The sequence below is a fragment of the Micropterus salmoides genome, unplaced genomic scaffold (assembly GCF_014851395.1).
Source record: "Micropterus salmoides isolate LMB-PRFRI ecotype aquatic unplaced genomic scaffold, ASM1485139v1 Ms_hic_scaffold_1, whole genome shotgun sequence".
Classification (NCBI taxonomy): domain Eukaryota; kingdom Metazoa; phylum Chordata; class Actinopteri; order Centrarchiformes; family Centrarchidae; genus Micropterus; species Micropterus salmoides.
In genome coordinates this window covers 25,414,057-25,558,235 of record NW_024040040.1, presented here as the reverse complement: position 1 = coordinate 25,558,235, position 144,179 = coordinate 25,414,057, and the positions used below count along the sequence as shown (strand labels likewise).

At 40.7% G+C, this 144,179-nt stretch overlaps 1 protein-coding gene across 1 annotated transcript; it reads right to left on the bottom strand.

Annotated features, from left to right (window-relative positions):
* Positions 1-45,350: 45,350 nt before the first annotated feature.
* On the bottom strand, positions 45,351-121,888 carry vstm2a (V-set and transmembrane domain containing 2A). Its single transcript, XM_038723122.1, has 5 exons — positions 121,147-121,888; positions 119,807-119,973; positions 65,248-65,298; positions 63,097-63,430; positions 45,351-46,223 (listed from the first exon to the last, which is right to left on the bottom strand). The coding sequence occupies exons 1-5, from the start codon at positions 121,223-121,225 to the stop codon at positions 46,147-46,149; spliced, it is 708 nt and encodes a 235-aa protein (XP_038579050.1). The 5' UTR covers positions 121,226-121,888; the 3' UTR covers positions 45,351-46,146.
* Positions 121,889-144,179: the final 22,291 nt, after the last annotated feature.

Sequence of the window (144,179 nt, the reverse complement as noted above, 5' to 3'; positions counted from 1 at the left end):
AAAGAGAGATCTAGTGAATTAGAGCTAGAACAAAAAATAAAAACATTAGAAACTACCCTTGCTAACTCCCCATAGGAACACATGCTGAATGATCTGAGAAAATCAAAACGTGAATTAAATGAAATTATTAATAAAAAGACCCAATTTCAGTTGCAAAGACTACGCTTGGAGAACTTTGAACATGGCAATAAATCCGGCATATTCTTAGCCAGCCAATTGAAATTGAATAAAGAAAAAATAACTATTTCCTCCTTAAAGGACTCAGCTGGGAATCTGACTTATAATCCAGAAGGAATCAACAATGCATTCAGAGATTATTATAAAAACTTATATACATCACAAATTGATTCATCTAGCTCTAACATCGATGCATTTCTGAACAATATAGATTTGCCAAGGTTAGATGATGAACAGATCAGGGCTCTGGATTCACCTGTTTCAATGGCTGAACTCCAGGAAGCTCTCTTACATATGCCGAATAATAAAGCCCCTGGGCCAGATGGTTTTCCCACTGAACTCTATAAGGAATTCTGGGAAATACTTGCACCCACATTCTATAGGATGGTTATGTAAATTAGGGGTACTTGCATGTTGCCACCAACAATGAACTCTGCTAATATCAGCCTGCTCCTTAAACCAGACAAAGACCCCACACTCCCATCCAGCTATCGCCCAATATCACTTATTAATGCAGATCTTAAAATCATCTGCAAAACCCTAGCAAGAAGGCTAGAGAAGGTCACTCCTGGTATAATACACTCTGACCAAACAGGATTTATTAAGGGCAGGCACTCCACCAACAATACACGTAGGCTACTTAATGTAATAGACTATGCCACTATTCATAACCTGGAAACTACAGTTGTTTCTTTAGATGCAGAGAAAGTATTTGACAGAGTAAATTGGAAATTTCTATTCGCTACTTTCTCATCCATCTCAGACTACTCCATTAGCTGGAGTAAATCCATAGTTTTACCTGTAAAGTGTGATTTCCAGAGTATATCTACCACACCGCTAAAGTCTGGGAATATTAAATATCTGGGTGTCAATATTTACTCCAGGCTGTCAGAACTGACATGGCTAAACTACACGCCTTTACTTAAATCAATAGAGGATGACCTTATACGGTGGACATCATTACCTATATCACTCATGGGAAGAGTCTCCACCATAAAAATGATGCTCCTACCTAAAATCAATTACCTGCTTTCAGTGTTACCCACCAAACCCTCTGCTGTCTGGTTTAAATCACTGGACTCAAACATCTCAGTTTAAAAACTATGCAAAAAGCAAAAGACTGGTGGTTTAGAACTGCCAAATTTTTATCATTACTTCCTGTCCAATAGACTACAGTATATCTCAAAATGGATCAATCAGAGCCCCCTGGACCACTCATGGATGGATACAGAACAAACATTCTGTAAGGAAATTAAAATTTCCGATATGCCATTCATCAGTTCCAGCATCAAACGTCATACCTGCTTTATAAAGCATTAACATAAGCACTTCCTTAGCAGCTTGGTGGGAACTTCTCAAAATATCTGGGTCTTCACCTATCCCATGCAGATTTACCCCAATCTGGAATAATCCTGACATCCTGCAAAATAAGAAAACACTAAATTCCCCACTGTGGTATGACAAAGGAATAAGACATCTAGAGCATGTAATGCAAGGCAGTAACTTTATTCCATTCCAGGATATAGTGGCACAATATGGAATTAGTCATAATAGATTTCTGGAATTTCAACAGTTTAAATCCATAATTCAGGCTAGATTTAAGGATAAAATAATGGACAGATTTACCTCCAATGATAACAGACTTTCTTAAACTCTCGCCTCCAAAACTTTTATCAAAAGTATACATGTTACTGTTAAAAACAGATAGTTCAATCTCTCTCCCATTCAAGTGGGAGACAGATCTATCCATTAGTCCAGACCAAAACTTTTGGATGCAGATATGTTTAAATACCTTTAGAATGACTACAAATCCCAATCTACAACTTATATAGTATAAAACTCTCGATAGAACACACTATACTGGACAAAGGATGTTCAGAATGGGTCTTATGCAGTCAAACATCTGACATTTGACTCGCGCGCTGTGCGGATGTGGTGGCGCTCGGTGCTTGGCTGCCTCTCTGTCCTGTCTGTGGGTCCGGGTTGGGGGGAGGGGGCAGGTGGCGGGCATGGCGGTGGGGGTTGGCGGGGGGGGTGCTTGTGGTGGGTTTCGGTCCGGTGGTGAACGTGCAGTGTGGGTCACGGTGTAGCCGTGGGTGGGATCTGTGGTCTCCCTGGCTCATGTGCAGCGCATTACTTGGCTGTTGTGTGCCGCTAGTTAGATTGGTAGCGGGGTAGTGTTGGTTGGCTCACCTGTAGGTCGTTATTGGCTTGCATGCTTGTCGGGGGTTGGGGGCATCAGGTGCGGGCCTGGACTGGGCTGTTGTGCGGCTCTGTCCTGTGTGCATGCTGTGCATACTGATAATTGCATTTCGGTTCTCTGAGGGGTCTGGTGACTGGTTGTTGAAGGTTGGGGGACCGGGAAGAAGGGGTTGACGGGGTGGGTTGGGGGTGCGGGCTGGTCCTTTTTGAGGTGGTTGGGGGGTGTCTCCTCTGGATTTTAGTGCCCGGACTGGATGCTTGGTGGTTGTGCGGGGATCCTGTGCGGGGAGGGATTGTGCTTTGGGGTGTGTCGATGGTTGCTTTGCGGTCGCGTTGCGGCCCTCTGGATTGTGGTCGTGTTGAGTCCTAGGGGCTGTTGCTGCTGTCACGGGGTGATTGCTGTCTCTTTTCTTTGGGGACAGTGTGTGTGTGTGTGTGTGTGTGTGTGTGTGTGTGTGTGTGTGTGTGCGCGCGCGTGAGGGATGCTTCGCTGCTAGGGAGGGAAGGGCGCGGGAGTGGAGATCTTCTGGCCTGACCTGGCCTGAGTGACATTGCCTCCTGGGTGTGGGCGGACCTTCGGGTCTAGGCCGTTGGGCCGTTCTGTCCTTGGGCAGGGTCCTTGCTGCTCCGGACCTGCTCCCTTGTAGGGGGGGGTTGTGCCAGCTCCGATGGCCCAGTGGGGCTCGGAGTGCTCCTGATTGTGAGGGAACGGTGAGGTGGGGGGGGTGGCAGTGGGGCTGGGGATGGGCGGGGTTGTCGCTGACTCTGGGGTGCTGCCGGTGCTAGAGGGGCTCTTGCTATAAGCCCTGGGCTGGAGGGACCTGGCGTCCTTCTGCTTAGGGGGGTGGGGGACGGGACTGAATGAATGATGGGGCCAGTCAGGAATCTGGTCCCAGTGAGGAGGACCATTCTAGCCTCCCTATGACCTCTTTCACCTTTCCCCCTTTGGTCATGTCTCACAACATACACCCTTAGGACTCTGGGGGGCGGGCAGGCTGCAGGGCGTTTGGTGGGTGGGGCTGCTTTATTGCGGCCTCGCCCTTCTTCCTCCCCCTCTGGCCACCCCTCAATTTAATTACACATTAGACACACTTGGGCTTGGGGGGTGGTAGGGTCACGATGGGGAGGCTCTACTACCTGACAGTTGTGGGGTGCCTGTGTCACAACTACCCTCCCATTTTAACTGCACCTTAGTTACCACACACCTTATCTTTACTCCACCATACAACACTTCACAATCCATGACATGCATCCAACACAAAACAATAAATTTACAGAGGCAGGCAGAGGGGTTGAAGGAGTCGGGGAGATTCTCATTGGCCTCGTGTCCTGCCCCTGGAGCCCCGGGCGTTGGGGGTGCTGTGGGGTTGGTGATGGCCTTGCCTGATCTGTGGGTGGGCTGGGGCTCCCCTGGCTGGGGGCCCGCTCTTGACCTAGGGATCTGGGGACTCAGGCTTGTGGCTTTTGCTCATTTCTGGGCGGGTGGTATGCCCCTGGGCCTGGGGGCCCGTTGTCTCCTCTCCTCGCCTGGGCCCTCTTCTGGACTGGACTGTACTGGACTGTTTCTTGTTTTCATTTTTATCTTAGTTAGTTCTCATAGTCTTACTATGTCAGCTGTTTATTGCTGCTGTTCGGCTGGTTGTCTTTTACTATTATTATTATTTTTATTGTTTGTTTTTGTGTGTGTTTGTTTGTTGTTGTTTTTCTCCTCCCCAAGCCCCCCTCTCTGTTCTATTGCAGGTTTCGTTGCTTTCTGCAATTGGTGTTTCCCACTGCTTTCCCCTGTTGTCCCCACCTTCCATCCCCCTTTCCCCCTTCTCTTACAGGTCTTGTCCTTTCTCTGTGCTGTCTGTTTGTGCCCCCCCATCCCCGTGTCTGCCCCCCTGTCTGGCCCGGGGACAGATCAATACATAATTAAATAAATAATAAAACAGACAAAGGAGTATATTAATACTCTCTCGTTAAAGTAAAAATGGCTGATGTGGCCCATTCTCTGTCTAGACATGCCAAACTGCTGCATTTATATAATGTGTTAATATTTCTTTGTTCCTCTCTCTGTGCTGGAGTTCTTAAAGAACTTGGTGGCTTGATCCAGATTATTATTAAATTGGTTGAATTTTAATAACAGTGTGTTTATTCATTTAGTGTATCAAGCTTATTACTTCAATATATTTACTGCAAATCTGATATTAATATTTTACTCATGGATAGGGACGTTAGGCTACTGTATGAATGAGCACGTTAGAGATAAAGACAGTAATTATATACATAAACATCTATACGGCTGGTCTGGTTGTATACTCAGGAAAGATTGTGAAAATGGAAGGATCTAGGCAGAGTAGTGGATTGCATATAGACAACATATTTCTGTGGTTTTTACATGGTTTGAATTTGGTTGTGGGCCCAGGGGGGTTTATATAATGATGATATATAGTAATAGGGATGAGCGAGTACAGCATTATCTGTATCTGTGTTAACCATATGAATTATCTGTATCCGGACTGGGCGGGGCCTAACCTGGAAGTGGGTCGGGTTGTCTTGAAATGGGCGGGGCTTTAACCTGTATGAAATTTGAAGCATGCAATTGATATGGGGTGATCAGAAATTGTTATATTTATTGCTGATTAGAAAACTATTTACATGACAGCATCAGCATTGAGCTTCAGATCAATGGTTTTGAACACAATAACAAACTATATACAGAACAAGTTTTGCAACAATGAATACAACACATGCGGTTGCAATTATGAAGTAAAATGTAATGAACAAGAGTTTTCATACTCAACATAACTTTGTTCTTTTAACTTTAAATTTTTTTATGATCAGTGTGATTTTTTTTTTTTTTTTTGGTTATTTTTTTTTTTTTTATTTCCACACCAGAGGCCTGTACCACGAAGCAGGATTTTAGCTTATCCAGGTAACTTTGGGGTTAACCCTGGGTTTTCAGTACCACAAGTGGTTCACTTCTTACCGGGGTAGATTTCCATGGTAACTTATGCTGAAGGCTAACCTGCTCTGGAGCAGGTTATGTTCCAGAAAAGAGATTAACTCTGTGAAAACGCCGCCTACTGACCAATCAGCTCTCTTGGAAAATGACATCACCATCTGTAGGAAATCCCACAGACTGTTTTAGCCAATAGGCTGCTTTATGTTTGCAGCGGTGATGTGGAGAAACTCTTGACTATGGCGATCCTACACAGACTGATTAAAAGCCTTAGGCTAATGTTGCCTACAGGTTTTTACAGTACAGCAGGATCAGCCTACTTACTGCCTTTACATGTGTTTAATATTTTTTATTTGCTCCAGTCCGTTTCACACACCCTGACGCAGCCGTTAAAATAAATGGATTTTATTTTTCTTATGAGGCTGAATATTATGAGCAGTTTGGTAGGGATATTGAAATACTGAATTTTAATATGAACGTAGGCTATCTATTTAGGTTAGTATAGCCTTCTAAGGCCTACTATAGAGAATGTAGTCTGAGTTTTCAGCAGCCTAAATGTTGAGATTCAGTCTTTCAAACATTATTTGAGCACATTTTATGGCATGAATGGAGTTTTCGTTTCATTGCTTTGGAACACTTTTGATTGTGTTAAATAAATTAATCTCATTTTTGAAGTGGCGACAAGTTTTTTTAAAGTGAGGGAGAACGGCCCGAGTCTTTTAATGTGGAAACGCTGACACACAGCCAAGCTGAAAGAATAAGGTTGATATTTTCATACAGCTCATGAGAACACTTTTTATCAACACATTATTATTGACTACACCTGTTCATTTAGACATTCACACTGTCAGCGACTTTCCGTCTCCCTGCATGTGTCAGAAGCGGGCATGCTACTGTCGTATTTCTTAAGTGTTAAAGTTTAATCCTCGTTTGTGAGCAGAGCGGGACACAGCAACACAATAAATCTGTATGTGTGTAGGGGAGGGGTGCTGTGACTACTATCGCAGAACGCAGACACAGTCAGCTACCCAATGAGGATTTTTATTCAATCTGAGCACAGATATTGACTCGTATTACTTGTATAATACTCGTACTCGGCAAAAGTGCTTTTAATAAACGTTACGGTCCGAGTATCCGGTTCAACTCTATATAGTAATCAAGAGGTGAATTTTTGCATTATACTTTGTCAAATAAAGCAAGCCAGGGAGCCTTCCGTGTTTGAGAACGCAGCGCTGTTTTTTAATCGCCCACTAGAGGGCTGCAGCGCCGCAATAACCAGCCTAGTTCAAATGAACGAAATGACTCAAAAAAATATTAGTTAATTTTAATGAATGAGATTTGAATGAACGAGTCTGTCAAAAGAGTTGAACATGCCATTACTAGTTGCTATAGACTGAATGAATAATGGTACAGATATTTATAGTAGTGTTTATGATAATAATCGTAATGTTAATGATAAATATAGCTGCAAGCTGCATACCTTTTTTTGCAATATTGCCATCAAAAAAACATCACACATATGATTGAATATTGTTACAAAACACATTCTGCAAGTTTTGTAATGATTGGACAAGCATTTTCTGATCTATAGCTTGATTTGTTTCATTCCCCATCCAAATATTATGCGTTAATAGCGCCCCCTAGTGGTTGATTTGAATGAAACTTTCAGGGTATGTTTCTGACACTCATGTGGACATATTATGTGAGTTTTGCGATGATTGCACCAATGGTTGCGGATTTTTGTCTATTTATGTCCTGAGCCACGCCACTTTACACGTTTATTGGTCAATATCTTGAAAAGTCAATATCTAACAGCTACGTTGTAGGAGGAGATGTTAAAAATGTGTTTGCATTATGGCAAGCGGCCATAAAAATCCTGTTTTAATGTGTTATGTATCTGTATGTGTTGGGCAATAGTTCTTCAAATACGCTAGTTGACAATTTCCTTAAAAAACTACTATGGAACATTAATATATTTCTTTCATATTAGACTATATAATAATGTAATTGAAATATACACTATGTAAATTTTAGTGTTATTAACCATACTATTTCATTAAAATGGTTTGAAAATATAGATGCCAGTAAAGCTACAATACAATACTCTCTCTTGCTGTTATGTTTCTAACATGTCAACAAACAGCATGGCTCCACAAAACACAGAGAGAGACAGAGAGAGAGAGAGAGAGAGAGAGATCATTTACACTCCTGGCGCCGTACCTTTCATCCAGCGCAGCCAGCCGCCATATTGGCGTAATAATAGCGGATAATAAAGCAGCATGAAAGCGGCTACATGACAACAAGTGCAATCCATAGCCTGGTATCAACCGATCCAGCACAACAGTTTGTCCCATACACGGAGCAGCAGCACAGAGTCACGATGATTAACAATGCTTCACTCACCAAAGCTCACAAAAAACTTCTGGAGGACTGAAGTTTTTCAGAGAGCCCGCAGACTCGTTGCGGCCCTGCAGTGCTTTTTAACATTTTCCACAGAGTTTAATAAACGTTACGATCCGACCGTCACTGAGCTCGTAGCTGTTTCCTCCACCTGTTTGTTGGACAGCCATGTTTAACCCTTTAAAGTAAACTCAGTTTCACAGCATCATCCAGATAACTCCCACTGGTGTCATGTTTTGCAATCCTCTCAGAAAGATGAAGATGAAGACAGGTACAGGATGGTCTCCCTCAAAGCCAGAGGTGCTTATCAGCTCACGCGCGGTGCTGTTAGTGAGACAGTGTCCGTTTAACGTTAGCTTGCTGTTAGCGATGTTGCTAACCTGTTGCTATCTGCAGACTAGCACGGCTCTCACACACAGTACAGTACACAAAACTGTGTAGCAGATTGACAAACTTATTATAAACCAGCCAGGCTACTGACTGTCTGTATTATTATTAAATTACAACTTTCTGTCTGCTGCAGCTTGTGGCTAAGTTACCTTCAGAGAAAAACACATGGTGGAAGCAGCAGGCTGACTCGTAACTCTGCTCCGCTCTGCCTGTTAGGCCCGCCCCTTACCCAATCACAAGTTTAGAAAGGTGACAGGCATCTACATGAACGAATTGGAGGGCTCTCTTAAAAAAAACAACCATAGTCGGTCACAGCTCAGTGTCAGAGGTTACCCTCTTAAAGTGACAGAGCCTAATATGACAACACCTACATGCTGCTAAGACATTTAAACTTTTTAACACAGAAGTTACATAATATCAGAGCTTTATTTGCCAGGTATGTATACACATAGGAGGAATTTGACTCTGGATTGTACATTGCTCACCATGCACTTACTTATACAATAATACAATAATAAAATCAAACGCAGGCTACAGTGTAGAGAACACATATATGCACACTATAAACAACAACAATAAAGAAAGACTGAGACAATAGTGCAATGAGCAGAGTGCAAAGGATGCAGGAGTAAAGGCTGGCACAGTGAGCTGGGTGAGTTTGGTGCTGAGGATTTCTGAGATGATGGTGTTGAACACTGAGCTGAAGTCCACGAACAGAATCCTTTCATGTGTCCCTGGAGAGTCGAGGTGTTGCAGGATGTAATGCAGTCCCAGGTTGACTTCATCATTCACTGACCTGTTAGCCCTGTAGGCAAACTGCAGGGGGTCCAGCAAGGGGCCTGCAATGTTCTTCAGGTGGGCCAACACCAGTCTTTCAAAGGACTTCATGACTACAGATGTCATGTCGACAGGCCTGTAGTCATTTTATCCAGAGATGGAGGGTTTTTTGTGGACCGGGATGATTGTGGAGCGTTTGAAGCCAGAGGGAACTTCACACAGCTCCAGTGAACTGTTGAAAGAGATTTTCAGGCAGGATGGAGACACACCGTCTGGCCCATATGTACAGTATAAAGCATTTTATGCATATACTCCTCACCGGGGGGGTCCACTGGGGTAGCCACCAATTTTATTAGGGTAGCCGCGGCCCCCCCGGTAGCACCACTGATTGGGACAAACAATTTATGATCAATAGCTTCCTTTTGTGCATTTATAGCGCCTAGTGGTCAATTTGAATGAGACTTGCAGTATAGCGCCGATTGGGTTCATATTTCTATGGAAGCTGATTTCCATTTCCAGTTATTCCCGCAAGTTTCATGTTTCTAGCTCATTCCAGCTCACGGGAATTTGAGCCGGCGCGGCAGACAACAAATAATAATAATAATAATAATGACTAAAACACACAAAAACAATAGGGTATGAATATAGGGTATATGCTACGCGGTATGAACCCTAATAACTAAAACACACAAACATAGAAGGGTTCTACCGCTACGCGGTATGAACCCTAAATATAGCCGCAAACGGCGATTCGCGGGTTCATACCTTTTTTCGCAATATCGCCATCAAAATTATTTCACACATACGGTTCAGCATTTTTATAAAATACATCCTGCAAGTTTTGGAACAACTGGACAACCATTTTATGATCTATAGCTTGATTTTTATTATTCCACATCCAGTTACGATGCATTCATAGCGCCCCCTAGAGGTGGATTTGAATGAGACTTTCAGGGTATGCGTGAGGTGCTGATTTAGACATATCCTGCGTGTTTTGTGTTGATTGGACAAACAATATGCATCCTGTTTTGCGTTTTATCCCCTGAAGTTTGTTTGCATTTATAGCATTATAGTGTTCAATTTGAATGAATCTTTCAGGGCATGTTTCATTTACTTATGTGGACATATCCTGAGAGATTTGTGATGATTTCAGAATGAATATGGGATTTATAGTGTAATTTGTGTAATGCTAAGCACCTGTCTTGTGCTTGTAGCGCCCCCTAGTGACATATGTACATCAAACTGTCCAGGTATATCTGTGATGTATATTGTGATGATTGGCCCTAGGGTTGCTGATTTGTGGTCATTTATGTCCAAAGCCACGCCCCTTTCAAAGTTCATTGGTCCATATCTTGAAAAGTAATTGAGCTATCAATATGCTTTATACAACAATAGGCTTGATCCAATGATGATTCTCTGAAAATTTGGTGGCAATCGGAGCTTCGGTCTAGGAGGAGATGTCAAAAATGTGATTTTCCAAAAATTCAAAATGGCGGAAAAAACTCTAGGCGGACCTTCATTGTCCTTGAGGCTTTTTTGTAGAGCACATTGAGCTACACCTGTGTGAGAAATTTCAAGTCAATCGGAATTACGGCGTGAGGGGCGTGGCCTTTCAAAGTTTGCATTTTTAAGCCTTATTTACAGCGCCACCATGTGGCCGTTTGAGTTCATATTTCTATGGAAGCTGATGCACACCATTTCCAGTTATTCCCCACAGATTCATGTTTCTAGCTCATTCCAGCTCACGGAATTTGAGCCGGCGCGGCAGACAACAAATAATAATAATAATAATAATAACTAAAACACACAAAAACAATAGGATTCTACCGCTATGCGGTATGAACCCTAACTAAAACACACAAAAACAATAGGGTTCTACCACTACACGGTATGAACCCTAATAATAACAATAATAACGATGGGACAATAACGATTGTAATGACGATAGTAACAATAACTGTAGCAGAGGGTGTCGAGCAGGAACACGGGGGCAGCATGTGACTCGCAACCACAGATCCAACTCCACAGCTCTAGAGCCAGAAACACCTGCATTAAGTGGGACGAGAAAGTATTAGGCTACGGGAAAGGGAAGAAGTCAAGTTAGAAACATACATTAATGGGATGAGTTTGCATAGAGAGGGAGAGAAAGAGGAGGAGAGAGACGCTCAGTGCATCATGGGAAATCCCCCGGCAGTCTAGACCAAGTGGCAACCTCCGGCTCTCACTTCCGATACCAATGCGGAAGTATCTGAAACTGCAATTCATCGAGTGGCCACTTGAGGCTGGCTGCAGAAGGGAGTCAATCTCCATTGACCCCCATGTTAAAAAGCCCAACTTTACAGCAGAATAAAACATGTTTACAGCCTGGTTCAAAAAATGGTTTTAGTGCATATCGCTAAGTTTACCCTTCGTGACAACTGTGAGGGGGGTGAATTTTTTTATAACTGCATATATAATATAAATGCAGTTTAGAGTCATCAATAAGTTATTACACTCAGTAGATGTAGCGTTCCTTGAGATTCAGCAAACAATCTGATGTGATAACTGCGTCTGATCAGCGACGTTTCTGATAAGCTTAAGAGGTGGATGCATAATTCGGCCAACAGCTGTTGTGGGCTACCTGCAGAGATTTGCATCCAACTTTTTTTGTCAGCGTATAATGCGCGTTATGCCTGTGGACAGGTAGCTGGGCTGTAACTAGGGCGATGGTTTAGTTAAGGTGAGAAATTAGGGTTGTGAGAGCCGCCTCTGAGTTTGTTTGGTGGGTTAGAATTTGCTTAAAAAGGTAGTACAGTTCAATAAGAAATATAAAATAAGATCCTTATAATAAACGTTCAATAAGATCTGATTTGAGTAGTTATTGTTGCACAGTGTCCAGCAGAAAACCTTATATTGCACATATTAGGAAACAGTGTATTTCACATTGCCACCCCTAATTACTGTCACATGCCAGAGAGGTTATCATGCTGAGGTGATCTCAGAGTTCAGTAGCTTCATGGCTCTTTGGAAGAAGCTGCTTAACTGTCTACCCATTGTTGTCTTTACAGGTGCCAGAGGAACTGATTGCAGAACCCTCCAGATGTGATTAGCTCTGTCCAGCTCTTCAGGAGAGAACAGCTCCAGTTTCCAGCTCTTCAGCTCCCGCTTTTCTTTTTACTCAACACCTGAACACTACTGATGTGAAATTATGACACTGGGTTCTTATCAACAGATTCTATCATTATAATAACTCAACACATTTCAAGTCATACAAAACTACTTTTACATTTGTAGCCTTTTAATATTGATGTTTTCATGAATGCAATTTATTCAACTATTGCTTTTGTATTAGGAATACTTTGTTATAAAGTGTGTAAAACTAATTATACATAATAAAATCATTCTTCATTCATCATCAGTTTCATATTTAAATTTTAAATAGTGTGATTTAAGCTCAACAATATATTATAGTTAAGATTTTATTTATAGGCTAAAATTTCACATGTTAGTAGGAAGTGAAAAATCAAAGTTTGATGTTGTATACTGTTTTATTTTGACATTTCTTTAAGAGACAAATGTGACATTGACTGACAAGTTACTCTGTAGTGAAAAACAAAGAATTATCTGCACACTGAATAGTTTTGAAGCCCTGTAGGAGGGGTAATTTATTGCGACCTGAGAAGGTCTTGTGTGATTTACATTGTATAGACTCACCTATTTACTACATGTGCATTCGGTCAGCTGTGAGACCTCAGAGTTTGCAAGGTCACAGTAAAAACCACCTAGTGGAATTCATAATTACTCTGTGCAGATCATTCTTTGTTTCAGCACTTACCCACAGGATGGTTTGGACGTGCCCACATTATTCTGTGTTTAAACTAGACTCATATCAGAGCAGCAAACAAGGCACTCTTCAGAAACTTCAGGCTCTGTTATACAGTATATGGGTACTGGGTGTATGGTTCCTTATTTATCTTAAAGTATAAGGTAGAAAAATACTCCTGCACACACAGAAATACACTGCATACTGCATTACTTTTCAACATTTCATGTGAAACATCCTTACACTAGACTGATGTTCTCTAGCAAGAGTTCAGTTTTAATGTTTCATGTTTTATCTGTGGTATACGATCAGCTTTTCAGTAAGTAGTAAAGACAGGGAGTGCTAATATATATATAGAATTTATTACAATGTGAACCATAAACCATATCTTTTTTTAAATGGATCTATGATACAAATATGGATAATATTTAAAACAAAATAAACAGAAGGAGAGAACGCTTTCCACGTCAGTCCACCCCATCAGCACAATGAGGACTCCAGGTCTCTGCAGCTCTCTGGCAGCAGGTGGGACATCTGGCCACAGTGTGACTCTGGGAGGAAAATGTGTAATAAATTCTTAAGGTGATAAAAAATATAAAGTAAATACAGATGATTCTTTAATAAATAGAATAGTGTGGTGAAGTTAATTTTCTAATGTAATTTAATTCAAATAGTGAATCTTTGATATATTCTAGATTCATTACACAAAGTGAAGCATTTCAAACTCTTTGTTTTCATCTTGATGATTACGGTTCTCCACTATCAAAATGTATAAACATTTTAGAATTAATGCATTTCTGTATTATAAATTATACAGAAATCACTGGAGAAGAGCTCTCTGATCAGCTAATTAACTCTCTCAGTCTGGTTGTGATGCTCACAATGAACTTTTCCTCAGTATTCTAATTTTTTGAGATGGTCCTCTAAAAGATGCCTCAGTGTTTTAATGTTGACAGCACTATTATGTCACATACGTGGGACAAAATGGAACAAGGGAGACTCTTTAAACGTTTTTATGTTGTCCTTTTAAGACAGACAATTTCATATCAGATGTCAAATGTCCAGTAGCTTTGAGTAGCAACACTATTTTAGACTCAAAGTTTAAGCTTTGAGTCGCAGATGTGGAGGCACCAGAACTTCAACAAGAATCTTCATTTACAAATATAAAAAGTACCTTTCTCTCTCAAGTGTCCTACTCCAGACAATAATCCCACACAGCCCTGCTGACAGCAGCAACGTTACTTAAAATAGCGGTGTGGAGAATTAATTAACGGGATAACAGCCATGGCTAACGTTTTACAATATATACAGCTTCCATCATGTAACTGAGGACTCTACCGCTATCTTATTACGAGTAACATACTGAGGTGACGTCCAAATAAACGACTCGTAACCGCTCGTAACCAACGGTATGTAACGTTAAATTGATTTGCTTGAAATTGTTTGTTTGAGCTGTAATATTAACGTTAAGTAAACTTAAGATAATTAATAACTGATTCATAGTTAACTGTTAACAATGGTCTCAACAAAATCTAACTTTAGTCTTGCAAAATAACATTACCACATTTATATATTAAAAAGCATTTAAAAGCTTGTGAAGTATAATGTCAATAACAGATATGTGAGTTATTTTAATATTCTCCGGTGTCTTACCTTGACTGTAGCTGGTAATGTCGGTAAAATGGTAACAACCAGCCGCAGGTTCCAAACTCCACCGTACAGCACCGCAGAGTAGCATGTAGCATTAGCTCCTTAGCATGAGCTAACTCGGTCACGTCGAGCTAGGCAGGAGTGGATTCAGCGACACATCATCTCAGCTCCACCTACGACCCGCCTCTTTGCCCACGCACGGTGATGAGCTGCCAAGATGGCGCCGGCGAGCTCCGCCAATTTTGAGTTTCAAAACGGCTCTTCAGAAACCAGTGGGTGACGTCACGGACGCTACGTCTATTTTTATATACAGTCTATGGTCTAGACCTATAGCAGCATAATTAAGGGATGGTTCAGGACTCACCTGAGCCAGCCCTAACTATAAGCTTTATCAAAGAGGAAAGTCTTAAGCCTATTGTCTGCCTCCCAAACCCAAACTGGAACCTGGTTCCACAGGAGAGGAGCTTGATAGCTGAACGCTCTGGCTCCCATTCTACTTTTGGAGACTCTATGAACCATAAGTAACCCTGTATTCTGGGAGTAGCAGTGCTCTGGTGGGGTGGTAAGGCACTATGAGCTCTTTAAGATAAGACGGTGCCTGGTGAGAAGAAGGATTTTGAATTATATTCTGGATTTTACAGGAAGCCAGTGCAGAGAAGCTAAGACAGGGGAAATATGATCTCTCTTCCTGGTTCCTGTCAGAACACATGCTGTAGCATTCTGTATAAGCTGAAGAGTCTTAGGTTAAGGCTAGGTTAATTGATGTCTCTAAAATTGTCCTTAGGTGTGAATGTGAGTGTGAGTGCTTGTTTGTCTATGTGTGGCCCTGCGATGGACTGGCAACCTGTCCAGGGTGTACCCCGCCTTTCTCCCGATGTCAGCACGACCCTGTATGCAGGATAAGCGGTTGACGATGTACGGATGGATGTTTCTTGGGCAGCGGTAATGTTTACAGCAGCAAAGTCACTATCTGATTCTGATTGACTCCCGATGACCCCGAATAGTTGAAGATTCTATGCTTCGATGGGCGGAGCCTGATTCAACTGTCAATCTCACCGTTGAAGCTTCACAGCTGCGTTATGAAACAATGATCATACCATTTTTTGCGATTTGCTCAACGTCTGATTTTAAATAGAACTACCAGTTTTCTTCCAATAAATTAATCCATCCATCGTCAACCGCTTATCCTGCGTACAGGGTCGCGGGGGGCTGGAGCCAATCCCAGCTTACATCGGGCGAAAGGCGTGGTACACCCTGGACAGGTTGACAATCCATCGCAGGGCCACACATAGACAAACCACCAGTCACACTCACACGCATACCTTTGGACGGTTGGAGGAAGCCGGCACACCCGGAGAGGACCAACGGAGATGCGGGGAGAACATGCAAACTCCACGCAGAAAGAGGGGTTCGAACCTGCAATCTTCAGGGTTCAGGGAACCTGCAACAGTGCTCACCACTGCACCCCCAACAAGTTATTATACAGCCTATATCAAAATATAATGCTATAATGCTGTAAATAACAATGTGAAGAGAAAGAAGCTTTTAACAAATGTTTTTCAAGTGCGTGAATAAATCCAAAATTGTGGGCCATGTGTAGGTTTAAGTCTCCTGTAGGGGTGACCCTTTTAAAGCGCATGCTCGAACTAATTAGTGAGCCAAAACAGAGGCCAACACACTGGAGACTGCAACATGCTGGAAACTCAGGTGAACTCCCACTTGTGCGACACCCGTGACTAGCGCTGTGAGTCGCTGTAACGTTAACTAACTGAAAGAGTTTTGCAAAATAAACATCTAAAATCTGGGGCACAGACTTCCTCTGTTTGGGAGTGTGAGCTGCACTTTATGTCAGCTGCTGAAGTGAACATTTGTGTGGATTTGTGGTGAGATTTCTACCTGATCGTATATGTTTTCAGTAAGTTTCGTTTATCCACCTTCTCCTCTCGTCCAGTAGTAGCTACAGTCTCAAGCGGTTCTGTGTCTGCATACGGTCTGAAGGGGCCAAATCAGCAGAGAAACAACACAGGTTTATGCACAGCAGATTGTAGGGCAGGTAGACTGTTCTCATTAAATTATGACGTTATTCTTGTAATATTATTACTTTGTTCTGGGCATGTCAGAGAACACAGATATGTTAGAGGGATTCTAAATGTGCAAAAAGTTTTGAACATGGGCATAAAAACTGCTGAAGCACAGGAACTACTACAGTCCAGGAGTTTCTAACTGAATTAAAATTAATATATTTATCATTGAGGAGAGAAAAGGTGCCACAATCATATTTAAAGAGGTTACTTCCCCAAACAAAGACAAAGACAAAAGAGGAGGGAAGACTAAATCATGCTGCTGACTCAGCAGAGATTTTACATGAGATTTCACATGAGAACATTTTTGAATACACATTTAATGTGTATTCAGATATTAGTATATTAAATTTTGTGTGTGCAGCATGAAAGGACTACAAACTTTTGTTTCGTTTTACAACAACCTTGTGTTGTATAATGCCAAATTAACAACCTTCTAAAAGTTAAACTACAGGAGAAAACCTAAACCTAAAATCTAAAAGCAACACAGACTGCCTGAGAGCTTTATAGCATTCTATTCTATTATATTTTAAACTGTCACCTGATTTTCTGTTTGCCCTATATTTATAAAGATTAATAACACCCATAAGTTCCCCTGTAACAGCCTCAAGAAAATTGACCTACAGTAAACACTAGCCAGCAGCACATCACAAGTCATAGGATACAGCTGCAAATATATTTACAATATAATAAGCTATACATGTGGTAATCCTCGGTTTATATTAATCCTCGGTTTATATTATATCATTTCAGCTGACACAGCCATTGAAAGGCATTTTTTTCTCTTCTTGTCTTGTTTTAAGTGCAAAGGAACATAACTGTCACAGTCTAATTTGAAAGATTAAAAAAAACTGTATTGACCTTTTGCGCTTTATAATCATATTGTAATAGAATATGTATGTGAGCATGGTCTGGATGAGGCAATAACAATGAATTTGGAAATGGTTGTTAGTGACTCCATTTGTGTCAGTATAAGGCTAATGGCCAAGAGATTCTTTGAAATTGCCCGTGTTTGTATTAGAACTAAGGGTGGGTGTGTGGAGGTGGTGCAGGAGTGGGTATCGATGAGGGGCCCATTTTGAAAAATGTTGTCCCCCTGTCCATAATTCCTAAAGGCGGGCCTATCCAGGTCTTTGAATGTATTCTTATGGTTTGTTCTGTGTTATCTACCAGTGCTCTTGATTCAATGAACCTGCTCTCAGCTGTGCAGCCTGAGCAAGTATGAGTGACTGCTGCTTGAACCGAAGCAAAAAACAGGACTTTTTCTTCTCCCTGCTCCTCTAGACATCACCGCCGAAAGCCCAGGGCAGGTGGTACACATGATGGGCCATGTTTTCAAGTGTCTGGACTGAGCTGATTAAAATAGTGCTAATGATAGTGATAATGTTTCTAACCATGGCAGAGACATTTTCACCAGTGGTGACGATATTATCAGACAGGGCAGCTGCTGGTAATTTTTTGTTCTATTTATTTAATATCAGCAGAATTGAAAATAAACAATATATGAATAAACACATAACATCTATATAATTAAAGAAGATCATACACCAAAATACTCCAATAGCTATCAAAAAATATAATCAATTTTTCAGTTAATGAATAATGAAAATAACCTTTAGTTAGAGCTCTATTTATATATAACTCATCTGTGTCTAAATTACCTTTAGGGAACATCAAGCACTCATTTTAAATATCAGACTCACTCTGGGACTCTTCACACTTTATCACCAGAGCATTTTGCTAGTGTCACTATTATTACAACCGTGATTGGAATGAGACATAATGTCATTATGGATATTATAAAAAGAAAACATGGGGAAATAACTCAGGGATATTATATAAAGAATTAAACTGGCAAGTGTAATGGCTTCTGTTTTATAACATTTTTAGGATATAGTGTGCTCCAGTTCCTTTCTTGTTTTTTACTTTCCTCCTCTGCTGTGTAGGTATGTGTACCATTATACTGTAACGCTGTTGCCATTTAGTCTACAGAGATAGTTCAAGAGACTACTGCCCTGATTTCATAAAGGTGAAATACAGAAATAAAAATACACGACAGCTTACAGTATATGCATGATTACACATGCTTCCTTGTGTATAAACAGTTATACAATCTAAGGTAATTTTTGAGGGACAGCAATCAGTTCTAAACTCTGTAGGCTTAACAACTGCCACAACTGACTAAATATTCTATTTTCTAATCCTATAGGCTATTTATTTAGGTAAGTATTTCTGTTGATTAACAGCCAGGTTAGCGCTAGTCACTCACAATAGCTCCAGTAGCTGTCTCCTGTAGTGTCTCTTCACTCTTGTGTCTAGTGTTTTGTATGCTCACAATAGGTTTTTTTGTTCATCATAGAACATCATTACTTTCAATAGAAAAAAGTTGACAGAGGGAAAATAAAGCTGTCTGATCTAACAAGCTTGCTAATGGTTAGTTAGCAAACCTGTGCAGCAAGTGCAGGTGCTGAACAAAGCAGAAATGAATACATATAAATTGGCAAAATGTACCAATATCAACCTGGACTCCAGGTAAAACCCTACAGCCTGTCAGCCCCTGGCCTGCTGTCATGTTCTGTCAGTCCACAAGACTGTTCCACAACAGCTCGTGTTCTTTACACGAAGAACATTCCAGATGACTGTACATGACAGTATATGTTGTTCATGTGTTTACAGTGACGTTTACAGGAGTTAAATGAATGTCATGGACTTACTGTATGTTTGAATGTATATCCTGCTCTTACTGTAACTATCTAGCATATTTCTGTCTAAAGCAGTAATAGATAATTGAGATCATTCAGATAATTGAATCCATCACATCTCTTTGTTCTTCTTGTGGATGACATTTTCGCAGGTAGCACGTCAGAGGGCAGCAGTAGAAAGGCTAACACTGAATATAATGAGTCTGTCCCAGACATGGCTCTGAGGATGGCCTCCAGTTAACAATATTTTGTTTTAATTAAAATGTTAATTGGACTATCCCTGTAGCCAGACCCAGAATTGCAGTGTCACTCCATGTAACCTCCCTTGGACACCACAAATGAAATATATATAATAAATATTTATAAATAAATATAAACATGGACATGTATGGCTTTCTAATGTTAAGGGGAATTCTTTATTATCAACATAATTTAATGTAGTTGTGTGCCAAAGTGCGGTTTTCATATGAAGAAATATATCTTTTTAAAACACCCGCAGCTTTGGTACACAGCCTGTAGTCACAGTCACACCAGAAGTGGGTCTGCAATTTCACTGACATCTACAAATGCATAGGCGAGGAACTTTCTGATCCTGTCTCCTCGAAATCATGTTCATATGCAACTAAAATGCATTGGCAATTTAGGTTCCCAGCTAACACAGAGTGACATTTAATTTAATTGCAGGGGCATGTCAGGGTGTGGAGGAGTGTAGAGATCCACAGAACCAGGTCAGTATCTCATTTTATACATATATACCCTTATCTTCCACTAACTGAATAGGTGCTTTGAGTTAACACTTAATACAACCATAATCATGCTTGAGTTGCAGAGGTGACCAAAAACATTACTCAAGTAAAAGTACTGTTACTTTGCAAAAACAAGTAGTCACCTAAATAACTATGTAAGTTAGAGTACAAAAGTGTTTTACTGAAAAAATAACACATACACTCTACTTTGGCCAGTCTTTTATTTTATGTGGACATGACTGGAATTTTAGGGACAGATGATTCTCCTCAGGTAAAGGTAACACATACACCAGGACAATATTCTATATCTCTCAAGTGTGATCACTCTATATTACATTAATAGTACACTGTATTAAGTACATCAAGTTTCGGAGAGTTTGACGTGACTGGCACTGTTTTCTGGGGTTTTTCATTTAACATCGGCCGCCATAGAGTCTACAGCACTGCAACAAGTCTGGTTAGACACAACGTCTCTAACCCAATGGATTCAACTGAGTTTCCGAGAGTTTGTCGACAGCACGTATTCGCTAGTAATGTAACGATTCGCTTTAACAGACCAGCTGAACAATCAGCTGTAAGAGTTGTAGCAGTAGCTTGTCAAGGCTTTGTCCGGTCACCAACCCCATCAAATAAAACAGTCCCTTCACTCATGGTTTCAATAGTAAACTGTCATAGGAATGACAATTACCGGCAAAAAAACATTATATTCTAACCAGAAACATTTAAGAAAACGTAAATTACAAAGCATCTTTTGTATTTCATACAAATAGGAGGTTTTTCAGTCATTTTTAACAAAGCTCCCGTCGCGCTATGCCTCACAGGATGTCTGAGGGATGGCCTTTAATGCTGATAGGCTAAGGTCCTCAAATTCCACTGGAAGCCATGAGAAACTTACTCACTCTTGTGTTTTGCTGGCAACATCTTGATTATTAGCTAGTAAACAAAATACTTCCAATGTGATATGTAAAAAACAAATGTTTCAAATGCATGTGTGGTTATTTTTCGTTCGCATTCCTCCTGAGTAGTGACGTCACTGACTGAATGGGTGACCCACACACGCAATACGTGATGACCCCTGGATTCCCCCGTTTGAAAAGAGAGTAAACCAAATGCATTCCTCATGTGTTTAAACATGTATTTAGGTTGCATGAAACAGTCCACTCACTTAACAATGGCGATGAGTTAAAAGAAATAGCTTGCGACTTGTTGTAAACGACAATGAAATAGGCTAGTGTTATTTTTCGTTCTTGTTTTAAACTCCACCTGTACAGCAGTAGGGGGCTGTAAAGACCTGTGGTGGATGCAGAACAGGGGTCTCAATTATAAAAACGTGCCCAGAAACCTATCTAAAAGTGTGACTTATAAAACCGTGCATATGCACCCTTGTAAGCTTGTCCCTTTATAAATCACAATCAACTTGAAATGTGGCCTATGTGAGGATGTGCCACATCCGATCCCTTCAAACGCTTACAACTGTCTATAAATGGTTAGTGGAATTAATATTAATACGTATTGACTGCGGGAAGAAAAGGAGGCAAACTGTGGCAGAGGAGCTACACAACGAGATTTAACTCAGTGGTTAAACTGTCATGTAACACAAAACAGATGGCTCTCACAAGATGTTTATAAATGCGTGTGTGATTATTTATCGTTCTTGTTTTAAACTGATTATGCATGAGGACACCAAAACATAAGGCTCTCGAGGAGAAGTGACGTCAGTTGATGTGCATATTATTACAGGGTTGATCCGCTTTATAGCTTTGATGGGTGCAAGAATAGGATACGTCCCCCTCATCACATAGACAGGTTTTCTAGTGATCCATCATTAATGTGTTGTGTATGATTTCTGCGAAGTTTCTCACGGAGGGAGAGAATAATGCGCCCATCAACCTGTTAAAAGCAGGCGCCTGTTGGCTTGCGCTGAAAGAGCGAATCTTGAATGTAGAAAACCTAACACCCGTCTGATCATCGTAAGATCAGACACGGGGTAGATCCGTTTTTTATCTTTGATAGGGGTGTTGATATTGACAGCCTGTCAATAGCCACACCCCTATGTACAAAGGCGGCTGTATAGCCTATTCACCGCCGTCTAATACTGCATAGAATCTCCACTTATATTTATTATCCTCAGTCATGGTTCTTCTTGTGCACCGCATATTATCCTAAATTATGTTGGGGTTTTTTTGTTTGTTTGTTTTAATTTTTTATAGCGAACTTCAGGGAGAATCAATCAAACAAGTGTCTGATTATTTAGAAAGGCTTTAGGCTTTAAGCCTATATTACTCATAGGTAATATATAGATATAGGCTATTTTACACAGTTGTAGGTCATTTCAAACAGTTTCATCCTTCTGCCATATGAGTCGCCATTTCTCATTTCTCTTCTTTATGTGCGTGCGCATGGTTCAGAGTTTACTTACAGGATGCACATTTTCAATGTCTTCAACGTTTGTTTTTTATAGATCACAACCTTTGCTAGGGAAGTGGCGTTAGTTGTTGTCACCTATTATAATAATATTTCTTTCTACTTACTGTATTGTTGTCTTCTGTGTTACTTTCTTAGACCGTTGATGTGTTTTGCCTGCAACATCTTAATTATTAGCTAGTAAACAAAATACGTCAGGGCCAAAGTCTTTTTTTTCCGCTTTTATACTGCACCACATGAGCATCGGACATTAGGATGTGATTTAAGCTGAGATAGATGTCACCCTATCTACTATCCTAACAATAGGAGACCATTTTAAGTATTTGAGAAATAAAAAGGCTTTCGAACCAAAAAATAAAACATTTGTCGCAAGACTTCAAGTAATGTACACGAAACGCAGAGTTTTTCCTGATCTGAGAACTTTACCATACCATGGCTGTTAGAGAGACTGATGGTTTTGATTTTAGACTACAACATCCTTTTAGTCTAATTGTGTCAGGTCCTTCAAACAGCGGTAAAACATATTTTGTGAAAATGTTGATTGAAAATGCCGATAAGCTCATTTCAAAAACAGATTGAAAATGTATATATTTTTTTGTGTTAGCAACCATTGTATGACCAGTTATTGAATATTTCAATGTGAATTTCCTTGAAGGATTGCCATCTTCTTTATGTGATGATACATTGTTGCCTTTAGATAAAAACAATTTGTTGATTACTGATGATTTAATGAGTGATGCTAGCAATAACATTGAGGTCCAAAATGTGTTTACAAAATATGTGCATCATAGAAATTTAAGTTCTTTATACCTAGTTCAGAATTAGTTTTTTCAAGGCAAAGTTAGCCGTACTATTAATTTGAATACCAATTATCTTGTTTTGTTTAAAAATTCCAGAGATAAATACCAAGTCATGCTAATGGACAGACAAATGTTTCCTGGGAAGAGTCATTTTTTATGGATTGTTTTGACAACGCCACGAGTGTTCCTTACGGTTACTTGATGATTGATTTTAAAGCTAAGACACCTGATGATTTCAGACTCAGAACTGACTTGCTTTCAGACCTGCCTGTTGTGTATGTGCCTAAGAGAAAGTAAATAAACATGTCTGATAGCATTAAAAGAAACCTGTCTTTACTGCAAACTATGCACGGAGCATCTCCATCTCAGAGAGTGAATATTATTAAATCTGCATCACCAGACCTTTTGGTATTGTTATGCGAAATAGCATTAAATGTTTTAAAAGGTAAAATTCCTTTAAATAAGACACAGTATCAAAAATTAAAAAAGAAGAAGGCGGAGATTAGACTGCTCACCAATAAAAAGTTTTGCGCTTCAAAGAAAAAGAAGACGTTGCTTAAACAGTCTGGCGGTTTTCTTCTCCCCCTCCTGAGTATCGCTGTGCCTTTTATAATGAGTCTTATTGGTTCAAGACAAACTTAGATGACTATGGAGTATGCACAAAAAATGTTTCCGGTACCTAAACAACAGCTTGATCTTTTAAGAAGACCTCCGGCACACAAGTCTATTTTAGATACTGTTGAAAATGACCTGGATCGTACTATAAAAGACATTCTGGATCAAAAGACTGAAGATCTTCATGAAAAAGCAAAAAAATTTTCCATCGCATTGCAGAGATTTCTCACCATGGTGAAACAAGGAGAAAAAGACTAGAACACACTAACTTTGTCAATGCCGGTCGCTGAGGATTTTCACTCAGAGCAGAAGAATCAAGAAGGAAGAGATTTTGTTTTTGAAGAAGTTTTAAAAAACATGCCATAAAACAGCAGGAATAAAGCTCAGCATATTTTGGATAAAATGTCCTCAAAAAACATATCTGCATGGACTGAACGTGGGGAGTTTGTGTTTAACGGTAATGTCATTAAAGGGTCTCGTGTGTATGATTTGATAAGAGGAGTGACTGCTTCTCACAACGTGTCTGACAGCCAGAGACCTACAGGTTCGGATGAATATCTGCAATCGTGGCTATATTGAATATACCTTTATCAGTTGTACCAAATCAACAGGTCAAAAGAAAAATTGAAGAGATTAAGAGAAAGACTTTTGGAGAATCTTCTCTTATTACTGGACCACCATCTAAACCTCTTGTTACCAGAGGGCATTGATTAGCAAACAATGAAACAAGTCCCTTTGTATCTCCTGAAATGCGAGTAATTGGATAACTTGGATAACTTTTTAATTGTATATCGTTATTGGTTTTAAATAAATAGATAGAGACATAACTTTATCATTTCAAAGTGTTTTTATTTATATGACCATAATAACAAAAGACATTGTCATACACGTTTCAATCTATAAATCATTTTGATAATGAATGGCACACAACCTCTAATATTAATTCACACACTTAAAAGAATCTGATACTTGGTTACATTATGCATAATTATTTTGACCACATACAACCGAGGGTCGTATTTTTTTCCACAAATTTGCACACCATAAAATCATTGCATGACCGTTTATTACTATATTTAGTCATTACATTGTCATAAGATAACCCTCTATCCATATGGTAAAGAAAAAACACACAATGCTGACCGCACACTACAGAATACGCATCTTGCACTTGTCTAACAGAATGTTGGGTGGACTTACAATTACTGTTGAGAAAGACAGAAAAGGATTCAGGAAAATGTGAGTATACCAGAGAGTTCCCAAAACTGTCAAAGAATGATCCCACACCCTGCTTGTCAATATAGATAGCAACCCAGTGTTGTCCTCCCAGGTGGGAGGGGTCTGTGTTTACCACCAACATGGCGGGTCTCTTTTTAATAACTGATTTAGGAAGCTGGTCACTAGCAAATACTCCAAGAAAGACGCCTTGCTTCACTACCTTATCAAGTACTTTCGACAATTCTATCATATTCATACTATCGTTTGTTAAAGTTAGAAAAAGTCAATGAGAACCTGTCTTCTTGATGATATCTCAATTATAGAATCATATGTGGCGTAAATGACCGCATTTATTATGCGTTGAAGCAGATTTCTAAAACAAGCCTCTAATCTAACACTGCCGTTTTCAATGAGCGACATATGGTCTCCGCATCCTTCATCAGGGCTCAGGTTAAAACAGAACAGACTATATCCATTACAAAATTCATCGCGGGTTATGGCCATAGCGTTGTTTTTAAGATACTTTCCAGTTGCCGAGTACAATTGATGATACTCCCTGATGGCATTCCCTCTGGTAAAGTTGGGTTGAAAGGGTTTTGAAGGATATTGTTAACCGTCAACGTATAAACATAAAAACTCTATATCATAATGGTTAAATGTAAATGGATTACGCGCATAACTACCTGTAATGCCTCATGATCTAAAATCCTACTACAATAAATTTAGGTATTTGTCCCAAGAATACATTTTCTTGATTACAAACACGAGTGGATATTTAATGTTGCCATGCATTAATGCCTTAGCGTGTGCTAGCTTAACAGCCAGAGATATGGTGACTTTCTTTACAAACAGGCTTGCTGACATAATGTTGATGTTGTAGATGAAAGTCATCTACAGTGTTGCGCATTAAGCAAAATTCGTTTTTAGCTCTTATGAATTTTATTTTGAGGTCTATGCCATTTATCATTAACTTGTCTTGAAAAAACAAGTCAGAATGTAAAGGGGATATTAGCTCCATCACACGGCCGCCTTGTGTGTACTCCATTCTTTTAACTAGTCCGTCATTCCAGCCATTGTGCGTCCATATGACCTGCTGTATCCAAGCAAAATAGTCCGGATCCAAACTGTGTCTGCAGAGTGTCCTTTCCATAGTTCAAAAGGCACTCTATTATACCCCCGTAAGGATATGTGTTTGATGATTGCGTTATGAGTCGGTCCCCCAACAATATGTGGACCTGTGAAAATATTGTACATGCAGGGTAGTTGATAAAGCCCATTTCGTCTGCTTGATCCAGGTTTCCGCCATTAGCTTTGGTGATTTTTACGCGCGTGTACAGAAACGTATTGTTTAGATACAGGTAGTTCTCTGTACTAGCTGTAATGAAAAATTCAAGGGGTGCAGAGTCTGATACCGCTGCTAGAGGAGGGAATTCGACGTAGACGCATTTCTCAATACTTGTTTGTGTTAACGGCACCATAAACAGGTCTAGCTCCGACTTAACGCACTCTTGTGACCACCGACATTCTCGTAATAAAATGTCTCTTGTCTTCTGATGTTTTGTCGACTTGCTTCTCCTTGCTTGTTTATTTTTTCTAGTCTTAGTATGGGTCTTCTTATTTGTTGTTCGGCTACACCTCTTTGGTGGGGAACTCCCTCTTTTCCCAGGAGGTCATTTTATTGGTCGGGGGGCCACAGCCACTATACCCGACCCCTCTTGACGTCTGTTCATGACGTTAGTAATAACATCCATAGCTATGTTTTTAGCGGCTGTCTTTAAATGAGGGGCAACAAATGTAAATCCTTTCTTGAATAAGGGGAATGCTAATCTAAACAGACCCCTAAAGATACCCCCTAACCCTGCACCATACTGAGCACCGAGCCTGCTGTATCCTGGTAAATCACCACCCGCTTGGGCTGTATAATATGCAACGTACGTGTTCGCATTGTGAGCATATGGATGGTACATGTTTGCTCCTTGTCTAATACTGATATTTTACGGGTCTAAAGTGTAGCTTTATTATCACTTTGCCGTACGTAAAAGGGATATGTTGATTCTGATCTGTCGTGAGAGAAATCTCGATACTATCAATGTGTGTTTTGCAGAGCCTCAGGTAGTGTGGTCTGTCATATGTATTTGTGATCATATGGTTGTTTGGCCCCGATATATGTACTATTCTTAAAAGAGGGACATAACTATCCCCTACCGTTTTATGATCAACAACATCGGTATAAACAAATATATTTTACATCTCTACATTAACATCGGCGTGATGTGGCGCCAAATATGGTATCTTTGTCAACACTGTGTTAGTTCTACGTCTCTCGTTGGTAAAATGCTTACTCTGTTGGTAATGTTGTTGTAATCAAGCTCAATGTGACCCATTTTGTTTTCAGATAAACTGTTTAGTTCAGCTATTATCTGTGACATTGTTGTATAGAATCCCTGTGTCGCTGATAGAACTACCCTCTTGTTGGATTTTTTATCAAACACAACAAATTTTGAGTGTTCTGATGAAAAAGATTTCCATGTTTTTGGATATTGTATTTCTATCAAACCCACCTCGTATGCTGATTTAAAGTGTAAAGGCTTGGATAGTTTCGTTCTAAAGTTTGCTATTGTATTGCTCAGGTAAAATAATGCAGACGAGTTGCTGGGCAGGATGACAAAAAAGTCCTCTGCATCCATTTATACGTGTGTGTAATCTGCTAAGGTAGCTGAATGACCTGTTTTCCCAAAATCCATGAGTTAAATTTATCTGGCCATCCGACCCATTTCACTAACACCATGTCCCGGCCTTGTCTTTTCTTTCTAGATAAAATCTTTTCTATTTTAAATGTTTTGTTTTTATCTATAACTTTTTGCATCTCTTGCTCATAAAATGTTCCCTATAATATTTCGCCCTCATAGTCTTTTAACCTGTAAACAGGAGGGTCCGTTGACACGCATTCCTTTACAGTGAACTATTCATCAGAATAATTTTGTTCATAATCTTTTTTAAAAGGGCCGCATAGTTTTTAAATTCTTACTGATCGCCCACCTCATATTTAAAACGAATTACTCTTTTATCTTTTGTTTTATACAAGTTGTTAAATACGATATCTTCATTGTCTTTTGTTACATCAATCGGTTTCATTTTAATACTACTATGATAACTATGATTGTAGGAGGTGACTAAATCCTGCAATATATCTACGTATCGTTTAGAATTATTGGCTGTAAAATAACGCCACATTTTAGATTTCAGAGTCCTGTTAAAGCGCTCTACTACAGATGCTTTAGTCTCATTTGATGTAGTAAAGTGTACGATACTATTCATTTTCATTAACGCATCGAAATCTTTGTTTAAGAACTCTTTTACCTCGTCTGTTGACGAACTGACGCATTTACCACTCTTATTTTTTAAACAACGCATCCCATACGTGTTTTGAAAACAAATCTATTATTTCTTATCAACTCGTGTGTTTGTCAAATCTCGAATAATATAGTGTCTTATCTGTCACATATTGCATTGTTAACAGTTTCACACAATAGTGCTCTCATCTTAAACACGATGTATCTCTTTTTGACATGGTTTAGTAGACTAGACACATTCCCCATTGTTTTTCAGTGTTGTTCCCCCTTCCAGATGTCCAGAGATTCCTTAACTATTGTGCTCACACTGTCCTCCACTCTAACTACCCGTTTAAGCGAAGCAATGAGAAAAGGGTTCCTCAGCCAAATCTGTAGAGCAGTTGCTGCAATGTCTCGAATACTGCATTCACACGTTGGCACCAACCCAAGACCGCGTAGTACATATTTTTGAGCATCAGCGAAATTTTTGTTAAAAAGCTTCTGCGTAATTTCTCTCTTATGTCCTTTGATATAAAAGAAGGGCAGCGTGTCAGTGCATGTGTGAGGTTGTTTTCTGCACCATTCGTCTGTATATGCACAATAGACACGTTTGTATAGCTTTTTGCTGCAGTATATCGTATAAATAATAAGCTACGGTTACCTGTATGATACCGCTAGCAGTAGTGTTAGGAAATGTGTCCTTGTCGCAACAGTCCAGAGTGTCCAAACAGGCACCCTTAAACGGCTTGATCCTGCTGTTATCCTTTTCTGCTTTTTCTTCAGGAATGAGAAATTTAAGTTAAATTTCTTTTCCCCAGTTCTTTTCCATAGTCATCCACCCATAAGTTATCATCATCCTGGAGTAATGGAAAATATTTAGGGCTGCTCGATAGATCTTCAAATGCACATGTTCTCGTACCTGCACAAAACATTTTAATTAGAACAATGTCACCGACAGCCCCGTCATGGAGGTCTTTGAGGTTGTCTGCAGTGTTGTTTGTTGTTCATCTGTGACGCATTTGCGGCAATAGTCATCCCAGCTTGGTCAAACCTGCGCTCGATTTCTGAACTCACTAGATCAAGTGCTTCATAATATTCACGTCGCCACAATGGTTCTCCCTTTTCTGATACAACATCCTCCACCGCTGTTGTGCTGCGAAAACGAGCTGGTGTTTTGCTTGTCCTGCTAGAGTCCGGCGGCAACTTCAGGTTGTGTGCTGATGCACAGGCTTTTATCTTAGCCAAAATTTCCTCCACCGCTCTCAGCTCTCTTAATGCGCGTATGCGTTCTTTGAGCATATGTATGTACTCGAGCGCACCAGAAACACTTGCTTGTGCACTCTACAGACTTCTTGCTATGGCCTCGCAAGGCCCAAAGACAGCCTCACAACAGAGAAGCCCAAAGACAGTTCTCCCCTTCATAGCTTGCTTGTGAAGCCCAGCTACTTTTGCCCGTATCTCACCACGAACACCTGGATCCTGCTGGAGTGTAGGTAGCGTCTCCAAAAGTGGGCCATAGGCAGTGCATATCCTTGAAATTGCTTTTGTTCTCACACACCACCGTGTCGGACACAGCCCAAGAATGTTACACACAACATCTTCATCGTCAAAAAAAGATTTGAACACGTTTTGACGTTTTGCTGACTCTCTGATCAGTGTGGCGACGCTCTGCACAAAGTTAAGTGCATCTGCTACAAGACTCACATCACCTGCTACCTGCAGTGTACAAATAATGAACCAGGACAAACCTCCTTAAGTCTTGCTTGTACTCCCGAAAAGCGACCTGACATGTTACTGGCACCATCGAAACAGTAGCCTTTTAGTTTTTCCAAAGAAAGGTTCAGTCGCAAGAAGATGTCCTTGATGCAGAGAAAGAGGGTTTTTGATGTTGTGTCAGGTGTATTATAAAACCCCAAAAATACACTCTGCTGGGAAAGGGTTGGATCCACGTAAAAAAAATGACAAGAGAACTGCTCAGATGACCCATTGTCTGTTGTTCCGTCAGCGGTCAGTCCGTAGTAATGAGAGTCAGATGCCCAAGCTACTATCTTCCGCTGAACAGCATGTGCAAAGCGCTCCAGTATTTCATTTTGCACTGTATCTGACATCCAGTTCTCCCTTTTGAGGAGCCACTCGCGGGCTGCAGGTAGTGAATATGTGCGCTCCAGCATAAGTTGCCAAAACACTCCATCACGGTGACAGTGACCTCTCAGAGGTAGCCCTTCACGCGCTAAAAATTTGATCGATCTGAAAGCTAGCTCCAGAACCATCCGAGCAGTGTTTTGTTCTTTTGCCACAATATCAGACATCAGAGCATTGATTGGTGTGCTACTTAATGCGGCAATCTTGTTAACAGCTTCAAGATGAAAACACGATTTTTCATGCTCTCTAAATTTTTCCACAGCCTTTCGCCAATTTGAGAAGCCTCCCTTCACAAATGTGGCGTCAGCTCTTGTGCGGTCCTCAATAATTAGCTTCTTTGCAACGGCAGAGCAAGATGTGAAGCATAATGCTTTATTTGTCTCTTTCACATAATGAAGCCATTTTTACCTCTGAAACCAACCTGAATTGAATGATCTTGAGAAGCTTTCTGTCCCAAAACGGCTGGATGGAAAGTTAAAATCCTTTGGCTGAAAAGGCTCGACAGGTAACGTTAGGCTGACAATGGAGCTTGTAGCCTCTTCAGCCAACGCTGTGACCGCGGAGGTGGGTTTAGCCGAAGAAGGGCTAACGTTAGCAGGCTGGACAGGAGGAGGACCAACACTGATGGGGCCGCCGCCGCTGGTCCTGTTGTTGGTGGAGTTGGACCCAGAATTGGTGGCAGCTGAATCCACGCTTGTCTTTGAAAGTTTAGATTTGGTAGGGTTTTTGAAAAACTCTGAAATTCTCTTCTGTGACATGCTTCAATTCATTAGTGGTTAGGTAGCTACATGAGTGTGTGTGTGTGTGTGTGCAACAGAAATTACGTCCGTGTGCATACTCCCAATTACCACAGGGAGTATGATACTATTTTGATTTGATTAGGCCTACCTAAAAAAATCAAAAATAATAAAATCTGAAAAGTGTACTCTTCTCATAGTCAAATCCCAAAATTTTCAGTATAAATATTTTCTTGATTATTTTTTATTGCCAGCACAGAGAAAAAGCACGGGGTGCTGCAGCACCCTCAGCACCCCCACTTCCCGCGCCATTGCCTCGCTATCATCTGCTCACAAATTCCCTTTCTTACACCTGAAATCCACCGGACCTTGAGCTCTCTTCTGAGTTATGTGCATGCTATTTGTCCGAGCGGACACAGCTGGGAGAGAGAGAGAAGGAGGGAGTTGTGTGCAGGTCACTTTCAGGCCGTGGACAGTTCACACTGGAGTCTGATATGGGCCACATTTAAACAGTAATGTGAACTGTCAAACAAAATTGTAATTGAGCATCAAGGCCTGCAGTCTGAACGTAGCCTTAGTTGCAGTTCAGTCAGAAAAAAACACACCATCATAATTTCACATCTCTAGGTTTTTTGGCTGCGTTCTGAATCGAATGGGTGTAAATACATATTAGAAAAACTCTTTTTAAAACACTGTGTTAAATTGTGGCACATGCTGGAAACTGAATGGATGTAAAATTTTAAAATGAGCAATCACCCAAATCACTTTGGAATTATCCTCAATTATGTTCCCATTGTATCAACCTTCTGTTTTGCTGTATTACCCTGCCTGCCTCACATCTCTGGCAATATCAACACGCTATATCAAAGCTGTCAATCATTGTTAGACACACACCCACTCAAACAGATACTCATATACAGTCCAGGCCCAAAGTTTGGACACACCTTCTCATTCAATGCGTTTTCTTTATTTTCATGACTATTTACATTGTAGATTCTCACTGAAGGCATCAAAACTATGAATGAACACATTTGGAATTATGTGCTTAACAAAAAAGTGTGAAATAACTGAAAACATGTCTTATATTCTAGTTCAAAGTAGCCACCCTTTGCTTTTTTAATAGCGCTGCAAACCCTTGGTGTTCTTTCAATGAGCTTCATGAGGTAGTCACCTGAAATGGTTTTCACTTAACAGGTGTGCCTTGTCAGGGTTAATTAGTGGAATTTTTTCCCTTATTAATGGGGTTGGGACCATCAGTTGTGTTGTGCAGAAGTCAGGTTGATACACAGCCGACAGCCCTATTGGACAACTGTTAGAAATCATATTATGGCAAGAACCAATCAGCTAAGTAAAGGGAAACGAGTGACCATCATTACTTTAACAAATGACGGTCAGTCAGTCCGGAAAATTGCAAAAACTTTGAATGTTTTGAAAACCATCAAACGCTACAATGAAACAGGCTCACATGAGGACCGCCCCAGGAAAGGAAGACCAAGAGTCACCTCTGCTGCTGAGGATAAGTTCATCCGAGTCACCAGCCTCAGAAATCGCAGGTTAACTGCAGCTCAGATTAGAGACCAGCTGAATGCCACACAGAGTTCTAGCAGCAGACACATCTCTAGAACAACTGTTAAGAGGTGACTGCGCGAATCAGGCCTTCATGGTCAAGTAGCTGCTAGGAAACCACTGCTAAGGAGAGGCAACAAGCAGAAGAGATTTGTTTGGGCCAAGAAACACAAGGAATGTACATTAGACCAGTGGAAATCTTGGTCTGACGAGTCCAAATTTGAGATGTTTGGTTCCAACCGCTGTGTCTTTGTGCGATGCAGAAAAGGTGAACGGATGGATTCTACATGCCTGGTTCCCACCGTGAAGCATGGAGGAGGAGGTGTGATGGTGTGGGGGTGCTTTGCTGGTGACACTGTTGGGGATTTATTCAAAATTGAAGGCATACTGAACCAGCATGGCTACCACAGCTGCAGCGACATACCATCCCTTTCGGTTTATGTATAGTTGGACCATCATTTATTTTTCAACAGGACAATGACCCCAAACACATCTCCAGGCTGTGTAAGGGCTATTTGACCAAGAAGGAGAGTGATGGAGTGCTGCGGCAGATGACCTGGCCTCCACAGTCACCGGACCTGAACCCGATCGAGTTGGTTTGTGGTAAGCTGGACGCAGAGTGAAGGCAAAAGGGCCAACAAGTGCTAAGCATCTCTGGGAACTCCTTCAAGACTGTTGGAAAACCATTTCAGGTGACTACCTCTTGAAGCTCATTAAGAGAATGCCAAGAGTGTGCAAAGCAGTAATCAGAGCAAAGGGTGGCTACTTTTGAAGAAACTAGAATATAAGACATGTTTTCATTTATTTCACACTTTTTTGTTAAGCACATAATTCCATATGTGTTCATTCATAGTTTTGATGCCTTCATTGAGAATCTACAATGTAAACAGTCATGAAAATAAAGAAAACACATTGAATGAGAAGGTGTGTCCAAACCTTTGGCCTGTACTGTACTAAATACAAATACTCATTCATTTCCTGGATGTGATGAAATGGTTTCTTGTTGAAACCGTGCTGTTACAGTCAGATTGCTAATATCTGTCAAAGATGATGTTATGTGTAGTATTTCAACCCTGACTCTTCAGAGTTAACTGTTAGAGGCGTCCAGCTAATGGCTTCATAATACACACTCTAACTCTGCACAGGGACAGCAACATATTACTGTCCTTTTCAGCCAGACCTATTCAGCCTCTCCTTCATCCTTCCATATGACATCTATTACAATACTAGTCAATGAGAGTCACAGAATGGCAATGAAAGGTTCTTCCAATGTCAGTGATTAAAAGGAACAAGATGGAGAGCAATAGGTCGTACTTGAGGTGACAGACAGGCGGTTCGGAAGTGAGAGGGAGTTCTTCAAATAGCCATTTGCTACACAGCCACAAAATGACGGCCCCAATTATATATTAGCAGCCTGTGTGCACAGAGACAGCTGAGCAAAGCAGAAGGAAAATGAACCCTACCCACACTGTTGTAATTAAATATAATATAGCTCTCACATGCATTACTAGATTCATCGATAAAGACTGCTTCTCATCTCTGTTCACTTTATAATTATTTCCACTTTTTTTTCTTTTGGAATACGTCTATTCACAGTGGAATTACCATCTTCAAACAGCTTGTAGTTTAACAATGGGAATGTTTCTACCTGTTATGAATGGCCATAGTAAAACCCTGCCATCATATTCTGATCCTTTTTGGATCCCACTGCCTTTCCAATGCCTCTCCAAGAATTAAGGGTCACATTTACTGAGTGCTTGAAGTGGAAAAAAATAGGTACCAGTACTCCCTGTACTGGCAGCTTGGGAGAAGTCCCAGTACACAAGAAAATGTCCCAGTGCGCCAAAGAGTAAAATGTCGAGGTGCCGGTACTGCATACCAGTGCATTCCGGCCCACTTCAAGCACTACATTTAGTAGAAGAAATTGGCTTATCACAAATGTGTAATGCAGTTCTCAGTTAGCGGCCACTCCATGCGTCTATTTAGTGCCTGAATTACCAAGGCAGCGGTTGAGCACGCAGCTCTTGTGAGTGTCTGGCAGCTCAGAGTGCAGCAGGTGGAGGTGGAGCTGATGTTTCACTAGAATACTGACCTACATGCATTCAAATGCGCTTAAGAAACGTCAAATGCCTTATCACAGGATAGAACAGTTCAGTGGCAGCATTTAGTGATTTTATGAACATAAGCAACAACTCCAGATCTCCTTTTTATCTGGTGTAAAATACATATGTTTATTAATAATTATTGCTCTGTTTTTCTTTCTAAGAAACAGATTTACTTATGGGTCTATCTTCTTAATGGTTTAGTACTTTATTACAGTAGCACAATGCAAGGTCCACAGAGATGTAAAACAGTTGTAATGTGGCAGTGGTACAGATGTCAATGAAAAAGAATAATAGTAATAATAATGTTTGCAATAGTAATGATAATAAAAATATAACTAATAATAATTGTAGCAGCAGGTGTCGAGCATGAACATGGGGGAAGCCTGCAACCTCAGATCCAGACTCCACAGCTCCAGAGCCAGAAACACCTGCAGAAAGTGATAGGAGGAGAGAGTAAAAGGACAAGACTATGGTAGAGGGAAAAAGTTGAATTAGTAACATGCATTAATAGGATAAGAATGCATACAGATGGAGAGAGAGAGAGAGAGGAGGTGCTTCACATAACGTTAGCGGTCCGGATTTATGTAACCAGCGGCGTAGAAAAAGACTGTTACGTGTAGTACAACACAGACATTCAAGGATTATGTTGTTGATGGCGGTAGGAAGAAAAGAACAGCGGTGTGCAACGTTTGCAGCTTAAAAATCAGTGACACGACCACCACAACATCCAACTTCATCCGTCTCTACAGAAGCCATAAAGAAAAATATGTTACGTTACATGCAGACTCCACACAGAAAGACCAGGATGGCCGGGGTTTGAACCCACAACCTTCTTGCTGTGAGGCCACAGCACTATCCACCAGACCACTGTGCCACATCCAGATGACCCAATCCACTAAAAACATTTAGTGTCAAAACACATCATTCCATCAATAAATCCCCAGGGACGGCTGCTGCATCATTTCATATTTGCCGGCAAACGTGGCTAATATGTCATAACCGTAACACCTCCGATGTAAACAAATGCAATATCTTGTATTCAAATTAGCCGTTCAACTCTGACCTGTTGAGTGACACTAAATCTGAAACAATAGGAGCTCACATGTCCCTTTTACAGCCTAAAATAGCCAACGAGAGCCCGCGCTGTAAGGAAGGGCCAGCCCCTATTATTTCGTGGGTAAGCCAAGCAAATTGCAACCAATTGTGCTAGTGTAGCCAATAAAATTCTGAAAATAACTATATCCAGCTTTAAGTAGGATGTTCATGATATACCAGCAATAAAAAACACATCAGCATTAATCTACGCCATGATGCAGCAGCAGTGGCTTGCCGCCAAGGGGCATTGTTGAACCTATAAAATATGTAAAATATTCATTTTTCATGGAATTGGTATAAAATTTTAAATTGGACTAGGTAAGCCCCACAGTGTAGTTGTCTGCATGGAAACGAAAAATATATTACTTTAGTGTGTTTAAACTTATATTAATCAATTCCAGTAGCACTTACAGTGATTCTGACTTTTGGGTTAGACACTTCAGAGTGTTATCTTTCAGAGAAGCCCCAAAACCATGCATTTACTCCAAATAGTTCAAGAACTGCATTCAATTAACTTTGGATATGCTTTGAATAGGCATTTAAAACGAATTTTACAGCAATGGTAAGAGCTTACCGTTACTGACACATTTCTCTATTTTTCTACCCCATTACAATAATCAATGAAGCCAATAGTAGACTAAATAATAGAAACACCTTTGTGTGTAGGTGAATATAGTTAGATCAGAAACACTCACTGCATCTTCCAAATGATCATACAGTTGAATTACCACCTCTCTTAAACTGTTTAAACAAACTGAATTCCTTGACTTGACTTGTGACTTGAAGGTTAAGACTTCAGACTTGCTTGTGACTTGGACATGTGTGACTTACTCCCACCTCTGCATATTACTACATGAGACTTCATATCAGTGAAACAGAACATTTGGAAATAGCTTTGACTGAGCTAAGGATACATACGAGCATCTCATGGGTATTTCTTTCAGTGTACATTTCTGCCCTTTCTTTGGAAACCTGTTATTGGATACTGCAGCTGGTCTGACACATCAGGCAGCATTGAAACTGCAGTATAACAACACTGCAGTTAAGTCAAACTACCAACCTGGTTAGAGTGACACCAGCACCAAATCAGGTGTAATCATTCCAATATTGTTCTCTTCATCTAATTAAAATTATTGGATATGTGCTAAATTCAGGTCTGAAATAAGGAAGCATAAAACCCCCCATAAAAACCTTCTTTTTATTCCCTTATCTCTTATTTGGCTCACAGTCAGGTGCAGAAAGAGAATCTGTGATAAATGACTTTTAGACTTAGGCTGAAGTAAAATTTTTGTTTTTACTGTTTATCACAGTAGAAGCTTGCCTGTATAACAAACTAATTAGCCTGCAGACTATATTTAGAATGTTATCTGTTCTCATTGCTCAGTCATGTCTGTACCTTTAGCAATAAACACATTTGATTTCTCTGTCATGTTTCACCGTCAGATGTGAACCAATTAATCACAGTGTGTAGGGCTGCAACAGCTGTGATGTGTTTTGAAAATGATTATTAAATTATTTCTGCACAATAGGCCATTATATTTTATGATGGAAATAATAACTTCACAAGCAAAATAAAGGAATGCAGACCAAATCTATCTGCAAGGAAATAATAATAATAATAATAATAATAATAATCTTTATTTGTAGAGCACTTTAAAAAAACAGTTACAAAGTGCTTTAACAAGTGTAAAGACAATAATACCCAAAAAACAATAATACAGAAACAATACAAGATAAAAGCAAGAAAACATTGAAAAGACTAAAATACACATTTAAATTACAGTGTAAACACATAATTCTTCACATATATAAACATGTAATTCTTCACATATATCAAATATTTTATAGTTCCATATATTTCTATATGAGCAATTCATTTATTTTTATTTGTGGGCAACAATTCCTATCATCATCTTAACCTGCAGCAAAAAGCTGTATCAACAGAAGTCAATAGCAATTTAATGTGCTCAAATTGGAAGTATGTTAATGAATGTCAGACACCTGAAAGTTTAGATTAGAGATTACTAGATTACTATAACTATGTGAGCATTTGAAGTATACTTATAAACTGAGGATTAATTGATCTTGAAATTGTCTAAAAAGAGGTGTAGTCATGTCTGGAAAACTGCTCATCAAAATTACATTTTAAGAATTTTTATGCACACACTAATATTTTACATTCTGTTGCCCTAACTGTTTGGGGAGTGCATCACACTATCTGTGCAGGACCAGACTCAGAGGCCATAAACTACTTCTGAGCAGTTAAAGTCCATTGGCAGGGGATCCAGCTGTGCAGCTGTCAACAGTAACTGACGTTGCTTCAGGTGATGCTTGAGAGGGATTAAGAACTAAGAGAGGAGGCACAAGAGGTGTCAGTGGTTGAAAAATGTACTCTATGCTGAATCTGACAAATTTACTGATGTGTAGGTGATGAGTAACATAAAACCAGTTCAGAATGATCTAAGAAGCAGCTAAAACAGAGGTTATCTACTCTCTTATCTCTTCAGACCTCGTTTAAATGAATGTTTCTCTTTGGCTTGTTAGGTAATCCACTCTCCATCAGCGAGTGAGCTAAGCGATGCAAAAATCTGCAGATTGGGTTGTGGATTGTCAGTCAGTTCTTGGGATCAGCACTGGCAATCCTTTCACATTACAGGGAGATATTTGAACAACAGTTATTGATTGGCATTCAATCAAAGGGGCGTTTAGTTACACATGCAGGGATCATGCCTAGATCAAGGCTAAAATAGCCTTTGTTTGTTTGGACTGCTCAGTTAACTGAACTGATTACCTGAAGGAAGATTGCAGGTGCTCAAAGAAAGAGGTTGGTTAGACTTTATTTTAAAAGTTTTACACATCAGTGTGTTTCCAGATGTTGAAAACAGTTGTATAAAGCCCTTAGTGTCTCCAGAGGGAGCTGAGGAAGTATGATAAATTTCTTTGAGTGATGCCATTTGAGTCAGCGTTTGAAAATGAAAGAAAATCTGTTATTGTGGAGTTAGAAAGAAATGAGTTCACCAGAAATCTACATTAGCTGCTACAAGAGTAAGACACCTGAATTCTTGACCAGACAGTCAGCAGTCTTGTTGCATCGTAGGTCATGTGGTGCCAGGTTTTCACAAGGAAGAAGAATGCATGGATTAAAAAAATACGAAATCTTCTTCTGGACCAATTTTGATCCTTTTTGTAAAAACTGTTGTCAAGTCTGACCATGTTACTAGTCTTTAGAGTGAAAACTAAGTCAACGGAGTACTATTTTAATGGTGTCTGTCAGTGGTGAAACATGGATTATTTGGTATTTTTATTTGTATACAATTTTGAAGTCCCAAACAGCAGTAAATAATATTTTCCAAAATGTCATAGTACATGACAAAGATGTATGTTAACATTTGTTATAAAATCTTAAAGTCATTTTAGTCATTTAAGTGTATTTAGGCTCACCAGGCAACCACACAATGCGAAGGTAAGGGACCTGTCTTCCACTTTCACATTCATGACACTGATTTGTTTTCAGTACCTGGAATGCCCCAAACAACCTTGAATTGATTTGACAGCAGGGTGTCACTCTCACGTCCTCCTGTGTATGCAGTTCACTTCCTTCATTCATGTCCCTATGGAAACCTGTGAGGATGTGAAGGAGAAAGGAGGATTTTGCTGGAGGGGTTTTCATATTGCATGGCACTTGAAACTGCAGCACGGCATCTCTTCTGAGATGCGCGCGCACACACACACACACACACACACACACACACACACACGTATATTTCAACAGCTATGATTGATAGTGAATTGGAACTATGAGAACATGGCTATCCCCGGTTCTATAGTTTAATGAGGCAGGCTTCACATTCTGTCAACACACATTCAACACTCAAATCTCTTGGGCTCTCTTTTTTAATCAACACTCCCACTCACTTATACCAATGCAGCATTTCCATAACTGCCTTCATCTTTCTCTCATGTTGGGTTTAACTTTGTATTCACACCCTTTAAGATGACATGGCCGTTGTTATCGTCTTCAGTCATTGACAGCTATTCAGAGCTCACCACAGTAAATGTTTGGCTGATATGCCAATATGATTTTCTTCCAAATCCTTTGGGGTTTGTAAATCCCACAGCATTGAGAGATGCTTAGCATTGATGGGTCCACGCAAACACATTTCCATTCCTTAGGGCGTTTTGTGGAACAAAACAACAAAGCAGGGTTAGAAAGTCACACGGTACATTACAGTGACGGATTCCTGAAAGCCCAATAAAGACCCTTACATCAATGCCAGTTTCAATTGATTACTTTTAATGAGTGCAAATAAATAATGCAGGGCCGCACACACACACACACACACACACACACACACACACACACACACAGGCAAGCAACAGAAACCTTAGTAAAGCTTACTGCCCTTCAATTGCTTTGCCTTTGTCGAAATGTCCTTGAGCAGAAATGCTTGTTAGCACTTTGCCAGTCACCAGATCCCAAGTCCACCAATAAGCGGGTGTCAGAGGACATTTCATCCCGTTAAGTCAGATGTACCGGGCATTTGTGAAAGCATGAAGAAGATTTGTATTCATTCCTAAGATGTCCAAGCCAGAATAGTGCAATTATTAGTGCAGCTATTCTGGCTATACATCTGTTCCACACTTGGGTCAGAGCAGGTTAACTCAACAATGACTGGAAATGATTTGCTACAGAGGTTCATGGTCCCCAGAAGATGATTTTGGTCATCATCCCCATAGCTTTTATTTACTATCAAAATGTACTGTAACTAAAAAGCATTAATTCAGGCAGAGCACTGAAATTGTGCTGATAGCAACCATCTCCATTACAGTGGAGCTAAGGCATCCACTGAGGAAGGACATGAGATATTGGAAAGCTTTGGAAACAACAATTGAGTGGGACATTTTTTTGGATTTATGTTTTTGGTCAAAACCGTGTATGTCCAGAAGTCAATATCAAAAGACCACTTTTGTCCTTGAGGTCAGAAAGACTTACCACTTGCACCAGAGATATTTCAAAATATAGTAAGATGGTTGCCTTGAGATTTGCTGATCACAATTATAAAGAACCCTTACTGTATGAATTTAACATTACTTGTTACATCGTGCCTTCCAGAAGGCAAAATGTGCTTTTTAGTAAGTACACGGGGCATAATAAGCTCCAAGGGGCTACTTACTGTACAAAGCTTCAGACTTAGGCAGTTGAAGTTGTTGCTCAACAGCACCTTTACAGAGTTTAGAGACACAGCACTTCTTGTTTCCTATTTTTCTTGCCAACATACTTCCACCCAAATCCACTTCTCTAACCTTTTGGGTTCTGCTTCCCCACGGTGTTGTTATGGTTAGATCTTCCCCATTTTATCTGATGTACAATGTCGTCCTCAAAGTGTGGACGTACAGCTGCGAACACATTTCTGCACCATGCAGTGCTACCAGTGGGGTGCTTTGCATTAGGGCTAGAATCTCGCTCAGCATGGATGCTGTCTCTACAATGTATACATGTATATTTCATGAGCATGTGAAAATGTATGCTTCAGTTCTTTCTCTTTTTTTCCTCAATGGAAGCATATAAAAAGACAAATAGATCATGGTCATCTGTAAATCATCGATACTGCCACTATGTATCTGAATATGCAAGATTAAAACAGACTTCAGTCATACAATCATTTCCACCATTCCTTTTTCTTTGTGCTGCAGTAGGGCCAGTGGCCTGATTAGCTTGCTGGAGGCAGGCCGTTCCCTTGCCCTCTCTTTGCTCCACATAAATAACTGTATCATTGCTTTGTGAATTAACAAACACAGACATATATTGCTGCTCTTCTATCTCACTTGCCTTCACTGTTTTTTGCCACTATGCCTGCTTTGCATTCTGAATTCACTGATTAAGTAAACCTGATTAGCTGAGCTGCCGCTGCGAAGTTCACTCCTCAATTCCTCAAAGAGGATCTTTTTTCTCACTCCATTTGCAGTTCCTCTATCTTGTCTTTCAAAGAGACGAATGGGTGGTGAGATTTGACAGGCCCTTTTCTCCCAACAGAAAGGTAGCTTCCTGTACCCGATGTTTCCACTGATGAAGGCTGACAATTTGCAATATCACCTACAAAGTACTACTCTTTTCCCCATCAACTTAAACATCACAGAAATCATTTGGGAGGGGTCTGGATTGCTTTCTCTTTAGGAAACTAAGTCAAAAGCAATTTGCTCAGAAATATACAGCAGCGATTTTGTGTACCTCTGTGCCTATAATATCACCTTCTTATACCAATAAATCTGTAATGTTTTGCAGTATCCAGCTTTTTCATAACACTTGCATACATTTTCACATTTAATGAGCAATTCCTGAAATAATTATTTTTAAATTCTGCCTTTGTGCCTTACCTTCTCCTTCAGTTGTATTGTTGCCAAGACATCTCACGCCAATTGTGTATAAAATCTTTGCACATGGGTCCTGTGACTTTTTTTTACTGACAACTATTGTACCACATAAATTATTTACATTATTTTCAATACAATCCTCATAGCCACCCTTTAGATTTGTATCCCAGCCAGTGTATGCAGTGTTAGTTTCAAAATGGTCAGTATTGCACACTGATCAACTGCACTTTTTTTTTTTTTTTTATTATTCTATGAACTATTTGAAGTTATATATTGCATTAAAGTCCATGGAGGCCTGTTGAGTCTAATTGTATTTATAACACAGCACCTGCATACATATAAACTGTATGAACAAATGCTCACTCTTACACAGTGACTAACTGTACATAATCTCATCATGACAACATTCAGTGTTTATTAGTTATGATGAGCATTGTAATGTTTTTTAGTCCCACTGTTAAACTCAGGACTATACAAGATATTGAAATTTTAAAATCCTCATTCTTGCAAAATGACTTATACAACAAAGTCATACAATGTAATGACTCAAAGCTTAATGCAGAAGTGTTTTAAAGCTCACATGGATTATAAAGTCATCCAAAAATAATGCCATTCAGCAGCCACACACGCAGGAAACACAGGCGTTTTCCTCAGGAAATGCTTCTCTAGTTTTATATACCTCTGGGTAGTTGCATAATTGAAGGAGGACTGATTTTGAGTAACATTTAGCAGTACTATCAAATGTAAAGTGATTTAGCTCACACACAAAAAGTAACTGTCTTCCAAGTTGGAAACTGGGCCAGTTTTGGCGTTGTCAGCACTCTCTCCAGTTCACTCACTATAAAACTCAGCATGTTACCAACCAAACAGATGGAATCCCACAGTGTTTGAATTTCATCTGTGAAAATGGTTTATTTAAATATTATTCTGATATCGTCATTATAATACAAACTGTTGAAATGTTCCAGTACAGAAGCCTCACACAATACCAAAGAAAAGAGAACTATTATTCATCAAAATTTTTGACAGCTCCACAAACAGACAGGACTGCATTGAAATGAAATACATTAGAAGAAACAAATACATCTATGATGGATGAGTAGAGTGGCATATAAAACCGAACAGAAAAATGTTTGTGTGGTGTTTCTGAAATAACGTCCCTGGATGAAGGAACTGCTCCAGCTGTCATTGTGATCTGTTCTCCTCTTTGGTAACAAAGACCAGTTCAGCCTCCGTCACAACCCAAACTCATCAATCAGTGTTTTACTAAGCATAATTTTTTACCACTCCAATCACAATATCAAATCAATCGCTCCAATCTCTCCTTCTTTGTTATTCAGTATGTTGTAAGGACCCACAGTCAAGCGAGTCCCCGAGATTAGAAAGAAAGCTTTATAAAGGAGATGTGTCTAATATATATAGGTTTTTTTTTTGTCAAATAAATTCTAGCCAAGTTAATTTTGAAGAGATGAAAACCCTATTGGACTTGTTAACACCTGAATATGAGTACATGACACCATTGTTACAAGTACAGAACATCACTGGCCTCTGCCTTTTTAAATGGATTTTTAAAAAAATGTTAACATGCTAATTATTTCATTTACAAGTTGTACAGATGTGTAACTTTATACATGAGGGTTGAATAAACTATCCACTCAAACTGTGCACACTCTCTCCAAAGTGCTTTGGCACATTTCCAACAGAATCAACATCCAAATCCCAATCTCAGTACCTTAAAATAAGCTGTACTCTTTCTGCAAACTAACATTGTGAATCATATTACATAACATGTCTCATTTCAAAACACAACAATCCATTTTCAGTCACAGCAGAGTGGCATATATTACAGTGTTACTAGATTATCAGTCTAAATACACCCCGAAGCTACGTGGACCTTGAGGGTTTAGACAGGGTTGCCCTCTATTGCCCACACATGTTGCATCTAGACTGGAAGCTGCTGATCAGTAGATGTCCCTCGTCTGATCCCAAAGCATGACAAGCTCTGTCAGCCTCTAAATGTCAGCGCTGAATCAACAAGTTTCCCTCCACTGTTCTTTGGGAATGCAGTAACAACTATACAAGGGGAATTTCTGCCTCGTTTGTAAAGCGGATTAAAAGCTTGAAAGTATTTTTCTTTTTGAAAACACACAGCACTGTATCCGTTGGCAAGTACATCTGTATGTTATGTTTGAATGTTAGATTATACCATACAACACATGAGGAACTACATAATCATGCTTAATGTTGGTGTAAATTTTGGGCATCAACTGTGCAAGAAATTGTATGTGCTTAGGGGTCAGTGTCTACCAAAATAAAATATTGATCTCATTGCAGGGCAACTCGGCAGCAGGATACTCATGGTGGATAACACTGACTTACAGACATAAATCAACTACTCTATTACTCTATTACTTATAAATATTTCAGTTTGAATTGGAACATCTGCATTTCTGATGGATCGTGCACAATTTCCTTTTCAGCTCAAAAGTTAACAACAACAGAAGAATCCCATTTATTTTATTTTAGAGGTTATCATGTAACACGGTAATGATCTGAAGCTGTTACACTACCAAACCACAAAACACCTTTGTCTCTGTTTGTGTCAGATTGTCAAAGCATTTTGCTTATAAATGCTCTGCAAGGATAATAAAAAAATCTGTGATATCTGAAAATAAAGCTAAAAATATATTACTGTAAGATATAAGAAGGAAGATTTCAACAAAACTAACATTTTTCTCCCAAACATGGGTCATATACAATGTTAAGATGATATGAAAGTCTACTATCTTGGTTGCACTGCATCTCATGCCACCATCCAGCCACCCCTTTACCTGCAAATGTGTGTGTTTGTGTGCTTGCATCAACATAATATGATTCAAAGTGGGTAAATTCTTATTCATCTTCTGTAATGATGAGGCCAACCTGGGAGGTACACAGCAACTGAAGCATGCCATTTAAAAGTGGTGCAGGTCAATTAAAATTAATAATCCAATGGTCACATATCAGGATTTTCAATGACTCATAAATTGTGACATCCTTTTTATTCCTGCTGAGGATGCAATACAAATTAAAATGACAAGGAACAGTTAGTTTATTTTTTTCACACCAAAGCTAGCACATTACCATGAAGCTTAATTCAACATATGTAACACTGAACTCTAAGTGTTGACTTGTAGCTCAAAACGTTTGCTCTCCACTTTTAGGCCTTCTGACCAATAAGCATGCACACCTGTACATGTATCACTAACAAGGTATTTGTATGGCCAAAATAGTGAAGAAAAATGAGAGATGTAACTTTTTAACCTGATGGTCAATGTTAACAGTCTAACTTAACATGTACTTTAATTTCTTTTGTCTCTTTGAGTGCCTATTCACAATGAAGTCCCATAGCTAATATGGTGAGTGTCAGCTATGTGTGCAGCACATAAAGTAATTCTAGGTGTTTCAAACAAAACAGATACATATCTAGAATCATATATATTTCACAAATGAAGATTCTCCTTTTTTCTTGTTCACTTTTGAGCAATGAACACACAAACTCGAACAGCTAAACCAGGTCATTCTTGCACCAGAGTTATCCAAAAAGATACAGAGGCTGTTTTCACACCGGAGCGTTGCACCTGAGATGGTGTTGAGTCAATGTCTGTTCAAAAGGTAATCCAGCTGGTTAAAGGTGACTGGTGTTTACAGTGGCTAATAACAATGTGCTGGGTGCAAGAGCAGTAGTGGCTGGGAAATGAGGGCAAACTGTGCTGTCTGTATGGTGTGTGTGTGTGTGGGGGGGAGGGTAAAACAGGCAATTTTCTCGTTCACATTGAGAGCAAACAGAGAGAGCGTGATCTGGGCGCTAACCATGTCAGTTCTTCAAATTATAACAAGGCATCCCTCACCAAAGCACATGCCAGAAGGAGGACAGCCAGTCCATAGCTGGATGATATTCTTGTACCTGTGAAGAGAGGAAATAAATTATTCAAAGATGTACAATCAACATTACATTTTCTGATATTGCTTGATGAATAGATAAGGGCAAAAACGGGCAATATGTAACGATAATGGAAACGCTTTTCTAAATCTCTCTACGTACTTTTGACCACCTGAAAGAAAATGCACACTACTTCATGCAGTGGGACAAAATGTGTAATGTATCTAACTTGTGTTGCCTGTTTGAGCTTCACCCTCTTATTCATTCGAAATTTACCCCATAAGGTATTTTGGTCCATAAGTCACCTACAAAGCATGTGAGCATATGTAGCAAAATCTTGACTTTTTGTGACATGTGTCATCAATTATTAGACCATTAAACATTCATCATTCACATCCATCCGTCTTGTGACTCGTTAAAGTAAACAGCCTTTGAACGGTTATGAAAAAGATTTACGCAGGAAGCTGCCGGTGCCCTGACAACTCTGACTGTTTGCTGAGCATCTGACATGACTAACCACTGCAAACTAGAACACAGCCTCCTCAGCCTACTGTTTGATTCGCCTGCGTCTCGGCCACATCCAACTGAGCAAAGTAACAGCTGACAACTATGCGATCCTATGCAGCAGAATTCCTTGGACAAAAAATAGTTTACTCTCCATCAGCAGAAACAGAGAAAGACAGTATTTCAAAAAGACAGAGCTTCAAAGGACATCGAAGTGATAAAGAAAGAGCTGATGACTGATGGACTACAGTTGAAAATTAGCCTGCTGGCTAACACTGGCACATTTACAGAAATGTTGATTAATGTGCACTGTCCTTAAATAAATAAATGAGAAATGAGAAATGAGACGTAAGAAGTTGTAATCCCATGAAAATAGACAGTGGAATATTCACTAAATCATTTTGACAATGACTAGATTCCTGTGTCAGACCGGCGAAGGATCCAGGAAGGAAACCGTCTATGGGGACACTTTGTTCCTTGCGACCCAGCTTAGGACTGTCTGGGTTGCTGGGAGTTGGGGGATGAAGGGAGGAATGGTAGGGGAGAGGGGGGACAGAGATGGAGGGCTTTGACCCTTGATTCCTCCTCGCCACATCTCATTTGGCTTGAGGTGATGTAGAGAACAGGAGTGCCACAGAGGAGCACCAATCACTCTGGGGCAAAACATCCTTCACACAGAGAATTATTAATCAAGCTCCTGCCAGGAGTCAGAACAAGACAGATGAAGAGATGTTGCAGTAAAATGGACATGGAAATAAATCCACTAATTCACAGATATCACAGTTTTTATAATGTTCCACTCACTAACAAAATAAACAAAACCTCAGTTAAAGCTGTAAATTTTCTATTAAAACCTGAAAACCACTCGTGATGGAAAAATTACATCAAGCAGGTTTTTTGTGAGGGCCCTCAGAAGTGTGAGAACTGAAATTGCCAAACTAACCTTTTCAATTCTGAACATGTTGGACCATTTTGTGGTACAGATATGAAGTCACATATGGCGATATAGTAGATTTGTAACGCAAGGCTACTATCAGTGTCTGTGTTTCACAAAGATTTTAAGAATGACTTTTTTGCTAATAAACTCTGCTTGTTTACACTTCCATGCTGTTAGTCTATGGCCTATTTGTTTACATTTTACCAACTCTTGGGAAATCATGATGCCATGTGCTGCTGATTTGGCTGCTCGCAGTCCCTATTAATATTGTAGAGACAACAAACATCTACCTTTCTAGACGCACAGATGGGCTCTAAGAATGGCTTGTCCTTGTGTCGGGTTAAATTAACGCAATATACATAGTACTTCTCTTTGTAATGTATTGCTTTGAAAGATTGCAATGTATGACAGATCAAGGTAGTGATTTATGTGTTCACATTCAAGATACTGATATGAAGTTTGAAAAGACTCAAACCACAGTCAGTGTATCTCCTAACATGTCCTGTGTCTGTCTCACAGCCTGATGTCTCTTCTTCCTCTGAGACGTAGAGCTCCACTGTTGTCCAGACATTATTAAAACACGACAATACGGCATGTTCCTTCATCACCATCAGCACACACACTGTAGTTGACATTTACTCATTTAGCTGACACTTTTTATCCAAAGTGATTTATGTCAGAGATCGCACACTTCTGGAACAACTAGGGGTTATGTGTCTTGCTCAGGGACACATTTGTGGATGTGTCACAGTGGGGAATTGAACCTGGGTCTCTCTCACCAAAGACATGTGTCTTATTCACAGCGTCATCCCCACCCTAACCAGTTTATTCTTACTCAGTCCCACATACACCGTCCTGCTGTCGTTAGATCACCACATGTGGATTTATCCGCTGATGAAAATAGTTCCTAACAAATGCATGTTGGCTAATTACTGCAGTGGCCAGCTGTGACCCAAACTAAAAACATAATCACCATCATTTTTAATGAAACGTCATTGCTGCAAGTGTACTAGAGATACTAAAATGAAGCAGAACATGTTTGATTTGAGGGTTTAAAAGTGATCTAGCACCTCTATCAAGAAGTATTCTTAAAAAAAATATTGCACTTATATTTACAGCCATGTATAGCGCTGGCCTGCTCATTGGGAACAAAGGGGATATGGTGTCTTGCTCAAGGACACTTTGACATGCAGGCAGGATGATCAACTGAACCTTCAGCAGGTCCAACTGCAGCAGAACTTCCTGCCAACATCAATCATTATACTTCCAACATTTCAAGCTGATCCTACAAAAATTTAATCAAACAAAAACAAATTTATTTTTGTCAAGATACAACTAAACACAGAGGCAATACACTGAGACAGGGCTACCAGAGCTGGGTCATGATGACCTCTTCTGGGTATAACCCCACATGATGGGTCACTGCAGGCGGCACAGCTGTGCTCGGTCATTTCTTTGGTGTCAGTTCTGACATCTTCCAAATGTACTTTTATAATCTGTTGAAGCAATAGTGCTACAAGATTCTAGAGGGAGTCTCTAGAATCTGGTGACCAAACACTCACACAGCGCAGCAGGGAGATAGTTATGCACACATTTTTGATTAGCTGTTGTAGGGGTTTTCTCTTGTTTTAGTTTGTACTTGCAAAGTAGTTTCAGTTTTGTTGTCTGAGAGAACACAAACAGTTAAGAAATGTGCATGTAGATGTGATTTTATCAGGTTAAGGATAACTGGAGAAAGTGTACCCCATATTTGCTTGTTTCTTCAATTTGAGAAGAATGTGTCTAAATACAGACAGACAAAAGCATGATGTCCTGCTGTCTCCAAATTCACAAATCACCATTCATAGTGAGTCAGGATATATCAAGCGAGCTGTAGTTGTGTTGTTTACTTTCAGGATAATTAAGGGCCTTTTTCCATAGTTTTTGTCTATCAGTTATGATACCACTGTACTAAATAATTGTAATTTTGCCCCAAACAGTTAAAAAAAGAGAGAGAAGCAATAATATGACATAATAAGCCACTTTCAAACAGAGATCCCGCAATAAACAAGGAAAGAATGTCTGCCAATACGCCGCATTCACTCATTCATACTGAACAAAAGATTGCAGCATAGCTTTCCAGCTTTCCGTGACCGTGACTTGTAACACAACAGCATTGAAACGCCAGACCTGTTCCGGCATGCCGGCTGCGGCATTTCACACAGACATTGTTCTGGTTCTGTTGCTACCAAAAGTCACAGGCGGGTCAAATGTGACCTCTTTCTGGCTCTGTACCTTTCATACAGCGCAGCAAGCCGGCATATTAGCTTAATAATCCTGGAAAATAACGATCTGTGAAGGCGCCTATAGTTGGCTCCGAGGACTCTGCTTAGTAAAGGGCTGTGTGGGTAACAAGACCTGGTTGTGGATCTAGCGAGGGCCAGGGCACCGGGGACCAGTTCTTATCGAGGGAGTCTGTGTGGACATTGTGGAGGCCTACAGGTAGCTGGGGGGAGTGTACACTGACAATAAACAAAGAACACTTAAGCCATTAAGGGTCAGAGCCATCTCTACTTTTTGAGGAGCCTGAGCTCCTTCAACTCCTGCCAGACAATGCTGAGGATATTTCACGAGTCTGAGGTGGCCAGTGCTGTCGTGTTTGCTGCTGTGTGCTGAGACAGCAGGTTGAGGCCAGCGGACGACAACAGAGTCAACTGATCTGGCCCTTGGACACCCTGTCAGCAGCCATTACCCTATCATTTATTTATAATTTAATATAAAACAACTATGCAATACTGATTTAACAGTGCATTGATTGTGTTCCATAATTCAACTGTGCAATGATCTGGTATACTCTGGCATTGATACTGCATTTATGCTGTACATTTCTACTATTATGTATTTACTAATATTATTTATTGATACTGTTCTTGAAATTTAACACATTTATAGACCCCTCTTCAAGTATCTTCAACCATGTAGTATCAGTTGTTCTGTCCCCAGCGCTAAAAATACATGTAAGCCATCCACATACAACTAGAAGTTAAGCTGTTCTTATATGTAAATCACTTTATCAGCTCTTTTTTGTGCGCTGGTTTTCACTTCTAACCTTGCCAGCAATCACACTAAAGGCAAAGGTACCTTCTGTGCTCCTGTGCTATTTTTAGAAAACAACAAAGGAAGAACATTTGTGAAATATTGTTGTTTTTGTACACTACCATGCATTTTAATTGCTGAGCAAAGAAAAATTACAAAATAGAGTCCAGTAATACAGCTGAATACACAAAGAAACTACCTTTTATGTGGGCAGCAGTCGTATGTTTTCATTTATCCTTCATGGTGGCTAAAAGGATCGCCACCCACTTCCTGTCATAGTTTTGTTGACAAGGTCACTATGTCTTAACAAGTGATTTACAGCTGAATTCCTATGTGGTTATTCAGCTGAAGAGGGGACGCTCAAAGAAAAGTGATGGCTGGCAGATCGGATTTGGGTATGTCAGAGTTTTATTCAATGTCTCAGGGCGTAGAACTGTGCATGATGCCTCCTTTGCATTTTCTCCATGTCTTTTCCTGGATTTCATCCACAGTCGGAGGGACTGCAGACTGACTTGTCTGTAGGCATAATGAGTGTGAGTATAGTCTGAGCTAGTAGAAACCTTTTCAGGCTTTCTCGGGGCATGCTGGGCTAGAATAGACCCGCACTGAATACTCTTCATTTTTTCTTACTTAACCTAACACTTTACATTTTGCCAAAATGTTTTTGGCTCGGTGAAATGGTGATGTGGAATATCAATTCCAGGCCAGCGAGGCAGTCAGGTTGAGTGAGGCAGGGAGGTGAATCACCACAGCACCTCCACAGGGAGCTCAAACTGGCATAGTGCCAGTTCCATTTATTCCTGCTGATTGCTGGCCGGCTGACTGGCTAGCTGACTGGCTCTTTGACTGGCTTGCTTACTTGCCTGGTGGCTCTATTATAAAACCGCTGTCTAATTTACTTGTTGACTGATACACTCTCTAACTGACTTTCTGGCTGCCATGACTGGATTTTTGGCTGACAGACTGGTTGAATACAATTGGATGTCGTTTCCGTGCAGCTCGACTGTTCTGGTGTTTAATGAAAAACCTTCATAATTACCATCCTCCACTTATTCAAGTGCTGTACTTAGTAGAATTTTGAGGTACTTGGACTTTACTTGAGTATTTTCATTTAATGCCACGTTCTATTTCTTCTCTACATTTCATAGGTAAATATTGTACTTTTTACTTCACTACATCTATCTGACAGCTTTAGTTACTAGTTACTTTAAATCTTAATAATTAAGATTACTGCACACAAATCTTATGTAATATGCTTAGTAATATATTAAAACTACCAAATAATATATACAACTAGAGCTGGAAATGATTTGGTAACTTTTTTGCTAAGTGATTTTTCATAAAAAATTGGCAAAATTCCATGGTTCCATCTTCATAAATGTGAACGTATGCTATTCTTCTTTTTAAATTACAAACCCCATCTCTAGAAAAGTGGGGATAGTATTCAAAATGCAATATAAGAAATATATGGGATTTGTTCATTCACATGAACCTTAATTTAACTGAAAAAAGCACAAAGAAAAGATTTTCAATAGATTTACTGACCAGCATAATTGTATTTTGTAAATTAAACAGTTGTACAGTCCTAAACAGTACATTTCATGCCTGCAACACACAACAAAAGTTGGGATAGAGGTATGTTTCCCATTGTGTTACATCACCTTTTCTTTTAATACAAATTTCTAATCGTGAAAAAAGAACGGAAGTACACCTGAGCCCATGTGGCAATATTTGTCACAGAAGCATGACGGTTTCTTAGGCAGTGCCACCTGAGGGCTCGAAGGTCACGGACATTCAACAGTGGTTTCCGGACTTGTCCTTTATGCACTGAGATATCTCCAAATTCCCTGAATCCTTTCCCAATATTATGCACCGTTGATTTGAGGAAAGACATCTGAACAATCTTGCACTGATAAATGTTCCCTTTGAACTGACTAACAATTTTCTCACAAAGGGGTGACCCACGACCCATCCTTACCTGCAGAGACTGAGCCTTTGGAGGATGCAATTGTTACATCCAATTACGACACCTCACCTGTTACAAGCTTGCTTATTGTAGAGTCTTCCAAACAGGTTTTACTTGAATATTCTTAGCAGTTTTCAATCTCAATTTAACTCTGTCCCAGCTTTTGTTGAGTGTGTTGCAGACATGAAACTCTACTTTATATTTCCAAAATACAATTATGCTGGTCAGTAAAATTATGGAAATCTTTTGTGAGTTAAATAAAGGTTTATGTGAATGAACAAATCCCAGATTTACTCCCCACTCTTCCTCGCGCTGGAGATTCTGAGCTTGAGTGAGAGAGAGCATGCGCGAGGACAGGGGCGGGAGAAGAAGAACAGTAAACAAACAAGCATGGAAGGAGCAACCAACCTGTTAACATGGTTAGAAAAAAATGTAGATTTAAGTTGGTACATAGAACACATGCAATCAGAGGAATGCAATCACCTTATTACACACCTAGTTTATTGAACTATTTATTTTCATTTTTGCTTACAAATATAGATAATTGACAATTACCTCTCGTCCACTCTGTAGGGCAAGAGCCTGCAAGACTTGGAAGGCTGTTGGAAAGCAAAAAAAAAAAGATATATATATATATCTTTTTTTTTTTACATATTTGTGTGTGTGTGTATGTATATCTCTCTCTCATATATGAGAGAGAGATATACATACACACACACACAAATATGTTTAAAAAAAAGTGCAACATGTTTCAGCGTTGACAAGGTAATGTACTTATAAAAATATGAATACTTTCAGTCCTGCGTTTCTTCCTGTGTTCCTGTTTTACTGGTTACCTTCTTGTGTTGCCCTGCCTGCTTCTGTTCCCACCTCCAGTAAGTTATGAAAGTTACCTGTTTGAATTTGGTTCCACTTTTTGAACTGAAACGTAACAGTATAACCTAAACACAATATGGACCCAGCAGACACTAGATCTCTGGAGGAGCTTCAACAGATGTGTTCGATTAGCGAGCAATTAATGGAGACATTAATGGAGAGAACAGTTTTGTGAAGGCCAAATTATTGGATGACACTGCTTAACAGTGGGCCTGCCAACCACCTGTCTGCATTACTACCTGAGTCAGTTAGCAACCAGTGTACTAGCATCCAGCTTGTTAGTTTCCAGTCTGCTTGCCTCCTACGGGCTAACCACCAGCACACTAGCTTCTTGTCTGCATCTCAGCCTGCTAGCATCCAGGAGGCTAACTACCAGCCAGGTTCCCACTACTAGCAGCCAGCCTTCACCTCAGCCTGCACTCCAGTCGATGAGCTGCTTCTGCTGCCCCATCCACAGCCCAGTTGACACCTGTTCCTTCTGAGCTGTGGCAGTTGCCAGTGACGGTGCATCAGCAGCCTTCTGTAAAGCTTCAGTGGAAGTTAGAATTGGGCTTTTCCTCCACTGAGCACAGACATCAGCCAGCCACGGCCATAGCAACTTTTGTTCTTTTGTGCATGTAAATGCCTTTGCATGCACCAAAAAGACAAACGTGTGAGTAAGGAAGGACCAATAATCATCCACAAGAACCTGAAATGACACAGTGACAATGTGTGCGACTGCTTTAGCAATATGAATGCAGCCATGAACAGCAGCCCTACTGTTCCTAACAACCTACTAGAGTGATGAGTAATTGGTGTTCTTTCATTAGACATGCAGTTGAGGCAGTTTAAAAAAATATGGTGGCTATTAGAAACAAGGTCAGTGATTTTTGTTTGGATGAATGCTTATGCAATCAAGTTGAGTCCATATTTGTTTTCTTTCATGCAGGAACCAGGCTGGCCTCAGGGGTTGGGGGACAAGTCTGGCTTAGGGGACATTTTTCTTTGCTTTTTTTCTTCGCATTCAGCTCTGGTCACCTCTGAGCTTTGAAAGAATAACACTGCCAGGGACGATGGAAGCTGTGATCTAACAACAGCTGACACACTGGTGGGGAGAAGCTGTGAACAAACCACTCTGCCGCTGCTGCTGCAGTCGCTCCACCAGCCACAGCCACTTTCCCCCATCTGGAAAGTGCCTCATTGTTTACAGGTGCAGCAATGCGGAAAAGGAAAATATCTGCACTCTCCCCAGTTTAATTTCATCTCAGTCCATTTACCTATTGTTGCTCATCTGCCTTAAACCTGAGCGCTGCAGTAATAGAACTCTGTCGCCCTCAGCCGTAACATCTCTCTGCTGCTAAGAAAAGGTGACTAAGGCTGCCTGAGCAGCCTGGGAGAGGCATTTATCAGTGTCAGACACACCGCACAGAGGACTCACTGCAACACAGTTGTCAGCATAATTTGGCTGCCTCATAATCTCAGTCCGCAGCCCCAGGGATTATTCAATATTTTACCTCTACTCAGTGGCAAGTAATATCTTTCTGCATTTTGCTTCGGGGTGCAGAGGGCTATCTAAGCCCAGAGAAGGTTGGACTGTCTGACCAGCTAGAAAATGATTGGCATTTATAGACGAGGAGGAGCAGTACAAAGTTCGATAGTCAGAGGAGTGAAAATAATAAGGGAAACTAGGCTATTACATAGGGACCTTTACTGTTACCAGATACAAGACTGATGTCAGTTTGACTATGCTGATGTGAAACGACATAGACAAATGTGGACCATTCAAAAGTATGCTTAAAACCTCCTCGGGGGGTAGTCAGGGTGTCTGTACCGGTACACAGTGTCTGACTTCGAGATTGGAGACCACTCACCACACTGTGGTCCAACTCCACCAGCCAACAGTCAAGGTTGGTTCCTTTTCATCATAACCACAATCATTCTCTAACCCTAACCAAGTAATTTTAGGTCCCTAAACTTGACCAATCATAACCATAGGTCTGTTGCATCTGTAAACAAACCTAACTGTTCACACCCTGGAGTTAACCACTAAAGAAACAACATTTTCAACTGGTATTTAGTTGCTCTTTAATCATATTATTAGTGCAATAACAAAATAAAAGTAATTCAGTCACCTACACAATATTGACAGCATAGATATTAGTTTAATATGTTATATTAATATAATATATTAATATATTAATAGGTTTAATATGTTGTATTTAACCAAGTAGCTTGTTGTTTTGTGGATTTTTAAATACCATTAGCTGTAATATAGCACTGTTACCTTTGAGCAGGATGAATTTATTACTGTGACTCAGACCATATGGAAACAGGTATATTTTTGCAGTATAGTGGTATATAAAAGTAGTGTTATGTATTTTATGTCGTTCTTGAGATGTAGCATGAAGACTTTCTTTGAGAGAGTTTTCAGAATGCCTGCTTTGTTTAGTTTGTTGAGTGTTTGTTCTTTAAAAAACAGAGATCCATTAAATAAAGAACTGTGAAATTCAAACCAAATGAATGCGGAAAGGAATAATATGATGCTTATGATTTGGTTAGCCTGCTCAGGCAGAGGGTCCCAAAGCCGAGGAAACTGCTTTGAGATATCCCTCTGTAATAAGTGAGGTTTTACGAAGCACCATGGGAGGCCTGTCTGAGGATCTCATAAGCTTCTGGGGTGAACATTTATCAGTATATCTGGGACCCTGACCATGTAGTGCTTTAAACATTGAAGGGATTGTAAATGATTGTAATCCAATATACTTTTTGTTAAAGTCAGAGAATGTTTTCCTACACAGGCCCTGGCTCTGTTAATGGAACACAAAGCGGTTTAGATCTTCCCCACAACATTGTTCCAGCCAATTAGCAACAGGTGGCGGTAGCGTTTTTGCACGGGAGCAGTGTGAGAGAGAAAGGTGTAAACAGTGCTATATTCAAACATGCTGGACTCATTATAAGGTCAATTGGGATAAATCTGAAGCGCTACCCTTAACTAAATATTGCCCGGCTACGGTATTTCAAGGGGGTCAGATTTAAATGGACTAAACATGGGCTAAAATATCTTGGCATCCTTTTTCCCCCTGACTTGGACGATATTGTCAGAGTGAACTTTGACTCCTTAATACATTGATGTGAAATGCTGGTCTTCGTTATATCTGTCGGTGTGGGGAAAGGTCAACGTTCTCAAAATGAACTGTGTCCCCAAGATTAATTATCTGCTCCATTCTCTCCCATTGAAAATCCCAGATAACTACTTTAAACAAAATCAATAACATATTTAAAGCTTTCTGTGGAATGGGAAGCGCCCACACCTGAATATGAGAGAATTACAAAGACCAGTCAAGGGAGGGGGGCTGGGACTCCCAAATTTGAAGTATTACTACTATGCATTCAATCTTAGACATCTGGCACACTGGGCCCTGCCTGAGCCCCGCCATGGTACAGCATAGAACAGTCGGTATCTGCCCCTCTTCCTCTCTCTCATTGCCTGTCCACTATAACATCTGCACAAGTCCCACCCAATCATGTCGCATCTTCAAAATATATGGCTGCTAGCATTTGGCGGAATTCCAAGTTAAATATTGAAAAAATGTATTTCTTTGGAAAGAGTGGATAGATAGAGGCATCCTTTTATTGGAAAACCTATATAGCAACAGTACGCACAACACACAACAGTATGATTTACCAAAAACCCAATTCTGGAGGTATCTCTAATTACGGCAGGTGTTACAAAAGGGTTTATGGACCAAGCTTGCATTACCCAAAGCCAAAAGACAAATTACATACAATTCTCCAGATAATGGGTAGAGGCCATTAAGTGTCATAATACTATGGAATGCTAAGTCAATATGGAGGGGATGGGGGCGTTTAGGCCCTGAGGTGCGCTTGGGAGGGAGACTTTCAGGAATGGAATAATATTTGTGGTAACTCTCGCACAATGTCAAGAGACCTGAGGGTGAGGCTTATTTAGTTTAAAATTCTAAACCGGCATTATTGGACCCCGAGTAGGCTTTACAGATTGGGCTTAAAGGATTCGCCTAACTGCTGTAAGTGTAATATGGATGCAGGGACATTGGTACATGTGCTATGGTCATGCCCTATGATTGCTCAGTTCTGGATGAAGGTTCACTGTTATATTGTTAATATCATGAAATGGCAGTTTGCATTCTATCCCAATCTGTATATACTGGGAGGCTGTGTTATCTGCCTTTCCTCAACCACTAAGATGCTGGACACTGAGTGCTATTATGATTGGAAGACAGATTATACTCAGGAACTGGAAGAAGTCTTGAGAGCCTCCTTTCCGGGACTGGGAGTCTGAACTGGGGAAAGTAGCAGCATATGAAAGGATGTCATATAGGATGCAGGAGAGATGACCGGGAAACAGCCAAAGAGGAAAAAGTCTGCAGAGTGCACATTGTGAAAAAAGTAAAATGACCACGCAAGGGAAAGACCCATGTTAACATTGGTGAAGTGTTTCAATGCTGGATAAACCTCAGAGATTTGAAAGGAATGAAAACAATGGAGAATGGAGGTTGCTTTGTTTCTGGTGAGTAGCATGGCTTTGCTGTATCACATAAACAACAGTTTTCACGTTTCTGATGGCTAATCCTAACTCGTTAGCTTTGCAAGCATTGTGTCTCCAAACATCTGATTTGTAGGAATTGGGATAAACATGTAACTCTCCAGCTCCTTGCTAATCTCATGTGATAAGCCTCGGCTTCCATAGTAACTGACAGACATGGCAGCAGAGGAGGTGAGAGAAACAGTTTGGGAGGAATTAGTCTTTATATAATGTAACCAATTCTCTACTGTACTTATAATTTATATAAAGAAATGGTATTTTACTGATGCAAAGATGTTAGAAATGATACATCTCGACTTCATTCCAAATTGTAACTGGTGCACACTTTTTTTTAATTGGGCCAATCGCATCTTGAACATTTATGGTGCACCGATGCTAATCGGTTAATTTTACCATCCGTAGCGTCCACTGACTGAAGGGAGGGGGACGTATTTGTTTGGCCGTTGAACAAAGGAAATATGCAGCCAAAGTTTAAACAAAGGCTGAATGCAAAGGTGCATCCTCCAGACGTGCAGACTACGCCCTCGTAGACTGCAGGGGATGAAATATGTAAAGTAGGACACAGGACCTCAGGTAATTAACTCATTTCAAAGTACTTTATCTTAAGAATTTGAAACGGTATTGATGTTTGCAATTTATGCCTGATATATGTAGGTCTGCTGCATACATAGCAGCTTTAACAGGTATGGATGGACTGCACAGTAAAATGTCCTTTTACAATACTATTAATTCACATTAAACCCTTGACTGAGGATTCTCAAACTGACTTTAATTTACCATCTGTGTTGCCAGTTTCCCCAAATGTCTCCTAAATGTTCGTAGACATGGTTGGCAATGCTACCTTTAAGGTATTGTTGTTATGTTATGCAGATGATACTCAATTATATCTATCGATCAAGCCAGATAACACTAATTGGTTAGCTAAACTCCAAGTGTGCCTTCAGGATATAAAAACCTGGATGACCTGTAATTTTCTAATGTTAAACTCGGATAAAACTGAAGTTATTGTACTGGGGCCCAATCACCTACATGACACATTATCTAAGGATATAGTTACTCTGGATGGCATCGCCCTGGCCTCCAGCACCACTGTGAGGAATCTCAGTGTTATCTTTGATCTCACATTAAGCAAATTTCAAGGGCCGCCTTTTTTTTAACCTACCTAATATTGCAAAAATCAGGAACACCCGGTCACCCTGTCTGGTCCCCAGATTGATACGCCAAAAACCATTTGTAAGCTGACAATTATTTAGGCAAAATGCTAAAAACAGGAAGTAATGTAATTTCTTAAGTTTGGAATGGCCAATTAACACCAAACTTGGTGTCCTTATGTGGCATGGCTTTCTGAGTGGCTGTGCAAAATTTGGTGCATTCCTATGAATTCAACTCAAAATTTGGTTAACCCCTAGGTGGCGCTATTTACAACCTCAATTCCAATGAAGTTGGGACATTGTGTAAAACGTAAATACAAACAAAATACAATGATCTGCAAATCCTTTTCAACCTATGTTCAATTGAATACACCACAAAGACAAACTTAAAGAGGTGGTATTATGCTCATTTTCAGGTTCAAAATCATATTTAGGGGTTGTACCACAACAGGTTTACATGGTTTAATTTTCAAAAAACACCATATTTGTTGTCATACTGCACATTGCTGCAGCTCCTCTTTTCACCCTTTGTTCGTTTTAGCTATGGAGTGATACATCTTTGTTGGGAGTGGCACATGCGCAGTTCCTAGTTAAGGACTACTAGCCAGTCAGAAGCAGAGAAGGGCAGGTCAGCGAAAAGACGGTAAACAGCTTCAATTCAGCTGTAGGGTACATGTTGCCGACCAGGTTGGCAATTTGGACTGGAGCAAGAGTTTCAGAGTGGTGAGTTATTAATCTGTAACAAAAGTATCTTTCATCCATAAAGTTTTAACTGAGCTCTGTCACTACATCACAGTAACAACTTCAAGTCCATTGACTGCCTGTAGGGTAGCTAGTATTTGGAAGGGAGAGGAGAGGTGTGCTGTAGCTCAGGTGTTTTTGAGGGCGTGTCGGACTAGTCGCTCAGTGAGCATTATGACATGTATTTTCATTGTGACATCACAAGAAAGGGAAGTAAATGCTGGACTACAAACGAGCTGTTTTCAGGCTGTTCAGAGCAGTGTTTTCTGTGGGAGATGGGAACTCCCTTTGGGGTGTACTTTGGGCTTTTTCACTTTGCAAACCTAGCACATGCACAAAAAAGATATATAACAATAAAGGAGAGGGAAAAAGCCAAAAACCATAATACCACTTCTTTATTTGTTTTTTGTAAATTTCACTCACTTTGAATTTGATGCCTCCAACACGTTCCAAAAAAGCTGGGACAGGGCCATGTCTACCACTGTGTTACATCACCTTTCCTTTTAACAACACTCAATAAGTGTTTGGGAACTGAGGACACTAATTGTTGAAGCTTTGTAGGTGGAATTCTTTCCCATTCTTGCATGATGTACAACGGTTGCTCAACAGTCCGGGGTCTTCGTTGTCGTATTTTGCGCTTCATAATGCGCCACACATTTTCAATGGGAGACAGGTCTGGACTGCAGGCAGGCCAGTCTAGTACCCACACTCTTTTACTACGAAACCACAATGTTGTAACACGTGCAGAATGTGGCTTGGTATTGTCTTGCTGAAATAAACAGGGACATCCCTGAAAAAGACATTGCTTGTATAGCAGCGTATGGTGCTCCAAAACCTGTATATACCTTTCAGCATTAATGGTGCCTTCACAGATGAGCAAGTTACCTATGCCATGGGCACTAACACACCCCCATACCATCACAGCTGCTGGCTTTTGAACTTTGCGCTGATAACAATCCCGATGGTCCTTTTTCCTCTTTGGCCCAGAGGACACGATGTCCATAATTTCCAAAAACAATTTGAAATGTGGACTCGTCAGACCACAGCACACTTTTCCACTTTGTGTCAGTCCATCTCGGATGAGCTCGGGCCCAGAGAAGCCAGCGGCGTTTCTGGGTTTTGTTGATATATGGCTTTCGCTTTGCAGGGTTGGGTTTTAACTTGCACTTGTTGATGTAGCGACAAACTGTGTTAACTGACAATGGTTTTCTGAAGTGTTCATGAGCCCATGTGGTAATATCCTTTACACATTGATGTCGGTTTTTAATGGAGTGCCGTCTGAGGGATCGAAGGTCATGGACATTCAGTGTTGGTTTTTGTCCTTGCCGCTTACGTGCAGAGATTTCTCCAGATTCTCTGAATCTTTTGATGATATTATGGACCGTTGATGATGAAATCCCTAATTTCCTTGCAATTGTACATTGAGAAACGTTGTAAACTCTTGGGCTACTTGCTCACGCAGTTGTCCACAAAGTGTTGAACCTCACCCCATCCTTGCTTGTGAATGACTGAGCCTTTCGGGGATGCTCCTTTTATACCCAATCATGACACTCACCTGTTACCAATTAACCTGTTCACCTGTGGAATGTTCCAAACAGGTGTTTTCTGAGCATTCCTCAACTTTCCCAGTCTTTTGTTGCCCCTGTCCCAGCTTTTTTGGAACATGTTGCAGGCATCAAATTCAAAGTGAGTGAATATTTGCAGAAAACAATAAAGTTTATCAGTTTGAACATTAAATATCTTGTCTTTGTAGTGTATTAAATTAAATATAGGTTGAAAAGGATTTGCAAATGAATGAATTCTGGTTTTATTAACGTTTTACACAACGTCCCAACTTTATTGGAATTGGGGTTGTAACTCGAAATAACTGTTCCTCTATAACCACAAATCGCATTTACATGAAATTTGAGCTGAATTGTTTCCAAATGGTTTCCTTACTCCAGTGACCAAAGTTGACCTATATATGCCTATAGGTGCCGCTGTTATTGCACATCAAAGACATTTCAAAAAATCCTATTGACTTACTGTACATTAATTTTATATCTCCATGACCACAAGTCCGACTGATACCAAATTTAAGTCATTTGTTCCCCATTGGCCCCTGATGACACCTGGAAAATTTGGTGCAATTCAGCTTATAAGTGGCACTATAATCGAAGTTGAAATTCCGTAGGAAAATCCCATTCATTCCTATGGCATTTTCAAACAAATGACATTTTGTCTCATAACTACTGCAATGTACATTGCACATTCATAAAACATATATCTACGTATTTGTAGGATGCTGTCGGATCGGATGCTGCAATCTCAACCATGCAGGAAAATGTCATTTCAATACATAGGATTTTCATGTTATGCCTGGAATGTCATTCGTCACACCATAGCCCCACAGCTTTGGCTCCCTCATCGTCTGCGGGACGCCAGGGTGGGCTGGCACTGACGCGGCCTGCGTCAGGTGGCTTGGACCCCTATCACAACTGCTTGCAGTTCTTGTTGTTATTATTATGATTAACATTGCTATAAATATCTGAACCGTTATTCATTCAGTCTGTAAGAATATTACCTTTACTTCTGTACTTCTGTGTGGATATTGTGTAAGCTGCTCCTCCTAACCCCCATCCCTCTTTCCATCTCTCTCTCTCTCTCTCTCTCATCACCCCCAACTGGTCGAGACAGATGGCCACCTACCCTGAGCCATGGTGGTTTCTGCCTCTTAAAAGGAAGTTTTTCCTCGCCTCTGTCGCCTAGTGCTTGCTCATGGTGGGAATTGTTGGGTTTCTGTAAATTATATCACAGAGTATTGTCTAGACTTGCTCTATATGAACAGTGCTATGGTATAACTGTTGTTGTGAATTGGCATAAATAAAATTGAATTGAATTGAATGGTTCAAAGCTCTTTTTTGTGTATGTGCAACGGTTATAAATGGTCTGTTTAGCTGTTTCTGAAAGCTCGATTTTACATTTGCCCATTTTGTAAATGCATGCCGAAGACTGTTCGTTGCTTTTTATATGCTTAGCCTCTAGATTTTATGCTGGTAGTAAAAACTACCTGAGTGACTTTTGTGTTCCACGGTGCCTCTTACCTGAGCCAGGGTTGTGTTCTGTTTTGGAGGATGTGTGCGAGGTGGAGGTGGAGGCTACCCTCTGGTCTGAGCTCATGCTGTCCTGGCCCAGAGGTGAGCTGGACTTTCTTGGCTTCTTGTCTGTAAGGTGCAGCGGGGAGCTCTTCTTGGGAGGTGGCAGAGGTCGTCGAGGCCTGGCTGTAGTATTGACCTTTAGCCAGGCTTGGGCTTTGTACTCAACAATCTCTCCGTAGTTAGCTCGTGTCACCCGGCACTCGTACAGTCCTTCGTCACTCTTGCTGACTCTGGAGATCTGCAGCTTGTGTGAGATGTCATTGCCCTGGACTTTCACTGTCTGTTAGAGTAATTAAACAACACCACAGTGTCATAACAGTAGACAGCATGAGGAATACCACCAGGTTTCATGACACATTATGACTCTTTCTTCTACAACATGCTACATGGCCGTTATACTGTGACACTTGGATATAACACATTCAGAAGAAGTTGGACTCATGCACATATACAGTGGCAATGATAAGTTTATGGGGGAAAATATATCAATAGGAGCACAGATTTGTTGGTGAAACAGTCAGGATTAAAATAGTGGTTCTCAGCTGTGGGCCAAGAGCATATACAGGTTTTCCTTCCATCCTGTGATGAACTTTGAGGGCTCTAGACACCCTTTTTGTATTGGTGACACTGAAGAGCAGCAATCTTGTAAATCCATTCTCACCATAAAGCAGTCCTACTCGTTCATTTGCAATGTTGCTTGCTACACAACCAGAAGTAATGGATACCTTGGTAGATATGTTAAAGAAAAATCTATGAAGGTTGACAAATTTCTATTGTCTTACTGATAATATCGCCCGACCCTGGTGGTATCTTGTAAAATGATATTAAATCTTGGCCAGATTAGTAAGTAGTAAATTGGTGCAGCCCCTGAAAAGCTGGCTTCACATCATATGTTTTTCTCCATAACATTACATTTTCATGACTAAGTTCTTAGGCATCATCCTATAGGTATTACTAATAAATGTTTAACATTCAAAAACCATAAGCATTTAGCCGCTGTCACAAGATAATTGCTAAATTCTTGTTGATGCACATGAACATGTGATACCACCTTTTCCAAATGCACTGTAGCCTTCAAAGAGAAGAAAGAGAGAAGAGCAAAGAAAAAACTTTAAAAAACAACAAAAAAAACCCTAAATGACTGAGGTGGAAGTTTTGCAGTGACAGAGGGAATGTCAGAGTTGGGCTGGTACAGTATGTTAACACAGCAGACACAGAGCAAAGTAAGTTGATGTAGAACAAATAACAAAGTCGCATTTTGAGTGAACTAACCTTTAACACAGATTATAGAATTGAATAAATAGGGAACAATTTTAAAATTCAAAAAGTTAAGACCAGGATAGAAAACTGACTGAGTCTGCAATCCACAACTGCGCATGTGTGCATTTATTATTAAGAGGTAAAGAAGTGGTCCACTGTACATCTCTGAGAGCAGCAAACTTACTCAGGACAGCTCAATTGGTCATGCTGGTGGGACCAATGAAAAGATTCTGTGCTACTTGTCCAACATATACCAAACCTGTCTCCTAGAAACTATGTTAACACACAACTCATTTTTTGTCTTTTACCAAATACTTTAGGGAAACATGATGTATGCCTGAATGATGTTGACCGCTAATGTCCAAAGTGTGCTTCGTTCTTGTACTTCACAGAGGTTGTAGGAATGTGGTTGGGGTAAACAGCAAGCTAATAAAGCACAAGACTTTGACGCTGGAGACTGAATTTACTTGTATGGGTTACCTTGATCCCACACCTGTCACTGCACCTAACTCTTTGACTATCCAAGGTCTCCAGTGGTAGTTCAGAGGAAGGTTGTGTGGTGCACTGGTCACAGAATGCATACACAGAGTGCCAGGAAAAAAGGGGCGGACCGGTAGCTGGGACATGAGCGCAGGAAGGGAACCACTGTGACAGTAATAATACACTGCCAACGATTTCCCTGATTAGCTCCTTTCTCCGGGTGAAGGTGTATTATTCAGGAAATCAGCAGCTGTTGTGTTTGCTCTGAATGAAACGCTGCCAACTTGGGTCACAGTGGTATGCATTTGAGAAGCACGGGGCTACAACCAGGGATACATGATGTGTTCTTCAACTTACACTTATTTTTGTCCCCTCATCATCAGGGTCAGGCTCAGGTATCATCTCCATCTGGGAACACAGAAAGTAAGAGAAAGAGAGCATTAGTAATGTGAGTTCAGAGTAGTTCTCAAAGAGCCACTCTGAGGACACATCCAAAGATGTTTTCATGCAAGTCACTAAAACCAGTTATGAAATTACTACACTGTAAAAAAAACAAAAAACAAAAAAAACATCTATCCACTGACGGTTGTAAATCTTTCATTACAACATCAACGCACAGACTGACTGCTACTGTCCTAACTTTAAAAATAAATGCAAAGATGTCACTCTTGCTACTGTTTCTGATTTATATTTAGATTCTTTGAGTGGTTCTGTCGAGAAATAACGACAGCTTCCAGATGCTGCAGTGAATCAAGGGAAAAACCTGGTTCAGACCAGGATGCAGTGTTACAAACTAACAGAGAAAAGATTATGCCTCAAAACCTCCATCAGTCTCTGCAGTAAAAGTGATATTACCCATGAAAACTTATGACAAATAATAAATGTCAGACGGTCTGGAATAGCTTTTCAGTAAAAAAAATTCAAAGCACAACAATACTAAATAGCAGCATAGCCCTGGGGCTCATGAAATGGTCCTGTTTCAGCCCTGGTGGCTAAGTTCTATCACGGTGGCAAGCACTAAGCCTACAGCCGACATCATGGCCTGCGCATTGATTTTAGAGGCTATAATTTATTTATCCCACATCGGATGCCAAATGGATGCGAGCCCGGAAAAAAAGTCTGCTGACTACAAAGCTGAAGAGGAGCAAGAGCAGTGCAGCAAAAAGGCTTGAGAGGAGGAGGATGTTTCTCCAGAGGACAGGGAAGCTATTGGTTCCATGGCCAAGACAAAAAAGGAAGGGCAGGAGAAGGATGAGATGGCTACTTATGACCATTTGCAGCAGAGAGCGTTCCTTCATGTGCTGTAATTATGTCAGAGGAACCTGGCGCCATTCTCTGGAGAATGTTCAACAGACAGGTGATTAATGAGCAGAATTAAGACCCATAGCTTTCACTGTCTGCATGTATGCGTGACTCTTACATCTTGACTTCAAGATGGACCTGGCATCCTCTATTGTATCAAGGAGACGTCTTTAATGGGGAAGCAGGATTAATTGTCCTCAGCCTTGGCGTTGGACTGTTTCAAGTCATCAATTTCAGCCTGCTCTTTTACAAACTTCCCAGTGGTTATATGGGCTGGGTGTGCAGTCTATATATGTCACCTGAGGAGGATAAAGTTAGAGTTCCATTGGAGGACAGCTCTACTCTAAACTAGTGGCTCCTGCATTCAGGAAATCATGGTCACAGTGACAAAAAAGAGCATTTCGTTATGGAAAATGATACGGGTATATTGAAATGGATTTTCACCACAACACAGCTGAAAATGTTTTATTTGTTTGTTTTTAATATAAAAGCCATTTTTTGTTTTAATTCATATCCATTACTGAATTTTCTTTTAAGCATTCACACCAGCAACATGTTGTCATTAAACATTCACTTAGGAATGGTGAGCAAACCTTTGTTAACTTCTGGGAATTTTGTATGATTTACACATCAAAATCAGTCTACTTCTCATACCTGTATTAACATGTCTTCCGTATAATGTTCTGTCAACACAAATAAGGGGTCTAATGAGGGTCTAATGAAAATACATTATGCGATGTGGAATGTTTTTGGAAATTCACCCTGGTGAAGGTGAAGCTGATAGTGAGAATTACTTAGTGAAATACTCAAGACATCAAATATACCCACAGACATGACTAGAAAATAAGGATACCATAATTTGCTGATCTTCTTTCTCCGCAGTACTTTTGTCCTTCCTCTTTGCGTGAGAGGAATATGTAACAGTGACACAGCTGCAGATTGTGATTGTGGTGATAAGGTTTTTTTTTTCATTTCTGAAGCCTAAAATAAACTCACACACAAGAGACATTTGCAAACTACAACATGCTCCATACACATCTTTCATCTAGTCATGTCTACTTTTTGATTGGAGCTGCCACTGAGCATTGTTTAACTCAAAAAACAGAACCATCCCTCAAGCTTGAATCATTTTATATTAAATTAATAATATGGTTCTGATCTGTCTCCAGGTCAGCTGACTGTGCTCGCCTTGTTCACATTTAGAATCAGTCCATGTCTGGCTTCACCTCTGCCTTTCAAACATTTTAAAATATTTCATCCACACTGACTCTTTGAATTTGCAGACACTAAAACAAAAAACAAATTAGCCAGTATTATATGAGGGTCAACCCATAAGTCACCCAGCACTGTACAAATGCAATTAAGGTAATTGTGACGTAATGAACATCCAATATCAATTCAGAATCCCAGCTTTTATCATCTGCTGTAAAAGGCATGTATTTGCCCCTAACATGTTGTTCCGATGTCCTTAAAATAAACAAATAAAACTGTCAAACCTTTTACAGGGAATATTCACTCTCCTGCGTTTAATATTTTCTTATCTAAATGTGTACCTGTTCCCAGAAGTAAGTCTTGAGCCTGTGACAGCAATGTAAAAGTTTTCAATGACGCTGTCGGAATAAACCTTCATTATTTTCCCATTTATATTTCATTTCTATTGCATGAGTGCCCTCTGAGCCAAAGCCGCAGCCGCTCGCGAGAATCTCAATTTCAATCGCTTGTCTCTGTATTGCAAAAGCCTTCCACCATGACATGCTGCCATTCGTCATGCAAATCTCAAATTGACTTCTTGTAAAATGTGCTCCACAATTATTGTGCATCAAAAAAGCTTCATTGAGTTGCTGAGACGAAAATTAATGTCACATGAAGAAAAATGTCATTATTTAAACTGAAATATAGACTAGACCTCCCTGTGTTGCTGTGAATGTGTCGCAGCGCTCACTGTGTCCAGATATCTCATCTCATGTGAGAGCCCTGACCTGGGATGATAGACCAATGAAAACACATTAAAAAGACCAAATATTTAAATTACTTTATCCAGCAATCATTACTCAGAGGAGGTTAAACTCAGGTCGTGGACTTCATATGACGCATTAAACCATGTAATCTTAAACTATAGCGCTGCAGGAAATGTGTCATGTACTACAGCAAGAAGCTGATCATCAGCAGTTTGCATAATATGACATCAACTTTGTAATGGTGTTGAAATACACATTAAAAATACCTTAAAATTATTGTTTTGTTTTTTTTAGGTAATTAAAAAGACCTAAAAATTATGCCACCTTAAATGTGGCTGGAAACAATAATTTAATAATTCAATAACTTGAATGCCTCTCATTAAAATTTGTCTCAAGACATTTGGATTTAGGTATATCTGTGTATTGTGTGAGTAAGAGCATGTAAGTGCATGTAGACTTAAAGTTTAACCTTTAAAGGCACAGGACATTTTTAAATGCATAGTTAATACTTTTGAGTGTCTGCTCATCAGCACTTAAAAATGCCACCAACTGATGTCCATTATATTTATCAACCTAAATTTTATCATCTTTGTTTTCTGGTTGGGCCATCGGATTTAAAGTTTGGCAGTGTCTCAATATAACACACCCTGCTCTTCCTCGATGACGCCCTTACAGTATGTGTGATTGACAGTTATTAGGGCTAATTAGAGTTGACAGAAGATGACCTTCTGTAAAGCAATAAAAAGTTAAACATAGATTTTTCAGGTTTTTCATCATAAAAGTTCCATGAAGTTCATCTGAAATGACATTGAAAAAGGAGATTTGTGTACAGAGTGACTTTCCGTCACAACTGGATACAAAACAAACCCAGCTGGTTAACAGTTTAGGGGCTCAGCAACAGGTGACTTTTTCCAAATGAAATGGGAATTGGCAGTGATTCTGTTCCTGGCCTCTACACGCCTTACCTGCAGATTTGGGCGGCTGTGTGACATTAAACAGCTTGTTGGCTCGCTTCATTTCCTCTCTCTATTTGCCTCAGACACACACAAACAGAGACCTTGTTTTGTCATTCACTGGGTTGTTGAAGTTTTTGGCATGTATAGCATGTACTGTAAGGCCAGTCTCACTCCTCAGATATAGCCTATTGATTATCTATCAGCCTTGAGCAAAAACAAACCATTAGGTTGAAGTGGGTGAAAGTGCTCAGTAGGGTTTTCATTTCCTGTCGTTAAGGGCTCAGCTGGCTCAGACGTATAGTACACGGCTCACTGACTTTCCTGCTGTGTGCCACGCTTGAAGAGGTGGGACAGCGTCATTGTTTGTTCTTTCTTTTGTCACAAGTCAAGAGTCAAGTTTCAAATCAAGACCAACAAGTCCTAAACCCTGTGCTAAACAAGTCATTATGTGCACTTCACTAAATTGAACGCCATTCGAAGATCTGAATCAGAGTATATTACATTTACAGAAATAACCAATGCTTAAAAGTGCATATAAATATCTTCAAAACTCAATCACCATAACAAATCTGGTGTTCGGCGGTGACGAGTTACCTTTACAACGTACATGTACTTAAGTCACTTTTTGAGTAAACTGGACTAGTAGTTTAATGCAGCATACCTTTTACTCTTACTTGAGTAGATGTTTTGAGAAAAATAATTTTACTTTAACTGTGTTACATTTGGACATATTCATTATGGGTTCATGCACATTCTGTTAGGAGGCAGCTGGTCTGCTGAGCTGATCTCAGGTCTGCTAGTGCTCTGTTATCCTGTCGCAGCCATGCCTCCACCGCAGCATAATGAGCCAGCATAATGGCTGAAGCAACAGTAAGACTGACTTTCATATAGCGCTAGGAGCTAATATTTACACACTGCTGAACAGTGTTTATGGTAGGTTATCTAATCTGGATATTTTTATTTCATTTCATTTTTGAGAAGGATTTTAAGTGCTTGTGTAAAATGATTTCAATGGTTTTAAGACTGCAGAGTGCATTAGACCAACTTATCAGTCATCAAAAGATGATGACTGGTCATTTCATTGCAAATAAATACAGGTGTATGTTCATTCCTTTACCTTTACCTGAAGAAGTAATAATAATTAATAAATAATTCCATTCACATCTGCATCAAATAAAATACTGGGGAAGGAGACTGTAGTGTATCTGTGTTTTTCTTTTTTTTTTCTTTCTTAAAGTACTTGCAACTCAAGTTATATTTTCAGTAAATACTTTTGTACTCTAAGTTATTTTAATGACTTATACTTGACAACTTGTTTGTGTTTGTACTTTTACTTGAGTACAGACTGTTTTTTTAGCTGATGTTTTATGGTTTGCTTAACGGTGACTCTGAATCTGTTGCTGTACCTGAAGTACCTAAATACTTTAACACCCATACAAACAGCTCGCCTGTGTTCCCTGCTTATCTGGATCCATTTTGCTATTAGTAGGTGTGTCTCTCTTGTTGTATGAGTGGCCTAATGTGCACAATGTGACATAATGATATGATATTTCCAGTGCAGCACCAATGGGCTTTGATAGCAGAAAATATATCAAAGATCTGAAACACCATGTCTTGGTGTCAGTCTCTCAGAATCAAAGAGCAAGGATTTCTCTGTAGAGCCGCCATTTGCACTGATGTTCAAAATGATTCAAGGAGAAATCCATCATGGAAGGGATAACTCCCACAGCAGGAGAAAATATACCAACTGATGCAGCAATATGATGAAACGCCTTGTGTAGATAAATGTGACCCACAACTGAATGTTCCCAATTTGGAGCCAATTACAAGCCCGTACACCCACTTTGACTGAAAGCAATGAGTTCATGGCCTTTCTCTGAGGGATGCTGACGAGGAAGGCAGGACATCATGAGATGAAGTTGAGGTAGATGAGACAACCTCTGACGCTTTAAACATGGTGATGTTTATTAACATAAGATTATCTGTGGGGATTTTGTTCCTTACTTCAGCTGTGAAAGATTACATCTGCACAAGGCAGCACAGAATCAGAGCAAAACAGGTAGTTTGATTTGATGTGATAATATCATAAAAAGACAGCTGCCATAATTAAGGATAACCACAGAATATTCATCTTGCTATTAGGTGTGGGGACAAGCGATCTGACCAGCTACGGTATTTTTAATCCATTTGCAAAGATTTCAAACAAACCTATTTCATGTTGTGATTATGGGGTATTGTTTGTAGAATTTTAAGGAAATAATAAATTTCATCCATTTTGGAATGAGGCTGTAGCATAACAAAATGTGGAAAAAGTGAAGCGCTGTGAATACTTTCTGGATGCACTGTATCAACAAACCTGCAATGCAATGAAGGACTAAACATGTATAAGGCACCTACAAATTGACAGTGTATTGATACTCAATGACACATTTCCAGTTATGATGGATGTGTTTGGTGTTTGGCACCATCGAGATACATTACTGGCAGGACAACTACTTCATCATATCCGATAATGAGTTAGGAATGTTGCATGCATTTAAATTCAATCTCTTCTCCAGTTGAGGCCCTCGGTGGCAGTGTGCCCCCTTTCTAAGAACAAAGTGAGGCCATAGTGGGTGTACAGTACATAAAGCACAGTAGTGCACCCTGTAAAGTGCTTCTTAATTACAACGCTCACTGACTGATGTAGTTGTTAACCTTAATTACATCCCACAGCTGACTGGGGTCCCATTCAAATGCAAACACTAATCCCCTTCACAGCCCATTGGTTTATGACAAGAGCTATGTTAATTACATGTAAAGCCTGCAATTGTGCGTGTAAAAAACATGAAAGTGCTTAAATTGTGTACAATTACTCCATTACTTCATCCAGTGAAGGGGAAATGATTCTTTGACGAGGTAGTGTTACAGGAATTAAAGTAGAGCTCTTATTGACTGTGAGATGGTCTCAAAGCAGAACTGAAAGAAGAGGTACAAGATGGTCCTATGGACTAACACATGGACATCCACTGCAGTACTATTATCATATCAGCTTTTTTCATGTCACCCATCCACATTCTGGCAGCCACATTAGAGTTGGAATTAGGACACAACGGTCCCAGTGTGCAACGCAGAGATCAGAAATCCAAGGTTGTCCTCTTTTCAGCTACTGTTCTTACAAATAGCCGTACAGACATCTTCAGACACACACTTGATTATCTTTCTCTCGGAGCATCAGAATCCCACAGTATAAGCCCAAAGGGTGGCTATAGTGCTTTCAGTACTTCTATCATCAGTTCAGTTTCATCAAAATTGCTGTACTTGGACAAATTATTATTCTGTATCAGAATTCCAGCTTATAACATGCAAAGATGTCTGTAAATGGTTGTCTAAAACTTTTCTTTATGTTGTGAGGAGAGGTGCATTTTGCTTTAGCTTAAATTGCCTTCTTCCATCTTCCATGTGTGACAGTTGTCAGAAACTATGGAAATCTCACATGTTTAAACAGTGGCAAAATCAGCTGAGCCAAAACATTTGTCTGAGCAGTATGCACAATAATGTGTCCAGCTTTGAGATATACTTAAAAAATAAATGTCTACACATTGAATAGAGTTAATATAAAGTGCAGGGAAGTTGCATCAGTGTGGCTTGGTGGTTTATGACACATACAATATGAGCACATGTCATCCATTCCTCTGTCGCCACACATGTCCTGTTCCTTTTCACTGTCCCCAGTCAAATAAAGGCACAATAAATCATTAATTCAATCATGCAGGGAGCAACATGGTTTGGATCCAAAGAAAGAGAAGTTGACAGCTCATATTAGTGCTCAGTCATAAAAGTGTCCAGATCAAGTGTCGTGAGAGGAAACATAATAAATCATTGTTCCACACACACACACACACACACACGTAATTTATTATTGCCTTCTGAAATAATACATATGAATGAGACTGTTGGTAGCATTACATCATGACTATTACAAAAATTCATGACTGTTTTCTGAAGTTATAATCCTTGAGGATCCGTGGTGAGTGGTGGTAACAGCAAGTGCATTTTAATAATACAGGTCTCAAAGTTACATTTAAAATGACATGTACTGACCACTTGGGGCATCAAATGAGACAGGTAGCTAACTAGCAAATGTCATGGAAACCCATCCAATAGTCGTCAGGACATTGCACTAAAAGCCAAAACTGTCAACTTGCTGGTAGCACTATAGGGAAACGCAGAGGATCGCTATAATTCTCGAGGATCATTACAGAGACCGGGATTTCATATTGTATTCTCTAAATAAATTCTATTTTTAATGATTAATAGTAGTAATAATAGTAATAATTATTCTATTATTTAATATATCATATACATTATTTAAACCATAATTCCCAACAGATATTTCAGTCTAGATCAAAGTGGTGATTTTTCTTCTCCAATGAATTGTAAATAGGCTACTTTCAAAATCAAACTGTGCTGTGCCTAACTTGAATAGGGTAAGGGTGCTCTTTTCAAACCCTGCATAGAAACGAATGATCTCTTCATTTTCAGCATCTCTCTTTTTAAATGTCTACCTGTGTAGGTTGGCACATAGCAAAAGTGCAACCAATAATCCAAGGATGGCACAGGATAGGGCGTAATGAGCAAGCATAAAAATGAATCTGCACCTTTCAGGAGCATTAATTGATTTGGCTCTTAGATTTTTGGCCCTGGCTTATCCATTTCCAGGGAGACAAAAAGGTGAAATGGCAAGGCTGGAAATGAGGGGACACAGTCAAATGCAGTCTCTGAAGAATACTGAATAAAATGAAAGACACTCTGTGAAATGTCAATTCAAGGCGACAGCAAGCAGAATGACAAAGTACTTACTACTCGCCACGGGAATGCCTAATAAGAGCTGAGAGGTGACATTTGAGGAGAGCGCGGAATTGTGACAGCTTTAGTAGTTTTTAAATCTCAGCTAGGCTATTTTGTACATTGGCAGCTCCAACTGAGGGGCTGAAATGCCCAGAAATCCTCAAATGTGATAGTGGTCAGTGATCTGTCCAGTTTACCATGCATATCTTGCATTGCTCACTGTGTAGGATGAACCTTTAGACAAGTTCAGAATTCTTTCTTCCTGAAGACAGACCTTCCCAGCAGTAACCGCACATAGAATAGCAGTTGATTTGGACAAAAGGTTGAAACTACAGCAGCTCAATTAATGAGAAGCTCTTTTCTCTTCTAGCTCCACTGTGATTTACCCAGGTCACTTTTACATCAATGTTTTGCCTTCCAGCTTCCAAATGAAGTCTTTATGTGAGGAATCCAATCAGCTCTTCTCTTCTCTCTAGACACAATATAACATTGCGGCAATCTCAATTGAACAAAAAACTAATGAAATCACTTTATATTTCAGACCCACTTACTGATGCCACAACATGGCACAATATGGTCCAAACACATTGAGGTGTACAGGATAGGTTCCTGATGAGATCAAATAACTTAAAAATATTCCCGTACCCCACAAGAGTCTGGGAGAAGAAGAGTCTCTGTTCAAAGCATTACAGATGGCTGTAGTCTGTGTGCAGTAATGGTGTGAGACTGTTGGTGTGAGCCACAGGGGTGGTACAATAATGGGAGCAGCACATGAAAAAGGTCTTTGAAATAACTAGATCACATTTACAAATGCAGCCACACAACAAAGGCCTATCAAGTTGAATGACAATTAGCAGTATATGTGTCAGCAGAGAAATTGTAGAAGTTTGGCAGTGACTACTTTTATAGTGTACAAAATATATATTTGCAGCCACATGAGGAAAGTAATTGTTACTTAGATGACAAATAGTCCTCAATTGTAAGAGACCATGTCACAAAAGCAGCACATTTTTTTTACCTTTTAAACCCTTTGGCTGTTTTTTATTATGGACAAATAGTTGTAAGGCTTGGTATTGGAGAAATGGCGAACACCCGGAGAGGAAGTTGCACTGATTTCAACGTTTTTTGTATCCTGATTTGACTGATTTCATGATTCATTCATCACACTACAGGAAAGTACATTTTTGCCTCAATTGGGCACTAGAGGTTTAATGTTTGTGGAAGAAAAAAAATTTAAAAGAAACAGAAGCCAAAAAACAACATCCTCCCTGCCACAAATTGAACAGTGGTGGCAAAAAAAGTCTCTCACAGGAACAAGTAAACTCCAAACCTCAAGATTTACCTGAGAAATGGATAACTAACTTGTGCAACGGTCTCAACAGAACCTTTAAAAATATTTTCTATCCAGGCTTACGCAAAGATGTACATAGCCTAGTGTGTGGAGCGCCTGTGATTTCAGTTATTCTACCATCCAGACAGTTTCTGTCCAGACAAATGTTGAATAATTTTTAATAATAATTTTTATAATATTTTACTTTGTTGGTTTGCTGTGTTTTACCTAAAGCTTTATTATGATATCCTAGGGGTGCTGTATTACTTAGAAGTGCACTTAATGCAGTCATTGAGGGAATGGGTAAAAGTATTGACCACTGAAGTCATTCTGATGTCATTCTTTCAATGTAAGGTTTGACTCATGTGTTAAAGTTTGATTACTACTATTTTATTCTTAAGACTTAAGGATTATATTATGTGTGTCATTCATGAACTCATGCCCTTTCAATTTGTCTACATGAGCAGAGAAACTGTTCAGGCAAAACCTAGCTTCGCCTGACTGTGAACATGCAAATAAGCCAACGCTGCACATGCAAAATCTAGCTGGCAGACGGCAAGTACTGTCATCTGAAAAAGAATGTTTGCTTAACGCTCTGTTGATGTAGTCGATGGGACGAGATGATGTCATGTTTGCTTAGCGCTGAGGTGATACAGCTAAAGCCTACCGAAGAATCTGATAGCATACAAAATAGCAGTAAAACACCTGCTGCAAGTCACGTATGCTAAGAATGAGATCATGGCACACTGAATGATGTTGTCCGTAAGAAACCAAGCTTTGTATGAGACATGGCACTGCATACTCATGTTTGATGTGTTGAATCATGTTATTCCTTTATTAATTATTTTAAAAATACAATTGTAAGTGTTTAAGTTTTAATGGTGTCAAATTATGCCTGTATGACTTTTAAAAAAATATGGTGAGACATAATGGTGAATTTCTAGTCCAGTAATGTTAAAAAATATAAAGAAGGATAAATTATAATAATAATTAAAGCTGCAAGCAGCGTTGGACGGGCCCTCGCACTTGTAGCACGTCCGGGTGTGAGCCGGCCGCGTTACATATTCTGGAGCTCTGCCGGTGCGGCTGTGAATTTGCTACGTGGTTCCGACGCTGCATGAAGGTGTTATGTCACTTCCTGTCCCCCCTATGTGGAGCTACATAGCACTTGGCGCTATGAATATAAATCGGTATAAGCATGTAGATGTCTTCGGGGTGGGAGAGTTATCAAGAACGTAAAGTTTTGTGCAGATTTGAGCATGTACACTGAAGTTACAACAACTTCCTGTGTCATGGCGAAGAGCTAATCTTTGACGGCACGCCACAGACATGCTCATTGACGAAAACTCACAGATAGCACAACTTTTCATCGTCAATGCCTTTAGAAGGCACAGCACAAATTTGAAGTCGGTCCGACTAAATCCCTAGGATGTCCAACTTCCTGTTGGGTTTAGGCTATGGCTCCAAGAGACTTTTTTGTGCGTCTGGACAAGATACACGTACCACAGAAAATTTGTAAATGTAGGTCAAACTTGCGGCGGGGGCTGCTTCGTTAAAGGTCACTTCCTGTTGCCAGCAGGTGGCGCTATGACTGTGGGTGAATGTCGGCATGTACATGTGTTCAGGGCGGGACTGTCATCGTACATGTACAGTTTGGTGCAGATGTGAGCATGTACACTGAAGTTACAACAACTTCCTGTTTCATGGCGAAGAGTTGATTTTTGACGCCACGCCACGGACACGCCCATTGACGAAAACTCGCAAATAGCACAACTTTTCATCTTCAATGCCTTTAGAAGGCACAGCAGAAATTTGAAGTCGTTCGGACTAAATCCCTAGGAGGAGTTCGTTAAAGTATGGAGTGTGTAAATCATCCAAAAATTGCCGTAAAATTCAAAATGGCCGACTTCCTGTTGGGTTTAGGCTATGGCTTTTCTTTTAGATACCTAAAAGAACAAATTGTCCAAAATCTACACAAACCACGTGTCCTTTTTAAAAGCATTGATTCGATTTTAAATTCACCCCGATCCTCCTGTTTGGAAGCTTCTTCTGAAGTCTGTGAGAATTTTTTACACTATTTTTACCTCCATTAGAACTCATATTTCCCCACCTGTATCCGACCCCTCTGAAATGATGACCTGTTTAACAGTGTTTGATCAGTTTGAGCCTGTGTCGCTTCCTTGCCTCAATAAAATTATTTCAGAGCTCAAACCCTCAGCCTGTCCCACAGACATTGTCCCCCATTGCCTTTTTAAGGGGGTCTGGACCACTATAAGGCCAAGTGTCCAAAAAATTATTAACAGCAGTCTGACTTCAGGAATTGTCCCAGCTTATTGCAAAGAAGCAACTGTTGTACCTCTAATTAAAAAGCAAAATTTGGACATTACAATTTTAGCTAACCACAGACCGATATCAAAGCTTCCTTTTATTTATAAAATCTTAGAAAAAACTGTATTTGAACAACTACAATCCTTTTTAGATACAAATGGTATTTTAGAAATTTTTCAGTCTGGTTTTAAAGCTTTTCATAGTACCGAGACTGCACTTTTAAGAGTTTTTAATGATCTTTTACTAACTACAGACCGTGGTGACTCTGCTATTCTTGTTCTTTTAGACCTTACTGCTGCTTTTGATACAATTGATCACACCATTCTCATCTCTTGCCTTGAGCACTGTGTGGGCATCCGAGATACTGCCCTCCAGTAGTTCAGATCGTATTTATCTGAGCGATGTTTTTATGTAAAACTTGGTGACTTCACGTCATCTACCGCTCCCCTTCTCTGTGGAGTTCCTCAGGGCTTAGTTCTTGGACCACTATTGTCCTCCTTATACCTTCTCCCTCTTGGAAACATTTTTTAAAAATATCGTATTTCCTACCACTTTTATGCAAATCTACTTGCCCCTGAGAAGAAATGCAAACAGTTCCCTGATTCCTCTACTTGAATGTCTCAAGGATATTAAGGCCTGGATGTCTTTTAATTTTTTAAATTTAAACGAAGACAAAACTGAGGTCATTGTATTTGGACCCAGCCGGGTTTGTGATTCCACTCCCATAAATCTTGGTTTCCTGCAGCAATACGTAAAGCCAGTAGTCACCAATTTAGGCATCAAAATTGACAGTGATTTTAAACTTGACAAGCAGATAAACACTGTGGTTAAATCCAGTTTTTATCATTTGAGGCTTTTATCTAAAATTAAACCTGTTTATCTTTTGATCTTCTTGAGCATGTGATTCATGCTTTTATCTCGACTCGTTTGGACTACTCTAATGCACTTTACATCGGTGTGAACCAAAAGTCTCACGCCTGCAGTTAGTCCAGAATGCAGCTGCTCGTCTTTAACAGGAACCTGGAAACACTAACACATTACCCCCATTCTGGCCTCGCTCCACTGGCTCCCTGTACATTTTAGAATACATTTTAAGATTTTAATGTTTGTTTTTAAGTCACTTAATGGGTTGGCACCTCAGTACATCTCTGAGCTTCTGCACACTTACACCCCGCCAAGGTCACTGAGGTCTGCTGATCAGCTGCGGCTGAACGTGCCCAGGACCAGGCTGAAGACCAGGGGCGATCGCTCTTTTCAGCAGTTGCCCCCAATCTGTAGAATGACTTACCTCCTCACATTAAAGTGGCGCCCAACCTTCACACCTTTAAATCTCGTTTAAAAACATATGTTTATTCCCTGGCTTTTAATTCACCATGAGAGCTGCTGTGGTCTTCGTTGTCGCTGTCACTGTTGGTGTTATTTGTTTTGTTTTGTTTTTATTTATCATGAGCATATTTTATATCATCTCTGTAAAGCACTTTGGTAACCTTGTTGTTTTTTAAATTGTGCTATATAAATAAAGTGGATTGGATTGGATATCTAGTATAGAAGTGCTGACTAAGGGTAAAACTTCTTTAATCAGCCTAGTCAGGATGGGGTCTAAGAGGCAGGTTGATGGTTTAGATGAAGAAATTATTGAAGTTAGTTGGTAAAGATTGAGGGAAGCAAAGCAGTCTAAAAATATATCTGGTTTTACAGCTGTTTTAAGGTTCCTGAGTTTAGAGATAATTCGGTGCCAGTTGAGGGCAAGTCTTGGTAAATTTTGTTTCTAATAGTTAGAATTTTATCATTAAAGAAGCTCATGAAGTCGTAACTACTGAGAGCTATGGGAATACTTGGCTCAATAGAGCTGTGACTCTCTGTCAGCCTGGCTACAGTGCTGAAAAGAAACCTGGGGTTGCTCCTATTTTCCTCTATTAATGACGAGTAGTACGCTGCTCTGGCATTACGGAGGACCTTCTTATAAGTTTTAAGACTATCTTGCCAAATTAAACGAGAGTTTTCTAGTTTGGTGGAACGCCAATTCCTCTCAAGTTTCCGCGATATTTGCTTTAATTTGCGAGTTTCAGTATTATACCATGGAGCTAACCGTCTTTGTTTTATTATTTTATTTTTTAGAGGGGCTACAGAGTGTCATTCGCAGCGAGCCTGCAGCACTATCAACAAGATGATCGATTTGAGAGGGACTGAAATTAGCATACGAGTCCTCCGTTACTTTGTGACTTGATAATGAATTTAGAGCTGATGGAATCGCATCCTTAAATTTAGCTACAGCACTATCAGACAGACATCTTGTATAGACATTTTTGCCCGATGGCGTGTAGTTCAGCAATACAAACTCAAAAGTTATTAAATAGTGGTAAGATAAAGAGGGATTCTGTGGGAACACTATTAAATGTTCAATATCAATACCATATACCAAAACAAGGTCGAGGGTGTGGTTAAAACAGTGAGTCGGTTCATGAACACTCTGAGAGAAGCCAATGGAATCTAACAGAGAGATAAGCGCAGTACTGAAGCTGTCATTCTCAACGTCCACATGAATATTAAAATCCCCTATAATAATAACTTTTCCCATTTTAAGGACTAAAGTTGACAAAAACTCTGCAAATTCAGATAAGAATTCAGAGTACGGACCAGGTGCTCAGTACACTATAACAAAAAGAATTGGTTGCAGTGATTTCCAACTTGGGTATGAAAGACCAAGAACAAGGCTTTCAAATGAGTTATAATTTAGTTTAGGTTTAGAGCTGATTAGTAGGCTAGAGTCGAAGATAGCTGCAACTCCACCTCCTCGGCCTGTGCCTCGAGGAATGTGAGTATTAATATGACTGGGAGGGGTGGATTCATTTAGGCTAACATATTCTCCAACACCCAGCCAGGTTTCAGTAAGACAAAATAAATCAATATCATAATCTGATATTAGTTCATCTGAGAGAGATCTGATATTTAAGAGTCCACATTAAATTTTCCTGCCTTCCTTGCCTCCTGGTCTCAACTCTGGGTTGTCATGGATTTGGTCCACTAATAAACTTGGCCAGATTTCTAGAAATGAGAGCTGCTCCTTCCCAAGTGGGATGGATGCCGTCTCTCCGAATCAGACCAGGTCTTCCCCAGAAAGTCTGCCAATGATCTACAAAGCCCACATCGTTTGCTGGACACCACCTCGACTACCAGCGGCGGAATGACGACATGCGGCCATATATGTCATCATTGGTCAGATTTGGCAGGGGTCCAGAGAAAACTACGGTGTCCGACATTGTTTTTGCATATGTACACACCGACTCAACATTAATCTTAGTGACCTCCGATTGCCGTAACCGGGAGTCATTACCGCCGACATGAATAACAATCTTACTGTATTTACGTTTATCCTTAGCCAGCAGTTTCAGCAGTCGCCCGCTCTGGCCCCAAGGATGCACTTAACTATGGCCGCTGACTTTGCTAACTTCACGTTTCTCAAAATGGAGCTGCCAACGATCAGAGTTGGTTTCTCAGCGGGTGTGTCGCTGAGTGGCGAAAATCTGTTAGAAACGAGAACAGGTTGATGGTGCCCTGTGGGCTTTGTATGCTTACGACTATTCCTCCTTCGGACAGTCACCCTTTCCTGGCTGCTCAGGAGATGCCGGGGGACGGCTACCACAGGCTAACTCAGGCCGTTCTGCACCAACTACCGGGGACTGGCTAGCTACAGTAGCTAAAGACTGATCTACCAAGGTGCGGAGCCGGACTTCTAAATCATTGAGCCTCGCCTCCATGTCTAAAAATAAACTACAGTTGTTACACGTATCATTACCGCTAAAGGAGGCAGAGGAGTAACTGAACATCTGATACACCGAGCAGGAGAAAGTAGGAGAGGGAGAGGGAGAAGCCATCGCTAGCTGCTTAGCTAAAGTCGCTAACGGCTAAGCTAAAGTACTGTAGCGTTGGCTACCAAAACTTTTGAACAACTATGAGATTAAACAGCAGTCACTAAAAAAATAGAAAGAAGTGTGTGTGCTTAGGCAGAATTACTGTAAGAATAAGTGTTTAGCGGACAGTTGGCCGCTGTAATCTAACAATTTGAACTGGTATTTAGCGAGAGCAGCACAACACGCTACCAACACACAAGCACCGGAAACGGAAATGAGTCAACACGCTTACCGCAGTACGTCAGCAACCACGTCAGGCATAATGATGGGTAAAGTAGCACAGGGTCAACCTGGACCTTGATATAGTTGCAATTATAATACAGATACTAGTAAAGTTTGTTCATACTGAACATAAAGCTAATTTCAGTGGCAGCATGACTGATCTGTCGCGTTGTCTGAAGGCCAATCCAAAGTTGATACAAACAATCCAAATTCATCCTGGGTAGTACAAATTGAGGCAAATATGTATCCGTGCAAGGCGAAAATGTTTCAACTTCTGTGAAAAAATGAATGTATATCCCCAGACTTTATGACTCAAATGTATGAACTTGACATGACACATAAACACACGTAATTGAGAATAATAAACACCAAAACACAAAACTAATGCCACAAAAATTCAAAATTGGTGCAAATATTTACCTTGTGTTCAGTAGGAACAGCTTTAGTGTGAGCAAAGACTCCACTGGTACTTTTTAGTGTCTTTTACTGTTGAGGAACTTCTTGTGGAAACAGTACATCTGTTAAGAATATTTCTTAAGGGGCTTTGTTGATGTAAAAGGGAAAGGGAATACAGGTCTAGCTTAGAGTAATTTAGCTGACCCCATAAGTGTTTTCTGACATTCTAGCTTTAGGTATTTCTCACATGTACTTGTCAGGGAGACAACAATAGACTGATTAGTTAGAGTCAGTAGCTCAGGCGTCAGGCTAGCAGATATCAGTGTTCTCTGGGAATCTTACAAGGTTGAGTCCTACAAGAATGTTTACAAGAACTCACTGGCTCCACAGATTAGAGTACAACTCATGGATAGTGATAGATTCTAATATGACGAAGCATTGGACTCTAAACATCAGATAGATTAGTTGTTCTAGGTGAAAGATGACCTAATAGAGAAACCTACAGGCAATAGGGGGAAGAGAGAAACATAAAAGGGGATCAAAAGATGTTCTCCTTCAGATTTGGTGTTGGCTTTTGACGTGTTCACATGTTGTATGCTGGAACTGTATCTCCTCACCTGGGCTCAATAAACCATGCTATGTTAAGTCTTCTTCAGTCTCCGAAGCTTCTTCACACCTGAACCTGGCTCACAATAATTCTTCAACAATCCAGCATTGTGCATATTATTGTTTGGATGCACAACCCTTAGAGAGGTGTAGTATTCTGTGAGTTGTGTAGATCACAACTGATTAAATTCAATATTTAAACTGATGTTCCTTTTCACTTCTATAAAAACTATAAAAAGACAGTTTAAGTGTACATTGTAACTTTTTTATATTGTCCTCAAATTTAATATCCTATTTATTTAATAACCATTTTCTTTCAGGAAACCAGCCCTTCAAAGCCACTATCCATAAAGTAGTGTGCCTCCAGGGTCCAGCAGCATTACCTACAGCAACTGATACAACATCTGCTGTTGCAACAGTTGGGAGGCTGAAATGCCTGGCACATTTTTATCATAATATTTTTGTTTCTTTTGAAAAGCAAACTGAAACTTTCACCACAACATGCTGTATTACAGCTTGACAACTTAAGCTGCAAGATGCAGTTTCAACACTCAAAAGGGGTAAATGTTTCACCATTGATCACTTAAAACTGCAGTATCCCGCACAGAGCATGCTTGTGTTTACCAACCAGGCTAATGTGTGCTGCTTCATAGCAAAAGGATACCAAAGGGAAGACAGAGGCAAAGCATCTATCATTTCCCACGAAAACTGAAAATATCTGCCTCTGAGGTAGCTTTATACATCGTGTTTTTCAGTTGTCCTCATGAAATGTCTTTCACTACTTCCTGTCCTCTGAGGAGTTTTACTGGCAGTTTTCATTTCCAACAATGCAAGTTTGTACGGACAAAACCAGGCCTTGTGTTTTATTGTGTCCCATTTCTCACATGTAGAGTGCCATGCATCACTGATGGGTGTTCAGTATTTACAGGATCTGTGTCCAGTGGTTAGGCTGATTCTTGCGGATCAGACACTTTTAGCCATCTTAATCTTTTCTAACAGGGGATTCTATAAAATAACAGAGGACAGATGTGTTCTTCACTGAAATTTGGTGAAATGAGTATTATTTAATACTCAGACATGCAAAGTCCAGTTATATTCAGTCTAATCAGGTCACCTGTTGCAGGTGTCTGGTCTGCATGTCAATATCTCATGCAATATCTGCATTTTGGATCTGGTCTCATGATCCTTGGGACAACTTTGATCAGTTGCAATTGTCCTGGGGTCTCTTTTGGTGTCTTTTTTTCTGCTTGTTTTCTACTTAGATCTAAAATTTAGGACCCAATCTGTCTTTGCGAGACCTGTACCGTGACTGGTTTCAAAGACCCCATATTCATTGTAGTTCAGTTGGTCTGTGCTTCAGAATCAGTACACAATATCTATTGATAAATTTGTTTTAACCAAATTACCAAAAGCACAGCAGTCAATAAGTACCGTAAGCAAATATTTGCCTAAGGGCCCTTGTAGGTTAATCTGCCCTCAGTTTCAGGGCTGCAATAAATGCACTTCCATCCATGCTAAAGATTACCCTTCAGTGCCTTATGCATTGTAATGTATTCAGGACTGATTGGAGAGGCTTTGCCTTAATAAGGCTGATTTCCATGTTCTTTCCCATAAAACAATTAAATTTCAAATTCAATTGAAGAAGCTACATCTTGTTTTGTGGTTTTTAAAAGCACTCCTCAGGTATTTGCCTCATAATGGCTGTGTTTTGTTAAATTCCCATAAGCACTCAGTGTTTCCAAATATACATCAAAATTTAGCATAATATTTGGACATCTAACAAAGCCTAATCTCCCAGACTACACTTTGCAAGCTCAGTTTTCACTGAGGTGATGGAATGATGGAAACTCAAGAACTGATTCAGCCTAGCCAGTAATTACCAGCGTTGGTCCAATCAGTGAACTGTGGGGAGTTGCTGATGCATCTCAGAACTCCTGAACATCAACAACCAAGTATGTGTATCAAAGCATGATCCAGCAACTGTAGATTCTGTTTTAGCCTCAAATTACTTAGACACAGATATTGATAAATACTTTAAAGAATTTTAACATTTTTATTCTACTGCTGTGTTTTTCCAATTTGAAAATCAAATGCAAAGACCATGGGAAGAGATGGCGTGTGACTGAAGGACACATCTGTTAATCATTGATTGTACAGCCATAAGTCAATCTCAAGCAAATTCTTACTGCCATTCCACCATTCAAGAAGCAACATTCTCTGGCTTTATCGGGCTAACATTTGATGACATGTACTTTTCTGGTGCACTATCAACATTCCATTAAGCCATGCTGCAACCAACAATTTCTTTAAAGTCACAAAATTTTAACTGTAGACAGACTTTGATCATGAGTAAAACCACAGGGACGGGGCTTCTGAAGTTGTGTGTGCACTAGTACAGGTGAATCTCAGAAAAATCAAGCATAGTGTTAGTTCAGGCAGGCAACGAAGTCAAGCTCCGCTCATTCCAGCATATCAGCCATAGCCGTCTTTAGCAGGACATCAGCTGACAGCTCAGCTGATTCCTCTCTTAGCATTAATTGGCAAATTCCAGACAAGGCGCCTATTTAAGGTGCCGTAGCCTAACCGCCTGTCCTAGCTGCTCCTATGCAAAGCTCCTAACCCACCGCCACCCCAGCTCCACCTTTCAGGGTGTATCTGATAGGGATGCACAATAATTATCGTATTGGCATATCTCATTATCGGAAGCATATCGGGGAATTAATTTGGCCGAATAGAATCAAACATGCTAACATGCGCTGCCGCACTGTCGCGCTATGGGCGTCATGTCGCTGTGCGCAGATAGAGTGATAAAGACGCAGTTCAGGCAGCTAGCTTCTGTCCTCCTTCCCTCTGTGTCTGCGTGATTCAGCGCAGGTAACAATGTGCAGATTGAAGATACATGGCAATCTAAGCTTAACAGTTTCAGACAGCTTTCAATGAGCTCACTGTACATCTAGCTTTGCCAAGCTAGCGTTATTGCTTTAAAAACATAGAGGATGATAGACATGGACAGAGCGGATCAATTAACCCCTTCTACATGCTATGCTCGTTTAATGGATGTAACGAGAAGTTGTCTTTTACTCTTGAGGTTTTGTTGCACATACTGCAGTTGCTTGGAGTTACCTTCACTTCAACGTGTCCACGACCTATCGCTGCGCTTGCCACTGTTCGTGCGTGTGAGCCTGCATGTGTGTTTGTGTGCGCAAGGGGACATCCTGATAACAAACAGTACGGTCTTCAGCCCCAGGCCCATTTAACACCATGCTTCAGTGCCCATCTAGTATCTGATTAAAAATGTAATTGCAAGCCTGCTCTGTTCTGTACGGGGTTCTTTACTACTACTACTACTCTGCCATGTGCTTTCCATGTATGCACTTGGATGGGCAGAGGTTTGCTCTGGAGATCCCAGAACAGAGCCATACCACCAAATATAACTTGCTTTGATGAAAGTTGTCCTGACTGAATTAGAATATGGGGAAAAAGTTAATTTTTCCCGTAATTTAATTAGGAAAGGGAAACTTTCACATATTTTAGATTCATTACACATAAAGTGAAATATTTCAATATCATCTCCTTGTGTGTCAATGAGAATCTTCTGGAATACAGAAGTCTTCTCCATGGTAGTAGTTGTGTATACTGAACCAGACTGAGAGATTAAAGGCTCTTCTCAGGTCAACATTTCTGTATTATACATTCTTTATTCTAATATTTTGAGATATGGATTTTTGATTTCCATGATCTGTAAGCCATAATCACCAAGATTAAAATGAAGTTTTAGTTTTACTAATTTTGAGATGCACCTGTAGTTGTTGCAGTGTAGACTGTGGCAATGGCCATTGGCAATGTACTAACAATAATAAACATAATAATATGTTATTAATTGACAACACTGGTGCAAAAAAAGATCCGACGGGAGGAGCCTGATTCGACTGTCAATTTCATATTTGAATCTCTGCAGAGACTGCAGCTTCTCAAGATTAAAGTGGGCATGGGGCGTCCACTGTCACCACTCACAACACAGAGTTTTTAGTTAAAAAAGTTAAAGTTTTCAATCATTTCTTAACTTTTATTAGGTTTTACAAAAATGCTTTACCTGTTTCCTTACATGCTAGAAAAGGTAGTGTGTCTTGTATCCTGCATAAAGTACACTGGTTGTTGTCAGAGGTTGGTAAACTCATAGATGTATTATGAATCAACTTTGGCATAGACTGAAGTATGCAAACTTGCTTCTGGCTGCAGCACAGCATGGGATTGAAGGCACAATAGTTTAGCCTTAAATATGATGTGGTTTTTACAGCTGGCAACACTAAAGTCACACCTGTGTGGGATTTCCAGGTAACCTGCTGACATCTGGAATGGTTTTGTGGAAGTTTTCTTCAGTATCAAAGTAATCCATTGAGCTACAGGAAGAGCCCAGTACTTTTAAAAGGTAGAGGACCGTTCCTTTGTCATGATCTACTTCACTTCTGTACAAATTCTATGACGTTTCAGCGTCATTTTATGATCTTGTGGCCATTTAGACTTTTTTTCACTTCCATGTCTAATGATTGCTCTAATTATGTGTCAGCTATTACTTATGCAGAGTATAATAGCAGATTATACATGAAATATTATCTTATTTGATGGAAACTAATTGGGCCATCAATCACAAATTCAAGAGTTCCATTTTTGTTGTTTCCATGTAAAAATGATTACTGGATGCTACATTCAATCGCAGGTTTAATTATGAGTGAATTTTATCACAAGATTAACCCGGGGTGACAGGGAGAGTCACATAATGATATCTTAACAAGCCTGGAGTTATGGAGAAAGATATGTTGTGTCAGAGGTGTGGAAAAACAGTGGAAATAATAATAATTCCCCAGGTACTTCAAATTAATGTTATTTAACAATTGGTTTGGGGTTTGGAGTCTAACCTTTTCACTTTTACTCTAGTGAACCATAGCCAGGGAAGGTGTGTGCGTGCTGCATTATTGAGAGGCTGTGCTTCAGCGGTGCTTTGATTCTATAAGCAATAGACCTCTTTAAGCAGATAAAAAGTTTGTGAGAGACAGAGAGAGAGAGAGAGTCTCCTCAGAATACTTTGCCATGAATCCATATCAGCTTTGAAGTTCAGATGCCTGACTTCAGAAGGTAATGAAATAGTTATCACTACATTTCCCAAAGTTAAAAGGGAGAAATGAAAGCATGGAAGATGAGACGTTTCATTCAGATGTCACATTCCTTTAAAAAGATTGGGAAACTGCTAAAACTGAGCTTGATTTCTCATGCATGAATTAACTCTTTAGATAAAGTATATCAGACTTTTTTTTACATCATTAAAACATTATTTGTAAAACACTTAGTCATAAATCAGAGCAAGCACTCTTATACTACCGTTATTAAAGCTTTCATTCAGTTGAGCTAACACAGGGGATGACTCTACAGCTCCATCCCACAAAAGCAGTGACCATCAACCTGACAGCCATCTATCTAGTTTAATTGCATGTTACTTGTTGATAATGGATGCTGTTTCAGTCTGAGGAGCAACCCTGGACAACTTCTTCAACTCTCTCACAGGCAGGCATTAGTGTATTAATCCATTTTATGAGTTAAACCATCACAACAGTCAGCGGAGACCTTGGAGGTGTGGGCATTGGGGGAAACAGATGGAGAGAAATAAATGAAAAACAAAAAACTGTGCTGCAGATGTTTGCAGTTATGACAGGAAAGGTTTGACTTTAATGATGCAATGTGAAAGTATTGATTCATTATAGTAGTACAGTGGTGCAATGTTTCCCTTTGAATTTTAAAGAAAGAAAACATTTTATATGACAGCTCTATCAGTCGATCTTTGCTCCACAGCAAGACATCTCAACCACTATTAACCAGATATTCCTAATACATTTGGTAACTCCATGACTTCATCACTGGGGTACCACGATTACATTAAATTGTCCTCTTTGGTCCATGACAAAGTGACACAAAAATCTAATGGCTGATTTCGATGAACTTTGCTGTGGATGTTCACAGCCCCAAGGCCATCAATCCTAATGTCCTTGATGACCCACTATTATTTCATCTAGTGCCACTATCAGGCTAAAATGTTCTCTTGTCCACAAGCAAAATTCAAATCTAATGGGAGGAATGCCATAAAACTCATGCTCCCTACAGGATGAACCTTTGAATGATTGATATAAACATTCAGGCAATGAATGAGACCCAGTGAGCTAATCCCTTTTAAATGTAATCTACCCAGTGCCTTTACCTATACCAAGTAACTAACTAAGGTTGCCCAGCCACATGACCAGTGAAAATTAATAAAGATTTAACTTTATGCAAATGTTCTCTGGGCATACCACCCAGGAAAACAAACTATTTTGTCCTGTGTTGTGGTAACAGGAGAAAATAATTGTCCCATTGGAGTTCAGCATATCAATTATGTGCTGAATGCAGACACACCCACAAGATTCCGGTTCATGAGAGGCAGGTAAGAGACTGCCAGTCCATATGTGTGATTAGGGAATAAGGACCCTCTTTTAATGTCATAAAAATCTGTGCAAAGTGGTAGGTCATGGGTGCATGGACTGTGTGGGCAACTCCTTGGTCATCGAAGCACAGCAGTACTGTGTGCAAAAGGTGCTGGTGGGTGGAATATAGGTCAAAGTCACATTACTTGTCTCATAGCACTAAAACACCTTTGCCAATCAGGCAACTTCTAAGATCCAGTTTCCACCAAATCCCAACATCTTGCTTTGCACTGCCTCATTTGAATCAAACTTCCACTGGCTTGAACCTCTCCTCCCACAGGCACAGCTAGTTTCAAGGTCAGGAATACACCAAGCTATCTGCGCTGCAAAGAAGTGATGTTAGCTGGCATTAAGGCCTTTACTTTTGTTTTAAAAAGCTATCCCTTTGCTGCTAAGCTTCCATACCCTTCACCTCTATTAAATGAACTAAGGATAACATGGCAACTGAAGTGACTGTGTGTTTGACAAAGGTGTTATAAAAATGCACTTTTCTGTCAGAGACAGTGACAGCAAAGCTCTGTTAAAAGCATAGGGGTTGTTGTTGTTGGTCTACCTGACCAGGAAACAGCGCAGTGATTTTCAGCAGCCATCAGATGCTCTGCCCTTATCTTAACAAAACTGAACCTTAATCTCCCAACTGTCCATCAGCAGGAAACAGCCTTATTAACTAGCACTCACTTCAACAGAACAAAAGACTGCAGTTTTAGATCTTCCAACTCCTCCTGCTTGTTTACGTGTTCTTGGAACATTTGTAGTTAATTTTGTCTGGATAAAAGTTTAAAACCTTGCCATGTTTTAATTGATTCCACTCTGCTGGACAGCTTTCTTGCTGTGCCAACATTTTGACAGTGTTCTGTCTATTTCAAATAGACAGCCACAAGATTTTTTGTGTTCTGTCTCAGAACACAAAAAATCTTGTGGCTGTTCCAAAGACAGGAAGTTTTAAACTCATCACTTTAAAATAGTTTTTAGTAAGAATAATACAATAGACTGAAAATAGCTTTAAAGCCTGTGGTACTGCCTTTTTTATATAGAAAGCAACATGTACTTTGTGCTGCAACATTAACATATGTTTTGTAAAGGATTGTAATTGAAGTTTGCATGTTGTATATACACATCAATGGTAAAATTCAACTTTTCCTTTTGTACATGATTTACCATTCCATTGGATTATTTAAGTGCATGCACAAGTAATTACGCACCAGAGATTTCTACCAGTATTTGAAGGCATCATTTGTCAGTGTTGGGACTACTAATGTGGTGTGGAACACATCAGAAAATATAGGAATTAATAAGGTTTATATATGGGTTTTTTGAACCACAGTGTTGGTGGAACCCTTTAAATGATACAGTGAAAGGCATCAAATATGGAAATGACCAATGTGTCTTTACAAAATTAGATAAACAGTATACTGATGTGTTTCCTATTATTTTATCTTGTGTTTTGTTTTAATTGAATACAGCTTTTGTTCTGTTTATTTAATGGTTTTAATCACATTTAATCAGGGTATATTTACTTTGCCACTGTACTTTTAATGTACATTGTTTGGGAACAAATATTTTGCTTTTATATCCTCTCATTGAAATAAATCAATCACAAAATAACAGACTTCCCTATTGATATAAAATACTACACAGTCAGCTACCAGGACACATTCCCACATTACACAACAGAGCTTCCGTCTAAACAAGTACCCATGATTCAAATCTCTTGTTGTCTGTTGAAGCATGTGACTTTTTTTTGACTATGTCATCCACAGTCAACACAGTCATCAACAGTTGTCTCCATAAAACCGAACTGTAATGGAAATAAGGGGAAAAGGTGATGTATGTTTTCCCTTCCTTCTGCCACTTCGGTGCTGAATACTAGCGAGATTGGCTGAATAACTCGTGAGCCAGAGCAGACCCTGGCAGCTCTTCATGTTGTCATTGTGTGTAGTAACTAACAACACTGTCAGGAACCAATCAGGAGATGCTGAGCAGGGTGCTGGGATTTTAATATTGACTGATGATCAGGAATAAAACAGAAGTGCCAAGTAGGTAAAGCAGGCAACTGTGGTTTCAGGTGTTCTTCATGTCAGTTGCTATTTGTAATTTGATTAATACATAAATAAAGTACAATATCAGTGGGGTCCAGCATTGTTACATATGTTTTTGCCCTGTCTTGTAGAGGAGGGGCCCTAGTGTCAAAATATTTATATAACAGGCATTCATCACTACATCTATGAGATAACCAGCAGATTAATTGATTTGCAAAACTGCAAAAAAATGACTTCCCATCAGCCATAGCTGTATTTTGTGTATTTTGCTGTATTGTATAGTAATTAGAAAATGTTAGCATGGGAACATCTAAACTAAGATGGTGGAAGTGTAAACATTGTATCTGCTTCACATCAGCATGTTAATATTGTCATTGTCATTATATTAGCATGCTGACAAAGCACTTCTGTGCCTAAGGCCTGGGTCGCACTGCCTACCTGAGCAGCTTGTGTGGGTAAACCTCTTGCAGAACCTCTTGCTTCTCATTACGGCGCCCATGTTAACAGACTGGAGCAGCCACACAGCTGCAGACGCACGTCGTCTAGAAATATGGTGTCTCGCATATTCTTTTCTGTCTGCGGCTCTCAGCAAAAACAGAGTGAAGATGATCTGTTGATAGTCATATCGGCATCATACCAGCAACATTGCACCTTTCACCAGTTTAAATATCTGTATCTGTAGAATATGTCACAGGCATGAAAAAAATGACTCAATATCTCCTGCATCCGTTTCAGATTAAAATCCTGTTAACAAGGCTTTTATTGTAAGCCTAATGTATTTATCAAAGGCAAACTCAGGGTAGAAAGACAGGGCTGGCAGCAGCCGGTTCTGCCAGGTACCCATCATGTACAGGTAAACATAAGCAGTGTGGCCCTAGGAGAAGTACAGTCTCACAGAGCTGCTAACTCGGCTGTACACTCTTAGTCTTATTTTGTCTGTGTGGAGATCTGATTAGAAAAATTAGGATCATGTTAGATGCCTACAACATGAGTCTTAAGGTATAACCTGAGACTCAACATGCAGACTGTTAGGCTATAGTGTGGAGCCATTCCAGATGTGCTGGACTAGTGTACCTGGGTGGAATAAATAATGAAGTGTTTCTCATAATTTGGTATGGTGTTTGATGAGACATAGATTGGTAGATATAGACAATGGAATCAGGAAGCACCTAACTAAATAAAATAAACAGGCTGACAGCAGCTAGACAAATTCTCAGTTCCCTCATGGGCAGAGTGTGATCCCCAGTAACTAGTCCTCAGTTTGGCTCTAATGTCACTGCATTACCAGTATAAACCATGCTGCACTCTGGGTGATTGATACTTCCATCTTCGAGCAGATGTCAACGATTCTCTTTGATTGACGGCTTGAAATGAATCACTAAAGTGCTTTCTGTCTGCTTCCACCTGAGGATATTGAATCAGTCATTCCCGCTGTCCCCCCTCTCCACACACACACACATGCACACACACCTGTGTGATGTAAAGAATTTCTTCTTTTCGTTCCTCAAAGTGCCTTCAGACTATCGTTGACCTGAGACTGATAGGGCCCTGTCAATAGAATGTCTGCAGTGGGAGGATTCAGTTTCTATAAACCAGCCACGACTCATTCGCCTTAGTTATGGTTTTGAATAAACCAGGCCTGGAGGACAAGATTGTATTATCTTATTGTGTTAAATTATTCCTCCATTTCTTCTGCGTAGACACAGAAAGGAATGTCACAGGGCTTGTGTAATTTACACATTCCCTGACATGACAGCACACACGTCATCTATTCTGGGGTTCTGCAAGTTGAGACCACAGATCATACTTAGATAAAGCATCTCTGGGAGTGTAATTTCAGGCTCTGAATGCAAAAGTGATGCTGCTTATTCACTCCAAGCATGCTGTGGAAAATTGCCTAAATGTTAATCCAACTGTTGTACATGCTCTTAACAACTCCTCTCCCCTTCCACATCAACAGCAGTCCTCTTCTTTTTGTTCACTACCTCTGTTGTCAGATAGTTACTCAATTTGCCATGGTGACATTATTGTTCCAGACAAAGAGGAAAAGAGAAAGAAAGAAAATTCAGTAATTCAAAGAAAAACTCACAGGACGAGTCGATATTTAAGTGGCCATTTAAATTAGGGATGAGGAGATCGACTCGGGTGATGAGGCAGAGTCACGGGATGAAGTAGGTTTTTAAATGAGCTCATCCCAGCTTTCTGGAATGGAAAAGCAACCGTAAAGACTACAGCAATATAAAAACAGATCTGTGTCAGGCTGTGTTTGAGGTGACCTTGACACATTTAGTCAAGCTTCATTCACAACTCCATTAAGGAATTATGTGAAATCTCTCAACTCTGCAGCTTTTGGCCAGTTTAAGCTTATGGTTTACAGACTGTGTGCAGGGTCGTGCACTGACATGTGGCCTGGGGTCTCATTTGGTGTTCTTCCCTCAGAAACACAAAGGTATGTGCGTTGGTATACAATTAGGTAAAGCTGCTTTATCAATATTTATTTGAACTAAATGACTACATGTAACGTGAAAGGGGTCACTCGTAGTGACAAACCCACAAATAATTCTCACTCGACTCTGCTGTCTTTCAGCGTTATGGGCCACAACTTTGATTGGTTGAACATATTTGGTTCATTCTGGAAAAAAAAGCACAGATCTACCCACTGCAGAGTACATGAGAAGCAGACAGGCTCAGTTAGCCACTAGCTGGTGAACAATGTGGAGCTTTTAGAAGCTGAAGAGACAGATACTTTTCTCAGGAGCTGGAGACTAACAAACAGCTAAAAGGGGAGTGAATTTTTCACTTTCATCCGGTAGTCAGACATGTAGCACCTGAATGCTAATGTTGTGCGCTGAATGTATAAATAGGTAACTGTTTGTAATATCAACTAAGGGGGTGTTTACAGCACTCTATGTCCAACAAGCTAATTGCTTGATCCGATTTCCTGTCTGATGTCTGGCCTGTCTGTCTTTTTCCCACATTTGGATACAAAAGAAACAGCTATATGAATACTTCCAAATGACACTTTGGCCATCTCTTACTTGCGGCCCCCCACTAAACATCCAGAATTTGGTTTCATTTCTTAACAGTAGCTTTCCAGTTTCTGTCGTGCATTGCTTTGTGGGACAGTAGTGTTCACCAACATACATCCAGAAATCAAGTATTTTTAAGAGTACTTAATCTTGTCAGTTTTCCAGTGTAATTAGTCTTCAGACTCCTAAAAATAAGGTAAATCCATAGTGACACTTAATTAGAAAATGCTCTCAGACTATGGCCAAGGACGCTTTTCACAGAGGAGTGATGGTTAAAATCTGTAATTGTAAATGTAACTGCAGGATGCAGTTCTGATTGGCAGGAAATTTTAATCAATCGCTTTTTAGTCTGTATTTAGGCATTTGTGACATTATGGTGCATGTGACACGTAGTTACTGCTGTAACAGCAATTGCGGTTTAACACTACAGGTCACAGAAGTCCGGGGCCAGCTAAAGAAACTATTATCAGGCAATAATTGGTCTCCATAATTATGTGAGCAGTCAGGATCTGACTTTATTCTGCAAGACATGAGTCTACGAACAGTGAAAGTGAAAGGAGTTGGTTACCTGGCTGAGAAGGTGGAGGTGTGCAGCCTGTCGCCTGCAGCTCTTTATCGAACAGCTCACTGTGTCTGCTAACAACTGTAGCATTGCTCACTCTTTATTTCAAACTGAACCACTGTCATAAAATGATGAAAATGACCATTGTCTTGTTTTGTAGATGCATTTTTGACAAACAGTTGTGTTCAGTGCTAATCTACTTCAAAATAAAAGTCAAATTGTGTTTTGCCATTTGACTGCTTTTAATGTGAAGCTGCAGCAGCAGGAAATGTTAAGCTTGCATTAGCAGTAACCTAATAAAGCATTTTACCAGGAATTGATGCCACAGATGCACAGTTTCTAATACTGGAAATGTAAATACTTTCATCAGTGGCCATTTTGGGGGCAGGATGGGAAGCTTTGGCAGGCCGAATGCGGCCAGATGATCACTGGTGTACAGCAATTATGAGATCCAGAATATCTAATGCAGCACGATGAAAACAGTAAGTATTATACTAATTAGATTTACTAAAACCCCTAATCCTGTGTTTAATTAATGTTTACACTTAAAAGTGTTTAATTCCTTATTTATCTACTGTGCCAGCGTCAGATTTCAGAGTTACAGTATTTGGTGAGAAACATTGAGCATCAATCAATTCAAAGGGCCTGAAACCTTCATCAGGTGGACATAAAGACACCAACTGGTGACAGAGAAAATTGTCTTAACCCACTAGCTGCCTGGATCCTCCCTGTTTATGTAAAAGAAACTCTGATGCTGGGTTTTAGCACTGGACACAATGTGAGAGGAGGCCATATAATAACCTCACAGTAATCAAATCCATTACATTCTTAAAACACCAGCTGCTTGCCACTGCTGTCATTTAGGGCAGCTGAAGTGAGACATGGCTCAGCTTTAAAATAAACAGTCTGGCTTTTCGGGAAATACACATTGATTACCATCTCACCCAGAGTCTGATGAGAAGATCAATATCCTTTCCATCACTGTATACAGATGTTTAACCTAAGTCGGGGGACATTTGGAACCTTACAGGGCTGTCTGAAACAAAACGAAATAAAAGAAAGCAGAAAGGTCTTTTGGTGACATGGGGAGGACTCAGGGTCCATTTGATCCTGGCTTGTGACCCAAGGTACATGTGAGTCCTGTTTTTTTGATTGTGGACAAAGAATCATAGTGAAAATAGAGCAGGGCAGGGATACAGGAAATCATTTGTTTGGCTCAATAAATTATCCATGCTGATGGAAACGGAGCGCTGTTCTGTCTGGGATTTGCCCCTAAACAATCACTGTAATGGTTTGGAGGCGGCCCCAATCGATAAAAGGATTATTGGCACTGACAACACATGAGTACATATCAGTGTGTGATCAGTGTCATAACTGTTCTAGTGCAACAATACATTACACTTAATATCCTCAGACTGCTATCCAGCCAGCGGAGGCCTAAAGCAATTAAAGGCAGAATCAATGCCCTGAGTCAAAACACTGTGACAGCTCTATTATCCCTGGATATAGGAGGCCCAGCGGAGTCCCATTTCTCTGCCTCTCTCTTTTCCTGTTGCCTGGTAGACACACATTCTCTCTCATCCATCTCTCAACTATCTGCAGTGGAGTAGATACACTGACGCAATATCACAAACATAATACACCAACCTTTTCACATTTTCAGCCAGTTTCCTTCTCTTTCTTTTCAAAAACATTCTTACCGTCTTCCAGTGTGAAATAATCCCTTCAGGTATTTTCATACTTTTTTCTTCATTACCGCCTCTCCTCGTTCTGTCTTCCTGTCTGTCAGCATCAGTCTTTTACCGTTGAAATCCATCCCATCAATGTCAGCTGCACATCAGCACTGACAGTGCTTTCATCTAATCACACTCTTTAATGTGCTCAAGCTCTTCTAGACCTCTAAGGAACCGCAGGTGAAAATTAATTTTGCCCGCATTTGTTCATTTTGACACATTATACTTTGCTTCAATGACCACTGTAGCTACAGTAAGCTTAAGATCATCTAGAATAAATTCAGCGGTTACATTCCCCCGCTCTTCTGCAGCCTAACATTTAAGGCCCAGACACCAAGACAACCAACCACAGAAGAAGCTAACACTGAGGACACCGTGGCCACTGAGGACACCGTGGCCACTGAGGACACCGTGGCCACTGAGGACACTGTGGACATGTCTGTTTCTTCCCTGGGATTTGGGGGTTTCAGAAACCTGAAAGGAGTTTACATTCTCCAAGGAAAAAACTGCAGTATTTTTGGACGCAGTATTTTTCTACCAGGATTCAGAATTTCTTCACCTGAGCTGTATTCCCGGAGAGAGCTTTGAAACAGCATTAGACGCTCATGCTGTCTGACCTGTTGTTTCACAATCTCCCATAGGTGCTAGGTTGGGTTAAGATCTGCTGACTGAGGTCATAGCACATGGTTCACATACTCATCACACCAAGCATTTTTTAGGCCCAAGCATGAAACGTGTGAGGTCCCTATTGGAACTGAAGGAATTATTATTTTTTTCTTTCTTTCTTTTTTTCTGAAAAGTAAACTAAATTTTAGGGAGCTGAACATGCTCAAAAACTCACCAAACCTTGCATATAATTCAGGCAGGCCGAACAATTTAGTATTTTATGGGTTTCTAGTGCCCCTACAGTGCAGCCCCGGGCAAAGTTTCACCTACGTGTACTGAATTTCTGTGGTACCAGTATCGTGTCCAGAAGTACAAAAAAGCCTCTTGGAGCGATTGCCTAAACCCAACAGGAAGTTGGCCATTTTGGATTTAATGGTCTTTTTTTCTTTTTTTTTTACACACTCCATACTTTAACAAACTCCTCCTATGGAATTAGTCCAATCAACTTCAACACATTCAAACACATTGACAATTAAATGTTGTACAAACGGTTATTACAAGCTCACCAGTTTGCCTGTGGTGTGTCGGCCAAAATCGATGATTCGCCATAAAACATGAAATTGTTGTAACTTCAGTCTACATGCACACCAAATTTGGAATGCATTATAAGAGTCCTGCCCTGAACACATTCACATGCCAATAATCACTCAAAGTCTTGCGCCACCTGCTGGCAACAGGAAATGACACGATTTATGCTGTAATGAACTAGTCCTAGCAGGTTGGACATTTTTTTTTGGACAATTTCAAAACAGTCCCAGAAAATGCTTAACACATTGATGAAGCCATGTTGTAAAACTTGTGAGTTTGCAGTTAAAGACTGGTGGCGTGGCAGCGGAAACAGGAAGTTGTTGTAACTTCAGTCTACATGTTCACATCTGCACCAAACTCCGAACACATCTACATGCCAATATTCAGTTATAATCATAGTGACAAGTGCTATGTAGCACCACAAAGGGGACACAAGAAGTGACGTTTAACACCTTTGTGCAGCGTCCGAAGCGCGTGGCAAATTCACAGCTGCACTGGCAGAGCTCCAGAATATGCAATGCGGCTGCCTCACACCTCGACGTACTACACGTGTGAGGGCCTGCCCAACGCAGCTTGCAGCTTTAATTGTTCATTATGTTTCTCCATCATTTATTAAATTGTTTCCTTGAATTTGTCTCCATCAGACAGCTGTCTCTCACATGCTGTTGCTGATTCAACATGATGGGTCCCCTAAATAACCACTGACAGGGGCCGACTACAGCCAGCAGACAATGCGAAACACTGCCAAAGCTGAAAGCGATGTGTGGCCACAGACATTATTAGGCCAGTGGTGGCCTAATAGTGCCTGATTATCTTGTAGAAATGGCCCGATTTTACCTTCAGTCTCAGCCTTTTTTTCTGTAGTTGCTTTAGTGAGTCTTTAATATATTTTATCATATCTATTTTATGAGGAATTTTACATGACTGATGTAGTAAAATCCCTGCAAATCCCTATGTGAGCTCTTTGCTATTTATTCATTCAAATGAAAGGAAATCATCCACTCTAACTACATCCACTGATAAAAGATATTCATAAATTCAGGTAACTCAATGAAAAACTAACTATTAAAAATATGTACATAAGCCAAAATGAACAAGTGCATTAAACATCAAATTTCAGTCTCAAAGAATAACTCGTCCTGTTTACCTGTGCTGCTCTGTCAGTCCATCAGCCTCGTGGTGGTTAGTAAGCTAATGCCAGCAGACAGACAGGATGACTGATGAGAACACTGCCTGAGGAAGTCACACTTCCTGCAGAGTCCCTGCATGGTTTTTGTCACGTCACTGTCAGCAGGTTGCCTTAATGAAGTGTAGCAGGTCCTGCAGCATGCCGGCGTCACCACACGTTAGTCTTATTACTAGACAATCATCTGTAAGGAACATGGTGCTTCATTTATCCTGGGAATGTGAAGTAAGTCCTGCGCTGTACTCCAGTCACGTCCTGCTCTACACTGGTAACATTCCATACAGCCACACCAACAATAAAATGGTATATGGTGTTGACGCAACAAAATCTGCCATTTCACCACAACTTTTGACAAATACACAGCTGTATTTACACAGTGGGTCAATGTATTCTGACTGAGGAAATTTGGAAGACATTTTTATTCTGATGTAGCTTTGATTCTGATTGTTAGCAGGTTTTTTTCTGAGCTTGCCCTGGTACGCGCACTGACAACCTTAAAGATTCTTCATAACCTCTGGGCTACTGCTGTCACTTGTTAGGTCTATAACAAAATAATTAGCTGGATATTTTGCACTGGCAGTCTGTTGTCAGTACAATTTTGTACTAAAGTTTTACACTAAAATTGAGATTAATGCTCTTCACCTTAACAGGTATTTCTCGTGTTACCTGCAGTACTTCACAGCAATGCGAAAAATCATTTAGCAGCTTGTTACATAAAATGAAGGTTTAAAAAATACAAATGAACTGTTCTGCTCCTATTGAAATGAAAACTAAAAACAAGTCAACAGACAGAAGCTAAAGCCTACCGATCACAAGAGTAAAAGTGAACCACTGCAGCACCTGAGGATTGAGACAAAGCACAAAGATAATAAGGATTAACACTCTCCCTGTGGTTTCTATTCACTATTACAGTAATTAAAAAGCAAAAACAGTACGGTTATATAATATATAATATATAATATTCAGTAGTAATTTAACCAGCGTTAGCTAACTAACATTACATTAGGAACAATCCACCACCTTGATTTTTCTAGATTTGTTTGAGGTTTTGGAAAGGGAATAAATTGTACTTCTCCTTTCAACCTCTCTTGGTAGAGATTGTAATTATTACAAGCAAACCTAGGAACAGTGTTTGACCATATCTTGGAAAAATATAGCAAAAAAAAGAGCTACAAAACGAAACCTTATACATACGTGCCATAAAAGTGTCAGACCTCAGTTAGAGCAAGTCCTCTACTACACTGTGATTGGCCAGCTGTGCATTTGGGCTGTGGCTTAGCGAAGGGTCAGTAATCCTCCTCCTTCAACAAATGTTGTTTTTGTTTAAAAATTAGAAAAAATCTGGAATTATTAGGAAGGACATTTTAATTAAAGGTTCAGTGTGTAAGTTTTAGTGACATCTAGTGGTGAGGGTTGAGAATTGCACCCCCGATCCCCTATCCAAGCGAGTAGTATAGCTACGGTGGCTGAGACAGGACAGATAGATAGGCAAGATATCATCTATGAGATAGCAGAGAGTTGCCAGTCAAGAAATTAGGTTTCTTTGGATATATATATTAAGAAATTATATTTGCTTAATTATTCAGTAAAACCATATGTTTTTAAAAAAAAAATATTATTAGTACTTGTTCATTAATAAACAACAGACACATCAAGAAATGAAGTCCTACATGATGTCTCATACTCCTGTAATACAGTATTTTACAACTTGGGAGGGTTGGCTCATCTGGACTAACATACCAAAGTAATTGAAGAACATCTCAAAAACTATGACATCTAGTGCATCCAGTATGACCACTGACAGATAACAGGACAATGTAAGCTCATAAACCACATAATACATAAAGTTTACAAAGGCATTGACTGGTGAGGATCAAGGCTCCTGTCACTTTACTTAATTAGATAAGCATGCAAATCTTACCAAAATGTATATTTAAATTTTTTTAAATACAGAAATAGAAATACAAAGTAGTACTGGCAGCCATAATTTTAGCTTGTGGTAAAACGGTGCAATGTTTTTAATTGATTTAGCATTTGAAAGTACAAATTGCACATTTGTGTGCACAGTAGGGAAGCAATATCCAAAAAACAAATTCGGAAAGTATTCATTATTGGTCACATGATAGGCACACCGTATTCTTATATATCACCATTAGCAGTAAAAAGAACTACATGTTTTCCACCAGGGCAGTAAAATGTGAAGTTTAGCTGCTGATCTGAGCTTCTGCTGTTACCGTTTTATTGCCAATAATATTCATCAGCGGTTTGTCTCAGGAGATTAAGGGCACATTTCTTTCCACGTAACAAAGCCATAACAGAGGCTGGAGAATAACTACATGAAATTACAATCCAACTACATATTATTTCTACCAGCACAGTAAAAGTTTAGCTGGCTGATCTGAGCTTCAACGCTGGAAGCTGCCATTTTATTGCCAATTAGTGATCAGCTGATTGTCTCATGAACGTAACTGACAAAGCCAAAACAGAGCACTGGAGAGAGAGTAACTACATGAAATTAATCCATCTACATATTTTACACCCCAGGCCAAAGCCAGCACTGGAGAATAAACCAATGCAACTAACCTTACATGATTTTTCTACCAGGGCAGTAAAAGTTTAGCTGGCTGATGCTTCAATGCTCTAAGCTAACATTACGGTTATATTGCCAATTAACGTTACTGATCAGCTGATTGTCTCGCTAACGTCACCGGCAAAGCCAGCCCACAGGCTAGAGAATAAGTAGGGGACATGAAATTAATGCAACTACATATTTCACACCACTGACAGGGTAAACACATCAGGGCTCTCTGTGATTATGGCCAGCTTCAAGCTAAAGCTATCAAACAATAGTTTTCATTTGCATTGCTAAAGTCTGACAAAATTAAGTTAATTACCTGTCCAGCAGAAAACCGACAACTTCAGCACTGCTTTGAAAACATCTGCCCCACATTATAGCCTTCCATCTGAGAAAATCCACAACATCCGTGATTTCTGGCATCAGTTGTTTGCATCTGTCCCGACTCCTCTGACTTCGTAGTATAAAGATCCACAGGCTGTCGGCTCTTGTGCTAAATAACATGTGTGTGCTCGTTTGTTTGTCCAAATGTCACTTCTCTTCTTACGACTACTCAGAGACTGCATATTATTATTCCTTCTTCTTCTTCTATGTATGTATTCAATGAAGTGACGCGTCTACATACTATTATACAAGCAGAAGAAGAAAACCGTGATGACGAAATGCGCTCTGTAGCGCTGTTAGTTCGTTGACGGCTATGGTAGAAACATGACGACAAAATACAGCGACCTCCATAGAAGGGGGTGCCTGCGGTTATGTAGATAAAAATGTCTCATTCTAAGGTAGTAAAAACAAAATGATTCATTATGGAAGGTCTTTACACCACTGACAACATAGTTATGGATAATATATAGCATTTCTGTCAATAGATCCTCAGAAATATTACACACTGAACCTTTAAATACAAGCAAATCTAGGGATGTTTATTCTCGATGGATATTGTACATTCTTTATTCACTGGAAACACTGAGTTCTGATGATTGTAGCACTAAAGTCGCACACACAATGACTTCAGACTTGACTCTGACTCAAGGTGCGGGACTCGTGAACAATGTTTATTTTTAGGAAATGTCTTATGAGCTTGCTGTTATTTCACTCCCTTAGTTACCTATAACCAGTGCTGAATTTGTAATTTGTATTTGGTGCCGTGGCATGTGAAACATTGTTTTAAGGGCGAACAGAAACCAGAAACAATTATTAGCTACCAAATCAAATAGTAAATAAGGAAATTTTAAAGGCTTAAACTCAGAGGCTTTAAACCTTTATACAATAAGACCCAAACAAAAGATACGCTGAATGCAAAATAGGTTAGTAACCTGAGTTTAGTAAACATGTTTAACTCAGCATTGGCCATCTAACGTTAGCTTGCTTCTTGCTTTAGCTACAACCTACGGGAGGTTAACTCTGACTGTTGTTTGTTATGAAAAGATGAATAAGCATTTGTTTGCTTGGATGATTAACGTAAACATTTACTTCCCGCTGACTGCCATCAGGTTAATTATTAACATTGGCTGCAAACAGGTTACAGGTTTATTGTTGATCATGTAATGTTACAGTTGTATTTAGTTAATATTACACTGGTTTGAGAGTCTGGGGTGTGTGTTGACTTACAATAGTTAATAAGCTGTGATTAATTGCATTGCACATTACATGGTTGTGCTGTAAGTGAAAAACAGGTTGTGTTCTAAGCAGCCTGGTTTGAACGCAGCAGGTGATACAACATTTATTATAACCACAAGTGATTTGAGATTTGACTAAGTTATGACTTTTTGGGGAATCTCTAAAGGTCCCATTCAGTCACCTAGATATGGCAACAAAAAAAACCCATCTCATACTTACTTTTTCTTTGTCTCCAACATGCAGGCAAAGCCTAAGATAATTGTGTGGACTATGACTTATAGACTATAAAATAACAATAATATGTGCATGAGGTGACATGGTTAAATGTAATTATTTCTACTAAATAAGACACAAAACATTACATATTCAAAATCTGGCAGTGGGCATGTAATTATCTATATCTCAGTGAATGTAGGTGAATAGGGGCAGTGGAAGCAATTAGAGAAATGAATCATGATAGCCAATAAAAGTCCACTACATCAGGTCTAAGCTCCTCAGGGAAAGCATTATAAGCCATGAGTCCTGTAAGCTGAAACAAATCATCCTCTGCTCTGCCTCTGGCAATAACCTGCAACCATAATGATCTAGCATTAAACTAAAAGCCATACTGTCTTCCTTATATATTATACGGTCGTCCTGCCCCAACTTACTCGTGGAGTTCCATAACCTCAAGAACACACAAGTTTTACATGTCAGCAATTCATCAAGTTATTCTTATTTGCACATGCAGTAACGTAAAGTATGGGTAGGGTGGGATGAAGAGGAAGGCGTGCATGCAGCCATGGACATGGCTTGTTATTTAAAGAGGTGGTATTATGCTCATTTTCAGGTTCAAAATCCTATTTAGGGGTTATACCAGAACAGGTTTACATGGTTTCATTTTCAAAAAACACCATATTTTTGTCATACTGCACATTGCTGCAACTCCTCTTTTACCCTGTGTTGAAGGCTTTGTTTTAGCTTTGGAGTGATACATCTTGTCTCTAAATGATCTTTGTTGGGAGTTGCACATGCGCAGTTCCTAGTTAAGGACTACTAGCCAATCAGAAGCAGAGAAGGGCGGGTCAGTCAGAAGCCGGTAAACAGGCTGTACACGTTGCAGACCAGCTTGGCAACATAGACTGGAGTAAGACTTTCAGAGTGGTGAGTTATTATACATTATTATAGATCACAGTAAGAACTTTCTGTCCATTGACTGCCTGGAGGGTCGCTAGTGTTTGGAAGGGAGAGGAGAGGTGTGCTGCAGCTCAGTGTTTTTCCACTGGTGTTTTTGAGGGCGTGTCGGACTAACCGCTTGGCGAGCATTATATGAGGCGCATTTTGCGAGAAAGCAGTGTTATCTGTCGGAGATGGGAACTCCCTTTGGGGTGGACTTTGGACTTTTTCACTTTGCAAACCTATTACATGCACAAAAAAGATATGTAACTCAATAAAGGAGAGGGAAAAAGGCAAAAAGCATAATACCACCTCTTTAACATTTTTCCTTATCATTTTCAAATAGACACTATATAGTTTGTTTTGGATGTATTTTTCCTACACTTCCTAACAGCCGCTAACTTTCTGACTTATAAAATGATCCTAAATGAATGGGGTCATTATAAAAGCCAGTCAGACTCTTGAAACTTACTTAAGTTGTGTAATCTATCACTGTGAACATCAGGTCTCCATTATGTTTTGCCAGTGTTGTATTGTCATGAAAATATAGACGTAATGTTCAGTGGGATGGATTACACAAATCAAGTGTGACTTTCCAAACTCAGAATGATGAATAATGAATCCTTGGACACAGTATCTTCAACTAAAGGACCTTAAGTTATGTGTGATTTTAGTTTTTCACTTAATTAAAACCTGAGAGCGACACCGATGGATGCTGTGAGCTTATAACATCCCTGTGCTTGCGCGCAATTTTTTTCTGTTTCACATTGTGGCACTATATTTCACCAGGCAATGGTATCTGACATGCCTCAAAGTTGATACTGTACACATTTAGACCATCAGACCCACAATAGGATGTCTATCACAGCAGCAAGGTTTGCAAAGGTATTGGCCAAGATGGTTAGTTACAATCTAAAGTGCGGTGAAGTGCCAGAAGTGGAAATTGCTTCAGAGTTCTGGCCACTGCAGCAGCATTCCCCTGTCCTGTGTGATTCACTGGGTACAAAGTGTTGAGTATGTGAATTTTATATTTACTACAGACAAAGCAGAGCCTTGTTGAATATCTTTGACACAAGATCAAATGGCATGAAGCACAGGGGAGTTGAAGATTGGCCGATACATATCTGAAAATTGATACAGTCAGATACAGCTACGCAGCTACACCCACCCAAATTATGTGTGAAATTGGATAAAAAATCAGTTTACAGCTGTCAAAACATAATCTTTCTAAGTAATTATCTCTCTCTGTCTGGGTGCAACCCTACAGTCACATACGTTCTTCAAACAATCTGTTTCCTGAAAAAAATTTCGCTCTGAAAGAAATGTTACACTCAATCATTTTGTGTGCTGCCTGAAAACCTTACATTGTAAAACATGAAGCAGTACTATAAAACATGCCAATTTAAGGAAGAGTACGCTATTACCTAAAAAGTTCAGTTAAAGCTGTTAGGCAGTTTATTTCAGAGGCACTTTGTTCTATTTGTTGAATTCTCTTTCCATCCCAACAGCAATCAATGAAATGCTCTGACACAAACATGAAAAATATCCGGTATCTGTGGCTGTCGCAGGACTGTAATAAGCATGGCCAGTCATTTTATTGATTGCTCTAACACTACTTCCAAAGTACAGAACTCCACCTGGTTGAAGCCATGAGTTGCTTTACTTACATTTTTAGTGTTGTTAATATGTTGAAATATCAAATTTAGAGAGATCAAGCTGAACCCAAAACCTCAGCACTTTAGTGAAAATTCAACCTCCTTTAGCTGCAGGTATCACTATGTATTGCAAATAATATTTTTTGGGAATAGAAGTTGATTGCTCTTTTGTCACATTATACTTGGGGAAAATCCCACACACACTCATGGCTCAGGATGAAACATTTTTTTTTAAATCTGCCTGCTAGCAAGAAAGCCATCACACGGAAATGGCTGCAGCCAATCCCTCCTACAAACACTGGACTGCAACTGTCAACCAAATAAACTGTGTGTAGAAAATGGCAGTTACTGTAAGGCTGTGATATGATTAATTTATTATATGTAAAATACTGGGAAAAACATACTACATATATGTGCCTAGAAGATGTAACCCATTACATGTCACTAAAAAAGACCCTTTACTGTGTTGTCTTTGTCAACTCCCTCTTTGCTTAAAAACCTCAATAAAAAAATCTATGTTCATGTGCAAAACAGAATCAGCAAGGATTGTGCAAATAGGCAAGAATAGATCCCTGCATCAGATAGCACAGCTAAGAGTGACAGAGCAAGCAACATGGCGATGTTTCCAACAGAGCTGACATCAAAGGTATCATCTGGAGGAATTTGGAGAAGCCTCCCATTCAATCTGAAAACGACTCTGAGTCTGACAACTATTTTTGTGACACCAAATGGATTCAGTTTCCTTTTGGTGACAGTATAACAGAAGGGTCAAGAGGAACAGTGACAACAAAGGATCCGTTGATTGAATTATCTGCAGCGGCTTTTAGAAAAAGACACATATGAGATCCAGCCCCCCCCCGCTCCTGTCTGGTGGTGGACCAGCTGCACAGCAGTTACCATGGCTGACATCAGAAGTAATAAAGTGACTTTGTATCTGTGACAATGGACTCTCCACTCTTGTGTACAAGAAAAACAAATATAATGTCACACTTTGGCAAGAAAATAACAAGTCTGTGTTCAATAGAAGAAGAAAGGGATTGGGAGTAGTTCAGAACTTTTTTTCTATTGACGCATATGATGGAGGTTAGAAGTTACATGTATTGCTTTTCAGCCAAGGTGGAGGCTGAAAACACCGGTGATAAACCATCACCCTCTGTAAAAGTGAAGCGCTGATCTTTTGAATTAAAGCATCACATCAGGCAGCAGAAGCAGGTCCTATTTTCATCCTAATCCTCACTGCCATATCAGCAAGAAATATATGAAATAGAGCTTTTGCATTCAGATCAACATGGAGAAAATAGTCAGTGCACATAAGCCGATTTTCATGGTGTTAAAATTACAGCCAACCTTAACACCTCCATCATTACGCATGTATTATAATCTGCCTTGGCTATCAAACAGCAAGGATAAACCATCTCCTTAATCCATGTTTAATTTCCTGTCCCGCTGTGATGTATATCAGCCCTTTTCTGCCATCGCTGGTCATTATCTGCTGCTCATTAAAGCACCAAAAGGAATATGGTGGATTATGGAAAAGCTGTTGGTAAATATTGGCTGCAATCATTGTATGTGTGAGTAGTAGTGATTGCCGTGAATTCTATAGACTTTTGGACTCCCAAGAGGTTGAAAGATATATCGGAGGGGTCGCGACATGATCATTGGGCCAAAAAAGAATAATAATATTGCTCTGCTACTCAAGTTTCTGCAGGCCATTAACAGTTATGCAAATGTCGCTTAAGTCCAGACTGGCCTAAATCAGGATAGTTTTCAGGCTTAGCTTCATTGTTGTGCCTTTTTTCAAGACATTACTAGTTTCTGAATTCAGCTGAATGCATTTTATTGGTTTCATGATGATTATTCAGCCTTCTATTTGCTACTTTGCAAGTCCAATGGGAAGAACGGCAGGTAGCACACACTGTCGATCCTATTTGCCTGAGCTCAAGTTTGAAATACTCAGCACATCACTACACCTTACTGCCCATCCTTTAATGTCTCATTTATGTCTCATAGTTTCCTGCAGTTAAATCCAACACATTCTCACTTCCGATTTGTCACATATTGACGCTTGGTCAAGGCCCTTTGGCGTCGCTTTTTAACGCCCTGGGTACCCCTTTAGCATAATTTGTAGACGTTTAAGGCTCCGCGGTCAAGTTAGCAACGCTTAGCAACAACAAATATACAATGTCCAGTAAAGTTAGCAACGATAAATATGCAACGTCCGGTTAGACTTTCAAAATAAATCGCTAGCATTTTGAAACATCGCCATTTTGAAATGCCACGTTATTGAAGTTGTGAAATGTTGCAATTAGGTTAGGTTTAGGCACAAAAAGTACTTGGTTAAGGTCAGGAAAAGATCATGGTTTGGGTTAAAATAACTACGTATGTAAGTTAACTTACGTCACTTGCGTAACTTACGCAATTACGTAACTCGCCTAACTTAAATGAACATAATTAATGTTCAGTTTTTCTTTCACAGGGGCGTATAAAGCACACCGGCACACAGGACAAACCAGTTCTTTGCTATGAAGCAAGGTGCTCCAGGCGGGGCGAGGCGTGGCGTGTCTCGTTCCCCTTCTCGGGGAAGAAGGGTTCCATACGTAACCCGAGACGTTCCCCTTCGAGGGAACTCGAACTGTGTCGGTGACGACACTATGGGAACAAGAAGGAAGGCGCAGAAGGAAGGTCCAGACTGTAAAATCTGATGAACGTGTGTGGAGTGGCCCAGCCAGCTGCCTCACACACATCCCGAAGAGAAGCCCCTGAGAGGAGGGCCCTAGAGGCCGCCATGCCTCTAGTAGAGTGGGCCCTCACGGCCATAGGTGAAGGCAAACCGTGCACCTGATAGGCCAGGGAAATAGCCTGAACTATCCAGTTGCTGATAGTGTGTTTAGAAGCGGGGAGCCCAGCCTTGGGGGACCCAAAACACACCAGCAACTGGTCTGCTTTCCTCCACCGGGAGGACCTCAGAGTGTAAATACTCAGTGCCCTGACAGGGCTCTCCGTCACATGAGGTGGGGGATGAAACGCCTGCAGCACCATAGACCCTGTCATACTGGACGGCACCTTGGGGTCCATGAGCGCACCCCACCCTGTGAGGGAGGCGTTTGTCGAAACAATTGTCCGGCGACATGGCGCCCCTAACGTGGGACCCTGGGACAAGAACCAAGGTTTCTTCCATACAGACAGGGAACGAAGGCACCTGCTCGTATCCCTCGGGGAGAACCCCTTGGTCTTCAGCCACCACTGCAGGGCTCTCATATGTAGCAGGCCAGAAGGTACTATGCTGGATGCAGCTGCCATGAGACCCAACACCCTCTGAAAGTGTTTCGCTGTGATGGTTCGGCCTAGCTTCACCCCGGTTACCATGGATAAAATGGACTCGACACATGCAGGAGATAGTTGGGCCCGCATCGACGTTGAGTCCCACACCACCCCTAGGAACGTAGTCCGCTCTTCTTCGCATTGAGCCGCAGCCCCAAACGCTGAAGGTGGCCAAGGACGACATCTCGATGCCGAACAGCCAACCCCTGAGACCTGGCCAGAACGAGCCAGTCATCGATGTAGTTCAGCACGCGGATGCCCTGGAGCCTCAGCGGAGCCAGAGCTGCATCCATACACTTGGTGAACGTGCAAGGGGAGAGTGCTAGGCCGAACGGAAGAACCCGATACTGGTACGCCGCGCCCCCAAAGGTGAACCTCAGGAACTTCCTGTGAGAGGGACGGATGGAGATATGGAAATATGCGTCTCGTAGATCTATCGTGACAAACCAATCCTCGGATTGGATGTGACACACGATGGCGGGGATGGTGAGCATCTTGAACCTGAACCACCTCAGAGCCTGGTTCAGGCGCTGCAGATCTAAAATCGGACGCTCGAAGCCTCAGGACCTCTTCCCCTGACCCCGGCGAGACTGAATAACGGTCCTCAGATCGGTTTTCTCGGGGGGCTGTGGGCGAGAGCGCCGCCTCGAGTCCCAGGTTTGCTGAGGGGGACCACGAGAAGCGACACTCCACCTGGCTCTGGCGGTAGGAGCTGGTAGAAGGCTGAGACCGCCTCTCTGCAGCGGCGAGGGAGATATTGCTGGAACGCCTCTCCTTGCATTCTGACACGCTGGAACCTGTTGACGACGGTGTTCAGCACCTCGCCGAACAGGCCAGAGGTCGCGACAGGTGCATCAAGTAGGAGGGACTTCTCCTTCTCCTGGATGCCCGAAAGGTTGAGCCACAGGTGCCACTCCATGGCCACCAGCGCTGACATGGAGCGGCCAATGGCGCAGGCCGTCTCCTTGGTGACCCAGAGCGACAGATCCGTAGCTCTGCGGAGCTCGGTGACAAGGGGCCCCCCCCTTGGTCCATGTCCTTCAACAGGTCGGCCTGGTACGCCTGCAGAACAGCCATTGTGTGCAGGCTCGCACCAGCCCGGCCCGCCGCCATGTAAGCCTTGCCCACCAGAGCAGACGTCATCCGACATGGCTTGGTGGGCAGCGCCGGATCCTTAAGGGACGACGCAAGGTCGGGTGAGAGATAGCTGGCCAAAGCATCCTCAACCCGGGGCATCGTCCCATAGCCGAATCCCTTAACCCCCGCAACGTTTCTGTAATCCAAGAGCGGGGGAGTAGTCAGGCGTGCTGAAAAGGGCCTGCTCCAGGATTTGAACAATGAGTTGCGCAAATCCTGCACAATGAGTTGAACGGCAGAGTCCGGCGCGGAGGCGGTGCGTGGTGCTGCACAGCCTGCGGCCAATCGATATTGAGTTTGGCCACCACCCACGTCACCACCTCCAAGAGTTCGTCGTAGCTGGGCGCCGACTGATGACGTCGGCCCAGCTGCCACGCCTAGAGGCGTTCCCATAGTGTCGTCACCGACGCAGTTCGAGTTCCCTCGAAGGGGAACTGACGCTACAGTGCGTTGATCTATGACGCTATAGGGATACCCACTGCATTACAAACTGACGCCGATGGGCCTTGACCGTGCGTCCATATGTAACAAGTCGGGAGTGAGAACAGGTTGTAAAATCACAACAACACTAAAGTTGTGGTCTTTGTGCTGAATCAGACATTTGACATTTTTCAATAGCACATAGGTTCTTTGGCTTTTAATTCAAAGATGGTTTCCAGAAACCTCTTGGTCAGTTTTTGACTCCCAGTTGAACTTTGAGAAACTTTGAACGTTGAGAAACATCTTAAGTCACTTATTCAGTCCTGTTATTTAAATTTAAGAAACACTGCCAAACTGCACCTCCTCTTATCTTTGCAACAACTCAAACAAATCAGCCACTGTTTTGTCTCTTGTGTCTTGACTGTTAGCTATGAATTAGTAATGCTCTGTAGTATTGTTTAAGCCAAGAAGCTCTAGCACATTTACAATTAGTTCTAAATTCTTCTGCATAATTACAAAGACTCCACCTGGTGCTAACACTGGGTTCCTGTTCAATTTAGTTTTCAATTACTTTTCAGGTGCTACACAGTTTGGCTTTACCATATATCAATCAGTTGCTGATGCCTTACAAGTCCACTAGGGCTTTCAGGTAATCAGAACAAGGGCTATATGAAGGTATGATTGGAGAAAAACAACTGAGCACCTGTGAAAATAGACATCCGTGTATCAGTAAGTATGAATTCAGAAAAATGTATAAGATAAATATAAAATTAATAGATAAGATAACCTAATATAAAGTTGTTTCACGCTCCCACAAACATAAGTTAGACTTTCTCAAAGGTGCACGAATCCTATGCTACGAATCACAAATACAGAAAGTCATATGCGCAGTGCAAACACATTCCTACACCCACAGCAGCTGAGTATAGTGTGATGATACAATACTGCCAGTAAATAAACGTGTGGAGCTCCTAACTAGCTACTGTTAGCTCATCGTTCTTCGCTCATCATGGACAGCCTGGACTGCTAGCTTCAGTGAAGTCCCTGCTTTGTGAGTCCACTGTGTTCATGTGTTGAAGTCTGGCCAGTACAAAGAGCTGTGTAGATGCACATGGGACATTAAATGAGGATTTGTTTTGCATGAATATTTTCCAGATATTTCCCCAGAGGCATCTTCTATCCTTATTGCATCACACCTCCCATATGTTTTTTCCATCTGCCCGTCCCTTCATTGCTCCCTCTATCATCTCATTCCTCTGCAGCACATGAGTGGACTAAACACGTTAGAGGCTGCCCTGCATCCAACAACAGAGCCAGTTAAAGTTCCTCACCAGGGTTTACTTATGTATTAGAAAGGAGGGTTCAGAGAAAAAAAGACAGAGCAGCCATACCTGTTTATCTTGTTTTCTAATTTGAATGTGTGCACATGCTTTTCTCAATGTTTTACTTATTTAACAACCCTGAAAATCACATCTTCATGTGAGATCAGGCCAAATTGTGGCAGATCGAAAAGCACAGAAACTGCAGGTCCATAATACCATAAAAGGCAGACCAATGTGAAAATGTGCAAATCCAAACAAATGAAACCCATGAAAGAGTAAAAATCTTCTCTGTGACCTTCAAATTTCAAAATGCATTATGTTTGTGTTGCATGACAATCCAATGACTCATTCCAGCGCTTTGATTTTCAAAGAAGCAGACAGGCATCTGAATCAGATTTATCAATACGGATATAGCTGGGGCCTTTTACTGAGATATTGCAGAGTCGGCTGACAGAGCTCCTTCTGTCATTCTCTGTGACACCAGAACAGTCAATCATATTCTATAATACTCAGCCCATTGCCATCATAAGAGAATCCCTGCTGTCTAACCTGAAAACATTAGCATTTAATATTGCTATGTGCTTTTGGCATTTTAGTTACTAATCATACATCATAAAACTTGGTCTTTACATCATAAAACTTGATCTTTCTTTTTGTCATGTACTGACTATGAAAAGACGCAAACCAGCAGAGAATGTATCTTCTAACATGTCCTGTGTGTGTCTCAGCCTGATGTCTCTCCTTCCTCTGAGCCATAGATCTCCACTGTTGTCCAGAAACTATAAAAACCCATCATTGAGCCTCACTGTTGCACTGGGTGACATGTTCCTTCATCATTTAGTTAGACTCAGTCCCACATACACCGTCCTGCTGCCCTAAATACTCACTAGAGCACAACACGTCGATTGATCTGGCGCTGGAAATAGTCCCCAACAAATTCACTGTTTCCTCCTGAACTGAAATATGTTTTTTGCTTGTGTGTTTTCCTGCTACAGCATACAGAGCTGCTCTGTACATTACATTTCCTGTGCTCATTACCCAAAAGGTGAAATCTGTATGTTATGTATGTTTTGGTTTCACCATGTCTTTGTATTAAGCAGGATGCTGTTGGTTCCTCTTATACGTACAAAGTTTCTTTTCAATGTGTACACCAGCCATCCCAGTCATAGGCTGAAGGAGAGGTGCAACATGCAATAACGGTCCCCAACTGGAATCAAACTGAGGACATTTTGGTTATGTGCTACAGAGGTTAAAGGGTGACTTTGGTATTTTTCAACATGGACCCTGCTTTGCTGTTGTTAACCCTTTAAAACACCAAAGTCACACAATAATGTAAACAAGGCAGTGGCAGACAGAAACACCTCTGTGTTCTGCGAGGTAAAATGGTAGCTTTTTACAGAACGATATAGTGTCTATTTCTGGTTATCTCTTACTCTTTAAAGGTCTATCTCTGTACGGAATCTTTCCTAACGTTGGTCATCAGACACTTGTAACAATCCAGTCAGTGGCACAAACAAGCACTTTAGTGGACGTACTTTGACAGGGCGCAATTGCCCGCAAGGATTATGCTGCAGCAGTGCTGCTGCCGACAGCAGCGTGCTCGCTCAGTACTGGACCAATTTCAAAAAATGTTGTCCTAGTTAGTTACATAGACAAAACATGGGAAAATAGGATCAAGGTAGAAAAATACCGAAATTGGCCTTTATCGATTACTAACAAAAAACCTGCACTATTACTTTAGTTTAGGATAGAGAGCTACTTAGTCAGCTGTAACACTTCAAACAGCTTGTCAAACGTCAATAATCAGTTGGTTTTTGCTAAATGTTGTGACCCTTATTGTTCATAACTGCTGCTAATAAAACACTGTCTATCCTTGGTTCGTAAGCTGTTCTTCCTAGCACAAGTTTGTCTACAGCATCTTGCCATGCCTAGCTGTCAATCAAACATATACACCTGCCCACCTACTCAGAGGTTCAGAGTATGAACATTAGAGTTGATTTTGGTTTTTCTGACAGAAATGGTGAGAATGTGACAAGGGTGCAGAACCAGTGTTCCAGCAGCACAATTCAGCAATGCAGCAGCTTTCAATGATTTCAAAGGAAGCCTTTTTTCCATGACTGATGACTGATGACTGTAGTGAAGCCTGAAAGTGAGCGGTCCACAGTCCACTAGTTAAAAATGAGAGCAACAGGCTCTTTCATGTGTCGGTGCATGCTTGCACACCAACAGCAACCTCCTGTGGAGAGCTCATATTTGGAAAGCATTACAATCATTACAGACGTTTGTGTGCATAGCGGGCGACGGTGCTGATGAAAACAGTTACCGGGACTATGCCTGGTGCATCATATTGACTCCTGGTGCAGTTATCTCAGCAAGAGTGTTGGAAGAGGCTGCATGAGCTGCAGTGAGGCAGTGATGAAGGAGCGGAGAGGCAGACAGTTAGGTCACTCAGAGAGCATGGTGGCCAATGGATTTTATGCTTCCTTGCTGTTAACACCCACTGGATTTATAAACTCACTTATTAAGAGGTAAAGCTTGCTGTGGCTTGAGCGCATTTTGGTCAAAGTGCACCGGTGGATGTTTTATGTAATGGTCATTTGTATTCTGACAGCACGCCTCAGCTGATCCCTATTTTCGCTGCCGGGCTCGGCCGAGGGCAGCCTCACATCGTGTCCGCTTTTTTAAATGCATCTCATTTTTAGAAACACATCGCCACCTTTTAACATATCCCTGGTCAGGTAAGTCTGGGTTTGAATCCAGCAGCAGCCTAGCTATCCATGCACTCCAGGCAGTATTTGAGGAACGAAATGCAGTATGTATTTTTAAGCAGCACACTTGTGCGTTGAGTTTCCTGATTCTTTGTGCCTTTGCTTGATCCAGCTTCACAATTGATACTGTCAAGGTGTTGCTTTCCTGATATTCTTTTTCCGCTCACAGAAAGCATAAAAGCATTGATTCTAAGCAGTTTTTACTTTTTGTGTATTTATTCTCAACCTAGGTAGAAATATAAATCTGCGACTGCAAACTCACCGAGCGCTGGCTGAAGGATCAGAAGAGTTACCGTCATAGATATAACTCTGCTTTCCTTACATCCAAACATAATCCCACACCAAATAGAACTACCAGTGGACAGGGTTGTAAAGATTTACTCAATGAATTGATCTTATGGCAAAAAATAGCGGTGGGATTAGCTGGATAAAAAAGAGAGATCAAACCCAGAGAAGAATCGAATCCACCTCTTCAGAATAAGAGGGATTTAGGGTTTGAAACCAAAAGGGGAGTTAACTAATATATTTTAAATTGAAATTCATGGAAATTAGGCTCTTTGCCCACCATGTGCAACATAGCCTTCATTTACTACCATTACCCAGGAGGCTGTGCTTTGCTGTTTTTATGCTTTCTGATTCTATGGTGGAGGTCAAAGCAGCAAAGCAGACATTCCCTGCCTCAGAGTATACTTATTTTGTGTTAGTTTATTTATTACCTCCACAGCACGTCTGACTTTTGTCTGTGACATCACAAGAGTATCTACAGATGTGATTGATATGTAGTGGTTAGATAAACAGTGGCCTGGGGATCATCTGAACAGTGTTGATCTGAATGTCCAACGTCCAGCATCTAGTGATTTATACTGGTCAAAAAACTACACTTAAATCACACATCAGATCTTGATGAACGTAATAGTTCAAAGTTCAAAATCTTTACTGTACACTGTCTAATTCGCTGAGAACAAAATGATGTAACGGTCAATGAAAACTAAAATCTACAACCAACTGAGAGCTGGATTCAAAATCACACCAAAAATCCAACCTGTGTGACTTTCATCACGGCAACTCATAATGTGACTCAGTAGTATGTTTGGGCCCCATGTACCTCCAAAAATCATCTGGGCATGCTCCTGATGAGACGGCGACTGATGTCGCCTGACCTGAATCAGGGCATCAGTGAACTCCTGGACAGTCTGTGGCACTACTTGGCGTCCTAGGAAGCACCAATACATAGCGTCCCAGAGGTTCTTAATTGGATTCAGGTCTGAGGAATGTGAGGGGCAGTTAATAGCATCAAGATTAAAGTCATACATTTAGGAGAAAAAACATGGATATTTTCTGAGATTAAAGTGGTAAATTTATGAACTAAAACACATATATAGGCACTCACTTGGTTAGGGTTCGGCAAACATTGGTAGTTAAATAATATGAAAATCAACAATATCTTGAAGCACAAGACAGGAAGGTTTTACTTTATCAATATTTAACTAAAATCACAACCTTTTCCTGATCTCAACCACAGTTTTTGTTGCCTAAACCTAACCGTACGCTGGACTACACTAGCACTTCCTTTATTGAAAACAATTTCATAAATTTAGCTGTACAGTTTGATATCCCTGAAGTTTAAATGACATGATGTTATACTGTGATGATTAAGTGTTCCCTTGTCTTTTTGGGCAGTGTACAATTAGTAACTAACTATTCAGTTTATCATTGCAAGCTGCTGTTTTACACTCACCTGACAGGTTAACAGAAAATCAAACAGAAGACAAATGATGACCAATACGCAACTGCAAAAAACACCAAAGGTAGAAATAGGTAGAAACAGCCCTGTGAGCCAAAACCTCAGATTTCCTCGTGTTCTGAACCCTCTCTTTTGAACAGCTTTTTCTACCAACGGCTCCGTTCTACGACACCCAGAGCTACACGGAGCCGGTATTCCATGTATGGTCATTTGCTCTGCACAACTACTCTGTCTGTACCGCTCAGAGACAACAGCCTGATGCACTGAACATTTTTTCTGCCATTAAACTAGCTAAATTAGAGTTGAAACGCCCCTTAATCAATTGCGCCATGTGCTTCACGCCGTGCGCTTAGATCGTGAAAATAGGGTCCAAAATCTCATCCTCAAATCTATAAAATAGTGGCTCACAAAATCATATTCTTTGTGTCTTTAAAAACTACATTTTAGCCTTTGTAGATTATAATCAAAAATCATGCAATACAATATCAAACAACACTTCATAAGCATGTGTAATCATGCCCAACACTGCCTTAGTTTGTAGTGTAAACAGTGCAGTATAGTGATAACCTGTTTGTTCCACAGCAATCTGCTCATGTTCTGTAATAGCAAATGTTTAGCTCACGCTCGTGCTCCACCATCACTCTCGCTGCTTATCTTTACTCTTTGACTGGAATCAACAACATCACAAGTGTAGGATATCCTGTCAGCAGCATGACTCCTTTTTGTCATAGAGGTGTGAATATTGTTTCTGCCTCTTTGTGTTTATGGCAGCCTGCCATTTATAATCTGAGAGGAGAATCATTTACCACTTGTTGTGGAAGCTGGAGCCAAACAGTAGCTTTCTCTATTGACATGTTTGTTTGTTTTTTCTTTCTCTCTCTAGTCTATGTAGTATCCATGTTGATTCATGTCCATAGAATTTCATGAAATGAGCACAAACACTGCAGCATGAACATTATTGTTCTCCTCCAATATGACTTTGATTTTCTGAAGACATCACAAATTGAACATGCTATTTTCTAACATTCTTCATCCTGTATGAAACCTACATGTAGCAAACTGTTCGCTAATGTTGAAAAAAAATGTTAAGAGCATTCAGAGAATCCTCAACCCCACTCCTGCTGCTGTAAATAGTCACTGGAGCACCAAGTGCAGATTAATCCACAGCTGAAAATAGTCCCCAACAAATGCACTATTTCCTCCTGTTTGAGTTACATTAGCTAAAACAGTGCCCTGTTTGCATCCAAATAGATTCCTAGATACCAAATGTCTAAATTTTGGGAAATGTGTAGAAAATGATCTCAAGACATCTAGAATGTTTCTATTTGAAAAAATAGTGCAGCCATTTATTTAATTTAAAGGGACAATACAGATACACATTGTTACATAAGTAGAAGCAATGCAACAAATGTAATGCAGATACGGCGGCTCAGGCTTCTGTTTAAAACTAATTCAATAAAAAAGAAGAATTATGTTATATAGGGTCACAAGATCCCACAGACAAAACAATGGACCCATGTGAGAAATTACACAATGGGGTGTAATTTGATAGCTTAGGATGTCAGGAAATGTTTTGATGCTTCTCTTCGTGATATAACTGAAAAGATTTACATAAAATATTCAGTAGAAGATTCATTTGTAAAGTTGAGAAATGATCCTGGGTCGCTGAGAGTTGAAGATAAAGTATCCACCCACCCATCCATCCACCCGCCTCTTACTTTCCTTCTTCTACGCTATTTCAATGTGAAACTGCTGTCTGTTTTCTCAATGCTCCTCTTTTCATTTCATCCTTTCAAAGATCCGACAACTCTTACTTTTCATGCGTGCAACTTATATTTGCATACATATTTGCATTCTAAGGCATCGTGCTCATTTCCTCTAAATTTCCAGGAGACCGGCTGCTTACCAAGCAGCATCTCGCACACAGCCTTGATTCTGTTTCCATTCAAACTGCAACCCTGCAGGAAAAAAAACACACACACACACACCCCCACACAGCGGCTTTCAACTCAAACAGCCTTCTGTGATAAGAAATGTGGGTAACAATGTGACGTCTGCATCAATAGGCCACTTCAGCCCAACATCCAAGAGTCACGTGGGATCAAACCCACATCAAAGCCTGGCCGACACCGCTATGAGACCCCAGCAACAATGGAAGAATAATTAAAGCCACATGGATATCCAACCACCCCCTGTCACACACACATACTGTATCTCTCTTCCTCTTTGTCAAACAAATAGAAAGAGCACCGTTTGATGTCTGTCATGACAATACACCAACCCTTCCAAATCTTGACATGCAGCTTCCTGCCATACAATATGTAAGCAAGTCTTTTCCATCCATTTGAAAGCAGTAAACACATTTAGACGCTCTCATCCACTAAGCGGCCGATCATTATTGGAGGCGAGGGAAGCTGTCACAGCAACCGCAATACATAACAAAATGCCCAAGTGCTTCCAATGCACTGTTTAATGAGGAAATATAATACAAGAATATGCTTTGGCTGTATTGATTCAGCCACTTTTTATCCATTCATGAATAGTCAGGCTCATTTACTTCATTCATCATGTAATTAATATCCTGAATGAGCTGTTTTTTTCACAGTAGTCCTTGATTAATGTTCTTATTTTTTCTGCTGCCTGCTCAGAGTGGGGAGGGATTATTTTAAATGTTTGAGGGAAAGAATGGACATTTGAGCCAAAAATATCAAATATGAATTGGAGTTGCACATCCAAATATTTGTTTTCCTTATAAGAATGGGTCTGCCTTTGTGTGGATGAAATCTATCAGTGCGGATTCAAATCTTCAACATAAAGTAGTTTAAAGCAACTAACTGTGCATGAAGTTCTTGATCGTTTCAAGGCAGCAGCTTAATATATCTGAAGGTCATAAAATGTCCCTTGTGAGAAAATAGGTCAATAAAAGTTCTGCCATGAGTGCCTGGCATTGTCTCCAGGGCTGCTACACAGCGACACACGGTGCTGATGACATAAGGTGCTTGTGTGTAATAGCACGGCTACTTGTTGGATGCCCTTATTCCCTTTATGAGTGGGTGTGCTTAAAATATAAATCGCACTTGATGAGGAAGAAAAAATGATCCCTTGTACCTCTTCAGCATCAACGTCCTCCTCGCTATCAGTGGGTTCCGGCGCTTTCACGAACCACCACTGGATCTCCAAATACACCGACGCGGTTCCGCTCTGGAAAGCACACGCCATTTCTATGTTTTGTCCCTCTTTAACCGTCATGTTGGAGGGCAGATCCGTGAAGCGACCTGCAGATGAAAGAAAGGAGGGGTGATATGATGGGGACAGCTGTGTGATTTCTACACACAAAGAAACACACATGAATGAATGAGTTAAACGGTCTGCTCGTGGCTGCAGTCATTGATTTGGCGGGTAGTGGTCACAGCAGCTGTGTTATTGAAACCAACCGCTTGATAAAGGTGCGTTCTTGTTTTAATTGAAGGATGACGCCCCCCGCCACACACACACACACACACACACACACACCGGCAGTCACAGATACTGACGCGTCTTCATCAGGAATTTACATAACACGCAGTCGCGCCATGGATACAGCAGACACTTGATTTCGAGTAGGTTGGGATTTTTTTATTTCTTTTATTATTTTTTTTATTTTATTTCCATTTTTGTGTCATTTCGTGGCCGTTGTGGCCGTCATTAAATACAAATATATGACTGTTCTAGAATGTAGGCAAACACAAGAAAGCACAAGGGAAAAAACACAAGAAATAATAAACGAGTTTGGTTTGAGGGAGGGCTAAATGGGGAATACAGACTAAAAGAGAGACTGCGAGGTGGCGACGACAGAAGAAAGAGTGAGGATATTCGTGCATGTAAACTTTCATACTGAACCATCATTTCAATTCTGTATGAAAAACTACAGCGATTTATAGGTTTGTGCGCGTTTATCAGTGTTTTGGGAAGAAGAAGAGCACAGAGGCAGTTTCAAAGTGGTAATGGCGATAAAGCAGGGCAGACAGGATCTGGACCGTCGCTTTCAGCACCACGGACAGCCGCATGCAGCAGCTGTCCGTGGTGCTGATCCTAACCCTTCATGCAGGAGCCTCTTAAAAGAGGAAGTTGCATTTTTTTTTTAACAGTCAACAGTCATAGAAAATACAAGGAACAGCAGCCGCCCGCTTTCCTCCACACGACTTGATTTCAAACGATCACCAGTTGCATTTTTTCGTCACCACGGGGTAAAAAGCTTCTTCATATTTCATCGTGAGCTTGCTTTTCCCTTTTTTAGGGCTTATTACAATCCATCTCACTTCAAACATTTCCTGTTTTCCTCCAAACAGCCTCCTTTGCTTTCCCAGAAAGGCTGCGCACTTTTAACACTTTCTCCCACTGTGCAGGGCAGCGAGCCCGATGCGTGACACCCGCAGACACGCTTTGTTAAGAAAAGATGCTGTTCTTACCTTCAAAGGAGAATCCGAACTGCACACAAAATCCGGCTAAGAAAACAAATCCAACAGTATCATGAGAGGCCCACATCATTCCAGTATAGAGTGGTTGATAGTTTTTACATCAGTCGAAGGAGGAAAAAACGAATCTTTCCAAAAATAGCCTGTACACCAGCACAATTAAACAGCTGTCGGGCGAGTGTGTTTGAACGGAGATTGCCGAAGGTTGAACATGCTGTCAAACTACGAGCACGTCGTTTCTGAAGTTCTTTTTCCCTCTCTCTGTCTCTCTGCAGGAGAGACTGTCGACTGTTTGGGTGCACTGAAGTCTGAGAAATAACCGGGCTGCGGACTTCGCCTGCGCTACCGGAGGGACGTCAGTGTAGTGGATCACTGTGGCATCCGCACTCTGCACACCTCTGCCAATCCAGTTCCCCTCCGGATCCTTACTGTCACCTTGACCGCTTGATTCAAACACATGTCAGCATCATGCACTAATTATTGCAGCTTTATGTTTATTCTGAAATGGTTTTATAATGAGCGCGAACTCCGTGAAGTTTGCTGTTTGTTTCTTGTGCTGTATTTTTTTCTATGACAGATGTTTTAAATGCCCCCAGACCTACTTATTAACAAACAGAAAGAAGCAGAATAGAAAAGCTCTCCACATAAACATGTAGCATAAAGAAGTGCGTATTTAGTGTGGGTGTGTCCAACTCTTGAGTGCAGCCAGGAGACACTCCGACAGCCTAAGAGGCTATAAAACAATATTGTTGCCTTAGATGAGAGCAAACAGGGAGGGGGTGGACCAGCGACCCGGCAAGTGCAGGCCAAGCACAGCATGTCCTGAGTCATTAAGATAGAAGAGATCCTGCCGGAATACATTAGCCTCCCTGGCAGACTGAGAACACTTTGCCCTTTGTTGCAAGGGGCCCAAACTCTTAATATTTGCTCTTAATTGCTTCAGAGACCAATCGAGGATCATGCTTTGGGTACAAGCACTCTTCCATCAACACAATTGTCTATGGGCAGAGGTATTAAAGTGACTGGTCTAAAGTCAGCTGGATAATCATTGGTCCCTGCTGTCATCTGGTTCCCAGGAGATTCACTACAGCACTATTAATATGGAGTATTAAAGTTACACCTGCTTTGAAATGAACTAATAATGCAGTAATGGTACAAATTGGAAACCAAAAAAATTAGAGAATTATAGACTGCATTATGAATCTATTTAAAATACTTAATAATAATACTATTATTGTCGTTTCTGAGCTGATTTGTTGCCACGGCATTTTCCTACTGTAGGCCTAGCTCCTTAATTTCTATTGTTGTTACGACTCAGCAGCTGTGACATGGCTGGGATTGTCAGTATAATTCTGTTTTTGTTTCTTTCTTGTTTTGGGTGTGTGTGGCTGTCACTCAGTCTTTCTCTCTCTCTTGCTGCTGCCTCTGCTGTCCTTCCTGGCAGGTTGTAGCAGTGGGCGTGATCTGTGTTAGTTCCCGGGGCTGGTTTCCACACCTGCTTGGCACACCTGAATCGCATCATGTCGATAAGCACTACTTTATAAGCCTGGTGTTTCTCTTCAGTCACCATGGGATTGTTATGTTGAGCACTGTAGGTCTCAAGTTTGTATCCAGCTTTGTTCGCGGTTTGTTATCAGTATCAGCTCTTCTTTCCTGTGCAACCTGTTAGCCATTGTTTAATTGTGTCTGTGTCCTCTGGTCTCCCAGCCTGGTGGAACTCAGCTCTGATCTGCCTGCTCCCGTCTGCCTCGCTGATGCGACACGGTCTGTACCGACTCTCCTCACCAATCAGCCCCACGGAGGATCCCCTGCCCCTGCTCTGTCCATTCTGAAGTTGCTGTGGTTCAATAGACTGTTTGAACTTACTGGCTGTCTCTAGTCTGCTTCTTGGTTCTGTATACCAATTCCTGACAATTGTGAGAAAAAGACTGTTCAACATTATTGAGATTATTTATGAGAAACTACAGCCATCTTCAGTCTATAGCTTGGGTTTGATTGTCTATCAGTAATTGTAAGTATTTTTGGGGAGGGCATTTAGAGATGACATGGAAGAAAGTTTCCCAGCTGGACTCAAACCCCAGGCATTAAGATGATATTGATATGATCATTAGGTTCACATTTTTTTCAGTTCTCTTACTGAAATGGACATTGGTATCTCTAGTTGTTCCTCTCGTCCAAACAATACTTGCTGCAAAGAGATGTGAGTGTTGGGACCAAAACCCACGGGCCTTGTTCAGTTGAAAATCTGTTCAAAAGCTTGAGTCTTGCCCAGTTTATGGTTCAGGTTTCTTTGGACAGGTGGGCCAATAAATGTAGACATGGACATGTTAGTATTATTTAGAGATGTATAAAAACTATGTTTATCATAACTTCTGTTTTTATACTGCACACACATTGTACAAATCCCTTAGCTGGTATTTTCATATATATATATATATAGTAATGTGACTTAATTTAGACATCAATTTTAAACATTTAATTATCAATTATTAAAGCTCAAATATTAAACATTAATTCAAGGTGGTTTTAGGTGCTATATATGGGATTATCTGACACATTCATTTGAAATTTTACTCTGCAGATAATCCATCAAAACAACCTCTCACAACCCATCAGTTTACTTATTAATTCTCCCTTTAAATCCTTTAACTCCACAATCAAGTCTTTCTATTTGCAATGTCATTTAAAATACTTATATTACACTGCTATTACACACATGTATCTTTTTTTAAGTTAATGTATATATACCTTGTAAATTTAATTCCTTTCTATTTCTTCATTTGGTGTTACTTTTATATAGTGTGTTCTATTTTATTGTTTCTATTCTAATTTACATATTTGAATATCTGTGTATATGTTTTCTCTGTGTGTAGCACAGAGGGGGCTACAACTGCATTTGATCGTGCAATCCTGTGCTGTAAAATGACAAAACTGAACCTGAACCCCAATGCTGGTGCTGTGGTCAGCTCCTGCTTCTTGTCATGAAGGCGTCTGAGCAGAGAATACCAGAGAGTCAGTGGCTCCTTGGGCTCAGAGGCCTAGGTTAACTCAATGCAATGAGGTCACCTTGTATTTAATTTAGTAGTGTAACAGGCTACTAGAACATGATATTTGTGAGTCTAAGCTTTAATGGCAAACCTAAACAAAACAAATTGCTCAACACTGACCTTTTCTGGTGTGTTTTAGACCCAAGAAAATCAGCCATCCATGTGATCACCCGCCTGAACAGAGGACATGTTACAACAAAGAAACAGCAGAGCACATAATGCATTTCCTTTTTTGGAAACAGATATATTGTTAAAAATAGAATTGTCATTGTTTTTCCTCAGGAGAAATAAAATAATACCAGTTCTGTACAACACTTCTTTAAAAAGATTCATTTTATTTAAATAATTCTGACTGCACATGAATTGTGTGCCCTGTGTGTTTCTTGTTAATGAATAAAAGATGATTCATATAGTGACATACAGTAGTTTTCATATTCAACAGAAATATTGGAATATGTGGATTCAAATGAAAGTGAATATAACATTTGACATTAAACTGACTGAATAAAGTAATGTTGTCAGAATGTTTGACCTTCACTGAAGAATGAATGTTTTCTTCCTTTAAATTTCTCATATCTTTATTAATTTTATTTATATATAATTATATTGTGATTTTAGTAAGTTGAGTTCATACTCATAGCCATCATAAGGCATTGTATTTAGATACAAAAATCATGTCTTGTTTAGTCATACATTAAATGTATTTAATATTGAGCTAACTAATATCTCGTTTATTGTTTCTCATTCAAAAAATATCAAAACGTTTGAACAATGTGGCATGTTGGTACAAATATTAGCAGGATTGTCTTATATTACTATTGACACCAAAAGGAACAACTAACTATCATTCAAAATTTAAATATTTCATGCTGTAAGAAAGATTTAGGGGATTCTTGAGAGATGAAAATCTGTGAGCCCTGCTGTGAAAACAAGACAGCCTCTCCTCTCACACAATCAGAGTTTGTATTCCAATACTCTGATACATCATGTCGTCATTGTTTGACGAAAAGACTGACTCCGTGTTGGGTTGCGAGCAAACAAACCATAACACCAGACTAGAGCTTCTGTTTTCCAGGTAACGGTAACCCAAACACATGATCATGATTTGGTTACTGTTTCTGATGTTGTCTTTACACCCCGCTGCATCCGTTGTTTCTTCAGATATCTAAATATGACACATTTTCATGTTTAGCTGACAAGGACCTCTTGCAGCTGTGTGAATTATGACTCTTGGTGTCACGAGCAAAGGCAGAAGTAGCACCATGTTGTTATACAGCTATAATTCCCAGGGCTCAGTTAACCCCTATAAAGCCTCAGGGCAAAAAGAAGATGTGGGCCATACTGACAGGTGTAGATAGGAACTTGCACCATGTAAGCACAATATAAACTGGAATAATAAAGGCTTTAAATCTGGATTCTAACTTGTGGCACCTCTACAACATAAGGCCCTCTAGGTAATAATGCAGCTAACTGAATCATCAAAGTGTTTTCATTTTCAGATTGATTGATTGATCAGACTTCACTGAGAAACTAAAGGCTTTATACTACTTGTTTGCATATGTAGTAGTACTCCACTACACCTGGTGACACGCGAACTATTAAAATAAGTGGAGCTGCAAGTGGCAAGTGTTTTTAGCACATGTCGTAGAGAAATTCTACATTAAGACATTTATCTGTACAGAATTCAATACATTTAAATCTGACTACTTTTAGGCCAACAAAAATCAAATAAAGGTTCCTGCATTTACATACTTACATTGTTGTGTGTTCTAGACAGGCTTCTTTTTGAGAAAGAACATCCATGTCTACAGTGTTATATGTTTTGCTGTATTTATGTTCAGCAGCTACAGACATTGATCATTAGGAAAAAAAGAAAAACCTTTAAAAATAAGCAGCGTCACCTCTGCTGCAGCCGACCTCAGTGCATCTCCACTGTCAAGAAATACCATCTGCCCTGCCAGTACAATAGCCATTAGGCAGTGAAACCACAGTTTAGTTGGTTCCCTGCCAGCATCCATTTTGTCAGCCTGAGCACACTCCACAGGGCTCGCTGAGTGCAACAGAGTGCATCAAAAAATAATTAAACACTTTTTCCAGGGTGATGATGCAAGCAGTAATTAATTGCCTATGCATTCAGTAATGTTCATTAATTTGACTGCCACAATAATAATACTTTCTACCAAACTGTCTCATCTCTCGTTATCGTGCTTCTCAATGTTTCATGGTTATAATATCTGCTTGTGGATAACAACTAGCATGTAAATAAGACCCAAAGCCCCCAATAGGCAGTGTTGTATACAGTGGGCAATATCTACAATATTAGTGTGTATAGTGTACACGGGGCAAGTATTGATATGTAATTACAATATAAAAACATTAAAACCTAGTTCATCTGAATTTACCTGAACTGCTTACTTTGTGCTTCACTGCTCTAAACTTTTTTCTTTTTTTTAAGGAGGATGGTTTTCAGTTCTTCTTATCATCATCAACCTCCCAGCACCTCCGCCTCACGCTTCCTGAAGCAGCCTGATGTCAGAATGATGCAGCGTTGGTGTTTGAGTAGTGTGAGGAGTATATGAGATGAGCCTGTAGTATCTATCTACCTTTGATGCAGGAAGAATGTCATATATGAAAGAACCAGTTGAGTCTGTGTGTGTAATTAATTAACTTTTAATGGAATGCTGTACTTTACTGATCCTGTGGGGGAAAAAATCTTTTATAATCAGGTCAAAGTTCAGGGTCAGCTACAAAACACCACCAGATTTGACCTGTGACAGGTCAAGAATCTCTATGTGCAAGCTTAGACTGTAGAAAAACAATGTTTGTGGTTCCATAGAATGTCATCCACAAGTTGAAGATGTATGGGTGGGATGAACAGCAATCAGATTTGACAGCAAGAGGCTGACACCTGTCAATCAAGCAACAGCACAAATCTCACTTTAAACCATTCTAATGTAAATCACCTCATGAATATATAGTTTCATGTTTAAAAAAAAGCTCAGTCATTTCCTAAAACAGCTGCTCACTCAAGTTTATACCAAACAAAAAGGAGGAAATGGTGCATGTGTTGGGACTATTTTCAGTGGCGGATGAATCCACATGTGGTGCTTTAGTGAGTATTTGGGGCATAAGGACATTGTATGTGGGGCTGGATGTTTGCAGGGCTCACTTTGCTTGCAGGTTGCTTGCAGACAACATATGACCCTATCAGCTCAATTACTTTCCTTACTACCCAACCCTGCTGCCCTGGTACTATGGCAGAGTAGAAAAGAAATAATTTAACAGCTGAAAAAACAAAGGTCAGATGAGATTTGGGAGCTGAGTGATAATTCTCTGTGAGTTTATCACTACAAATGACACTTTGACATACACATAGTATTCTGACCCTTTTTAATATTGTGTTTAAAGTGTACCTTTAAAGGGATACTTTGCGATTCTAATCCAATACACTTTTTGTTAAATTCAGCGAATATTTCCTCGTGGTTCGCTAGCTCTCTGTTTTTCGGTGCTCTGAAAAAAAAATCCGGTTTTCCTATCCAGCCCTGGGTCTGTAAATTGAGTTGAAACAAAGCTGCTCAGAGCAAGCACTGCACTTGAAGCAGTGGGAGAGAAAACACAAACAAACACTGATACATGTCGAACATGGCAATGCGCGTCCATGTTTGGGGGGAGGAGCTTCCGAATGAGCAGTGAAGGGAGGGTAATGTCTGTGGCAGTTGGACTCAAATATCAACAAACTCTCTGCAGAATCGCAGTATCGCTTTAATTTGGAACAAAAAGTAGCTAATCCAACACTAATGTCTTTTGAAGACCAACCCAGAAATTACAAAGCTCCACTGCGATTCCAATCTCACATTTCCAATGTAATGTTTGCACAGCATTTTGTATAACTAAAAAAAGACATTAACTTAAAAAATGTCAACCATGGTTGAAATTGTAACTGGTGTACTTTAATAGGGAATACGAAAAACACGAACACAAAATGTAATGCTCTATTTTGATAAAAATTCGACCACCTCGCCACCTTTACTACATACACGGATAGATTAGCTAAGCCACATTAAACTGAGCAACTCTACGTCTGTCATTTCATACAACAAGGCACTAACTCACAATAGCTTTTATACTTCTTATATAAATGTTTTTGGTAGTTACCATCCACCAGAAAACCTTTTGTACAACTTTAAATAAGAAATGCCTGAACATATCTTTTCGGTCAAGTGCATGTTTTCACAACAAGTCAGATCACTTAAGCCAGGGGGGTCAAACTCATTTTCACCAAGGGCCACATAAGCATTACGGTTACCCTCAAAGGGCCAGTTGGAACTGTAAGACTGTATAAACGTAACTACTCCTTAACATATTGTTAAATAACTGTCTCTTTATTTGATTATGTATTCAAGTTAAGGACATTTATCAGATGTAGAAATATAGCCTTAGTTAGAAAAAAAGTAAGACAATTGCTCTGTCATTATAACATAAATAAATGAATTTATCAGATTTTAAAACCCTCCTTACTCCATCAATCAAAGATCAAACATTTCAAGCAAATAACAAAGGCAAATATCATCAAACATAAGCTTTTACAGTAACTTTTCACTTTTTCACAGTCCAGAGGTGCAGAACCATGGTATTGTGAGCTGCTAATAACATGAGGGACAGATGTGGCATTTGATAAAACAAATAGTCCAGCTGCACACACCCTTGCAGAGGACATAAATCCAACTAATGAGAGATAGTTTGATTACTTGGAAAAATGCACACATATAGGCTACTGTAGCCTTAAGCCTAGTTCACACTACATGATTTGACGGCGAGCTCACCGAGCATTAGGCTGTGATCTGGGGTATATCAGCGATTGATCTGCGGTCGCCAGTCGTTATGTGTGAACTACTCAACGACGCATCAAAACGGCTCCCTGACACATTTCTGACACATCACTGACACCAGGCCGACTCGACATCCACATCCAGCCAATGAGAGCAGGCAGCTGGCAGAGCAACAGCTACTTTTTCACTGCAAAACACATTTTACTCCCCTCCAGCTCTCTCTGTAGCTCAGACAATCCCTGCTACCTGCGTGTGCTAATCCATCCTTTCAACCAGATTCTTTGTCTTTTTAATTGTTGTCTTTATAATAACAAACAACAGCTGTTTTATGTGTAGGTTCGCGTCATTTCCCGTTTGACATTTCACGTGTGTTTTCTTGACCAAACGTGGTTGGGTGAACGCTACGACTTCAAGACTCCCGGCACAAGACGGCAAGTTGTGTAGTGTGAACAGCACGGCCATCGGCCGATGCTGAAAGTCGTATAGTCTGCACGAGCCTTAACTAACGTTGATCCTTCATCATACTGCCTCTGCCTCTGATACTGCCTCATAACACAAAAGACATAGGCCTAGCCTTGAAGCACAAACATGTATTCACTTTACCACCATTCATGAAACTGCCTTCCTTCTGCATCAGTTTTTCTCGTCTTGGACATTTAGGGATTGTTTGTATACATTTCTCATCTCCACTTGTCGGAAAACTACCGTAGTGGGTGTGGAAACATTGCAGTCTAGTGGCGGGATGCCGTCACTTCTCGGGTCACAAAATCGACATGCATTGTGGGAGATGTAGTTTATGGCAGCATAGATTTTTATTTTAGGACAATCATGAATTTTTTAAGCTTTCATGGGCCACATAAAATGACGTGACGGGCCGGATTTGGCCCGCGGGCCTTGAGTTTGACACATGTGACTTAAGCAATCAGTATGGTAGCAAAGTGGGATGACCTTAACAACAAGAGGTTTTTATTTGATGTAGAATGTCTCCTCAGATTTATGGCTAAGCTCCAATGCTGTCACTGATAGATGATCATGTGGGCCATCATCATTATCAAGGGAATAAGGCATGTGTGCTCGGAGCAATGTGTTTAATGTGTATAAAAGGACCCCAGAACATTGCATGAAAAATTCATTGGCCTCCTTAGACGTGTTTTGTACTCCTGAAATATCATGTCCCTCTCTGTTTAAAATTTCTCTTGTGGCTCTTTACAAAGTTTCAAGGAATTAAAGAATGATTCCGATTTGCCTCTTACCACTGTGTTCACCATGGTAACTGCTAAGGAAAGAAGTGAGATTGGCCAAGAAACAAAGACAAACATCTTTCTTTTCTTTTTCTTGCATTTTTAGAGATGTTCCCATGTCTCAGCAATCACTTTGGTGAGTACAATTAGGGGTTTGCGATATTATGAAACTAGATCGTGGACTAGATCTCCCTTCTCAAAGAGATTCTACAGTGCACAATCTATCAGTTTAGTTCTGTGGCTACACACACAGTTGACATTTTTCTCTGTCAGCTGCCTTGCTGCCTGCATCCTCCGCTGTCTACAAAGGCAACACTATAACTGTGGGCATCATAAAATTAAGTACCCCATGTCCCCTGGCTGCTCTGCCTCAACTCGCTGTGATTTGCGGAGTTTGCTGATGAACAGAAAGTGTTACTTGTTGCTAAAGTAACCGCTAACTGCGGCTAACTAGTTGCCGTTATCTAATTAGCTCAGGTATTGGTCATAGCTGTCTCAGCCCGGACTAGGAGCTCGGACCACCTGGGGAGTATATTGTGTTTAACGTTACACCTACTAGCGCACTGGAGGTTTATAGGCCAGGATAACGTCAGTGAGTGGCACTGGACTGGGCACCAGTTTATCATTTATAAACGGTGCGTACGTACAACAGGGCTGGAAACATGCGGACGCCACTTCCCAAGCAAAGGTTGTGATCTATAAAAAACAAACTTGACAGGAGAATGTGCGGTCCTGTAAGTAAACTCTGAACCATGCGTACGCACATAAACTGGAGAAATGAGAATCGCCGACTCACATGGCAGAGGGATGAAATGGTTTGAAATGAATAGGCCTACTATTGTATAAAATAAATCAAAATGTTAACTCTGAGTATTATAGGCTTAAAGCCTTTCTGAATAAACAAACACCTGTTTGATTGGTTTTCTCTGAAGTGTGCAAAAAAACACAATTTAAGATAATCTGCAGTGCACAAAAAGAACCAGATCTAGGATCATAAACACAAACAGAGATATCTGTTTCTGCATAAGAATGTCTGAAATATGTTGAACAGTTTAATCGGGAATCATATTAATTAATACTTGCATGCACTGCAATTTATTCTCATTGATAAGGTGAACAGGAAGACAAATGGAATTTAAATTGATGCTGTTTTCAATGCGTCATTTGAGCAAATACGAGCGCATAATTTCATATATTATCAGATTTTTGTTGCTTTATCGAGCCAAACGATGTGCACCAGCGTGTGGATATGATGCGCTGCTTGTAAAAACATGTTATAGAAAATATAATGCTATTTTATTAAGTAAATCTTTCAGCTTATGTCATTTATAACAAGTCATATTTCTTTTAACTCATTGGCAGCCTCGTTACGTGAGTGGACTGTTTGTGTACCCTAAATAAATGTTTAAACACAGGTGGAATGCATTTGGGTTACTCTCTTTTCAAACGGGGGAATCCAAATTAGTACCTGGGTCATCTCGTCTTCCCCCCTCCAGCCAGCGACGTCACTACTCAGGAGGGGTGCCCCCTTTCCTCTGGTGCACAAGCGTGCGTTTTTTACCCACCAAAAATGCTTCAGCTTCACCAAAAGGAATGTCAGTGTCACACTGAGGTAAACTTTGTTTTGTAGCTTTTCTGTCAGAATTTGCCTCCTTTTCTTCATGCAGTCAGGACGTATTAATATTAATGAGGGGAGTTTCACTGACGTTTATAGGCAATTATGGGCGTTTGAAGGATCGGACAGGGAGCTCCCTCAGATGCACCACATTTCAAGTTGATTGTGATTTATAAAGGGAACGTGGTGTCCGAACAATAATGCTGCGATGATGTGTTGAGAAGAAATCCGCTTGACACTGTTCTTGATCATAAACGTTTATTAAATCAAGGAGTTCAGCATCAATTACAAGCTCAGCAGCAGCTTGGAGAGTGACCCAGGCCGATGGCCACTCTGTCTTTCTGTACATCAAACATAGCTTATATAGGATATGTTTAGGTATCTGGTAGGTACCATAGAAGGGTTTGAGTCTGCAAAATAAAGCTCCAACCCATAGAAGGGTACAGTACTATTCTGAGGTAACAAAACAAGGGGTCAGAGGTGAAATTCTATAGAAGGGTTCAGTCCCTACATAACCACCAATCACTGCTCTCCCCTTAGGAGGTCACTGACTCTCTGTCCTGCTGCTACAGTGCTATTTTGAACTGTTATGAGTCAAATGCACATATATTAGACACCACAAATTCCCCCCTGCGAGACTACTTAAGTCTCGAAAAACAAAAAGAGAACAATTTCTCCAACACATGCTTCTTCCAATATTATTTTTAACAATATATCAACTTTATGGAGTGTGAGAACGAAAAACCTGTCCGGCAGCCTTCATTCCAAAATGCCCTTCAAGACAATCTAGACAAGGATCCCGCCGTGGTGTAACCTGATATATCTTTAAATACACGCTGTGAAACCCATCCTATGGACTTTTTTCGTTAATATATAATTTTTGTAAGTGTGTACAGGTGCAAGTTAGTTGCTTATCTGGTTTAGGCAGGGCTTCTTCAACGAAGGTAAGCAGGCTTCTGAATGTAATCGCCTAAACAGGCATCAGATCCGCCCGTAACCTTTATCTTTGGCTTATGTACGTTCCCTTGCTGTCTTAGTGTAAGGCGAATTGTTACAGAGTGGTGGCCCGTACGGGGATCTGGATTAATTAACTGTGCTATTGTTGTTAAGGTACGCCTGCTTGTCCTACTATGAAATACGGTCAAGTAGTTGAAGCAGCCTGGGTTTTCCACCTTTTTACTCACAAAAAAAAAACACAGAACAAAAAATTGTAGCTTACTAAGGATACACCGTCAATACATATACGGTCAATGGCACATTGTACATTCACCCATGCACATTAATACATTACCTTTATGGGGAGTACACATCCTAAACTACATTTCGTATACTCCCTTGTTTCTTTAGCTGTTCTTACTCAGAATGGCTGCCACCAGCCGGCAGGGGACCACTGTGGTAAGTGATGCGCAGCAGGAAAATGCCTCCTCTCTCATAGACTGGGAACCGAACGGCAGCCTTCCTGATGAAGCTGACCCATAACGTCACATCACCATCAGACACAACCGTAGCGGCATCACAGAAATAACCTCCATGTTGGACTCATTGTATCTGGATCCCCCTGAAGAAGAACAACAACCAGCACAGGATGATGATGAGGATGCTGAGGCGGAGTCAATGGTGGGACAGATCCAGGAACTTCAGTTGAAGGTGGAGACTTTAGAAAACGGTTTAAAGACACAATTGATAGCGCACTCAATCGTGAGGAGGGTCTCAGAGCAGCCATTGAGGCAATGGCTAAGGAGGCTAAAGAGTACATTGACACGAAGCTTCAGAGGTTTGACCAGGCTGTGGTGGCCTGCCTAAAGCGAAGAGATAAGCAGTGGCGTGAAGAACTGGAAAAGACTCGCAGCAAAAGTCGTTCCTCTTGGAGGCCAGCTGGTTTCTCCACACCTGCAGTTTTGGTCTGCTGACTGGCATATGTCTGAAGAGGGTGTTACCCTTCCATCAGCGGCCAAACCCCCTATTAGAATGGAGTTTCCCCAGTTTGGAGAGTCGAGGGGTTCTATGGATGTCACTGATTTCATTGAGCAGTGTGAAAACTTTCTCACCCTCAGGCCACTGAGTGACATTGAGTTCATAGGCACCCTCAATGCTGTTCTAAAAGGTCCTGCACGGAGCTGGTGGTTAGCTTCCCGCAGCAAGATAACTAACTGGGCTAAATTCAAAAGAGCTTTCCTTGAGGCTTTCCTGCCCACAGACTACCAGTCAGAGATTGAGGAGCAGCTCCGCTCAAATGTGCAGTCACCCACCCAGTGCCTTCGTGATTTTGCCTACGATCATCGAGCACTTTGCCTGAAGTGGAGACCAGACATGGCCGAAGACGAGATTGTACGACACATCCTCAGTGCATGTAATCCAAGGTTGGCCAGTGGGCTGCGTGGCATTGTGTCTACTGTGGACCAGGTGGTCAAGGTGGGGTCACTTATTGAGAAGGATTGGAGTAATTCCAAGGATTATTGGAATCGTGTGCAGCAATCCCACTCTTCAGACCGCACGTCCAAAAGACCCAGCAAAAAGCCTGAGCATGGTCAAGGCCGGGGGCATAGTGCGGATGTGGCCAGCGTCCTCGGTATTCCAACTCTCCTGGTAGTGCCAATAACCATTCGAGGCTCCACGGGAGATGCTGTCCTTGATTCGGGGTGCACGTACTCCCTAATGAGTAAAACCCTGTGGAACTACGTAAAGAAGGCAGGTGAGACGCTTAGTGCGTGTGAAATACCAAAGTTTATCATGGCAAATGGTCAAGAAAGTAAAGCTATGGGGACAACCACCTTTCTCCTCTCCCTTCACGATGCCCATGTCACCGTCAGTATACATGTACTTAGTGATGATCAACTTTGTATGCCTTTGCTGCTTGGCTTAGATTTCATGTGCGCAAGCCAAATTGTCCTGAAGCCCCACCTTAGGAAATATGTGATGCCGGGTGGAAAAGAGTATCGGTTCTTGCCAAAGGGGCGTGAATCACTGCAGTGGGGACATACAGCGCCTACAATCAACTTTTACATGGTTGTATTGGGAGATGCCGGTGACAAACTTCCTCCAGTTCTCCTTTTGGACGTGCAGCCTGAGCTGGTTAGACCACTGCTGCAGAAGTGGCCTACAGTTTGGACGGATTCCACTGGTGCCACTGATGTCATCAAACATAAGATCTTGACTACAGATGAGTTGCCGCTGTGAAGGAGAGCGTATAGAGTGTCACCACAAAAGCAAACCGTTATCGAGGAACAGGTAAAGAAAATGCTCAACACTGGTATCATAGAGCCTTCCACTTCTGCTGGGCCTCCCCAGTGGTTTTGACACCTAAAAAAGACGGAACTCCGCGTTTCTGTGTAGACTTCAGGGGACTTAATGCTAAAACACACCATGACGCGTATCCCATGCCACTGATTCATGAAATTTTGGAGTCCATGCACGGAGCACAGTACTTCAGCTCGCTTGACCTCCAGAGTGGGTACTGGCAGGTAGCCATGGACGAGGAAAGCAAGCAAAAAACAGCTATGATCACCCACCTAGGCCTGTTCCAGTTCAAGGTCATGCCGTTTGGTCTGAGGAATGCTGGTGCCACCTTCCAGCGGTTGATGTAAAGCGTTCTGGGGGAGTTGAAGGGTAGAACCTGTTTTGTGTACATAGATGACATCATTGTCTTCTCCAGGACGGAGGAGCAACATCTGTGTGACCTGGAGGCAGTGTTTAAGAAACTTCATCGGGCCCATCTAACACTCAATGTTGCGAAATGCCACCTCTTGCAAACCCAACTCACCTTCCCAGGGCATGTGGTCTCAGGAAAAGGCGTGGAGATGGAAACTGCAAAGGTGAAAGCAATTACGGCTTACCCAGCACCAACAGATCTGAAGAGTCTCCAGAGATTTCTGGGGTTGGTGGGCTGGTATCATAAGTTCATCCCTCGGCTGGCAGATATTGTCGCCCCACTTAATAACCTCAAGAAAAAAGGGGTCAAGTGGAGTGGAACGCGCAATGTCTGGCTGCCTTTGAACACCTTAAAGGGCTGCTACAGTTGCCACCGGTGCTGGCTCAGCCGGAGCCACACTTAGTCTTTCAGGTGCATTGTGACTCCAGTGATGTAGGGCTGGGGGCGGTACTGATGCAACGAATGGAGGGCGAAGAGAGAGCCATAGCGTTTGCTTCAAGAGCTCTCCATGGGGCTGAACTGAGATATTCCACCTCAGAAAAGGAGTGCTTGGCAGTTGTATGGGCAGTGGAAAAGTGGCGTCATTACCTAGAAGGAGAAGCGTTTGACGTATACACAGACCCAGCGCACTGGCTTGGGCATTTAACTGTCCCAAAACGTCATCTCTGCTCACCAGGTGGACCTTGCGGCTATAGGCATTCACCTTCCGGGTCCACTATAAAAAAGGGTGCTGTAATGTAGTACCTGATGCTCTGTCCCGAGCACATCCTCCACAGGACGGGAAGGTATGTGTGGCCATTGCGAAATCTTACTGGTCTGATCTACCCAAGTCACTTCAGGACATCGGAAAGGCTCAGCAGACTGACACCTTATGCCAAGAGCTTGGTCGCACCATCTGTCAGCCCTCACCGGGTCGCCTCCATTATCAGCAACAGCAGGGGGTGTTATACCGGGGTACACCATCTAAATATGGTGGGTTCAATTACCAACTAGTTGTTCCCGCCGTGTTAATCTCAGAGTTTCTGGCCTACTTCCACGACAGCCCATTTGGAGGTCACCTGGGAAGGATGAAGACCCTCCTGAAGATCCTGGAAGTGGCCTGGTGGCCGACAGTTCGCAAGGATGTCTGGAGCCATGTCCGTGGCTGTCGCATCTGTCAGCAGTACAAGGGTATGAATGACAAGCCAGCTGGCCTCCTCCAGTCTAGTCAAAGCACCAGGAGAGATGATAGGAGTGGACTTTATGGGGCCATTCCCCCTCAGCAAAGCCCGGAATTCAGTTTTAATGGTGGTTGTCGACTACTACAGCAAGTGGGTGGAGCTGTTCGCACTGAAGGATGCTAAGACACCAAAGGTCTGCCAGATCTTAAAGAACGACATCTTTACACGTTGGGGGGTACCCGCCTTTCTGGTGTCTGACCGGGGGCTCCAATTCACTAGTCACTTGTTATCCAGCCTGTATGAATCCTGGGGCGTTACCCAGAAGCTCACTACAGCATACCATCCTCAGACGAATCTGACAGAGAGGGTCAATAGGACGCTGAAGACCATGATCGCCTCCTTTGTAGGGGAACATCATCAGGACTGGGATCGGTGGCTGCCTGAGTTCCGGTTGGTTATCAACACAGCCGTGCATGAAACCACTGGTGTGTCCCCTGCCGCCTTGGCTTTGGGGCGTAATCTTAAAGGCCCACTACAGCGCCTTATTCATAAGTCTCCTGCACCCAGCACATCCGCATATCACACATTGCACTCACATGCACTACTCCTGAAGGAGGTTGGAAGGCATGTTGGTGTGGCAAAAGCCAGACAAGCCAGGTACTATAACGCACGATGCAAAGATGTACACTTTGCAGTTGGGGATCTGGTCTGGGTTAGGTCACACCCGCTGTCCAAAGCCTCAGCCAAATTCTCTGCCAAGTTTGCACCCAAATGGTCAGGGCCTGTAAGGGTAGAGAAAGAATTAGGTCCCGTAAACTACCATGTGTGTTGGCTAACTGATAAATTGAAGGTGGACAATGTAAATGTGGTAGACTTGAAACCATTCTATGGTCCCGATAAGCCGCTGGCTGGGGGGGGATGTAATAGTTGCCTATTCTGCCTTCAGGTACAGCTTTTAATGTGTTTGTAAACCTGCTTTATGTGTATTGGTTGTGCCTTCACGTGAAAAAAAAAGCAACTGTATATCAGAAGCCTGTGGTGTATCACGGATTGTTGTAAGGACCTTTTATGTATTTTTTTCCCCCCACTCATTATTGTTTTGCCACAGGGTAGGTTTTAAAAGGAGAGTGGGAAGTGACGTTAGGGGGGGAAACTCTAGAGCGCAACAGGTGGAAGCAGTCTGCGTTTAGTGGGCTCTGTGTGAGGTTTGCCAGACAGACGCAACAAAGGAACTTTTGTTGGTGGATCGTATGCTTGGACTTTTCTGGACTACTACATCATCCCATCAGCTAAACAGACTGGGTCGAGGTTGCGTAAGTTAACTGTGGAACATTGTTGACTGCGGTGGCTCGCCACACTTCACCTTGGTATTTTTTCGTTTTTCCAGGACATCTGGCTCCATCCGGACGATTTAAGTTATTGGAATGAACATTTGAACTGCTGGGACATTGGGGGTTTGGAGGGTGAACTGCATGTATGTCGGAAACGGTGATAATGTCTGTAATGTTGGTTTGATGCGTCGGAGTGCGGCCGAGCCTCCAGCGACTAATATCCCGCCGTGGTGTAACCTGATATATCTTTAAATACACGCTGTGAAACCCATCCTATGGACTTTTTTCGTTAATATATAATTTTTGTAAGTGTGTACAGGTGCAAGTTAGTTGCTTATCTGGTTTAGGCAGGGCTTCTTCAACGAAGGTAAGCAGGCTGCTGAATGTAATCGCCTAAACAGGCATCAGATCCGCCCGTAGCCTTTATCTTTGGCGTATGTACGTTCCCTTGCTGTCTTAGTGTAAGGCGAATTGTTACAATTGGACACCACAAACTTCAGCAGGTTTCCACATCTACATGCCTAAATGCAGTGAGTTGATGCCATGTGCCATCTGCCATTAGCTATTTGTGTTACCAAGCATTTGAACAGGTGTACCTAATAAAGTGGCTGATGACTGTATTTTCAGTGCAGCAGTGCTGAGGTGGCCTTTGCTCTCAGGGCCCTTACAGTTGGGAACAGTCTACCAGAGAACATCATTCTGGTCCTGGTTACATCTCAGTTCTTAAGACTAATTTATAAAAAATGTGTAATTCATTTTTCCTTTAATTGTGCATCGACTTGTTTGATGTTTACTTAGTTGCACACCATTGTGTCTGATACAAATTTTTATTCAACTTGTCTATGTTTTACATTGATTGATGTAAAGCACTTTGTTACCTGTATTGAAAACCAAAACAGAAAACTAATATAGACTGGTCTCTTTATGAGTTTAGTGACGTCATGGCAGCGCCATGGGTGCTCCTGGGCTCCTGTGAGGGGGCTCACGCAGAAGGAATCCTGTACTTGGATTTAACTTTATCTCACACTCAGGTGCGAGTTAATGGACAGGAGGGATATTGGCGCTGTTTCTTTGTTCAGGCTTTTTTCTCTTACATGTAGGCTGCTTCTTTGTTCCCATGACGTCAGGTCCCAACAGTAAATCTTCACTCTTATCTGATACCTTTAACATAAAAAAAATACTTTTGATGTTTTATCATCTTGATAGTTGCCAATTCCTCCATAAAAATTGCTCTGTAGAATAGGGAAAAAGCTTTACTTTTGCAGTTATTTTTATTTTTCACTTACATCAGTGGGGTCTGCGGTACCCCAAACAATGATACCTTTTTTGTGCAACAAATCTATTCATACAAGTGTTTTTTGCATTACGCCCAACGCCCTTCTATGTTCTAACTTTTCAACTGCTGCCACTGTCCACACTATACATACAACACATGGTGCATATATGTCGGTCCTGGAGTGGGAACTGGTTGTTCTCTGTTTCCTGAGGTTTGGCCATTTCTTGTTACAGTGTTAAAAGGCTTTTCTGTGGAGTTTTTCAAAATATAATATAAAATATACTACTGAGGTAGACTGGCATTTAGTAGTGATGAAATGAATTAACGGTAAAGACAGGTTGTGCAGAAATGTAAATTTAAAGGTTCAGTGTGCAAAAATCACGGATTTTGTGGATTTTTCCAGATGGAAGGCTATAACGTTAATGTGGGACAGATGTTTTCTAATCGGAGCTGAAGTTGTCTCTTTTCTGCTGGACAGGTAATTAACTTTGATTTTTAAGACTTTAGCGATGCAAATAAAAACTGTTGTTTGATAGCTTTAGCTATTAGCTGGCCATAATCACACAATCACGTGTTTCCCCTGTCAGTGGTGTGAAATATGGATTAATTTCATGGCACCTACTTATTCTCCAGCCTGTGGTTCGGCTTTGCCTGTTACTTAGCGAGACAATCAGCTGATCAGTAACGTTTATTGGCAATAAAACCCTAACATTAGCTTAGAGCATGGAGGCATCAGCCAGCTAAACTTTTACTGACTGGTAGAAAAACATTTATTGTTAGTTGGATTGGTTTATTCTCCAGCGCTGTGCTTTGGCTTGTGGTGTCATGTTAGTTGGATTAATTTCATGTAGTTACACTCTCTCTCTCTCTCTCTCTCTCTCTCTCTCTCTCTCTCTCCCTCTGTTTTTGGCTTTGTCTGTTACCTTAGTGAGAATCAGCTGATCGCTTATTGGCAATAAAATGGCAGCTTCCAGCATCGAAGCTCAGATCAGCCAGCTAAACTTTTACTGTGCTGGTAGAAAAAATATGTAGTTGGATTGTAATTTCATGTAGTTATTCTCCAGCCTCTGTTATGGCTTTGTTATGTGGACAGAAATGCACTGTTACCTTCCTGAGACAAACAGCTGATTAATATTATTGTTAATGAAACGGTAACGGCAGGAAAGCTCAGATCAGCGGCTAAACTTCACATTTTACTGCCCTGGTGGAAAACATGTATTTCTTTTTACTGCTAATGGTGATATATAACAAGACCGTGTGCCTATCAAGTGACCAATAATAAATACTTTCCGAATTTGCATTAAAAAATGTTATTGGATATTGCTTCCCCACTGTGCACACAAATATGTAATTTCTTTCACATGCTAAATGCCCATTAAAAACATTGCACCGTTTTACCACAAGCTGAAATTATGGCTGTCAGTACTACTTTGTGTTTTTGTTGTATTTCAAAAAATTCTAAAGACATTTGCAGATTGCTTATCTAATTTAGCAAAGTGAGAGGAGCCTTGATCCTCACCTAACTATGCCTTTGTAAACTTCATGTATTATGTGGTTTATAATGAACTGTGGTGCAGAAACAGTGAGGCTTACATTGTCCTGTTATCTGTCAGTGGTCATACTTGATGCACTAGATGTGATAGTGTTTGAGAATTTCTTCATTTACTTTGGTATGTTAGCCCAGATGAGCCAACCCTCCCAAGATGTAAAATAATGTATTACAGGAGTATGAGACATTTCTTCATTTGGCTGTTTATTAATGGAAAAGTAACAATAATATTCAAAAAAACATTTGGTTTTACATAATTAATAAAATTTCTTAACACATCTATCTAAAGAAACCTAATTTCTTGACTGGCAATCTCTTTTATCTCGTAGATGACATCTTTGTCCTGTCTCAGCCACCATAGCTATACTGTTTGCTTGGGTAGGGGGAGGGGGGGTGCAATTCGCAACCCTCACTACTAGATTCCACTAGAACTTACAAACTGAACCTTTAATGAGAACAGGCTATGGACAGGTAGGAATAGCCATCAGGTCCAGGTGCCTCGTGTGGATTAATCCTTTTAAAGGATCAGCACACATCTGTATGGAGGTACCATGGGTCTATCAGGTAAATTTAAATACAGCAGCAACAGACACACAAACAGGCCAGGATCACGGAGCCAAGGGGCTTTCATGTATGCTGATAACTCTAGTGTACCTACGTAACTTAAAAATCTTGAATTTTAATATTCGGAAATATAATTCATAAAACTCTTAAACTCTAAAGATTTGCTGTCCGCCCAAGGCTTTAGGAACCTTGAGTATAGCTTAATAATTATACAATTATTTCCTAGTGATCAGTTAGCAGTAATTCCTTAATTATCTTAAATCAATCTAATCAATCAGTCAGTCAATCTTATATCGAAGGCGTAATCCTCCGTGACAGTGACCTGGAGTTAAACAATACACACACACATTTCCTGTGATTTAGGTGAAATTTATTAACTAAGGTGAAATAAATGCGGTTAAATATACATCAAAGAAATAAACAATGACTAAACAGACAGAATGCAAACAATGAGAATGATGTCTATTGTGGAAAAGATTTGAGTCTAAAGAGGCAAGAGAACCAATAAAAACAAGTTATGGTAATAACTGGCTAGGACTTTGGCTAAGGATTAGACTAACGGACATAACTGACCACAGAATGCCGGGTTGGTTCTGCCTTACTGGTTGTTGTCAGCCGTAGGTTGGGTTGAGTGGTCCCACGCTAGCTGCCCAATTCCTGGCTGGGTGCTAGGGATTTCCCCGGGGGTTCTTCCGCTTTGTCTGGATGAAGAAAAACACTGGTAGTAGGAGGGCCGTCCTTGGCCTGGCAGTTAACCCTGACCCTGTGTTCTGGTTTGATGTCCATTTGTTACTGCTGGCGTAACGGGCCCACGTGGCTGGGTACGAACTTCGGTGGGAACAGTAAAAGTTAATTAGACTAAAATAAAGCTTAAAAGAACTTGGTCGTTCTTGAATTCAGAGTTGCGCAACTGAAACGTTCTGCTAACTTTACAAACAAACAAAAGAAAAAGATAACTTCCACGAAAGGGAGCGAGACTTCGCGTGTGTGGCTTGAAAAGAACAAGGAAATCTTCGCGGCAATGCCGGGCCGGACTCCTTAGGGTGTTGCTGGGAGACGGCGCACGCTGAGCATGTGCCAACAGCTGCTGAAGAGGTACCGAGGAAGAAGAAAAGAGAAGAGCGAAGCGTGGTTGGCTCTGTGCTTTTGTTGTTTGGGGCGTATCCCCCAAGGGGGAGGGCTTTGTTTCCAGTCTCCTGAGAGAGGCTGGCCGTTAACTTTAATGTCTGTTTCAAAGTCCATTTGTGTGTATTTCAGTCAAATACCTTCCCACAATCAAACCTTAAATGTCCAACAGTTACACCGTTCTTAGTTTTAAGCATTTGATAAAAAGGAAACTATTAAGTAATCATTGTAACGATTAGAATGGTTACCAGTTAAACACATTTTCAGGATTTGAGGATGAAAGAAACTTGACTCAACATTTCCTGGATAATACTGGCTGTTAAACATTCTTACTTAGAGAATATAAGCAAGTTACACGAACATGGCATCAGATTATACACAATAAAATACAGAGTGAGGGGGGGTGGGGGCTCTGGTCCAATGAAAGGAGAATTATTTCTTTAAAACAATCATTTGCTCAGGAGCTGAGGAAATTAATTAAGTAGCAAAGGATAACATTTCTGTATCATATCATTTCTAAAAGAAGTGTCAGAAAGTGTTAGTAAAGCATTAGTTAAAACATAAATTGAATAAGTGTTAGTGATCATTGCTGAAAATTAAAGAGCAGTGCAAAATTAACTTATTTATGGGTTTTTCTATTCAACAACAACAACAAGGTAATATAACTACTCAAATGGAAGTGGAGACACCTACTGTACTAAAGTAACTTAAAGATTCCTTTTATTAAAACAAGGTAATAGGCAAGTTTATAAGGAGACAATATTCATTTGTCCACACAAAGGAATTCAGGGCAGCGTCCTTCTCTGGCGTCTAGAGTTTCTCACACCTAGATGTGAAAGTGAGAGGGCATGTTAAGAGTCCAAATTAATGGCTCTTTGGTGGGGTAGAGAGTCAAGACTGAGGAAGGGGGTCTTTGATAATCTGAAAGAGGAACTTCGTTACCATGTTTGGGCAGTTTAGCATCTCTTGACCTTTATTCAAAAGGATTGTGACAGGCTGGTTCCGGATGAAGTTAGTCTCTGGGAAGTGTCGGGGTGACACCTTTATGGTCAATGAGGTCCTCACAGCCTGGTTCAGGTTGAGGTTATTCTCTGGACAAGGTTAATATTGTCATTTTAATAGTCATGCATAGAGTCTGTTGTTGTGGGACCAGCCCGGCTGACGGTGAGTGTCCTGGTCTTTTCTCGGGTTTTTTTCTCCCACTGTTTTGTTCTCCTGTATTCTGCCTGCCTCCCTGTGTCTCCTCCCCTGCGTGTTCTCCTCCTCTCTCTCCCTCCGCTCCTGAGCCCAACCAACGACCCGCACCTGCACCTCGTCAGCCACCTCGTCAGCCTGCCACACCTGCCAGTAATCAACCTCATCCCTGCCTGTATATCAACCCCGGTTCTCCACACCATGTTTGCTTGATTGTTGAAGTGATCTCTGTTTTCCAGCCCCCGGTTATTCCCTGTGTTAACTCTGTCTCTCTGCTTTCCCTCCCAGGCTCACTCACCCTTGTCCTCCGTTCTGTCGGCTGGGCTCATCCTCTGGTCCTCTCCTCTCGGGCTTCCTCCACAGCGCCGTCCTGGCTCCTCCTCGCCTCTAAAGTAGTGTATTGCGCACTTTTAATTTAAATGTACTACAAGTCCAATAACGTGGTTT

Excerpts from the sequence above, each read along its gene's own strand:
- vstm2a (XM_038723122.1), bottom strand. The coding sequence starts at position 121,225 with ATGATGTGGGCCTCTCATGATACTGTTGGATTTGTTTTCTTAGCCGGA. Across the intron at positions 119,974-121,146 it reads GTTCGGATTCTCCTTTGAAG|GTCGCTTCACGGATCTGCCC; the intron begins GTAAGAACAGCA and ends TTTCATCTGCAG. Across the intron at positions 63,431-65,247 it reads ATGAGGGGACAAAAATAAGT|ACAGTGAAAGTCCAGGGCAA; the intron begins GTAAGTTGAAGA and ends TTACTCTAACAG.